Raw genomic sequence first — 144,179 nt, forward strand, 5'->3', positions numbered from 1 at the left:
TTGATTAAATTCAGAAATCAAAGAAACCAAGAGAGTAAAAGATGCCATTTACTATCTCACACACAACAGAGACTATTCACCACCTCTTAAGATAACCATTTTAAGAAACTATATTTTACTTAATACTATTGGTTGAACTCTTTAACACACAATTATTCTTAGGCAATTAAAATTAACCGAAAGTGATCCCTGTTAAATATAAGAGTAGGAATAAGAGAAGGAGGAGATGTACAGTTTGGCAAATGCTCACTCGGACTTACCCCTAATGGTAGAGCTAGAAACATGCAAGGGGATTCCAATTCAATCCCATCAAGGTGGCATGTACCAATGCCATCTCACTAGTCAAGGTGATCAGTTTCAGTTCATTACTGATCAAAAAGATAGGATGAAATGTCAAAGGGATTACATAAATAAGACCAATGTTTGCAAATAATAATTAAGAGAATTAAAGAGGAGAGAATGATCCTACATGGGAAGCAGGATACACAGCAGACTCAGAATGGCAGATGTCCTAAACAGCACTCTGGCCTCTGAATCAGCCCTTAAGACATTCAAATCTGGCTAAAAAGCCCATGAGAGTTTCACAGGCATGGAAAGCCAAGACACTGTGGCAAAAAAAAAATAAATAAAATAAATAAATCCTGAATGAAAGATCTGTGTGAATGAGATCCCAGCAGAAAGAACAGGCTATCTTTCACTGCTTTCACAGTCCATAAACAGAGAGCTGGATCAGAAGGGGAGCAGCCAGCATTCAAAACAGTGTCCATACAGTATGCTGGCACTGCAGGCAGAGGCTTAGCCTACTATGGTACTGCGCCATCCTATGAAAACAGAATTCTAATTCAGTGGGTTTTGTTTTATTTTCAACCATTTAAATATTAATTTGTTTGAAAGAGTAACAGAGGGTGATATAGTGAGTTTTTCTATCCAGTGATTCATTCCCCAAATATTGGCTATAGATAGAGCTGGTACATGTCAAAGCCCGAGAACCAGGAATACCTCTGGGTCTCCCACATGAGTGGCCAGGACACAAATACTTGGGTCATCATTCACAGGTGCATTAGCAGGGAGCTGGCTCCAAAGCAGAGCAGTCAGGATTTCAGCCAGCACTAGGACATCAGAAGCAGATTTCACAAGCTACAGCTTAAGCTACTGTGCCCCACAATTCACACTCATTTAAATATCTAACTTTATTTTCTTCTTGATTCTTGGTGTCTGAGGAAAGCACACATTAACTTTTAGCACTGTTCCTCTAAAGCCAACAGCATGCTCCTCCCTACTTTCAAGCATCCTCCTTTAATTTTGGCTTTCTACAGTCAGCATATGAAATGCCTAGTTATAGTTGGTTACAATGAAATGTATAAATTTATTTTTGTTTGTTTTGTATAAGAGAGAGAGAGAGAGAGAGAGAGAGAGAGAATTTATACTGTTTTGTGTGCCCTGGGCTTCCTGGATTAATAGTTTGTTGTTTTAAAATTATATTAAACATTTCTGTCATTGCTCTTCAAAATACTTCTGCTCTGTTCTCTCTTGGTTATTCTGATAATCTAGCATAGCATGTATGTGTGCTATTTGAAATTGTCCCACAACTCTTGGATATTCTGTTCTGCTTGCCTTAATGTTTCTTTTTACATTCTAGTTTGAGGACTGCTCATTGACTTATCTTCAAGTTCACTGACTATTTCCTCCTCACAACTCAACAGATAAACATCAAAGATAATGTTCACTGCAACTAACTTTTGTTTTATATAATCTAGTATTTTTGTTCTTTTTCTTAGAGTTCTCCTTTCCAGTTTTGCATTAGCCATGTGTTTTTCATGTTGTCTATTTTCTGAATGAGTATTTAATGTATTAATTATAATTATTTTATCTTAATTAATTAGAGAGGCCAAGAGATGAGAGAATGAGAGAGAGAGAGAGAAATGAATCACTATCAACTTCATCACCCAAATACCTGCAATGGATGGGACTAGTGTGGTTTAAAGCTTAGATCAAATCTAAGATTCAAACTTAGACTCAAATTCTTCCACATGGTTGACAGAAAGCCAAATTCATGAGCCATAGCTGCTTCCTCCCAGGGTCTGCGTCTATCAGAAGTTCATATGGAAAGAGGAGGTAACATTTGAATCTAGATGCTGTGATATGGGAATGGGCAACCCAAGTTCTGTACCAAATCTCTGCTCTAGGTTCTAACAAATTTTTGTGGGTTACTGAGATTTGTGTTGATATACAACCATATCCTCTGCAAACAAAGGGATCTGTGAGACATCAGACATGTCAAAGCACGAATTAAGGAACCCATAACAAATAAAACCCACTTAGCACCTATCCTTTTCAATTCATGAAATCAAAGGTGATGTTTAACGTATTACTTTGAGTCCACCTTAAGTGCCCTTTCCCATTCAAAAGTTGTTCACATCATCTTCTAAAAAAGAAAAAGTATCTACCTTAATTAAATGACCCAGGTACTAATTTTTGTTGTCCTAAATTAGAGGCACTTGCTGGGTTTTTTTTTTTTGAACATTAATATGTTATTTATAAATTTATTGATTTTTGGCAATTTTAGTGATGGTTTTACATGGCTTGCAGTGGGATTCTATACATATCAGTCTTGACTCTAAAGATAACTAGGGATAAACATTTAACTACCATGCAACTAATTGCAAGTATACAGAAATTTGAACCTTGAAAAACATATTTGCAGTTCTAATTGTCACAGAGCAAATATTCCCTTAATGTGCTCTATTTTGTGTATATTCATTTATATACATATATATATGTATATATATATATACATATATATATATATATTTGACAGGCAGAGTGGACAGTGAGAGAGAGAGAGAGAGAGAGAGAAAGGTCTTCCTTTGCCATTGGTTCACCCTCCAATAGTCTCCGTGCCCAGCACGCTGTGGCTGGCGCACCATGTTGATCTGAAGCCAGGAGCAAGGTGCTTCTCCTGGTCTCCCATGGGGTGCAGAGCCCAAGTACTTGGGCCATCCTCCACTGCACTCCCGGGCCATAGAAGAGAGCTGTCCTGGAAGAGGGGCAACCGGGACAGAATCGGGTGCCCTGACCGGGAATAGAACCTGGTGTGCCGGCACTGCAGGCTAGGACTAGCCTTTTGAGCCACGGCGCCGGCCGTATATTCACGTTTTTAACAATAAAAATTGTGTGCACATTTTTCACATGCAATATTCAATTGTCACAGAGCAATTATCCCCTTAATGTGCCTTATTTGCATATCTTCATGTTATTTACAATCATACTTGTGTGTGCATTTCTTCTCATGATATATTCTACATGAAAATTAAGGCATGTTCTTCCTCTTAAAAAGTGGAAATTGCAAGTGACAATAATTTTTTTTTATTTGACAGGTAGAGTTATAGACAGTGAGAGAGATACAGAGAGAAAGGTCTTCCTTCTGTTGGTTCACTGCCCTGATCGCCGCTATGGCCGGTGCTGCGCCGATCCGAAGCCAGGAGCCAGGTGCTTCCTCCTGGTCTCCCATGTGGGTGCATGCAGGTCTGGACTCCCATGCAGGTCTCCCATGCGGCATCCTCCGCTGCCCTCCTGGGCCAGAGAGCTGGTCTGGAAGAGGAGCAACCGGGACTAGAACCCATATGGGATGCCGGCGCTGCAGGCGGAGGATAAGCCAAGTGAGCCACAGAGCTGACCCCAGCATTTAAAAATTTTAAAATCCAGGCCGGTGCCGTGGCTTAACAGGCTAATCCTCCGCCTTGTGGCGCCGGCACACAGGGTTCTAGTCCAGGTCGAGGCACTGATCCTGTCCCGGTTGCCCCTCTTCCAGGCCAGCTCTCTGGTGTGGCCCGGCAGTGCAGTGGAGGATGGCCCGAGTTCTTGGGCCCTGCACCCCATGGGAGACCAGGAGAAGCACCTGGCTCCTGCCATCGGATCAGCGCGGTGCGCCGGCCACAGCGTGCCTACCGCGGCGGCCATCGGAGGGTGAACCAACGGCAAAAAGGAAGACCTTTCTCTCTGTCTCCCTTTATTGTCCACTCTGCCTGTCAAAAAAAAAAAAAAAATTTAAATCCCTCTACGTTTACATTTTCTTTCTTTCTTTCTTTCTTTTTTTTTTTTTTTTTGACAAGGCAGAGTGGACAGTGAGAGAGAGACAGAGAGAAAGGTCTTCCTTTTAGCCGTTGGTTCACCCTCCGATGGCTGCCGCGGTAGGCGCGCTGCGGCCGGCGCACCGCGCTGATCCGATGGCAGGAGCCAGGTGCTTCTCCTGGTCTCCCATGGGGTGCAGGGCCCAAGCACTTGGGCCATCCTCCACTGCACTCCCTGGCCACAACAGAGAGCTGGCCTGGAAGAGGGGCAACCGGGACAGAATCCGGCGCCCCGATCGGGACTAGAACCCGGTGTACCGGCGCCCCAAGGCGGAGGATTAGCCTAGAGAGCCACGGCGCCGGCTGTACATTTTCTGCAGGTAATTTTTATTCTGTTTTGTTTTTGCTGAGTTCCAAAAGCATCTTTATAAATTTAACTTGTTGAGAGGTTTAAATTTATTTTGTTGTATATTCTTTCATTTATTATGAACATTAAGTGAAGAAATTTCAATTCTGTTAAACAAAAAAGAAAAAAAATATCCACATGATGGGCTGGCTCTGTGGCGTAGTGGGTAAAGCCGCTGCCTGTAGTGTGGGCATCCATATGGGCACCAGTTCAAGTCCCAGCTGCTCCAGTTCCAATCCAGCTATCTGCTATGGCCTGGGAAAGCAGTAGAAGATGGCCCAAGTCCTTAGGCCCCTGCATCCATGTGTGAGACGGAATAAGCTCCTGGCTCCTGGCTGTGGATCTGCGCAGCTCTGGCCGTTGCAACCATCTGGAGAGTGAACCAGCAGATGGAAGACCTCTCTGCCTCTTCTTCTCTCTCTGTAACTCTGAATTTCAAATAAATAAATAAATCTTTAAAAAATATCCACACTGAGTAAGCTGTTATGATAATGTTTGGTACAGTTTCTACTCTACTTTAAGCCTAAGGAAAAGGAACTCAACAACTTTGTGTGATAATGAAAATTAACTCATGCACTCCCTTGTATATAACACATGATAAAGTAAGAAACAAAGAAGATGTAGCTATAAGAGGTACTCAGTCACATTGTCTTGTTTTGGTATTTTACTTGATCATGCAAGGATTGTTCTATAGCCATTTCAGTAACCATTTATTTGGGAAAAAATGGAATGATTTGTTGACATCCATTTATTTTACTTCTTTTTATGACCTTATTATAGCTAACATGCTAAATACATCCAATGCATAATTAACCATATATATTCAGGTTTCTGGTGGACATTATATATGAAAAAGTGGTCAACATTTTTTTATTTAAGCAGGGGAAAAGGTTTTTGATAGCAAAACCTACTGAATATTTACACTGGATATGGAAATTATAATCAACATGTCCTTTCTAATCTGTAGTATTTATTTTTAAATTTTTATTTATTTGTGAGACAGAAAGGCAGAAAGAAAGAGAGGGAGACAGAAAGAGAGAGAGAGAGAGAGAGAGAGAGAGAGAGAGAGAGAGAGAGAGAGAGAGAGAGAATCAATTCCATCTATAAGTTTACTGATGATGAGATTAACCCAGGAACCTCAATGCACAAAATGGGTTTATTTATCCAGATTCTTCATCCCTGGGTTAAATCCTAGTCCTTTCCAGTATCTTTATTTCTCTGGAGAGTAAGATTCATGTCTCCTTGATAGCATACAATATAAGAGAATTTTGTGAATTGAATGAAATTCTTCCCAGTGTCTAAATAATGTCCTTTCAAACCTATTAGAATACTCACGAAGAAGCATGTTATAGTGCTTTATGTGTCTTCAAGTAGGATCCCAAAGGAAACATACATCATTATATTTTACTCTACTTTAGTATTTTTAATTTATAAACATGTGTCAAGTCTGTCATAAAATGTGTGATCAGGCCCTCATATCTTTTATAACACTTTAAACAGATTAATTCTCTAAGTCTAATTAACAAAATGCTACAAATCATATAAAATGTACACTGTTCTTAGTTTATGACACAAAGGGCTCATGTTCTCAGAGGGATTTCCTATAAATACTGCCTCTCCTCACTCTTGATTTCAAGTAGGAAAAGAAACAGACTGAGACAAAATCAATATGATGGTCTTAGCTTTAGCCTTGGTTATTTCTTTTCCTCACTGTTATCTTGACAAGTTCCTCAAACATTTTCTATCTTAATTTTCTAGTATGTAAGAGGACACACTTGAATTTTATTTTTCCACCAAAAATACACTTCCAAAATTGTATCACAGATGCATTATTTTCATAACATCTCACATTACATTTTTTGCTCTTCCTATATTTTTCTAAGTATGATAATTATTTAGTTTTTGCCAAATAATATTTTTTCAGATTTGGTATCATCAACAGAGTCTGCATATGTAACAAAAATGTGCATGGAACACAATAAACATATTGCTCAACCATAGGTTTCCTTATCATTTCTCCTAAGTTCTTTTTCTTTCTCTTAGAAAAAAAATTTCATTTTTTTTGATTGAAAGCATAGCTCTAATTTCAAGAAAGGATGGTATTGTATCCTAACCACCCAAAGATTTTATAATTTCTTCACCTGCTAATGTAATCAGTATATGTTTATTTCCACTTCTCAATCAGTTGATTAAAATATTGAACCATACTTGACCTGTACTAGGTAGCACTGCATTCGTTTGGTGACTTCTAATGTGATTTTCAATCATTATTTTGTTCAGTAATTCATTGTTCTTTTTTATAGTTCTTACTTTGATCTAAATTTGCAACATCTTTTTAAGTGAAATTAAAAACGGCCATTTAATAATTTTACACTGATTTGAAAATCCATGTTCTTTAACAAAAAAAAATATTGCTGGTTGATATCTGAAGTGCTATAATCACACAAAATTATATTACTTAAAAGAATCAAATTCTAAAATATTCAATAATAATTTTAGTAATAAATGAACCATATTGCATTTTAAATATATAGCAGAGTTATAGCAAATGTCAGCAGAAGTATTATGAAACTTTTAGTTCCCAACATGGACAAGATTTAAATCATTTTCTTTTTTCATTATTTATGAATAGAGGATCATATAATTATACCACCTAAAGGCCCCATATAAATGCCTGAAGGCAGGGTGGAAGAAAAAAAATGTACAGCTCAGATATGTCTAGTCAGGTAGTTGAATGAACTCCTAGGAAAGCATTGGGCTGAGGGTCTGTTGCAGGGAGCGGTATAGTGAGAGTTCTATGGGAGCCAAGAGTATAATTCTGGGAAGAGGTTTATCTGAACATATGTGAGAAACAGGAGCTTCCCTTGTTAATCTGCCAAACCCATACTTGACCCTTTAGGGGCTTAAAATTTATTTGCTTCATTTTCACAGTCAGAGGGCTTGTAGAGCATATCCTTAGAATTTTCTCATCCTCAATTTTTGCTCTTCACATGATGTATTAACCACCTGTGTGTTCACTGTACCACTCTGAATACAGTGCTTCAAGTTTTATTCAGAAAGTTACAGATGAAAGGGCTTGGAAGCAGATTGTAACTTTTCTTAGATGGCTGTCCATAAAGATATGGCAGATTTTCAGAGCCTAGCCACCTGTCACTGCTGAAGTGTTCTGAACTTGCTAACTAGGTTCTTTGATAGATGAGATATTGGATTAACTGACACTGTAAGAACTTGACATATTTTCTTACCCAATATAATATTTTGGTATTTTTCTAGCAAAGTATCTCAACTAGTAGAGTTGATTATTATTCATAAATATTTCATAGGTAGTGCTAGCAAGCACAGTTAATATTCTTTCATTTTTATTTTTTATTTTTACTATTTTACCACAAATATCAGATTTCAAATCATTGCATCCAGAAATATTTCAGCATGTATATCTAAAGTGCAAGGACAATACCATCAGAATACATAAGACATTCATTGCAATCTCCTATTATAATTTTTTAATAATAGACACCATTTGTGATAATAAGTGAATAAGGAATTTTTCTGTTTAGTTCTGACACACATAAAAAAAAGTGTCATCAAAGTATTATGTGCCTCTTCTTGAGAAATAGATCGATATTCTTCTTTTTCTTTTATTGACTCCACCACTGAATTTAACAATCCTTTGGCAGAAGTGTTCAGGCTGTGTAAAGGTAGAATTTTGCTTATGATGCGAGAAAATTGTCTTGTTTTACAATTTAAAATAAAATAAACATTATTTAAGGAGCAGAAAATAATGCCTTGAGAAGAAGAAATATACTGGGACTTGAAGAAAAGTATTTTTTGCCTTCTTTTATAAATCAATCACTCAGGTTTTTTGTTTGTTTGTTTGTTTGTTTTTAATTCTCAATTCTTAGAGAGTTTTGGACACAGAACACTCTAGGTACTCTGAAGTGAGAAATAAAAATAAATTGCAACCAAAAACATGGTAGATTTCCATGGTGGTGTTTTCTAGAATATACTTTTATTTGTGATTTGTCTCACGATTATCCATATCATTCCCACAAACATAAGTATTCTTCTGGACTCCTCAGCAATTCAGTGGGCGTTCTGGTGACTGAGTGAAGAGGGCTTGATACCAAAGTCAGTTGAGGTTCAGTCTCTTCTGCAGATCCTAGACCCACAGTAGGTCTACCAAATGAAAGGCAGCTACATGATTCTTCAATCAGATTACCAGATGAAACATGCTAGACACTGAACGAACGTTTGAATGAGGTGAAGTTGTGAATGCAAAATTCCCAGAAGTGTTGCCATAGGGGTGGGAAAGTGAAAACTTATGCAGCTACCACTGCCACTTAGAACTGAATGGGTACTTGATTCTATGAATTGCAGACTTTTCTGATAGAAAGATGTAAGTGAGCAGAGAAAGTCTTAAAATTTTTAATACAAATTTTCCATCGTCTAGGGTTTATTTATATACCACAACTGGGATCTGTATCTGTGGTATCTACTTAACAGTTATCCTTCAAACTTGGTCAAGTTGAGTGTCTGTCCTTTGTAAATAAATTAGTGTTGACAGTGAAGATGAATCCATTGCTGAAAAATTGTCCAAAACCCTGAGATTTTTCAGTGGTATATTTTAAGATTATTTTTTTTCTTCCCAAAGGCCTTACCCACACCATACTTATTACTCATAACTTGACATTCAACACTCTTAAGTCTTCTCCTATATTCTTTATTTGAGGGATTTGATAGAGAGTCAAGATGCAATAAAAACTAGGAAAAGTAAGTTCCAGAGTTCATAAACCACTATCAAGAAAAATATAGTATCTCTAAGAAATGCAATAAACCTAGAAGAAAATAAAATTTAAGTGCATCTACAACTCTACTTAATGTGTAAATTATAAACTATCTGAAAAATTTTAAGCTAATTTCATTAATTCAACATTATTTTTTAAAGATTTATTTGAAAGGTAGAGTTACAGAGAGAGAGATGATTGAGAGAGAGAGAAATAGAAATAGAGAGAGAGAAAGAGAAATAGAAATAGAAAGAGAAAGGAAGAGAGTAAGAGAAAGAGAAAGAGAAGGATAGGGAGAGGGAGAGAAAGAAAGAGATATCTTCAATCTGCTAGTTCTCTCCCAAATGGCTGCAGTGGCCAAGGCTAGGACAGACGGAAGCCAGAAGCCCAGATCTTCTTACACTTATCCCAGGAGGGTGGCAGATCCCAGGTCCTTTGGTCGTTGTCTGCAGATTTTCCCGGGACATTAACAGAGCGCTGGAACAGATGTGAAGCAGCCAATACATGAACCAGCATGCACATGGGATACTGGTGTCACAGGCAGTGGCTTAACAGCTATGCCACAATGCAAGTCCCTATTCAGCATTAATCTTTTTAAAAATAACTTATTTTTATTTTATTTGAAAGGCAGAGTCTGGGAGAGAGGTACAAACAGGGAGAGAGAGAGAGAGAGAGAGAGAGAGAGAGAGAGAGAGAGAAAGGGTTCCAAGGACTTGGGCCATCCTCTGCTGCTTCTCAGGCACATTAGCAGAAAGCTGAATCAGAAGTGGAGCAGCCAGGGCTTGAACCAGCACCCATAATGGATGATGGTGCTGTCGGCCAGGGCTTTATCCTCTGTGCCACAGCTCTGGCCCCTATTCAACATTAATTTGCAAATATTTATTAAGCATCTATTATTTGCCAATTACTCTCCTATGTGCTCTAGGTTGAGAAGTGAATAAAATATATGTTTTTATATCATGCTGTTTTGAGCTTAAATTTTAGCATGCTCCAAGAGTAAATGAACTTGAAACCTCTTTTATTATATTTAATTACTGCAAAGAAAATACAAAAAGAAAACTACAGACATATATCATTGATGAACATAGATGCAAGAAACTTCAATAAAATACTAGGAGACAAATCCAATACCACTTCAAAAAGACCATATATCACAAATAAGTGGGATTTCTTCGAGAGATATAAGGGTGTCCAATATTCTCAAACCAATAAACATTGTAAATCACATTAAGAGAATCAAGAACAAAAACTATATTGTCATATAAATAGATGCAGAAAGAGCAAATGATAAAATCCAGCATCCCTACCTGATAAAAACCCTCAACATGCCTGCGCCGCAGCTCAATAGGCTAATCCTCCGCCTTGTGGCACCGGCACACAGGGTTCTAGTCCCGGTCGGGGCACCGGATTCTGTTCCGGTTGCCCCTCTTCCAGGCCAGCTCTCTGCTGTGGCCCGGGAGTGCAGTGGAGGATGGCCCAAGTCCTTGGGCCCTGCACCCCATGGGAGACCAGGAGAAGCACCTGGCTCCTGGCTTCGGATCAGCGCGGTGTGCCGGCCGCAGCCCGCCGGCTGCTGCAGCCATTGGAGGATGAACCAACAGCAAAAGGAAGACCATTCTCTCTGTTTCTCTCTCTCTCTCTCACTGTCCATTCTGCCTGTCAAAAAAAAAAAAAAAAAAAAAAAAAAAAAAAAAAAAAAAAAACCTCAACAAATTAGAGAACACACTTACCTCAAAATTGTAAAGGCTATATATGCAAAAAAAAAAAAAAAAAGCCAACATCATACAGAATGGGGAAAACTGAAAACATTTCTCCTTAGATTTGTAAAAAAGATAGGATGGCCACTCCCCCTGCTTTTATTCAAAATGTTGCTAGAAATACTAACAAGAACAATTAGAAAACAGAAAGAGATTAAGTGCATCAAAATTTGAAAGGTGAAAATCAATATATCTATATTTTCATGTGATATGATGTTGTATGTGAAAAAAACAACCTAAAAATTCTAGCAAAAGCTGTTCAAACTGATAAACCAATTCAATAAAGTTGCAGTTTACTAAACAAAAATACAAAAAGACAATAATTTTTGTATACACTAAGGATGAAGTAGCTTAAAGACAGCAAAATCAAAATCACATTCATAATAACCATAAAATCGAATATTTAGAAATGAATTTAACCAAAGAAATTATTTATCTCTACAGTAAAGTTTGTAAAACGTTGATGAAAGAAATTATTGAGGCACAAACAAAATGGAAAAGTATTCCTCGTTCATGAATTGGAAGAAATACTATAATTTAAATGGCTTTACTCTATATCAATTCATTGAAATTTCTATCAAAATAACAATGGCATTCTTCATATAATTGCAAAAAATTTCCAAATTTATATGCTATTACAAAAAAAAAACTAAATAATGATGACAAAAAAATCAAGTTGAGGATATCACAATACCTGACTACCAATCATATTACAAAGCTATAGTAATTGCAGAAGCATAGATGGACATGGAAACTTACACATAGATGAATGGAACAGAATAGACATCCCCAAAATTAATTCACATATATATTGCCAACTGCTTTTTGATAGAAGTTCCCAAACCATACATTAAAAAAGGGTAATCTCTTTAATAGATTACACTGACAACCTGGATACATACATGTAGAATAATTAGATTCCTTCTTCTCACCAAACAAAAATCAACTCAATATGGATCAGATGCCTATCTTGAAAACCTGGGACTATTTAATTCCTGGAGTAAAATGTCAGGGAAATACTTGAACGTATTGGTCTAAGTGATGGCTTCTAAGCACAGTTACCAAAAACAAAACCAGACAAATAGGGCTTTATCAAACTCAGAAGCTTCTGCACAACAAAGGAATCAATCAATGGACTGAAGAGATAGTGACAGAATGGGAAAAATATTTGCAAGTTCTTTATCTGACAAGTGATGAATATCCCAAATATATAAGCAATTCAAAGAAGTCAACAACAAAAACAAATCCTGTATAAAATGGGTAAAGGGCCTCAATAGATAGTTGTAAAGCAGAAATGCAAATATACGAAAGAATGTTCAAATCACTAGCCATCAGAGAAGTGAAAATCAATACCACATTGAGATATCAACTTACCAACATAAGAATGGCTACTATCCAGAGAGGAAGTAACAAATGCTAGTGAGGATGTGGAGAAAGGAGAATTCTAATACACTGTTGATGGGAATGCAAATAAGTGCATTGATTTGGTGGAGCAGTAAGCCTTTGACTATTATGTAAATTAAATATTGGCCAGCGCCATGGCTCAACGGGCTAATCCTCTGCCTTGCAGCACCTGCACACCAGGTTCTAGTCCTGGTCGGGGCACCAGATTCTGTCCCAGTTGCCCCTCTTCCAGGCCAGCTCTCTGCTATGGCCCGCGAAGGCAGTGGAGGATGGCCCAAGTGCTTGGGCCCTGCACTGCATGGGAGACCAGGAGAAGCACCTGGCTCCTGCCATCGGATCAGCGTGGTGCGCTGGCCGCAGGGCACCAGCCGCAGTGGCCATTGGAGGGTGAACCAATGGCAAAGGAAGACCTTTCTCTCTGTCTCTCTCTCTCTCTCACTGTCCACTCTGCCTGTCAAAAAAAAAAAAAAAGAATTAAATATGTTATCTCAGCATCAAAAAAAAAGAAAAAGAAAGAAAGAAAGAAGAAAGGGGAATGGAGGGAGGAAGGGAAGTGTCATTATATTCTGAGAATTATAGGTGGCCAGCGTGGTTTCAAAGGGGGTAAAGCTGCCACTTGCAACGCCAGCATCCCAGATGATTCCCAGTTTTAGAACTGGATGCTCCACTTCCACTCTAGCTCTCTGTTAATATGCCTGGGAAAGCAGTCAAAGATGGCCCAAGTATTTGACCCCTGTACCCACCTGGGAGACCGGGAAGGAGCTCTGAGCTCCTGGTTTTAGCCTGGCCTCCGCTGGTTATTGTGAACCAGCAGATAGAAGATCTCAATGTGTCTCCCCACCTCTTTCTGTAACTCTGCCTTTCAATCAAGTGAAATGAATGAATCTTTAAAATAATTAAATAAATACAGAATTTCATATGTTTTATATATGTATATGAATTACATTAAATCTGTTCTATTTGTATTAATATTACGTCAAAAAAATAATGGGAAAACAGGTTCATTGTAAACACAAACCAAAATAATTCTGTGGTGGCTATAATAATATTCCATACATCAAGTTTCAAAATGAAGATATTATCAGAGACCAAGAATGTCATTTCATAATGCATTCATCTAGACAACATAATTCTAGACTTTAAAGCACATGACAGAAGACAGAGGTCCAAATAATTAAAGCCAAAAAACATGGGACTACAAGCAGAAATCCATCACTTTGGGACCAGCATTGTGGCACCACAAGTTAAGCTGCAGTCTACAGTGCAGGCATCAACATATGGGCTGAGGTTCAAGTCCTAGCTGCTCCTCCTCCAATCCAGCTCCCTGCTAATGCACCTGGGAAAGTAGCAGGGGATGGCCCACGTGTTTGGGCCCCTGCACCCATGTGGGAGAACCAGATAAAGCTTCTGGCTCCTGGCTTCAGCCTGGCCCAGCTCCAACAGTTGTGGCCATTTCGGGAATGAAACAGCAGATGGAAGACTCTCTCTCTCTCTGTAATTCTGAATTATAAATAAATAAAACAAATCTTAAACAAAGAAAACTAGAATTTTAGGTGGAGATTTAATCACCCTACTCTCAATATTTGATAGAACAATCATTGATAGAAATCAGTAAACATATAATTATACGTGAACAATACTTCAACAACTTGATTTGTTTACACTGTCAGAACTCTTATCCAGCAATGCAATAACGTATATAATTTTTAAGTATGCACTGAATGTTTATGAGGAATGGAATTCCACTGTTAGAAAGGTGATATTATGAAAAAAGATAAATGAAAGACTGAGAGAAAATATTTTAATATATCTGATGAAACGTGTCTGAAGAAATGAAGACCATTGCAAAATCAATAATTAGAAACCACAGAGGATGAACAGAGCTATCTGCCTAAGATATTGCAAATTTTATTCTGAATTACATGCACCATTTTGCATTTATTCTGGTATTCTTTGAAAGTTTGAGTTTCTCCACATCTTCTCTAATATTTGATATGGTCTATCCTTTTGAGTAGCCTTTCTACTGACTGTGAAGTGGAATTTTATTGTGGTTTGACTTTATGTTTTCCTAAGTATTATGTCTTGAGAATCTTTTTAATTTGTGTAGATGTCATTTCTATATCTTTAATGAAATAATTATTGAAATATTTTCTTCTTTTTATTTTTTTTACATTATTGAGTTGTAAGGATCCCTTATGTATTTTAGGTATGCATAATTTATGATATGATTTGTCAATATTTACTTTCATTCTCTGGCTTGTTTTTCATTTTCTTACTGATACTCTTTGAAGTGCAAACGTTTTTAATATTATAAAGTCAAACCTGTCAACTTTTCCTTTTATAAATCATACTTTTCACTTTGAAACTAGGAGATATTTCCAGGATTTGTGTCGCAAAGATTTTTCCCCATTTATTTCTGTGAAGTTTCATAGTTTTATTCTTACTTATAGATAAAATCAATTGACCATGAATGTGAAGATTTATATCAGGAATTTACATTCTAGTTCATTGATTCATGTCTACCTTTATATGTGTATCAAGCATTTTTTATTACTGTAGACATAGTAAATTTTGAAATCGAATGTACAATTCATTCAAGTTTTTCTTAATTTTTCAAGATTGTTTTGTCTGTTCTATATCATTCGCACTTGCTAAAGTTGGTGAAATTAGGTACAGATTGCACTGAATCGGTAGAAAAAATCAGGAAAAAATTATCATTTTGCAAATCAAAAAATAATTGCACTTATTCAAATGTGTTTCCTGGTAAATGGCTAAGACTTGAATTTATGTGTTTGGTGTGTGTGTGTGTGTATGTGTATATGTGTGTGTAATCATGAATATGAGCAAAAGGTTCATTCCAGAAACTGAGCACCAATAATAGTTGGATTATTCTTAGAAGCAAACATATTTCCTCCTGTCTTTCAGAATGTCCAAATTTCCTGTGATTTTATTTGTTATTTTCCAGGAGACAGCTTAGCCTCCTCTATATATACAGAAACGAGCTGCATGATATTTGATACTACTCATGTTTTCTAACTCTAACATTATATTTTGACTTTTAATTTTTATTTAAAATATTGGGGTTGACATATATACTATCAGTTAAGATGCATACATACATCATTGAGTACCTGGCTTCAGTTTCTGGCTTCTGATCCTGACTCCAGCTTCCTGCTAATGCAGACCATGGGAGGTAGCAGTGATGTCTCAAGTAATTTGGTTCATGCCATCAACCAGGGATACCTAGATTCCATTCAAAGCCTCTGATCCTTGGCCCAGCCTCAGCCTCAGAAGTTAAGGAGACTTAAGGAATGAATCAGAAGTTGGTAGCTCTTTTTGTCCCTCTGTTTCTGTGCCTATCAGAAAAATAAATATAATTTTGAACAATAAAGATTACCTGGATATTGAAGAAAATCTTATTTCACTTTTCCATTCTTTGTTTCTATTAAGACTCATATAATTAAAAAAAAAAACTTTTTTTTTACAAAGACTGTGCTTCTTTAGTTTGTAGGACCACTTATTCCTTAGTAATGACTATTTCTTATTTAAAAAAATCATCTGTTTACACAGCAGTAAAAGCTCTCCTGCCTAGAATAAAATTTCTCCTGCATGTTGGATTTTCAATATGGAAAAGAATTAATAACACAAATCATTTAAACTAAGCTTACAGATTCAAAGATCAAGATGCAAATAAATAGATTATTTATTTATCTTCCCATTTAAAGACTAACACATTGTACACATGTAAGGAATCCATTCATTTTAACAGGCCTCCAGAAGGAAAATTTTATTATCTTGTTAAAAGAAGAAAAACATATTTTTCTTGAAAGACAGTGTCTTTTAAAATTTTATACCTACTGAAAAAATATTCTCGAATTTTATTTAATATTTGACATATGGGTCAGCATCAATATTTTCTACCACTCTCACTCATTTCCCCAAAAATAACAGCATCCAAAAAATATTAATCTGTGCAAGGATCAAAAAGGCTATTACTGAACAGTCAGAGCAGCTATGTTCTCCAACAATTACATTTTTGCCAACCATGTGGATGAAATAATAAAGGAGATGCTATTTCAATTTTTCCAACTCTTTTGGAAGATGTTCTTGAGTAGGAAAAAATGAAGAGTACAGATATTCACTGGCTATTGAATTACTTTTCTGAGGAATATCAGACATTCCTCTCTGTCTCCCTGGTGATTTCACGTAAGTTCAACTGGAGAGTTAATCAAGAAACAAAATACAACGTTGGATTAGCCAGGTTCTTCGAAAATTCTGCACTCAAGTACTACTTGAGATATAGCTTAAGGAACTTCATTCCATTATACAAAAAATTTAATGTTGTGTCCAAATATCCATGATTTTTGGCTAAATATTTGTTTACAAGATGAAAGTTTTTCCTAAGATAATGATATATAAAAAGTAGCAGTAATAATAGGTGATCATTTTAGTGTATTACGAGAATTGTGCTTTATCGTCAGGCAAATGGACAAACAATATTTGGCTCATCTGCTGGAGTATTATTTTTCCTATGGTCGGTGGTCCATTCCTCTGGCTTCAGCACATTGTGATACATCATTTCAAATGGCCACATCTGCTGCAGAACTCTAATAGGAGATTCAAGGGTTACCAAAGTTCTTCATTGTATGCATCCTATTTTCCACTAAAAAGCAGCTTTCTGATACATTCAACTATGAGTGACCCCTATAAGGCATATTCCAGGAAGGAATACCTCACAGAAAATGTTTATATGATTTACAGTAATGTTTCTAATAAAAAACCCCCGTGGATGATGATAGAATCATTCTTTTGTGAATTAATCAGTCTTCTCTTCTGTACTTTGTTCAAAAGAAGCCTGACTACTCTATGTGTGCAAACTGTATCCTCCTTTCTCTTCTATCAGTTTCAGCCTTCTTTTCACAGTGGACAAACAACTGTTAACTATAAAACAAGGTTTTGTTTCCTTGGAAGAATAAACCATTGACAAAAATGAATAGGTAAGATTATAAATGTCTCTAATTTAAAACATTTAATACTTATGTGATAGTATGGAAATGCTTCTTAATCTAAAATAAACAAAAGAGTAAAAAATTGAAATAGCCATGAAGATATGTTTCAAAATCTTCTCTGTTTCATCATGAGTAATATTGACTCTTTTATTGTTTAAAAACTTATGCCAAATTAAGAGGAAATTTTAAAATATGTTGTTTGGGGAGTGGCACTGTGGCTTAGTGGGCAAAGCTACCACTTACATGTTGTATCCTATGTGAGAGTGGATTCGAGTCCAGGCTGCTTAACTTCAGGTCCAGCTTTTCTGCTAATGAGCCTGTGAAAGCAGTGAAGGATGGCTCAAGTGTTTGCGCTTCCATATTAAAATTTTCACAGACTTTGGAAAATTTAAAATATCTAAACAAGGCTTTGTATACTGAGTCAACATTTCAAACAAATCAAAATTTTATTTAGCTTAATGTCTCTGAGGTACTGTTAAAATATTTACAATATACCCCAAATATGAATGTTTATACTGTAAAGGCAATTCAAAGGACTCCATGAATTCTAGTGGATGCTTAGTATTTTGGATTGACACTTAACGATTTAATGACTTATTTTTCTGTTGTCTCTAACAACATAATTATTTTACTAGTGTTTTAGTATACATATCTTCACAATAGTACGCCCATAAAATTACTACAGGTAATTCTGACTTTACCCACTTTCTGTCCTTACCATACTTTCCTCCCAGCAATTGATTTAAATGTTCTATTTAATTGTAGTATACTGCTTTTTCCTTGGTAAACTTCTACTACTTATTCTTATGTACAGTATGCATCCTTGGAAACTATTCAATGGTTTTTAGGTCTTGTTTTAATAGCACTCTATGTTTCTCATTATTGTATTTTTCTGATTATATTACTCAAGGCTTCAAACTGGATTAATTCTTCATTTTCAGAGGCTAGTTTAATTTTTTTTAACTTTTATTTAATGAATATAAATTTCCAAAGTACAGCTCATGGGTTACAATGGCTTCGCCCTCCCAAAACTTCCCTCCCACCCACAACCCTCCCCTTTCCTACAAAAATCTAAGTTTGAGAGCAAAGGGAGGCTTTAATCCAAAATTATTTGCTGAAATGACAAAGAGGAAATTATCCCTTTATGTATCTTATAGTATGTATATGAATTGACTTACACTAGTACAATACCAATAAATTATGATTAGTGTCAAATGTAAAGAAACTTAGAAACAAAACAGATTTATTAACTTGTTTCATAAATTATAAAGAAATTATGTTTTGTAAATAAGTAATTATCTTTGTTATAATTCTTATCTGAAAGACAGAGTGAGACAGAGTGACAGAAATAAAATAGGAAATCTACTGGTTCACCACTCAATTGCCTGCAGGCCCTGCCAATACTTGGAAGTAGGATCTCCACCTGGAGATCATTTTGGTGGCAGGGCCCTAAGTATTGGATCATCACCTGCTGCCTCCAAGGTATGCATTATCAGGAAGCTGGAAATGGAAGTTTGAAGACAGAATTTGAATCAGGCCCTCCAGCATGGGATGAGGGCAGCTCAAGCAGCATCTTAACAACTTTGTTAAAATAGTTTTTATCTTTTAAATTTTGAAATAAAATATTTTTAAAATTTATTTGAGACACACATACACATCTGCTGGTTCACTTTGCAGATGTCTCCAACAGTAAGGACTGGGCTGGGTGCAGGGAACTCAATACAGGTCTCTCACATCACTTGCCTCCCAAAAGCAAGTAAAAGATTATTCAAAAACAATATTAGTTAATAAGAAGATCAATTAGAAATATTGAATTTCTTTTCTAACAATCCTAAATTAGCACGTATATTTTTTCTTTTCTTTTATTTTTTTATTTTATTTTATTTATTTATTTATTTATTTATTTTTTGACAGGCAGAGTGGACAGTGAGAGAGAGACAGAGAGAAAGGTCTTCCTTTTGCCATTGGTTCACCCTCCAATGGCCGCCGCGGCTGGCGCGCTGCAGCCGGCCCACCACGCTGATCCGATGGCAGGAGCCAGGTGCTTCTCCTGGTCTCCCATGCAGTGCAGGGCCCAAGCACTTGGGCCATCCTCCACTGCACTCCCTGGCCACAGCAGAGAGCTGGCCTGGAAGAGGGGCAATCGGGACAGAACTGGCGCCCCGACCAGGACTAGAACCCGGTGTGCCAGCGCCGCAAGGCGGAGGATTAGCCTAGTGAGCCGCGGCGCCGGCCTATTCTTTTCAATTAGAAATATTTTTGAATATGGTTTAACATGATCTGATTTGTAAGGTAAAAATAAAGTATCCCTGATCAATATAAGTTTTGTTCATAAGGAAATATTTGGAAATGGCATAAATAAAAGGCAATAAAAAAAGATAAGCAGAATGTAGTTCATCAGGACCAATATTTCATAACACATTATTTTATAAAAGTATTAGTTTTAATATTAGATTCATCAATAATGCTATGGATCTGAGGTATCTACACTAAGGAATTGAGGAATTTCAAATAAAATTTAAAATTAAATGAAGAAATGGTCTGTGCAACTTTTTGGAAATAATCTAATTTTTGTTAGTGGGTAGTTTTTTTTTTTATTTCTTTTCCCTTGTATTCTTCTCTCAAAGTGACACATTTTGAAGTCTACTGAAATAGGACCTAAAAGCGCAAAGCACAACCATGTTTCACATATTATATCAAATTCAAATTCATGTTGCACCTTCTCACAAGTAGAAATAGGTTGTGTTAGGTAGTAAATATCTCATCTCTAATTTTCAAGGCTTCCTACCATATTTGGTAGTTGGCAGTTCTGACTTTTGACAGCAAAGATCATCAGTATATATGAAATAGGTAAGCTAAATGTCAAACTGACACTAAACATTTACCAAATATTCACTGCTTATTCCCCAAAGCTGGAAGACATCATCCATCCCTCCTCCTAACTCTTTATCCTGATCTATTCAGTCAGCATTTGTCCTGACATAATTTGTTTTTTTTTTCCTTTAGACATAAAAAATATTATACATTCTTAATTAAATTGAATTAAGACATTACCTGTACTTTTTTTTTTTTTTAAATTTTTGACAGGCAGAGTGGACAGTGAGAGAGAGACAGAGAGAAAGGTCTTCCTTTTGCCGTTGGTTCACCCTCCAATGGCCGCCGCGGTAGCGTGCTGCGGCCGGCGCACTGCGCTGTTCTGATGGCAGGAGCCAGGTGCTTCTCCTGGTCTCCCATGGGGTGCAGGGCCCAAGCACTTGGGCCATCCTCCACTGCACTCCCTGGCCACAGCAGAGAGCTGGCCTGGAAGAGGGGCAACCGGGACAGGATCGGTGCCCCGACCGGGACTAGAACCCGGTGTGCCGGCGCCGCAAGGCGGAGGATTAGCCTGTTGAGCCACGGCGCCGGCCCATTACCTGTACTTTTTGAAATAACATTTTAAAATTACATTACAGTAAAAAAGATTAATACTTCACAAAAAAAAGAAATTTAATGAGCAAAAAGTGAAAACACCCCAGTTTAATGAGAATACAGATGATGGCTATAAAAAATAATTGAATTGAAAAATGACCATTTCACATATACACAGAAAATTTTAAAATAATTAAAAATAGAGTAGTGTAACTTTCTTAAACAATGGCTTGACAAAGGTATAAAACAAAGGATCTGTCCTTAATGTGTTGTCTAATGTGCAGTGATGCTATAACTAGTACTGAAACAGTATTTTTACACTTTGTGTTTCTGCGTGGGTACAAACTGATGAAATCTTTACTAATTATATACTGATTCGATCTTCTGTATATAAAGATAATTGGAAATGAAAAAAAAAACCTGGTGTTAAACTGGAAATGGCATAGAAAATTAATTTAAAAAAATATTATGTAGGATCTCTGTCTTTAATGTGCTGTACACTGTTATTTAATGCTATAACTAGTACTACAACAGTATTTTTTTCACTTTGTGTTGCTATATGGGGGCAAACTGTTGAAATCTTTACCTAATATATACTAAACTGATCTTCTGTATATAAAGAGAATTGAAAATGAATCTTGATGTGAATGGAAGGGGAGAGGGAGCGGGAAAGGGGAGGGTTGCGGGTGGGAGGGAAGTTATGGGAGAGGGGAAGCCATTGTAACCCATAAGCTGTACTTTGGAAATTTATATTCATAAATAACAGTTTAATAATAAAAAAAACCAAAGTTTTACAAAATTATATTAGCAGCAATATTGATTACACAGATATTTCTTTCTGTTCTCTCTCTTTTTTTGTTTGCTTTTAAAATAAACATTGATGCCACATGTAAGGGAGAACATGTGGTATTTGTCTTTCTGGGTTGGGCTTATTTCACACAACATGATGTCCTCCAGTGGCGTTCATTTTCCTGCAAATGGTAGAATTTCATTCTTTTTTTTTTCCTAAATAATAGTTCACTGTGCATACCTACCACATTATTTTTATCCTTTCATACTATGATGCACACCTTGCTTGGTTACAAATTTTGGCTATTGTGAAGAGTGTTACTATAAACACGATGGTTCAAGGACCTCTGATACATTATGTTAAAAAAATTTGGGTATGTACCCAATAATGGGATTGCTGGATCATATGGCAAGTCTATTTCACGCTTTCTAAGAAATTGCCACACTGTATTCCACAGTGGCTGCAATAATAGTTTCATAGTTTCAGTTCTTAAATTTGGGTCTTTGATCCTTCTTGACTTGATTTTTGTATATGCTGAGAAGTATGCATCTAAATTATTTCTTGTACTTATATTCATCCAGTTTGCCAACACCATTTGTTGAAGAGATTATCCTTATTCCATTGTATGGTCTGAACACTTTTGTGAAAAATCAGTTTGTTGTATGTACATACATTAATTTCTGAGCTCTCTTTTATATTCCATTGATCTATATAACCATTTTTTTTGGCAGTACCAAGCAATTTAAACTACTATGGCTTTGTAGTATGCATTGAAATCAAATGTTTTATTGTTTCCAGCTTGATTTTCCTTGCTCAGGATCTCTTTGACTATTCAGGGTTTTTGTGATTCCACAGAATTTTAAGATTGTTTTTTCCAACTCTGTAAAGAATTCCATTGGTGTTTAGATAGAGATTGCATTGAATCTGCAAATTGCTTTAGGTAATATAGACATTTAATAATATTGATTCTTTTTTGTTGACTTTAGATCTTTATTTATTTTAATTAATTAACTAATTAAATTTTACTCAGAAATATTTTATTTATGGTATACAATATTCATGCATTTCATATGTACAACTTCAGGAATATAGTGATTCTTCCTACCCTATGTACCATCCCACCCACATTCCCAATCTTTGTCCTCCTTCCCTTCCTATTCTCACTCTTATTTTTCACTAAGATCTGTTACAATTAATATTATACACATAGGATTAACCATACACTGAATAAAGAGGTTTTTTTTTTTGTTTTTTTTGTTTTTGGTTTTGGTTTTTTTTGACAGGCAGAGTTAGACAGTGAGAGAGAGAGACAGAGAGAAAGGGCTTCCTTCCATTGGTTCACGCCCCAAATGGCCGGTGCGGTGGCTCACTTGGCTGGTCCTCTGCCTACTGGTACTCCAGGTTCTAGTCCCGGTTGGAGCGCTGGATTCTGTCCTGGTTGCTCCTTTTATAGTCCAGCTCTCTGCTGTGGCCCGGGAAGGCAGTGGAGGATGGTCCAGCTTCTTGGGCCCCACATTTGCATGGGAGTCCAGGAAGAAGCACCTGGCTCCTGGCTTCGGATCGGCGCAGTGTGCCGGCCTTAGCGGTTATTTGGGAGGTGAACCAACAGAAAAGGAAAACCTTTCACTCTGTCTCTCTCTCTCTCTCTGTCTAACTCTGCCTGTCAAAAAAAAAAAAAAAGAGTTCTACAAATAGTATGAAAAAAATTTTCCTCAAAAGTCAAGATAAGGGCTGTTCAAATTCATTGCATCCCAAAGTGTCAATTTCACTTCCATAGGTTACCTTTTAAGTACTCTATTAGTTATAACAGATCGTGCAAACTTATGACATTTTTGGGGGGGACTGGTTTATTACACTAATATAATGGTTTCCAGTAGCATCTGTTTTGTTGCAAAAGATGAGATTTCATTTTTTACTGTTGTATAGTATTCCATGGTGTATATATATATATATATATATATATATATATATCTTATAATGTATTTATCCATTCTTCAGTTGATGGAATTTGTGTTGATTCCATATGTTAGTTAATGTGAAAAGAGCTTCAATAAACCTGGAAGTCAAGATAACACTATCTTATCCTGATTTAATTTCCCTTGAGTAAATTCCCAGGAGTGGAATTGCTGGATCATATCATTGGTATATATTCAGATTTCTGAGTTATCTACATACTGTCTTCCACAGTGGCTGTACCAGTTTACATTCCTACCAACAGTGGATTGGGGTATCTTTTTACCCAAATTCTCACTAGCAATTGTAGTTTGTTGATTTCTGTATGAAAGCAATTCTAACTAGGGTGAGGTGAAACCTCATTGTGGTTTTAATTTTCATTTCCTTGATAGTTAATGATCCTTAGAATTTTTTCATGTGTCTGTTAGCCATCTGGATATCCTCTTTTGAAAAATGCCTGTTTAAGTCCTTCGCCCATTTCTTAACTAGGTTGATTGTTTTGCTGAATGATCTTTCTGTTGTGCTATTGAATTCAATTGGCTATAATTTTGTTGAGGATTTTTGCATCTATGTTCATTGGGGAGTTGGTCTGTAGTTCTTTTTCTTTGTTGTTTCTTTTTCAAGTTTTAGAATTAAGGTGATGCTGGCTTCGCAAAAACAGTTTTGGAGGATTTCCTCCCATTCAATTGTTTTGAATAGCTTGAGAAGAATTGGAGTTATTTCTTCTTTAAATATCTGGTAGAATTCGGCAGTGAAGCCATCTAATCCTGGGCTTTTCATTATTGACAGGGTCTTTATTACTGATTCAATTTCTCTTTGATATTGTCTGTTTAGGTTTTCTATGTCTTATGATTCAATTTATGTAGATTGTGTGTATCCAGGAATCTGTCCATTTTATCTTGGTTTCTCAATTTGATAGCATATAGCTCTTTTTAGTAATTTTTGATGCTTATTTTTATTTTTGTATTAGCTGTTGTTATATTTCCCTTTTCATCTCTAATTTTTTATTGATTTGGGTCTTCTCCCTCTTTTTTTTTTTGATAAGTTGGTCCAATGGTGTGTCAATTCTGTTTATTTTTTTCAAATAAGCTACTCTACATTTTGCTGACTTTTTTGTTTCAATTTTCTTATTTCTTCTTTAATTTTAATTATTTATTATCTACTACTAATTTTTGTCTTGATTTTCTATTGTTTTTTTAGATCTTTAGATGCACTGATAGCTCATTTATTTGATGCCTTTCCAATTTCTTTGATCCTTTCAATTTCAGTGGGCATGTATCTTTGTTGGTGAGATTGTTTCTTGTGAGCAGAAAATAGGTAGGTCTTATTTTTGAAAACAAAATATTTATTTATTTGAAAGGCAGAGTTACAGAGATCGTAGGCAGGAAGAGAAAGAGAGAGAGAGAGAGAGAGAGAGAGAGAGATCTTCCATCTTCTGGATCACTCCCCAATTGGCCACACCAGCTGTAGCTGGGCCAAGCTAAAGCCAGGAACCAAGAGTTTCTTCTGAGTCTCCCACATGGGTATAGGGCTCATGGACTTTGGCCATCTTCCACTGCTCTCTCAGGCCACAGCAGAGAGCTGGATTGGAAGTAGAGCAGCCAGGACTTGAACCGGTGCCCATATGGGATGCCAGCACTGAAAGTGGGGGCTTTTACTGGCTACATCACAACACCAGCCACAAAGGGTCTTGTTCATTAATCCATTCTGCCAGTCTGCATATTTTAATTGAAGAGTTGAGGTCATTTATATACAAAATGACTATTGATAAGTAATGACTTGTCTTGCCATTTTACCATAAATGTTCCTATTTGTTTAATTTGGATTTCCATTGTACTTTTACTGGAAGATTTTATGTCTTCACTTTCCTTCATAGTAATGAACATGTTTCTGTGTTTCTTTGTGCAGAACATCCTTTGTGTAGAACACTACTGGATTTCTTCCAATTTCTATTTGTTATGGCAGGTCTTTACTTAACCTTCATCCATGAATGAGAACTTCATAGTGTACAGTATTCTGGGTTAACAGTTTTTTCCTCTTGAAACTTGGAATGTACCTTTTCATTTTCTCCTAGCTTGTGTGGTTTCTGATAATAAGTCAGCTGTGAGTCTAATTGGAAATGCTCTGGAAGTAATATTGCATTTTTCCCATGCACATTTTAGAATCATTTCTTTATGTTTTACTCTGGAGAGTTTCACTACAATGTGTTGTGGTAAAGATCTTTACTTTTCATGAAAAGTATACTAGGAGATTTATGTGCTTGCTGTACTTGGACATCCGTTTCTTTCTCCAGAGTGAAGAAGTTTTCTGTAATTATTTCACTGAAAAAGGCCTTCTAATCCTTTTTATGTTCCCATACCTTCAGGAAGTCCTAAGCACCATATGTTGGGTCATTTGATAGTATCCTATAAATCTCCAACGCTGTTTTCACGTTTTCTAATTTCTTCTTCTTTTCTTCCTTTTTTTTTTGTATGACTATAAAATTTACAGATATTTGTCTTCTAACTCAGATGTTTTATTCAGCCTCACCAATTCTGTTGTTAAGGCTTTCCATTGCATTTTTTATTTCATCAATTGCATTCTTTATTTCCAATATTTCAATTTATTTTTTCTTTAAAATCTCAATATAATTTTTCATTCATTGTCATGTATTTCTACAATTAATTTTTTGATTTCTATTCTGATGTTTTCTGAATCTCTTCATCTTTACATCCTAGTATTGAAGTGTTGCTGTGTTCCTTTGGGGGTACCTGGGCATGTCATGCTGTCTTCCTGATTCTTGTTTCTTCAATTTCTGCATTTATTTTTAGGTATTTGTGGAGATAATTGTTGGTTTTTCTCTTTTTATTTTTTTTTCTTTTGTGATGGCTTTTATCTTCAGAGTATGCCTTTGTGGCTTAGTGGAGTATCTGTTCTTTCAGTGAATACCCAGAGATGTATGCTGAATGTGGCCAGGGAGCTCTGTTTAGTGCTACAGGATGAGGGGAGTGTCGAAGGTGACACCAATATTGGGTGTGGTTAATTTTTAATTATTTTTTTTATCAGAGGGAGGGTTTGATCAGCTCTGTTGGCATATACTCATGCTCATCTGCTCTCCTCCAAGGAGACCAATGCCTGGGTGCTAGCCCCAGTGGTTCAATATTCATCTATGCTGCCTTAAGAACTACACAAAAGATCCATAGAGTCCTCTGTATGAACCTGGATCCCACAATTTCACCAGCAAATCAGGGAGCCCTGAGCATGTGGAACTGACAACAGTGACTGCCCAGTGATGAAGCCATACCCTGCACACTCTCACACAGCAACAGTGCTTTCACAGTCCCAGCAAACAAGGCCCCCACAGTCATAAGCACCCAACCCATTGTCAATTCACCCAGCCAGATCCAGGAATCTTCTCTCAGTTAATTGCTGGGCACACTACATAAGCTGGCATAGCTGTTATGTATGTCCAAAATGGCACCTGCCCTCTCTCAGCCAGTTGCAGGACACAGGTGCTGGGTGGTTGGGGAGAAAAAAAATGTGCCCCCCCCCCTTTATTCCCTCTAAGTTGGCAGATACAGTGTCCACCACAGGGCTCCAAGATGGACTCATATGCCAGGCTCTGCAGCTGTTGTATTGCCATTGTATGGGCTGCTGCATTCTGATCTCACCTCACTCTCCAAAGTTGATCTGAGGGTCTCAGCTGCTGAGATCCTGAGTTGTGCACATCCACACACTCCCTCCAATTTGGGTTTAGTTTCCTCTGTAGTTCTCTCCCTAATTCTTTCCTGAGACTATACTCCCTCCACTTTTTTTCTCTCTTCCCCTAGACTAGAGCAACAAGCTCGCTCCCTTTCCACCATCTTGGAATCTCTCAAGACTGTTTCTTCTGATCCATGAGAAAGAAATATATTTCCTATTTTGTGTGTCCTTGATGAACTTTTTACCAATGTTTGATAATTTTCATTGTAGAAATCTTTCACTTCTTTGTTAAATTGATTCCTATATATGTAATTTTTTGGATGGCTATTGTGAATAGGCTTTCTAATTTGATTTCTCATTCTGTGAGTTCATCATTATCATACCAAAAAAGCTATTGGTTTATATATATTTATTCTGTAGCCTGAAACGTCACTGAATTGATTTATCAATTCTAAAAACTTTTTGGTGGAGTGTTTGTTTTTCCATGTATAACATCATGTCAGCTGCAAACATCGATAATTTGTCTTTCTCTTCTTCAATTTTGATTCCCTTTATTTCTTTTTCCTCTCTAATTGCTCTTGCTGAAACATCTCATACTAAATCATATAAGAGTGGTGAAAGTGAACATCCTTATCTTGTTACAGGTCTGAGGGGAAATGCTTTCAGTTTTTCCCCATTCAGTATGATACTGTCTGTTGGTTTGTGACATATCCTTTATACATTTGTATGATGTTTCCTCTAAACCTAATTTGTGGAGGTTTTTTATCTTGAAGGGGTATTGAATCTATTGAGATGATCATGTGGTTTCCTTTTTCACTCTATTGATGTGGTTGCTGACATTTATTGATTCGTAAATGTTAAACTATCCTTGCATTTCTGGGGAAAATCTCATTTGATTTTGATATATGGATTTTAACAGTGTTTTGGATTTGTTTGGCTAGTATTTTGTTACGAATCTGCACCTATGTTCATTAAACCTATAGCATCTGTCTTTTCTTTTCATGTTGTGTCTTTGATTGTGGTATCTTAAATGCTGGCTTCATAAAAAAATTTTTGGCAGAATTCTATTCTCTTCAAATATTTTGGAATAGTTAGAAGAATATTGGAATTACTTTCTTTTTGAGTGTTTGTTAGAATTTGATAATAAAGTTAACAGGTTCCAGACATTTCCTTGATGGAAGACTTTGATTACTGCTTCATTCTCATTGCTTGTTTTGGGTATGTATAGATTCTCTATATTTTCTTGATTTAATGTTAGAAGTTTATATGAATCTAAAAATTAAACCATTTCTTTGAGATTTTCCAGTTTATTAGCTCATTGCTCTTCATAGTAATTCCTTATGTCCCTTTGTATTTCAGTGGAGTCACTTGTAATGGCTCCTTGTTCATCTCAAATTTTATTTATTTGAGTTTTTCTCATTTTTTCTTTGTAAGTATGGCTATAGGTTTATCTATTTGGTTTATCTTCTTTTTGTTTATTTGAAGAACTAAATCTATTTTTAATAAAGAAAGGGAAGAGTGCAGAATATGTATATGATGTCCTAGAATTATTTTTCAAAATTACAACAAGTCTTGTCATGCAGATCTTGTTTGGCTTTATTATCAATTCAAGCTTTGTGTGGTAGTCTGGAACAAAAATCGGCCAAAATTCCCATATCCCACTCAGGTATCATCTATAGCTAGAGGAAAAAATAAAAACAGCATAATTATCCAGGAAGTAGAAATGAAATACAGGGTTAGCTCAGTTGGTCAAAGTTGGCATTTTAGAGAATTGAACTTGGTTTGGGGAGCTAGCTGACTGCCTGAGGGTGACTGAAATTTGGCTTCTCTGATTGGCTAAGATTCAACTGTTTATTACAAGACAAGGCTATAATCTGTTTACACATCAAGTTAGATTACATTTCACTATGTATGGAGAAACCTTTAGGCGAAACTTAAAATAAAATATGCACAGAGGCAGCTGTAGGCCACTCAATTTAATTTAGCAGAATTAGACATTTGAAGCTACTACATTTGGCTGATTGCTTCCATTCTTTATCTATTACAAAAGCTAAGGACAATTGATTATTTAGTAACAGTATATAAATCCATACTCATGTTGTAATGTGTCACCCCAGTACTTCTTCCTGAACTTTTAGTAGTTTGATTTTTGTCACTGGGCTCATTTTATGAATGAAAGGAAGACTTGGATGAATGTAAAGTATCTGTCTCTGTACTCAGGGTTGTGCCAGAACATGGTTCCATGTTAAGTAGGTAATTGCAAATTCTGTCAACTCATTATTTGAGAGTTAAAAAAAATCTATCAAATTAAATGCGTTCTTACTTATGACAAATTTTGTATGTTATATGTTATATCTCAATGGCACATTTTGAAGATTAATCAGATCATGAGTATGCCAATAACTCGGTGTATCAATTATCAGTGTTCCTATTCTCTTTTATGAAAATAAAAATGTCCATGTGGAGCAAAAAGCTCAACTGATTTTCACTGTTTAGGCTGTTCCAATGTTTAGACAAAGCAGGAAATATTATCTCTAAAACTAGCTTTGTACATGTGAATTCATGAGTACTAAGATTATTACCGTCACTCCAAAGATTTTAAGAAATTTCTATGAATGTAGCAAAGACATGATGATGATGGGGACTCATAGTAGATTGAAAGCCCCATGAATCAAAATAATCGCCTTAAGTTTAACATAATAAAAATGAACTTTTGCATCCAATAGAAAAACCTTACCACGGCCAGTGGTGTGGCATAGTAGGTTAAGCCTCCATCTGTGGCACCAGCATCCCAAGTGGGTTCCAAGCCATTTCATGGCTGCTTTGCTTATACTCCAGCTCTTTGCTAATGGACTGGGAAAGCAGTGGAGGATGGCCCAGTGCTTCTGATGCTGCACCCACATGGGAGACCCCTCAAAGAGCTCCTGGCTTCATATTAGCCCAGCTCTGGCTTTGCGGCCATTTGAGGAATGAATATTAGTATGGAAGACCTCTCTCTTTGTCTCTCCCTATGTCTGTAACTCTGACTCTGAAATAAATAAATAAATCTTTAAAAAAAAAAAACTTACCTGCAGAACAAAGGAAGAATATACTTATATGCCTTGAGAATCTTGAGAATTCAGCTTAAATTCCTATAGGAACAGCATTTGTGGATTTTGCATATTAACACTCGAGAAATTAAAAATTGATATACATGAAATAATGACATGCTAGTGTGTAATAGATATTCTTATGGAAAGCTCTGGGATTTGAAAAAGGAAACAGAGCTGGAAAGAGGAATAAGAGAAGATTTTCAATTAATTGGAAAGAAAAATCATCGTGATGGTTATGAAATCATTCCCATTCTTCAAAGTCTTTGGTAACCACAAAGATTATTTTTCATTTTCTGTCATATTAGGAAGAATAAAAGCTTAAAGTGTCTGTGTAATCATAGAGATGAATGTTATGTTCAACAAAAAATCTACTCACTCATACTTCTTTGCTTTCTTTTGTAGCTAAAGTGAAAAAAATCATTTTCATGAGTAGTTTCTATGCATGATTATTAATATTTTACTGAAGATCTTAAGTGACAATTATAGGAGGTGCGAATACCTATATTCACCAGTATACTTTTCTCATTCAATATGCATTTGTCATGATATAACAAGTACTTATACAATATTAAGAAATACTAAGCTGTGCTTGGTTATGTTACAAATGTATCTTTTTAAAAACATGAATCTCCTCAAGTTTGCATAATTTTATTTCAGAGTAGCATTTATATATCTGTTTATATCACAACATTATTGATAGATATCCATTTATTTCATGAGGAAATAAAAACTGTTCTTATACAATTGAAATAAATTTCAGCCCTTTGACATAAATATAAGAGGAAAATATGAAGAATGGAAAAAAAAATCCCAAAACTAAGCACTGTCCTTCAAAAGAGTTCGATGATCCGTCATATAGTCTGTAGGTGGAGTGCAGAAAAATACGTGATTCAAATGTACAAACAGAAGCAGTCTTTTTTTTTTTTTTTTTTTACAGGCAAAGTGGACAGTGAGAGAGAGAGAGACAAAGAGAAAGGTCTTCCTTTTGCTGTTGGTTCACCCTCCAATGGCCGTCATGGCCAGCGAACTGCGGCCAGCGCACCGCCCTGGTCCGAAGGCAGGAGCCAGGTGCTTCTCCTCTTCTCCCATGGGGTGCAGGGCCCAAGCACTTGGGCCATCCTCCACTGCCTTCCCAGGCCACAGCAGAGAGCTGGCCTGGAAGAGGGGCAACCAGGACAGAATCCGGTGCCCCGACCAGGACTAGAACCCGGTGTGCCGGCGCCGCAAGGCCGAGGATTAGCCTATTGAGCCGTGGCGGTGTGTTTTTTTTTTTTTTTTTCCCCAGAAGCAGTCTTGAACAATTTCAGCCTTGCCTAAACCACTATAAGAATTCCACCATCAATTATTAATCTAGGATTTTCCCCTGAAGTTTTGGCTACAGAAAAAAAATCGTAAATATGGAGAAATTTTAAAATTTTCAGGGTGCTATATTCGCACTCACTGATGTTTCTAATTACTGGGGGGGGAGGATTGATAAAAAAAGAAAACCAAGCAAACCAAATCAAACACAAATCAAAATTACACAAAGTCACAGATAAACAGATATAGCAGAAATCAAAGCCAAATAAAAGTCCTCACCACATTTAAAAGATTCCACTTGTTCTCTTGAATTCATAACCTTGTTCTTGAAAGAAAAACAAATTTGATCCTTCCATAAGCATCTGACAGTGAGTTTTCTGAAAAAATTCAAATTTTAGTTAAAAAGAGGGAATGCAATCGCCAGGAAATTATTGTAGTTCAAACACATGCTTAACACATTGAATAATATTCAGTGGGATTCTATTTTCAGATTTTCTATTTTCTAATTTTCTGAACTCTCTGTGATGTTATACTGAGATCTTAAAACAACATAACTATTTACCACAGGATGTATTGCTTCTGACAGAGATCCATTGCCAAGAACTGACTTTTATTTTCTTTTTGCCATGGTTACTTCTCACTGTCTCCCTCTGCTCAGAATGAAGGTGCGTAACTTTGAGTATTGACTTCCAAATGTAGTTGGAGCTTCAGCTGCAACCAGAGTAGGTCTGAACAAGCCTTTTTAGGACTGTGTGTTGAATTATGTTCAGCCAAGTTTTGGACAGTTGAAAATATATATCCTGCCACATCTCACTGCTCAGCTAATTTCTCTTCTCTACTTCCACTGACGATAGCTTTCCATGCCAACAAATCCCAGAACTGCTCAGTCTCTGTGGATGAGAAAAGCACCAAGAGTGCATGATAATGGATTAAGTGCTTTATTTCTAATTTTGAATTTAACCACCAGTGTCAGTTGAGGAAAATGTAGTCAGCCCCACTAAACACAAGATATCAAACATCAGTCCAGAGTTTACACAGCTAGGAGGTGATTGAACTTGAATTTGAAGTTGAATTGGTCTGCCATGAAAGCCTGAGATGCAATCACTTTACAAGCTACCTCTTCACAGGTGCTATTGTTACCCTTCTCTGTAATGACCATCGGATCAGGGGTCAGCAAAGTATTTCTGTCAAAATGTTGTTAGTGAATATTTTAAATTTTGTAAATGACCTATGAGTTTGTTACATATTCTTTTTTGTTTTATAGAAGCTTTTAAAAGTTCAAATGCCATTCTTAGTTTGGGGTCCATTCATGAAAGGCTGTAGACAAAATCTGGCAAAAAAGCTATGGTTTGCCAGCTCTAATCTACAGGAAGTACACGCAGTGTGGCTTCCCAGGATCTGGGCTCCTGCCCAGTTGCATGCTTAAGAAATGTGCATGAAAATAGAATAATGATTCCAAAACACTGCTTCTCACTCTTCAGATTAAGGTGAGACTTTAAAGAATAGAAAGCATTGTTTCTATAATGTACACGTATAGAAAATCTTCTTTTAATATATAAAATTCCTTTTCCTTTTCTCTTCCATGTGAATTTGTGATCTTTACCAAAAAAAAAAAAAATCTTTGCGATATGGTTGGGAAATGGAAACTACTTGTTTGATTATATATGTATATATATATTATATATATATATATATATATCCTGAAATATTGGTGTGGATTTATTTCTTTGGACATTGGCATCTATACACACACACATAAACACAAGTCTCAACATAATAAGACCTTAACAAATATGTTTCTTTTATTTTTCTGAATTTGCATTTTGGTCTTGAATCTATGTACATATTTAGATGTTTTACCACAATCTGAAGAGAACAGCATATTTTATCCTATAAATGTCTGATGTCCTTTCTTTTCTTTCTGTTTTTTAAGCTTTATTTATTTATTTGAAAGTCAAAGTTACACGGAGAGAGAAAGAGAGGCGGAGAGAGAGAGAGGTCTTCCATCGGCTGGTTCACTCCCCAACTGGATGTAAGGGCCGGAACTGGGCCAATATAAAGCCAGCAGCCAGGAGCTTCCTCTGGGTCTTGTCATAAGGGTGCAGGAGCCCAAGGACTTGGGCCATCTTCTTGTGCTTTCCCCGGCCACAGCAGAGAGCTGGATTGGAAGTGGAGCAGTCGGTCTCCAACGAGAGCCCATATGGGATGCCGGCAATGCAGGCGGTGGCTTTACCGCTACACCACAGTGCTGGCCCTGATATGTCCTTTCTAATCAGTGTAGTTCTTACTACACTGTCAAATTTTACATGTGTTTATATTATTTAGATACCACATTTAAAAAATTGATTTTTTAACTTTTATTTAACAAATATAAATTTCCAAAGTACAGCTTATGGATTGCAGTGGCTTTTTACCCCCATAACTTCACTCCCAACCGCAACCCTCCCATCTCCCACTCCCTCTCCCATTCCATTCACATCAAGATCCATTTTCAATTCTCTTTATATACAGGAGATCAATTTAGTATATAGTAAGTAAAGATTTCAACAGTTTGCACCCACACAGAAACACAAAGTGTAAAGTACTGTTTGAGTACTAGTTATAGCATTAAATCACAATGTACAGCACATTAAGGACAGAGATCCCACATGAGGAGTAAGTGCACAGTGACTCCTGTTGTTGACTTAACAAATTGACACTCTTGTTTAGGCATCATTAATCACCCTAGGCTCTTATCATGAGTTGTCAAGGCTATGGAGGCCTTTTGTGTTCGCCGACTCTGATCATATTTAGACAAGGTCATAGTCAAGATGGAAGTTTTCTCCTCCCTTCAGAGATAGGTACCTCCTTCTTTGATGGCCCATTCTTTCCACTGGGATCTCACTCCCAGAGATCTTTCATTTAGTGTTGTTGTTTTTTGTTTTTTGTTTTTGTTTTTTTTTTTTTTTTTTTTTTTTTTTTTGCCACAGCGTCTTGACTTTCCATGCCTGAAATACGCTCATGGGCTTTTTAGTCAGATCCGAATGCCTTAAGGGCTGATTCTGAGGCCAGAGTGCTGTTTAGGACATCTGCGATTTTATGAGTCTGCTGTGTATCCTGTTTCCCATGTTGGATGGTTCTCTCCCTTTTTAATTCTATCAGTTAGTATTAGCAGACACTAGTCTTGTTTATGTGATCCCTTTGACTCTTAGACATATCATTATGATCCCAATTCAATCCCATCAAGGTGGCATGTACCAATGACATCTCACTAGTCCAAGTGATCAATTTCAGTTCACAATTGATCATATGAGAGTATTATAGACATGGGAAGCCAAGATACTCTGGCTCATGACAAGAGCCTAGGGAGATTACTGACACCATAAACAAGAGTGTCAATTTGTTAAGTCAACAACAGGAGTCACTGTGCACTTACTCCTCAAGTAGGATCTCTGTCCTTAATGTGTTGTTCAATGTGAATTAATGCTCTAACTAGTACTCCAATAGTATTTTACACTTTATGTTTCTGTGTGGGTGCAAACTGTTGAAATCTTTACTTACTATATACTAAATTGATCTCCTGTATATAAAGAGAATTGAAAATGGATCTTGATGTGAATGGAATGGGAGAGGGAGCTGGAGATGAGAGTGTTGTGGGTGGGAGTGAAGTTATGGGGGGGGGGAGCCATTGTAATCCATAAACTGCACTTTCGAAATTTATATTTATTAAATAAAAAGTGAAAAAATTATTTGAAAGACAGGGTTACAGAGAGAGGTAGAGACAGAGAGAGGGAGTTCTTCCATCTGCTGGTTCATTCCCCAAATGTCCACAAAGGCCAGAGCTGAACCAATTGAAGTCAGGAGCTAGGAGCTTCTTCCAGGTCTCCATGTGTGTGCAGGGGCCCAAGGACTTGGGGCATTCACCACTGCTTTCCCAGGTACATTAGCAGGCAGCTGGATTGGAAGTGGAACAGCTGGGACTTGAACTGGTGCTCATAGGAAATGCTAGCGCTGCAGACTGGGGCTTTAACAAGCTGTGCCACAGTGCGGGCCCCATGATTTTTTATCTTGGATTGAAGTTTCAAAAAGTCAGTTGCTTGATGAAAAAAATAGAGTTTTCGCTTGATATAATGATAAAACTGACTTCAAAAATTGGGACATTATATATTTCATAGTGAAAAAGGCATTGTCTTTCCTCCAGAAAGATGGAGCAGAAGGAAAATTTTGTTCTATATATCATCAAGAATCAGAATGCCACTTTTTCCATTTCTACCACGCATTTTCAAATATTTTAAGGATAATTATTTATTTGGAAGGCATAATTACAGAGAGAGAGAAATCTTCTATCAGTTGGTTTGCTCTCCAAATGACCCCATTGGCTTGTGCTAGACCAGGCTGACAGCAGGAGCCAAGAGCTTCATCTGGTTCTCCTGTATTGTTATGAGTACTTGGTCCAAGTATTTGGGCCATTTTCCACTGCTTTCCCTGATGCATTAGCAGGGAGTTGGATTGGAAGTGGAGCAGCTGAGCCTCAAACCAGCAATGCAAGCAGGCTTAGCCTGCTAAATCATTATGCCAGCCCTTCAAGTCTTTATAAAGTAATTCAAGTATGAGTTAAATTATTTTTTCTGTGGAATCTCATATGGTTGCATGATTGGCTGATGGAATGGGGTATATATATTCAACCTAGACTCTTAATAGATTCATGTTAGCTATCACAGATTGATTTAGATATTGCTGTAACTACAATGTTCTTTACATATTCTTTATTTTTTACTCTTTTTATATACAAACTTTAAAAAACATAATTTTCGTTCTCAGATGCAAGTATTTTTATATTTCTGTCATTTATTCATTATTTCTCAAGCTATAATTTTCTTCACTTGTTTACTTATATTGAAAGACAGAGAGACACAAAGAAAAGACACAGAGATCTCCCATCTGCCGGTACATTAACCAAATGCCCACTGGACTGAAGCCAAGAGCAGGGAACTCAACCTGAATCTCCCAGTCACTTGAGTCAGCATCTGCTGCATCCCAGGGTGTGCATCAGCTAGCAAGTGTAATCAGGAATGGAGCCCCCTATTGAACCTTAGCAATCTGATATGAGTGTAGGAATCCCAACTGTCATCTTAAGTGCTACACCAGATGTCCACACCTGATTGTCCACATTTCTGGACTCTGAGATCTTTCGAAAAGTTCACACAAGTTTGTAAGTACTTATTTCCTTCCTGAAACAAAAGACAGTTCAATTTAAAAACAAACAAACAAACACTGATGAGGATAAAGAGTCAAGGGAGTCCTAATGCACTAATGGAGGGAATACAAATTAGCACAACTATTATGAGAAACAATATGGAAATTCCTTAAAAAATTAAAAATATATCTACCACATGACCCAACTATCCTACTAGTAGGAAAATACTCCAAGGATATAGTGTCAGTATATGAAAGAGAGACATGCACTCCCATGTTTACTGTAGCCCAACCCACAATAGCAAAGAAATTGAATCAACCTAGGTGTTCATCAACTGGTGATTGGATAGGAAAGTGTAGTATTAAAAAAAAGAGATAATGATATTTTGACATTTAAAACAAAATGAATGGAACTGTATATCTTAATACTAAATGAAATAAACCAGACACAAAAGACAAAGTTTACATATTTCCTTTCATATGTGGCAGTTGATATATAAAGATGTGTTGATGTTGTTTTATTTGATATATAGACATTTATGAATTTTGTATTAACTGAATTATATTCTCTATATCGCATATGCTCTTCTCTCCTTACTTAAAGATTCTTGTCATGAATCCCATGTTATCTGATATTTATTTCTCTGCTCTCAAGAAGAATAGTAAGCTTGCAAATATGTCATATATTTATATATGAAGTAAATATGGTACAGTGTTAAAGATTTTAGAATATAAAATATTGACTACAATAACTCTTCATAAATATAGAATACAAAATAAAGCAAAAATGGATACATAAATTACAGTTTCGAGTTGTCAGTAGTGGTGAACTGCAATGCAAAACTAGAAGAATTCATAAGCTGATGTAATGTACTAGGTAACTGATTACCAAAAAGAAAATTTTAATTGTTTTGGCAATGTGGTTGGATAACTGATGACCTTCTGGAAAGGACAACATAATAAATCTCTTAGACTCTGAGGATTTTATAAAGTTTTGTACACAGAGTCTCTGTGGCAGCTTTTGTGTCAGGTACTACTGTAGTACAACAAATTTTTCATAAAATGGGGGGTTTTGAACAGCTATGTTATTATGCTTATAGATTCTGTGATCTGAAATTCAGTGAGGTCACATTAGGGATAGCTTTTATTTTTTATTTTTTTCTCACAATATCAGAGAAGATTGAGGAACTAGAGTAATATAATAACTGAATAATTTTCTTTTTCTGCTTTATTTTTTTTCCATATCATAAAAGGTTTCTATAAGTGTTCTGAGAATCTGAAAATTCTATCCTGGGAGCCAGTGCTGTGGCATAGTGGATAGGGCCACCACCTGCAGTGCTGGCATCCCATATGGTGCCGGTTTGAATCCCGATTGTCCATCTCCAATCCAGCTCTTTGCTATGGCCTGGGAAAACAGTGGAAGATGGCCCAAGTCCCTGGGGGCCCCGCATCCATGTTGGAGATCTGGAAGAAGCTCCTGGCTCCTGGCTTTGATCCGTGAGGCTCTGACCATTGTGGCCATCTGGGAAATGAACCAGAGGATAGAAGACCTCTCTCTCTCTCACTCTTGCTTGCTCTCTGCCTTTCAAATAAATAAATAAATCTTTAAAAAATTCTATCCTTTATTATATATCTTCCCTAATCAATTTCTTGATTTGACGTTCATTTGCTGACTAAAGGGACTGGGAATTTATATTTCCATTAAAGTTTGTTTAAAAGTGGTACAGTTATTTTTTAACTTGTGTCATACTAGCTGTATCTTATCATATGAAGTTAAAAGATCCAGTTGTCACATTCAACATTTTGTCTAGAAATCTCCTTAGCCAAATCCATGTGTTTTTATTATATTTTCTATTTTTTGCATTAATGCAGGCAACAGATTTGCTAAACCGACTGCTATGACATAATGAGAGTCTCCTTTCCACCCACTTTTAATAACATGCTCCTCACTTGAAGCCCTCATTAACAGTTTCTCCCAGACTTTAACTATCAATCAATTTCTGTCCTTCCAGTGTTCCAATTATATTTTTAAATATAATGTATTTTATTTAATGAATTCTATTCTAGCAATTACTCCTTAATAATGAATCATATTAAAATGTAGTTGCATAAAACATCTGTTTTATTGTGATAGTTTATGGATTCTCTGGACCAGGTATCAGAGAGAGTTAGAAAATCATGTGGGTGCTACAATTGTCTAAAGCCTTGTCTGAATGTAATTTAAAGACTGGGGCTCTAATGATTGGGAGCATCTATAACAAATGTCTAATTTCCGTGTTGGACTCCAAATTTGCATAACTGGATAAAATGACTTTAATTAGTCTTTTTTTTTAAAAAAAGATTTATTTATTTTTTTATTTGAGAGGCAGAGGCAGAGGCAGAGGCAGAGGCAGAGGCAGAGGGAGAGGTCTTCCATGCACGGGTTCACTCCCCGGATGACTAAAATGCAGCTGAGCCCATCCAAAGCCAAGAGCCAGGAGCCTCCTCCTGGTCTCCCACATGAATGCAGGGGCCCAAGGACCTGGGCCATCTTCTACTGCTTTTCAGCCACTGCAGAGATCCAGATTGGAAGTGGAACAGTTGGGACTCAAACTGGTGCCCACATGGGATACCAGCACCGCAGGCAGCGGCCTTACCTGCTACACCATAGTGCCGCTCCTTTTAATTGATCTTATACATAGTCACCCCATGTGACCTGGACTTCATACACCATGGTGTTCTGACTTCTTAAGTAATGATTTAAGTCTTCTAAAATGCGTGTCCTAGTAAATATGACAGTAGTCCCATAGCATAATTTCTACCAATTCTATTGGACAGGAAACCACAGAGCACATAGATTCAAGAACATAGGATGGTCAACATTTTTCATAATGATTTGTCAAATTATGATTGTCAAATTTGAAACCCAAATGCCACACAAGGAGATATCCGTTTCCTTTATGATGAGAAACAAAGAATTTCAGAAACAAAAATCTCTCAAATGTAAGATGTGCTTTAGTGGTTAAATTTTCAATTTAGACAAATGAATCTCAAGTCAACATTCAGAATGGAAAAGAACAGAAGGTAAAATGTTGAAAGAGGGACCAGAATAAGGGTTTGGTTCAATGAAATTCTTAAATCCTACAAATCTGCTGAAATCTCTGGACCTACAGTAGTGGCACACCTCACCCTGTTAGCAAATAGTTCTCATTGCTTACATCTATAAGATAAAATATGCTGCCCAGCTCCCAGGATCTGCCCTCATGGTCACCAAGACAGTAGCTAGGGTTAAGTCAAACATGACATAGCCAGAGAAATGTTGATATTTTTAGGAAGGGAAACCACTATATACAGAAGGGACTAAGGAGATAGACAATGTACTAGCAGGATTTAGAAAAGCATTTGAGACCACATGTGGAGAGTATTCAATCAAAGGATGCAGAATCTTTAAGGGTTCTTCAGAAAGGTTATAAAAAGTGAAATTAAAATATCAATTTTTGATGCTTGAAAGGCATGCATTTTTCCAATATGCATTTTTATGATCTCTGATGATTTCTCATAAAGAAGAATTTAAATATTGGAAGAGTAAGTAGGATGTAATATGTAATAACCTAATAAGGATATTAGGAAACAAAGCAAATATGCTTCTATGAGAGCTCTTATAAAGTTAAAGAAAGGTAGAGTGAGTTATTGGTGAGCTCAGACCTGTTAGAATTGTTGTGACAGTGAGTAAAAGAAAAAAAAAAAAAAAACAAAACAGACCAGGAAAGTGTTCATGATCAGTGTGGAGATTCCTCAGAAATCTGAAATAGCTCTACCATGTGTCCTATCCAGCCCACTCCTGGGAATTTACCCAAATCAAATGAAATCAGCACATGAAATAGTTATCATGTTTATAGCAGTTCAATTCACAATAGCTAAGATATGGAATCAACCCAGATGTCCATCAAGTGATGACTGGATAAATAAAATGTGGTATACATATACTATAGCATACTACTCAACCATGAAGATCATGAAAATCATGTATTTCACACCAAAATGGGTCCAATAGGAAGCCATTATGCTTAGTGAAATAAGGTAATCCCTAAAACACAAATCATATATTTTCCCTGATCTTTGGTAACTAATAGTGTGAAAAATGTGATGTAAAATAGAGTAAAAAATGTAAAACAGAGTAATAAATGAATGAAACACATTTTGAGCCCTTGTCTCTACTGTTTAGGAACATTTTTTTTCCTTACTACTTGCTGAATTCTTTATGTAGCACAGGGTTAGGCTTATGACTATAAAATAAACTAAAATCATGTCATTGTAAAAATTAAAGCAGATAATAAAACAATGGAAGGAGGAGGATGGATAGGAGCATGCGTGGAAGGAAGGGTAAGGTGGGAAATATCACTATACTCCTAAATCTGTATATATAAAATTTGTTCATCCTAAATAGATTAAAAAAATTGTTAAGAAAAGACTGTGGTCATGTTTGATTTGATATATATATATATATATATATATCATTATATATATATATATATATATATATATATATATATATATATAATGAAAGTCCAGAAAGCCTGGCAGATGACTATCTTCAATGTGGAGCCTTAGAAGATATACTACATATAAAAGTAATAAGGAATTCACTGATGAGAAGGATATCAGCATGACGAAGAAGTTCAACATTGCTTTCCTTCCATGAGTAGGACTAACAGAGTGATTACAAAAAGGGACTCTTTGGTAACAGTACAAAATTATTGGGTCCTAAAATAAGTTAGTGTAAGGGAGTTTTACTTTATAATTTAAATCAGACAGTACACAAGAACTATGCTAAGTCAAAATTAAGAGTGACAGCTAATGAGACCTGATATTCCAAAAGGCTCCGAGATAGTCAATGGAATATGGCATCCCAGAGGTCAATAGATTGACAACCAAGAACGGAATTTTTTAACCTATGTAACAATAATGAAAACAAGGATGAAAGATCAGAGGTTAAAAACATCAATTCCAATCAAATGCATGATCTATTTCTCAATTTCTTTACCTATGCCAGCTTTTGTTCCAGAGGTCATTGCTAAAGTTATGATTATGAATTCAGTATCAAGCTTTTGTGGCATTATGAAAATCATATAAAATGATAATTCTCCATTTCTTCCCCAAAGAGATCATGACAATTTACTTGTATAGTTAATTGTTATAGACAATGTAACACACATATATTTCCGGAATTTTTGGCTATAGGATCTGAATTGATCTTGAAACCCAAAGACATACACATCAATAAGCCTCTAATTTAAAGTGGGGAACATGTGAGCTAGCTATCTAGTGGGCTGCTGTATAGGATATCGATAGCATCCCATTGTGTACAGAGCCTACCATGTTATGTCTAGGAAAGTGTGAATAAAATGAGGGTATTTGATACATGGGACTAGACTTTCATTTATTTTTCTGACCTGTAGTATAAAAAAATACTATCTGATTCCCACATCCAGCCAAAATCAAAAGCTATTATTTACATAATATCCCAGAGATATTTTAGGTTTTTTTTTTCTCCTTACAGATCAAAGGAGTGGAAAAGTAGTGATATTCATTAATTTTCTACTTCATTAATAGTTTTTCCTACACATAATATGGAAGCAATCTGAAGGGAAAAGTAACTATGGCACACTAAGCTACATTATTGAAGCTATTTGCAAGATCTGGTGCTGTTGCTAGTGAAGATGAATACATTCTTAGGTATATGGTGCACATTCATTAATATGATGGGCAAATTTTTATCTACACCAAGCAAAATGGATAACCAGAAGAGGTTTGCATTAACTGGAGTAGTCCAAAGTCTACATTTGCAGTCTTGCTACTGAGCTATAACTTTACCTTCTTGTCATTAAGCTATGAATAAACATGGAGCAACTGTCCTTTCAGAGTATACACTGAGACTACTTTATTAGAAAACTCATGCCACTAGAAATAGTTGAAATAAAGTTGTGGGAAGTATGTCCTTGACTCCCTCGGTAAGTCATATATACCTCAGAAAGTAGGAGTTAAACACCATGAACTGTCAATACTTTCCCTGGTATTTTTTATGTGTCCATTGGTCTGGATCACGCTTAACCACCATCCCAAATGATATTTGACACATCCCACCATGAAAAAGAAAGTGTGATCACTTTTAGACCTCTTTGATTCTCAGAAACATATTTCACACTTAGGCATTGTTCTAGTTTGATGTTATGTGTCATAAACGGCTGTCAGATATGTTTGACTTGATCCAAGTGCAGGAAGCTATTCTGCAGTAGATCCAACATAGGTCCAGGATGCAGTGTCCTGATTTGATAACATATGAAACTTCAGCATATTAATGCTATCTGTGCTAGATTTTATGTAAGTTTCAATAGAGGAATCATGATTTGAACACCTAGTACTCTGGATACAGACCATGCTAAATAAAGGATATTTCACTTTAATTAAATCACACATATTCTAGGCTTGTTTATATTTTTGTTGTGTTCTGGGCTTTAGACAGCATCAGTACCCAAGTTTTCAAATGTGTTTGATTCATTAACATGGGGTCACATATGAAACCATTCCAAAGATGCCAGAATAGGTAAGCCACTCAGCATTTGACCAGGGGGTACATTAGTTCTATCAGATATCACTCTATTAGAATCCACCAGTTTAAAAGAGGAATATAACTTATGGTTGAAAGAAATTATACTCCCTGAAGATGGGACATCATCTTTTTAACCACAGCATACTCTTGGAATTTAAAAAAAAATGCAAAACACTATATTATGCTATGTAGAATTTTTGAGTTCAGAAGCAAGTACAGTATCTTGCATTTAATGTCACCCTCAATGTCCAATTATGGAATTGTACTTACCTTTAGTCTCGAATCTGAAGTTTTATAGTCTAGCACTGAAGGGCTAATACTTTAGCCAGGGAATGAAGGGACAGACAACTTGGGACTTCAATGATATGTGCATTGCAGTATCTTTCTTCAGGTAGATTTTCACAGTCTTGAGTACAGGATGAGCAGGTTCTGATCCCCAAAAGCATTAAGATGAATGAACATTAATTTTAAATTGGCAAGGATATAAATTTAGAGTATTATACAAGGGGCATGTTATCTTTCCCACTCTTTGTGTTTTTGTTTGTTTGTTTTAAAAAATGATTTATTTACTTGAAAATCAGAGTTACCCAGAGAGAGAAGATGGAGAGAGAGAGAGAAAGAGAGAAGTCTTCCATTTGATGGTTCACTCTCCAGCTGGCCTCAACAGCTGGAATTGCACTGATCCAAAGCCAGGAGCCAGGAGATTCTTCCGAATCTCCCACATAGGTGCAGGGGCTCAAGGACTTGGGCCATCTTCCACTGCTTTCCCTGGGTCATAGCAGAGAGCTGGATGGGAAGTGGAGCAGCTGGGACTCGAACCAGCTCCCATTTGGGATGCCGGCACTGCAAGCGGCGGCTTTACCTGCTATGCCACAGCGCCAGCCTCCGACTCTTTGTTACAATGTGGTCAGTGTATGGAGGCCTATGTGAAGAATGACCAGTCTCACTAGGTTATTTCAGAGATACAGTGATTATTCTTAAAATTAAGAGAAAATTAAAAGTTATCCTACCTTTCCTAATCAAATATGATTGCAATAAAGCCAAATATTTGATAAAGCATTTGATTTATGTTTTAAACATTTATTTATTTGAAAGGCAGAATGATGGGGGGAGGGTTGAGATCTTAGAGCCAGCTTCACCCAAATGGATGAAACATTCAGAACTAGACCAGGCTGAATCCAGGAGCATCAGCAGGGCTTGATTCCAGGCTGAATCAAAAGAGACTCCCATGGGGGTGGCAGAACTCAAGCACTCGATCCATCATTAGCTTCTTCCCAAGTGTATTCATGTGGAACTGGATAGGAAGATCAGAAGTAGAGTAGCCAGGTTCTGAATCAGCATTCCAAAAAGGGAAGCAGGAGCCCCAAGTGGTGGCTTAACATGTGCCACAATTTTCATCCTTATCTTATCTGAAATAAAAGAATTCTCACTAACAAAAAATATAGCTTATTAGAATTGTAAATATACATCTTGGAAATATATAAAACAACAAAAAGTGAAATAAGGGAAACACAAAAAAATAGAGAAAAATCATTAACTCATGCAAAAATGAATGCATATAATGTAAATGGGGAGATTTATACTGATATTATCTGGTTAACTATTTTTAGATCATTAGAAGCAGCACATTTAGGTTTTACTATACAGCAGAATATGATCTCATTGAGTGCTAGCAGAACCTATGATATACTATTATATTCAAAAGTTCACAGAAAATAGAAGTAAATAATTATGCATTAGAACAAAACATCTTTCAAATATATTCATAGTTTTTGACAAAATATGCATTTTCTTTTTTTTCTTTTTTTCTTTTTTTTAAACTTTTATTTAATGAATATAAATTTCCAAAGTACAGCTTATGGATTACAATGGCTTCACCCCCCCCATAACTTCCCTCCCATCCACAACCCTCCCCTTTCCCGCTCCCTCTCCCCTTCCATTCACATCAAGATTCATTTTCAATTCTCTTTATATATAGTTTTCTTGTACTTCTTATATTTTTTTTCCAAAATGACAAATTAATCCTGAACCAAATCAAGTGTCTAATTTATAGGAAACATGGAGTTAGGGGTTTAAGTGAACATGTCATGCCAATGCACCCAGCCACATCTGGAATTTTGGACATCCTACAATTTGTGTGGTATAGTTTCTCAATTAATTGAGCCTGCACACATAAGATAATGGGCACACATACACACAATCACAAACACACAAACTCCCTGCTATAGAACACAAAAAAGACTTTGTTACGATAACCAAATACAGTGTCACAGGGTGTAGAATTTTGATAATTTGCAGGATATGAACAAAGAGACCATAATAAACAGTCTTCTTTGAGACTATTGAAGAATTTTTAATATTAACTGATTGTTAGATAGTATCAATGATTTATTATCTATTATGGTATGGTAATAGCGACTTTTGCTGAAATTAAAGTAATTATCACAGGAAATAAACATGAAGACAATTTGATGATATGACAAGACTTGTTTTAACATGCTCCAAAGAAAACCTGTATAGCTGACAAATATAAAGAAATTTGTAGAGTACAGAGTTGTTGACATTGTGAAAATGGCATATGGGTCTTCCGTGTATTTTTTTTTTTCTATTCATGTATATGTTGAACCATTTCTCAAGTAAAACATAAATTCAAAAAAAATTGTCTATTCGCTAGACTAACACTTACAGAGAAAAGTTAATTTGTTAACAAAATTTTAAAAGTAAATATGGGTTGGGTGCTGTTAATCCACCATTTGGAATGCCCATATCTCATATACTATTCTTGCATTGACGTTCTGGTGCACTCTCTGTTCAGGCTTCCTGCTACTACACACATTGGGCTACAGCAGTAAACGATTCACACAGTTGGACCCTTGCCTTCTATGTTGAGTGACCCAGATTGAGTTCCTGGCTCCTAGCTTAGGACTGGCCCAGCTGCAGCTATTGTGAGAATATATAAGTGCACCTGTGATAAATCTCCCTGTCACTGTCATCCTCTCTACCTTTCAATTAAATTAAATGGATTTTAAAAAGCAATTTAGAAACACATTAAAAATATAAAAACAGGCCGGCACTGCGGCTCAATAGGCTAATCCTCCGCCTTGCGGCGCCGGCACACCAGGTTCTAGTCCCGGTTGGGGCACCGGATTCTGTCCTGGTTGCCCCTCTTCCAGGCCAGCTCTCTGCTGTGGCCAGGGAGTGCAGTGGAGGATGGCCCAAGTGCTTGGGCCCTGCACCCCATGGGAGACCAGGAGAAGCACCTGGCTCCTGCCATCGGATCAGCGCGGTGCGCCGGCCGCAGCGCGCCAGCCGCAGCGGCCATTGGAGGGTGAACCAACGGCAAAGGAAGACCTTTCTCTCTGTCTCTCTCTCTCACTATCCACTCTGCCTATCAAAAAAGAAAAAGAAAAAAAATATAAAAACAAACTAAATAGTCTCTAACATTTACAATAGATTGAAAATGTACTGTTTATTAATAATAAGAAGAAATCATATGAATTTCAACATCATAAGAGTATAGAATTCACATATATATATATATATATATATTATATACTTTAAAAATGTTAGCACATTTTTTGTATGGAAAGTATTTTATGAGTGTCACTACAAGATAACATGGAAAATTCTCTTCAGTGTACCAAGAGAGTCATCTGTCTTGAAATTGCAGGAGCCCCTATGTCTCCTACCTTAAACTTTCCTCAGTCCAATCTTTCATTTAACTTTACAGTTTGGAGTTTTGCTGAAATTCGGCGGATAGCATATCTGCCTTATTATCCACTCCTCTTGCTGCCGCCCATGGGTTTTCACATCCTCTTGTCTCCTTATCTACCATCAGCAAAGCCTATAAATAAGTGTCAGCAGAAACTGCAGGAGTGATTTCTCAACATCCCTGCTGATTAGGCAGAAATCAGACTGATTCTTAAATTGTTCTTATCAAAATGAGAAAGGTCATGCAAATCATACTCTGTTAAAAAGTCTTGCATCAGAAACAGGAAATATGGGCCACACGCTCAGAAATGTGTAAAATAGTTTTCAAATAGCTCTGTAGATTTAAATTGCACTGACTCTAATTCAGACAAACTATTTAATGGTATTTTCAAGAATGTTGTTCATCTTTTGAATGGCCCTAGTCATAGGGATTCTGAGGACTTTAAGGTTAACAGCCTGTGTTCCCATCAGAGTGTCCTTGGCAGCTGTTAATTAGCACACGTAGCAGACAAACTATGCAAGTTTCTTCCCTTTGTTTCTGCACAGCCAATAAATTTCAGGACATTTGAACTAAAGATGCCTTCCACTGTACAATGCCTGTCAGTCCTTTGCTTACTCCAAGAGCATTCACCAGGAAACTGAATCATAATATGCAGACTATAGTGCTGATTGTTCCTATGACCTGCTGACCTGCTTTGTTGCCATTTAGAGGTTGTTATTATGGCTGTACCCCTCATACCCATAGAAAACTGCACAGATGATCCCAACCCTTAGATAGAACAGTGCTGGCCATGACTATTGAGGGTGTGTGGTTATTTTTTTTCTTTTTTTTTAAGATTTATTTTACTTATTTGAGAGACACAGTTATAGAGAGGTAGAGACACAGAGAGAAAGAAATCTTCCATCCAATGGTTCACTCCCCAGATGGCCGCAATGGCAGGAATTGTGCCAATCCAAAGCCAGGAGGCAGGAGCTTCTTTCGGGTCTCCCACATAGGTGCAGGGGCCCAAGGACTTGGTTCATCTTCTGCTTCGCCAGGCCATAGCAGAGAGCTGGATTGGAAGTGGAGCAACCAGGACTGGAGCCTGTGCCCCTGCAGGATGCCAATGCTGTAAACTGAGTCTTCAACCTGCTGCGCCCCGGTATGTAGTTACTTTAATATATGACTTTTTTTGGTTTTCTTTAGAGTAGCATAACTGTGTTAAATTCTGCTATTATGTATGGCTTATTGAATTGGACATTTTTGCTTGGCTGTAGAAAGCTTATCCAAAAGCAAAATGTGTGTAGGGGATTTTGTTCATGAAAAGAAATCTACAAAATCTTTATAGCAAGTGAATTTGTGAGGAACACCAGCTCTTTATCCTATTCTAATACTTCACTTTCAATAAATTAGAAGATGACAACAGTGAGAAGGAGCATAACCATATTACCAGAAAGGTAAAACATATTTTAGGCCTTTCTGACTACAAGTCTATATCTCTCATGTGTTCAAGTATTACTATTCCTCTTTGTACTACCAGACTTTCTCTTTAAGCAAATCTCAACTTGGAACAATATAACTGAAACAGAGAGAACAACTGTCAATTAACAGCAAATCACATGTGATAACACAGACAGCAAAGTGCTTACATTGGATTTATAATTATTCAAAACTCCTATGGGTTAAGTAGTAAATGGGCAGTCATGGGTGGAGTATGGGATTATATAAATGTGGATATAATTGTGGTGTTACTGGAACAATAACCAGAGTGAAGAGTAGAGAAGAAAGAAGTGCTAAAATATGACAGTAATTTATTAGCATACGAGAGAGAATTTGTCTGAGCTATTAATGCCAATAGCAGTAAATTCCAAGGACAGTGAATCTTCAATTAATTTTCCTCATAAAGCCTTTGAAGGGCCTCCAGGCTTATTCAAATCATTAGAATTGCTTTACAGGACCTGAACAAGAAGCCCCATTTGCTGTTAATCTCAGAGAAAGTTTGTAGCTGGAAGCCTGTAATGAACACATTCCTAGGAAGATTCAGATAATGGATTTTTTCATCCAATTAGTAAATTTCTCAAAATCCTAACCATCAAAGGAAATGCTTTCCCTGATATAGATATTTTTGATTATTTGTCTACAAGCAAATCAACAACATCTGACTACTTAATTTAAACATTCTTTGCTTTTTCTTTCTGTTTGTTTTCATCAGGAGGATAATCTAGAGAAATTCATAAATGATTGCAGCAGATATATCATTTTTAAATATATGTGTATGCATTTTTCTAAAAGTTGGACTTAAAATTTTTTAAAGCATTTATTGGATAGAGTTCTCATATCATTTCTCTTCTCCACAGTGACTCCATATCTGACCTTTTTCTTTCTTTTCTATTTCTGTCTTTGAAGTGAAGCTCCTTTGCAAAATTTCAGTATCTCTTCTGAACTTTTAAACTCCTTTATTTAAAGAGAATATATTTATTTATTTGAAAGGCAGCATTAGACATAGAGAGTGAGTCAGAGAGAGAAAGAGAAATCTTAAATCCACTAATACATTCCCCAAATGGCCACAACAGCCAGAACTGGGCCGATCTGCAGCCAGGAACCAGAAGCTTCCTCTGGTCTCCCACATGGGTGCAGGGGCCCAAGCTCTTGGACCATCCTCCACTGCTTTCCCAGGTGCATTATCAGGGAGTTGGATCAGAAGTGGGGTAGCCAGGACAGGTCCCCGTATGAGATGCAGGTGTCACAGGCAGAGGTTTTACCTGCTATGCCATAGTGTTGGCCCCTAAATATTATTTTAAAAAATTATTTGAGAAGCAGATAGGTAAGAGATATATAGATATATCCATACATATAGATGATACATACATACATACATAGATAATTGATCCATAGTTAGATCCCTTCTCTCACCTACTAACACTATGTAAATACCTATGACAGCCAACACTGTGCTAGTTCTGAAACCAGGACCCAGGAATTCCACATCATCCACATGGATGGCAGAAATCTAATTACTTGAGGCAAGACTGCTGCCACCCAGGTTCTGCATTAGCAAGAAGCTGGAGTTAGGAGCCAGAGCAAGGAAATGCACCCAGACATTCCACTGTGGACATGTGTGTCTTAACCACTATGCTAAATGATCATTCCAAACATTCTTGGGATGCCTCACTCTCATCCTTTGAGACATTTATCAATTTTTTCTTTGCTCAGAAACATTTTTCCATACTGAATATCTCCATTCTTTCTAAAGATATGGTTAGGTTTTACTTCAAAAACCATCCTTCCTCTCCTTTTCAAGGACCTTGATCTATGTATCCTGTGCCCGTTGTTCCTTTGTCCAGGTCACTGCCTAAGAGACAGTACTCATCTTGTCTCTTCTAATTCGGCACTTCACTTGTATTCAAAACCTTGGAATTTGGTTTAATTCTCCTTCAAATAATCTCCCAGTATGCTTATCCTAATGAGTATCTCTACCATTTCTCTTGGGATTATGTCAAGCCATGGATGAAATAAAAATGGCAAACAGCCTAGAAACATTAATTTTATGTGATGGTTTTCAGAAGGGAAATTATTTTCATTGGGTAGATGCAGTGTGTTGAAAAGTATCCTTCAAAATTAACGTCCAGCCATGTTACAATTTTATTCTTATGCTTTCTTGCTAATTCTGTTTTGAGATTTCTCTCTTGCAAAAGTGGACAGATATCAAAATGGTCACCCTCCAGGAAAACCTGTTAGAAAACATCACATGCTGATAAAGAAATCAATTATCTTAGAAGACTTAACAATCCTAAACATGTCTGTACTTAAGAACAGATCATCAAAATACATGAAGCAAAACTGAGATTAATCTCCCATGTAGAAGAATTGAGTTAATTTATGTAGATACCCTGCCTCAATAGAGTCTTTCCACAACTTAACTGTAGCTGCTAATAGAGATTTCCTTCCAAAACAACAGTTTGGAAAGAAGAAAGAACATAATATAAGAAGGTTTTACATCCTAGAAAATGAAAAACACAACTATGGTAGCCTGATTGAGCCTCTTTTTTTTTTTTTTTTTTTTTTTTTTTTTTTTTTTTATGGTGGAAAACATATATTTAGAATTAGCCAGCTGGACTCAGTTCAGATGATCCCAATTTTGTTGGCAACGTCCAGAGCATCATAGTCAGGAGCCAGCCGCACATAGGCCTTCTTCTCTCCCTCAGGTCTGATCAGGGTGTTGACTTTGGCCACATCAATGTCATAGAGTTTCTTCACAGCTTGTTTGATCTGGTGCTTGTTGGCCTTGACATCCACAATGAACACCAGGGTGTTGTTGTCTTCTATCTTCTTTATGGCCGACTCCGTGGTCAGGGGGAACTTGATGATGGCATAGTGGTCAAGCTTGTTTCTCCTGGGGGCGCTCTTCCGAGGGTATTTGGGCTGCCGTCGGAGGCATAGTGTCTTGGGCCACCGGAAGGTGGGGGATGTGCGGATCTTCTTCTTGTGGCTGTGGACGCCTTTCAGCACTGCCTTCTTGGCCTTTAAGGCCTTTGCTTTGGCTTCAACTTTAAGAGGGGCAGGAGCTTCCTTCTTCGCCTTCGGCGCCATCTTAGTGAAAAGGGCCTGATTGAGCCTTAATAATCATATGTTGAGGCTGGCGCTGCAGCTCAATAGACTAATCCTCCGCCTGTGCCGCTGGCACACCAGGTTCTAGTCCCGGTCGTGGCACCGGTTCTGTCCCGGTTGCCCCTCTTCCAGGCCAGCTCTCTGTTATGGCCCGGGAGTGCAGTGGAGGATGGCCCAAGTGCTTGGGCCCTGCACCCACGTGGGAGACAGGGAGGAAGCACCTGGCTCCTGGCTTTGGATCAGCGTGGTGCGCTGGCCGCAGCGCGCCGGCCGCAGCGGCCATTGGAGGGTGAACCAAAGGAAAAAGGAAGACCTTTCTCTCTTTCTCTCTCTCTCACTGTCCACTCTGCCTGTCAAAATAAATAAATAAATAAATAAAACTTAAAAAAATCATATGTTGATAGTGCTTATTATCATGACATTAGGATCATGTGATTGGATGGCTTTTTACTTCTTTTGCCTTCCTTACAACACATAACCCAAGTCTAATCATGATCAAAATAACAGACAAGCCCCAGTTGAAGCAAAGTGTATAAAATATTTGAGAAAGATTCCTCAAAACCAGTAAAGTCATCAAAAAGAAGAAAAGTTTGAGAAATTGACACAGTCAAGAGGAGATTGAGAAGAAATGGCAAGTAAGTGTATAATAGTATTCCCCATGAGATCTAGTACAAAAAATGACAAAACTAAGGAATTTAGAATAAAATATGTGCTTTATTTATAACATTTATATTATGTAATTGTTTTTAGCAATTATTAAACACTTAGATGATATCTCAGTAACAGGGGCTTCTGTGTAGGAAGTGTATTGGAATAGCAGAAGATGGACCAAGTCCTTGGGACCTTACACCCACATGGGAGACCCAGAAGAAGCTCCTGACTCCCACCTTTGGTCTGGCACAGCCCTGGTCATTGCTACCGTTTGGGGAGTGAACCAGAGGATGGAAGCTCTCTCTTTATCTCCATCTCTCCCTGTCTTTCTGTAACTCTGCCTTTCAAACAAATAAAAAATGTTTTTAGATAATTGTTTCTGCATACAACATGGAGTCTGTTTTCTGTATTAATATCACGTTAATTTTATAATTAGTGTGAAAAAAATATTTTTAAAAAATAGTTAAAAAATGATTCTGATGGAACAGAGACATTAGCCTTAGCAATTCTAGCTCTTTTCCCAAAAATAGATAAAATTGGAATTTACCCATTACTCCTGCATCCTTTAAATCCAGAATTTACTCCTTATCCCTGCATCCTTTCAAGAGTTCAATTCAGTCTCACACCCTGTGTTGTTCCCAACCCCACCCACTTCATTCTTTTTCAGGTTTGAAAGCCAGCACCAAACATGAAACATTTGAATGGAAAAACACCTCAGTCTATCCCCCCTACCTCCCCTCATACCCCTAGCACACCCTAAGATAGAAAAATACATAGTCCACTGAGGACTGGGCCTTCTGCCATGTTTTTGATCTGTGTGCATGCTGGCAGTTGGCCACCTCTGTGAACAAATTCATTTTCGCTATGAGTTTGTATCCTGTCTCCTCTCTGTTCGGAGCCCCTTTTCCTTATATTCGGTGTGCCCTGTGAGGAGGGGTGCAAGGAATTTGCCTCTTGCTCAAACCAGGCACTCACGTATCCTGTAGGTAACAGCCGTGACACCTTGTTCCTCCAAACTTTCTTCTTTCTGCGGCAAACCTCCTTGGTCACTCATCTCACCCCCGCTTGCACTTTTTTGTTTCCCAACAAATCCACAGCCAGAGCCCTTAGCTAGATCTTATCCCTACACATCAGACCTCATTCTCAGCCCATCCCATTGGTAAGAGTTCAGCTCTTGTTTCCCAAAGGCACATTAGGGCATACTGGCCATTGTCCTTTACCTTCGGGAGGTCTAGGGTAGACTTTGGTCCACCCCCTTCTCTTTTGCTGTATCTTTTATCTTATAGAGACACCTTAATTAATTTTATTTATTTATTTATTTATTTATTTTGACAGGCAGAGTGGATAGTGAGAGAGAGAGAGAGAGAAAGATCTTCCTTTGCCGTTGGTTCACCCTCTAATGGCCGCTGCGGCCGCCGCGCTGCGGCCAGCACACCGTGCTGATCCACAGGCAGGAGCCAGGTGCTTCTCCTGGTCTCCCATGGGGTGCAGGGCCCAAGCACTTGGGCCATCCTCCACTGCACTCCCTGGCCACAGCAGAGAGCTGGCCTGGAAGAGGGGCAACCGGGACAGAATCCGGCACCCTGACTGGGACTAGAACCCAGTGTGCTGGCACCGCAAGACGGAAGATTAGTCTATTGAGCCGCGGCGCTGGCCTAAGGTACTTTTAAGTAGTGCTAAATTTTAAGTTATGATACACTAAAATACTACTGATATGGATACTCAAAAGTATAAAAGTCTTATGATCTTGTTATGATGTTAACAGTCATTATGGTTATCTCAATGAAGAAGGCCCAGAGGTCTAAAAGGAATTAATGTTTTGTGAAATCTTACAAGGGCTTTCTAAATACTATGTGGAATAAGTAAGTGCCTCTTGTTGGTTAATGAGTTTTATAATTTTCATGTCTATTTGAAATATTTTGTCATCCCCAGTTTTGTATTATCCAAACACTTCAAATCAGATTTACTATTCATGGAAATTAACACATTGCTGGTTCTGTGTTAAATGTGCCCTCCTCTAGGTTTCAAAGACTTTTTACAGTGACTTGTATTGTATTCAATATTTTGGGACAGCTCTGTAAACAGATACAGCCAAAGTTTAGCAATGGACTACAGGCTCCAATTAGAAAAAGTATGGTTAATTCAGGTTACAAATAGCAGGAAGTGATTCTAATTGGTTGCTGGTAGTTTTTAAAAAGCAATTAGGTTTCTTTTTTCCTTTTTTTTTTTTTTTTTTTGACAGGCAGAGTGGACAGTGAGAGAGAGAGAGACAGAGAGAAAGGTCTTCCTTTTTGCCGTTGGTTCACCCTCCAATGGCCGCCTCGGCTGGCGCGCTGCGGCCTGCGCACCATGCTGATCCGAAGCCAGGAGCCAGGTGCTTCTGGTCTCCCATGGGGTGCAGGGCCCAAGCACTTGGGCCATCCTCCACTGCACTCCCTGGCCACAGCAGGGAGCTGGCCTGGAAGAGGGGCAACCGGGACAGAATCCGGTGCCCCGATCGGGACTAGAACCTGGTGTGCTGGCGCCGCAAGGCGGAGGATTAGCCTAGTGAGCCGCGGCGCCGGCCCGCAATTAGGTTTCAAAATGCTATTACTGAAGCTGTTTTGCTGCTCTGTTCTGTAATATATGTTATTTGTTGTACATGTGTACATATTGTATGTCTACATAGGAAATTTATTAAGAGCTGTGTTTTAATTGGATTATAGATAAAAAAGCACTGATATAAATTAAAACTATTAAATTAACCCAAATTATCTTTTTGGTTCACATGACCTAAATTAATCTCTGATAGATTATTTTAAATTTGTTGATATAAAGTACCAAAAATGTTTTTAGTTATTGAAACGTTTGTGCTTATATTTGCTGATAAAAAAGTTACACTTGTGTAAGATATTCAAGAAATGTTTCCAAGTACACGGACTCATGTCTTGAAATTTATAGAAGACATTGGACCTTTCGGTAAGTGCTTTTGTAAGTTGTTATTTTACAGTTAAAATTGCTTGCTAAATTTTCACTTGATATTAAGTTATTAATGTGAAGTATTGAGAGTAAGAATATGGAGTGTTGACAGTAAGAAATCTGAGAAGCCTGACTTGTTTCCTCATTGTTCCTCTAATCTCTGAAAGGTAGGAAACTGATTCTATTCTGAAGGACTCTCCATCAGGATGTGCAGTTTGATTTCAGACCTTATAAAATGGCTGGCTGGCATGGTTCTGTATTAGCCTGGCCAAATATAGAAGACCAAATAGCATAGCCTAAATAAGAGCTTGTGTGATGATATGATATTACAGCTAAATTTATTTTGCCATGGGCACAGTAAACAAGCAAAACATCCATTTTCAAACCAAACTAAGGGAGACATAAAATGTTTTACTAATGACATCAAAATGTATAGACAGGTTGGATAAGGTGGTTATCATATTTGATCTTAAAGTGAGCACATAACTTTCCTCGTGGACATTGCCTACCTTAAGGGAACACCCTATCAGAACATGCCTGTGACTATACATTTCTAGCTCAGGGCACCAACATTTAGAAATGGGAATGAGCAACCCTGTGGCTAACGTCCTGAAGGCTGCCTCTGTGGCTACATTAACAGAGACCAAGAGGAATAGGAGTGAGCTAGGCAACAGGTGCAATATAAGGCTAGGTGGCAGACCAATTAATAACAGCTTTAACCAGTGATCCACAATTAAAGAGACCCAACAAAGCCGGTGCACCCCAAACAGTATTGCTTTTCCATGTGGAAAGCCAGGGCTTTGGACAGACAATAGACATGACAGAAGTCAGCTTCTGAAGAGTGCTGTCAGCTCTGCCAAGAGCTGGGCCACTGGGAACAGAATTACCCTGGGATTGAAGGATTCTCATGTTAGTGCTGCAGACCCTATTGGCCCTCTGTAAGCTGAAAAGCCCTTCACACTGCCCAGGTTCTAAAGTACGCACCTCCATCAGGGGGAGAGCCTAGGGTCAATAACATTGCAGGAACTATTGTGAATTTCCTCTTAGAGATGCCACTAATTCAGGCAAGCCTTCCTCCCAGGCCAGCTAGGTAATGGAAGTCAATAGGGTGTCTTCCCTAAGGAGATTCACATCAGTCTTATGATTTTCCTTCCAGTAACCCATTTGAAGAGATAGACAGGTCTAGATGTCATATATACCTGTCCACGACTTAATGCCCAGTGATTTTTATCAAGCCTCTTCAGTCAGTTTCTATTTGCCTCTCAGTGGGAAAACTCCTTTCTTGTAAGGATAGCACCATTTCTGGTTACTCTAATAATGCTCTGTCCTTTATTTTGGACCCTGTGTACTTAATTTGCTTGTTAGATCTATTTTCTCCAGACTCAGATAAGTGAAATCCTAGATGACCATGCACAAGAAACCATGAATGGAGACAGTTTCTGTGAGCTTGCAGTGCAGCACCCTCAAAAAGCCACCTTCTGCTGGAACCTCGTCTGGACCATAGGGTCTCTACTTTACCCCTACTTAGCTTGAAGAAGTCAGAGCATCCCTTTCTTTTTTTTTTTTTTTTTTAAACAGGCAGAGTGGACAGTGAGAGAGAGAGAGACAGAGAGAAAGGTCTTCCTTTGCCGTTAGTTCACCCTCCAATGGCCGCTGCGGTTGGCGCGCTGCGGCCGGCGCACCGCGCTGATCCGAAGGCAGGAGCCAGGTGCTTCTCCTGGTCTCCCACGGGGTGCAGGGCCCAAGCACTTGGGCCATCCTCCACTGCACTCCCTGGCCACAGCAGAGAGCTGGCCTGGAAGAGGGGCAACCGGGACAGAATCCGGCACCCCGACCGGGACTAGAACCCGGTGTGCCGGCGCCGCAAGGCAGAGGATTAGCCTGTTGAGCCACGGCGCCCGCCCAGAGCATCCCTTTCCCTACCCTCTGACAGCAACCAGGGTTTCCAAAAGCAGAGGGAAGAATTTAGAGAGTCCAGGACTAGCAGCAGGCCTGACAAACTCCATCCCACAGCTCCTTGCCAGTGCTTGTTCAGCAAACAAAGCAGGATGTTGTTTCTCTGCGACAATCAGCCATACACCTGTCTTCCCACTAACTGGACAGGACTCTTGTTTCCTATTTCCCTTTTTGTCTTCCTCATTTTAGCCATCGTTTCCATTATGGACAATATCTCTAACACGTCCCTTTATCCTTGTAATCATAGCACTCCTATCATGTATAATTAACACATTTCAAAAGTTCTTACAGGAATGAATGATTGCTATACCTCAAGCCATCAAGCAGGAACACAAGCATGCTCTCCTCTTTTAATCAATCTGATCTTGGGCATAGATTCCCCTGCCCCTTGTATGTCTTGCATTAGCAGGAAGTATCCAGAAAGAAACCAGTGCCCTATCTCTTTATCTATACTCAGAGTCAGGATTGATGGAACAAGGACATAAGTCTCAGCTATGCTAGCCCCTTGCCCCAAAATAGTTAAAATTGGAATTTACCACTCACACCTGCATTCTTTGAATTCTGGAATTTATTCCTTATCACACCTGCTGCCTTACAAGAGACTAATTCAGTCTCACACACTGTGTTGTTCCCCACCCCACCCTCTTCATTCTTTTTCAGGTTTGAAAGCCAGTGCCAAAGTGAAAAAACTGTATGGAGAAACTCATCTCCATCTATCACCTCATACCTCCCCTGCTCACCGCTAGCCAACTACAAAAAGGCCCAGTTTGCTGAGGACTGGGCCCCCTGCCATGTGTGCATTCTGTGTGTACATTGGTAGTTCAACATCTCTATGGATAAATTCTTCGTGAGTCATATCCCATCTCTTCTCTGTTCTGCACCCCGTTTCATTATAGATCCTACATGAAATAGGATCAAGCCTTGAACTATAGGTTGAATAATGAAATGGATTTTGACTCCCTTGTTTTAATGTCATTGCCTACATATTCTTTTTTTAAGTTTTTATTTAATGAATGCATTTTTCATAGATGCAACTTTAGGAATACAGTGGATCTTTCCCCCATACCCACTACCCTCCCCAACTCCCATCCCACATCCCTCTCCCTCTCCCATCTCTTTTTTTTTTTTCATTATGGTTCAATTTTAGTTTGACTTTATATACAGAGTACCAATTCCATGCTAAGCATAGACTTCAACATTTTGCATACACACACACACACAACATATAGAGCACAGTTTTGGAACAAAATCATTAGGGACGGAGGTCCTATATGGGGAGTAAGTGCACAGTGACTTCTGTTGTTCCTTTAACAATTAATCTTATTTATAATGTCCGTGATCACCTGAGGGTCTTGCCATGGGCTGCCAAGGCTATGGAAGCCTTCTGTGACCATAGACTCCATCAGTATTTGGACATCGCCATTAGCAAAGTGGGTATTCTCTCCTACCTTCAGAGAAGAGCACAACCTTCTTCGATGGCCCTTTCTTACCGTGAAGTCTCAAAGAGATCCTCCATGTAGGACAGTTTTTGTCACAGAGTCCTGTATTCTCTTTTAGCCAGATAAGGAAGCCTCAAGGGCTGACTCTAAAGTCAGAGTGTTATTCAGAGTGAATGTCTTTCTAGGAGTCTGCTGTGTGGACTGCTTCCTATATTGGACTTTCCTTCCTTTTTAATTCTATTAGTATTACCAGGCACTGGATGTTATTTATATGATGAATTTTACACTTAAACCCATCTATATGTTGACTTTGACATGCAATATAATCATTTTAACAGTTGAGATGGGCCGGCGCCGTGGCTCAACAAGCTAATCCTCCGCCTAGCGGCGCCGGCACACCAGGTTCTAGTCCCGGTCGGGGCACCGGATTCTGTCCCGGTTGCCCCTCTTCCAGGCCAGCTCTCTGCTATTGCACGGGAGTGCAGTGGAGGATGGCCCAAGTGCTTGGGCCCTGCACCCTATGGGAGACCAGGAGAAGCTCCTGCCTTTGGATCAGCTCGGTGTGCCGGCAGCAGTGCGCCGGCCGCAGCGGCCATTGGAGGGTGAACCAACGGCAAAAGGAAGAACTTTCTCTCTGTTTCTCTCTCTCACTGTCCACTCTGCCTGTCAAAAATAATAAATAAATAAATAAATAAAAACAGCTAAGATGGTATTTATACCACCGATTTTTATGGGTTTGGACTTCTGTGACATGTTTTTAGGCTGTATCCTTAGAAGTAAGTCTGTAAGACTGCATGCAGAACTGTACTGCTTTACAGTTATAGACTACCTCCTCCATCTCTTATTCCCCCTCTTATTTTTAACTGGGATATTTTTACAATTGACTTAAAATACATATGGTTAACTCTAAGTTACATGAAGAGTTCAGCATATAGTATTAAGAAGAGAAAAGAAAAGAAAATGAAAGAAAGAAGACAGAAAAAAATAAAACAAAAAAGATATACAAAATAAAAAGTAACAATGATAAACAGTCCTTGACAGGTCAAGGACTATCCAAGTCATGGATTCTAAAAGTGTCGATTTCACTTCTATAGCTTTCATTTTAGCAGTATTATTAATTCTCCCAAATCAGGGAGAACATATGGTATTGTCTCTTTGGGACTCGGTTATTTCACTTATACAACAAAAACAAAGCCGGAGGCATCACAATACCAGACTTCAAGACATACTACAGGGCAGTTATAATCAAAACAACCTGGTACCAGTACAAAAACAGATGGCTAGACCAATGGAACAGAATAGAAACCCCGGAAATCAATCCAAACATCTACAACCAACTTATATTCGACAAAGGAGCTAAAACCAACCCCTGGAATAGGGACAGTCTCTTCATCAAATGGTGCTGGGAAAACTGGATGCCCATATGTAGAAGTATGAAGCAAGACCTTACACCTTACACAAAAATCCAGTCAACATGGATTAAGAATCTAAATCTATGCCACGACACCATCAAATTAATCGAGAACATTGGGGAATCCTTTCAAAACTTTGGCATAGGTAAAGAATTCCTGAAAAAGACCCCAGGCGCATAGGTAGTCAAATCCAAAATAAACAAATGGGATTACTTCAAATTGAGAAGCTTCTGTACAGCAAAAGAAACAGTCAGGAAAGTAAAGAGGCAACTGACAGACCGGGAGAAATTATTTGCAAACTACACAACTGAAAAAGGATTGTTAACCAGAATCTACAAAGAGATCAAGAAACTCCACAGTAACAAAACAAACAACCCAGTTAAGAGATGGGCCAAGAACTTTAGCAGGCATTTTTCAAAAGAGGAAATCCAAATGGCCAACAGACACATGAAAAAATGTTCAGAATCTCTAGCTGTCAGGGAAATGCAAATCAAAATCACAATGAGGCTCCACTGCACCCCAGTTAGAGTGGCCCTGATACAAAAACCAACAAACAAGAAATGCTGGAGAGTATGTGGGGAAAAGGGCACGCTAACCCACTGTTGGTGGGAATGTAAAATGGTAAAGCCACTATGGAAAACAGTATGGAGATACCTCAAAAATCTGAATATAGACCTACCATATCACCCAGCCATCCCACTCCTGGGAATTTACCCAAGGGAAATTAAATCAGTAAGCAAAAGAGCTATCTGGACCTCCGTGTATATTGCAGTTCAATTCACAATAGCCAGGACATGGAAGCAACCTAAATGGCCATCAACTGAAGACTAGATAAAGATTGTGGGATATGTACACTATGGAATACTAAACGGCAGTAAAAAAGAATGAAATATTGCCTATATATATATATATATATATATATATATTTAAATTTGGTTTTATTCACATTTGAACTCCACTGGAATAAGAGATGAAGGGTCGTCTTCTATTCCAAGAACGAAGTCTTCAGGTAATGTTTCGGGTGCTATCTGGGCTAACTGATCATCGTTAAGAACGTAGGGTCCATAATTTCTCTAATTCGTAGGTTTCTCTGGCATCAAGTGAATCACCATGCTGCCAAAATCCGCACAGAGCCAGTCGTCCGTGTCCTTCCCTTCAATCTTAACATGAGGCTCACTCCGGCATTTCAGATACTTGTACATCCTCACAAGGTAGCAGGCCATGGCATGTAAGTGTCGCGTGGACGTTCCACTAGCAATCACAAAGCAGTCTGTGTACTTCATGTCCGGAGGGACCTGGATCACACAAATGTCTCTTGCATTTTCTTATCTCAGAAGGGAAACCAGCATATCCACGTCAGACTTGGGACCAGTATGATCTGCCCAGCTGTCCCTCATCGGCGGCACCTGCCTCCGTCCCCTTTTCCAGCCTGGGGCCCACGCTCAGGCCGCGCACAGGGCTCGCGGCCAGGCAGGCCGGGCTGGGCCCCGGGGCCGAGGGAAGGCGCTCCACTGCCAGCAGCCGACGCCGGGATCCGGCCCCTAGCACGGGCCCAGCTCCCGTGCACAGCAGCCGCTGCTGGGGCGCCCAACAGCCTCAGTGCTCAGCCGCCTATATATTCTTAAAAAGATAACCTGGAATGAAACACAAAAAGGAGGGACACACAAAAAAGTCTACTTTTTAAAATTTATATTAACTAATTAATTAATTAATCAATTCAATATTTCGCTTACTCCCACTTCACTAAATATGTTTACTATCATAGCACTTATAAATGTAAACAAATTACAGAGTTTAATAGTTGTTTCTTTTTTTAAAGATTTATTTATTTACTTGAAAGTCAGAGTTACACAGAGAGAGGAGAGGCAGAGAGACGGGGTCTTCCAATCTCCAATTGGCCGCAACGGTTGGAGCTGTGCTGATCCAAAGCCAATTATGATCGGGAGGTACAATTACAACTCCTTGACAAATTTTTCAGTTCAAAAAAATGTTAAATACTCTGTTCATATAGATTTTAGATAATGCATAAGAAAAGTAGGAAATAATTTGGAAAACAGTTATTAGAACATGTCATTTAGAGAAAAAAATTTAGTCAATGAACATTTATAAGGACAATAATTGCTTTTGAAAACCAAAAGAAAATCACTTCAATATTTTCTGTATTTGTGAAACGTGAAAAAGAGGATGATGTTGAAAGATTTTTAACATGTTTAAATCAACAAGATTTTGTATTTAATTAAAAATTGGGTTGAAGATATGGATCAATTCAAGGATGACACCAAACTTTAGAGCTGGGGAACTAGGTTAATGCTGGTGTTTTCATCTGAGATGAGAAAGTGAAAGAGGAATAAGTTATGGGAGGAGTATTTTATTACAAGGCTGGTCCTGAATGTGCTCAGTGTGCAGTGTATGTGCAATGATTACATGGAGTTGTCAAGGAGATACTTTATTGATTACGGAATGATACAGGGAGGTCCAGAGATCTGGTAAAGCAGGAAGAGAAGGCTCCAGAGTGAAGCTTTTTGATTTCTTAGGGAAGCAAAAACAGAACCACTTTTTGAGAATTCTTACAGAGTGAAGGAGAGTGGGATGCTGGAAGGAACTTAGGAGACTTTGAAGCTCATATTCTTCATAAAGTGAAAAAGTTAGTTGTTCAAGGAACAAAAAGAATGACAGAAAGGTTATTTGAAGTAGGTGAGGTTTGTGATCATGAATTTTACAATGAACCAGAAGTACTCTTCTGAAAAATTCTCTCCATCCATGCTTGGCATTCATAGGCAAGGACATAGGAATCAGAGAGTGGGTTTTTGTCAATAAGTGTAGAAAGAAATAAGAAATTGAATATTAAAAAGAATATGATTGATATCATGCACAATGCATTTTCAGCTGGATGAAGAGGGGGTGAATCTGCAAGGTAGAAGTCTAAAAAGGCAGTGTAGGGGTGGGGGTGGGGGTGTCATGGGAGAGGATGCCTTTTTTAAAAGCCAAGGATGATTGTGGCACAGTGGTTGGGTTGAACTAGGGAAGTGGAAAATGAGGACATTGTGGCAAGATATTTGGATGTTTGAATTGCTAATTTCAGAAATGAATACAAAGGAAACAGGCACATCTCCAGGGGACCACAGACCTGTTAAGGAATCTAATGTGCTGATTTCACCAAAAAAGATTAAAAGTAAAAATTTTTAAAAATGGGGCTTTTAGAACGGTGGGAGTTGAGGTACTATGAGATGAATCAACAGAGTGTGTTTATGATGCAAGGGGTAGGTCATTTACAATACTGCTTTTAGTTTCTAAAAAATATATATATATGGCTCAAACTCATTTTGAAATAGAGACTTGTACTAACACAATGGTAAAAATCTAACAGCAATAAAATGTACTTTGCTACTCACAAATATGGGAATGCATGTAATAATTCAAAATAAATGACAACTAGTATAAAGAAGAAAAACAAGAAAGAAAATATTAAAATAACTTCTCAAACATATTTATGTGAAACAAGAATAAGATTATCAATGTTAAAATTGTCAGATTGTTAAAAGAGCAATTTGAATAAAAGCAGTGTTGCAGGGCCAGTGTTGTGGCTTAGTGTGTAAAGCCACCGCCTGCAGTGTGGACATCCCATATGGGCACCAGTTTGAGTCCTGGCTGTTCAACTTCCTATCCAGCTCTCTGCTATGGCCTGGGAAAGCAGTAAAAGATAGCTCAAGTCCTCGGGCCCCTGTACCCACATGGGAGACCCAGAAAAAGCTCCTGGCTCCTGGCTTCCGACCCGCACAACTCCAACTGTTGCGGCCGATTGGGAGTGAACCATAGGATGGAAGACCTCTCTCTCTCTGCCTCTCTCCTCTCTCTGTGTAACTCTGACTTTCAACTAAATAAATAACTCTTAAAAAAAAAAAGAAAGAAAGAAACAGATTTGCTAACTTTTATATCAATAATATAATTCACTAGTAGATTAATTGTGTGACATTTTAACAGTTTTTCTGGCCTTACAAGATTACTTCTCAAATCTGTATCAGAAGTTGACAACCATACAAGAAAAAAAAAATTATACTCAGATACATAGTAGATTTTGGCTAACGGATAACAGGATTATAGCAATTTTGCATTCATAAATATGAGTCTAAAAATTAAAAAAATATAATGCAAAGAAAATGAAACTAAATAATTCGGATAAAGAATGTCATGAATTATAAATGAGATTTGCTTTGAGATGCTGACTCACACAGAACGCTTTCCATAAATCTTTGAATAAAATACATCATATTTTCTTTCTAATGCTATTCATATAATTATGAAAAGGGCATAATAATTTCTGTATCCTATTTTGAATTCTAAGACTTTAATACTAAAGCAAAAATTTGCTTTTGGAAACAAATCATATGTTTTATCACCCCACCCCCCACCCCCTTTTAATGAAGGTAAAGGCAACAGCTCAAGGAGAAAATCAGATAGAAAAGAAAAAGAACTGCTTATTTAAAAGAACTGCTTATTTAAAATATCTCACACTGATCATGAGTAAAGCTCTCATTTTCACTGACTACAGATATGTCATTCCGGGTAGTTCTATTCTTCATTCTAGAAAAGAACAGATGAATCAACATTAATAGATTCCCCAACCACCAAAAAGAAACCCTCATCATAGAAGTGTTGACATTCTTCTTTTCACGTTAGCTCAGTTCAGTCCCTCCAATCCTGCGAGGCCTGTGTGGATGCAGATAAATGCTCTTGCCCAGAAGCATGAGCGAGTATCAGAGAAAGGAACAAGGTAAACTAAATAGACTCCCGACTTTCTGAACATGACATAAAACAGGGCTTAAATGCTGACCTTGCTAGAGATGGCATGCTTTCATCAATCAATACCCTGGTTAACGGATTTGCTTCCTTTTAAATATTAATTTAAGTGGATAAAGTACACAATCTCATTCAAAACCACTTACCTACTCCCTGTATAGAAAAAAAAAAAAAAAAAAAAAAGCTTTTTCTAGTGACACAACTATTTTACCCTTGGCTTATACCTGTCTATGTACATGTGCCAAAGATTTGTGTGTAATTTAGGGGTGAGTTTTGGTTAACAAATATTTCTTATACAGCACTTAAAACATGATAGAATAAATAATGAACTGATACATTGTAATTAACAAAATATTTAAGAACTTTTGTACTTCTAAATATATTGTTAAAGGCCATGGGTTTGGGCTGGAGGGGAACCACCACATGCTAAACTACAATATTGCCAGTTACTTGCAAGTTTCTTATAAAGGACTTATTTCAAGATTATGTAAAGAATACTCAAAACTCAGAAGTAAATAAGTCAATTCAAGATATTGCGCTAGCACTGGAACGCTTAATCAATCACAATAGTAATAATAATAATAACCAAATCTGTAGTTCTATCATAGATTTATTAGAATTTTCTTTTTTTTCAAGATTTTACTTATATAAGTAGGACAAATTTCATGTATTTTATATATACAGATTTAGGAGCATACATATGCTTCCCATCTTAACCTCCAGCCTGCCCACCTTGCCACCTCCTTCCTTTCTTATTCTTTTAGTTTTTTACAATGACATACTTTTAGTTTATCTTATAACGATAAGCTTAATATTCCGCTAAGTAAAAAATTCAACAAATTATAAGAACAAAAGCACTTTTCCTCAACAGTAGAGACAAGGGTTATAAACAATAATCAAATCTCAAAATGTGAATTTTGCTCATATACATTACATTATTGTACTATATTAGTCACCAGAGATCAGGGAAAATATACAATATTTGTTTTTGGAACTGGTTTATTTCACTAGTTATAGCATTTTTAGTTTCATCTATTCTGTTGAGAAAGACAGAATTTCGTTTTTTATAACTGAGTAGTGTTCCACATTTTTTCTATCTAGTCATTGGTCTATGGACATTTTGGTTGATTTCATATTTTAGCTATTATTAATTGAGATTAGTAGACATGTGGTACAGATAACTATTTCATATGCTGATTTCATTTGGGTAAGTAAGTTAAAGTTTCTCTCACCATGACACTCATTTAAAAAATATAAATAAATTATCCTTAGTATTTTCTTAAACAAGGATGTCATGGTGAGAGAAACTTTAACTTATTTTCAAACTTTTGGACTTTAGTTCTCAGTTGCCATATTACAGTGGCTAATGTGTTCACTAAAAATTTTAATGGAAGGGGTAAGTTCCTAGTTCCTTGCTTCATTCATAATTTTGGATGGAAGAATTTGTTTCTTTGACCTGTGTATTTTCTGATACTTCTTCTATGTTTATTAATTAGCATTCTATAGTAAAAGAGGATATGTTAAAATTTATATTAACATGCACATATCTAAGTGATGAAAACTGTGAACTAAGTACTTGAAGTTAAAATCACCAATATTATAATACACAGGCATTATGTTCCTCCTGGTCAGATGCAGTAAGATATGACATCACTCAAGCCATATCCATGCAACATATGAACAACTACATGTAAATGTGCGGAAACAACAGAAAAAATGAGCATGAGGGAAATTTTACAGAATAACATAACCACGCAATATTGAGATCAAGAAATACAGAGAAAATATGACCAACAATTGGTAAGCCATGGAAAGAGAATATATTTTTTGAATCTTAAAGTTAAAAAGATTGCTATAAAAATAAAATTCAGAACAAAAGGACAATTTGAAAAAGTAAATAGATTTCCATTAGTTAGGGAAAGAATTGTATTTAAAACACCATGAGTAGGGTGGGGGAGAGATGCAAATGCCATCAAAGTCTGATATGGCCAACCCATATATAGATATATACTCATATATATGTATATGTATTTATATACATATTTATATATGTATATGTATAAATATATATGAGTATATATATATAAATACACTCATATATAGGTATATAATACTTCAGATTAAATACCTATATTCATAGAGATTATATATTAAAATATATCTTTTGACTGCTATAAGCCCTCATGAAATATAATATTGTTTGTTAAACATTATTTTTGCTATATTCTTAGAAACTGAAACTATTTCATAAATTTTAAACATTCTTATATTTGAGATTATCTTAAAGTTTTTACTTACCATACCAAAATTGACCCATGAAAATTATCAAATATTTGTTTAAATGGAGAGTAAATATAAGATATTATGTTATGAACTATTACCACTCACTCTGAAACTTGTTGAACAAGAAGGTATTAGGCACACATTTTATCTTTTAATAACCTTGGCTAGCAAAGTAGACCAATATCACAATTTGTTTCAGAAAAATTTATGTTATTGCAGATTTTTCAGCTAAAGAAAACAAAAAGCAAAAAAAAAAAAAACCTTCATTTTTTCCAGGTTTCATGTAAAAATTTGTAAGTGAACATTACTTTTAATCATAATTTTGACTTTTATATTCATTTATGACTATAGGGAATAACTAGCTATTTGCAAGCTCTTATTATTATTACTATTTGACAGGTAGAGTTATAGTTAGTAAGAGAGAGACAAAAGTCTTCCTTCCATGGGTTCACTCCCCAAATGGCTGCTACTGCCAGTACTGCGCCGATCAGAAGCCAGGAGCCAGGTGCTTCTTCTTGGTCTCCCATGCAGATGCAGGGGCCCAAGCACCTGGGCCATCCTCCACTGCCCTCCAGGGCCACAGCAGAGAGCTGAACTGGATGAGGAACAACTGGGAGTAGAACCTGGAGCCCATATGAGATACTGGTGCCACAGGCAGAGGATTAACCAAGGGAGCCATGGCACCGGCCCCTGCAACCTGTTTAAAACTAAATTAGCACTAGTTGATTGGTAACATTTTAAATTCAAAACAGTTGAACTTTTCCAAAAGAATACTAGAAAACAGAAATCGGTTAGCAAGGTAAGTCAAATGTGAAAAGAATGAAAAGCACCTTTTTACATTTATGGATGAAAATTTCTACATGCTATTATTCAAAAATTATGATAAAGGTGAGAAAGTTTTGTTTTTTACTAGTCAAGAGTTATATGAATTATACCAAAAACAGCTAATTGCTGAAAATGAAACTGAATTATAATCTAGTCTCATTTACTCAATTATTTGTAGTTATGCTCATACTACTTTATGTTACATGAATAGTATGAAAATTTTCAAGATCTAAATTGTGAGGAGCACTAGAAGTCTACTAACATAGTAATTTTTATTTACTTACAAATATTTTTCCCATCATACTTAATGACTATTTTTGTGACATATTTGGGACAGTGTGTCACTATTAGTAATATGCATTTATCATGCTGTTATACCACATAAAATCCTTGAGTCCCAAATGTTATTTTCAGTCAGACTTCCTATCTTTAACTATTTTCAGCATATATTGGTTTGTTTAGTGTTGATGCTTCTTTAACTTAAAATTTAATAAAATGAGTACTGAATTAAGGAGAGAAAATGTCACTTGCACTTTCTTTGAAAGCAGAAAATAATGTATTCCATTGAACAGCTGGGTAACTTTCATGCTTCATGCAAATTAGTTCAAAAGTACAAAAGTAGGGAAATTGTGAGTGAAAATGAGTATTTCGAAGTGCAAATGAATGCAGATTGTCTACACATTAAAATATGTGCATATATTTATTTTTAAATATTCATTGCACAATCTTTAAAAGAAAACAGGGCATTATGTTTTTGTTATATAAATATAGGAGTTCTTATTATGATATAAATTATATTTACCTGGAAGTAATATAAAATGTGCCATAGATAATCTTAAATGTATACTATAAAGAATAGTATTTGACTATAGAAAAAAATCATATTCACAGTTTTTGCATAATGCTATAATGAAGAAATCAGAAAAATATTTTATTTCCCATCTTAGTATCTGATCTTTCAGGAAAAAGCATTTCCCTTCCCAAAAGGAAGCAACCATTATAATACTTAATTCCTGTAACCTTTGTAGAGAAAAGAGAGGTCTTCTTTGACACTTAGTTCTTAGGTAGGATCTTTGGCTGGGACAAGGAATGAAATGAATACAACACCGATTAACAAAAGAAAAATATGTACATTTCCTTATTTTACTTGTTCATTGAGATCTTCACAATATCATGATGTCAGAAAAAATTACCAAAGCATGTTAATTTTATATGCCTTTTAGAAAAAGAATCATAAAGCTGTGAAGAATAACAGGACAAACAGATCTGTGGCTTAGGGCAATAAATTCTAGGGGTGTGAGCAAGCCAGTGAAAGATGAGGGTTCCTTCTGAGAGTTTGTTTATTCACATTCATTCCAGCTTTGATTACCAGGGTCAGGGGATTAGCCTGCTTTCCAGCCTTGGTATGCTGAAGGACATCCCTCCCAAATTATCTTTATGGCTTGCTGCAAGAGGAAAAGATGAGCCAAATTGTCCCTTCTGAAGCTATAGTTCCTCAAGTGATTTTAGTTTGAAATTATCAACTTGGCATATTTTCCCTAGCTGTTTTACCTTCCTAATGTCTTAAGCATCTTTTTTCTCTCTTATTTTGTAAATATAAAGCAATGCAGCAATGAAGCATTTCAAATGGCTTTAACTTGGGAATTCAAATTGACTCACCTACACAGCATTAATATTCTAGACTATCTGAATTCTTTACTTATGTGATAAATACATGTCACGACTAGGCAACTTGCAAACAATAATCTATAGTATTTCCATTGTTACATTCATTTTTATTGATGTAAAAATCAAGTCTATTATATTAATTTTTGTGGAGCCATGTTTATAAAATGCTGGTATATTTCCTTAAAAACAGCAAAATTCTATTTTTTTTATATATAGCAGCTCCAGTAGCATACATTGAAATTCATGGTAAATGTTAACATTAAAATCTTACCAGATAAGCTGAGCATAGAAAAGACAAATACATTCTAAACATAATTTTATGCTCCAACAATAGACATTGCCATCTTATAGATACATTAGTAATTTTAAAGTTTCAGATAATTTGAAATAACCATTGCATTTCTGAAAGAAACACTGGTTTAGGAAACAGTTTTGTTTCCTTTGTATGTTTATTTCTTATGCAAAAATTTTAAGAGTCATTTTAGGTTATGAAATATACAGTCCTTGAGTATAGTAGTTAAATATTCATTGAATAACTATTTCAAATATGCTTTAAAAGATAAGAAACAGAATATCATTTCAAGCTAATAATGAAATAGAAATGTTTGAGTGACACACCAAAACATCAAATCATGTCACTCATGCAGTATCTATATTTTCATGTACCTGATCCATGGTGATTTGATACAAAATTTCTCTTTTTTTTCACAGTAGCTCACCAAATAAATATACTTGACCTTGATTAAATATTATTTTTCCCTTGATGCTTTCTACATGATGAGTTTTCCCATTCATCCTTTTCTCATAAATACTTGAATATTGCTGCTTTCTGTTATAATTAGTCTGTTTAAAGATCTGTGTCTCTGCATAGTGAGTTCTTCCAGCACAAAGGTCATAGAAAAGACACCAGAGACCAGGGATCATGTTTAATTTGCTTTAATTATTTAAAAGTCCCTGCAAAAATGTCTTTCTGAAGCATAACTCTAATATTTTTTCCTTCTGATTTAAATCAATTTAGTGGTTTCCCACCATTCTGCAGAATTTTGCAAATATATATATATATATATATACACACACACACACGTACATAGATGCTCACACATACATATACATATATTTCTTCAATGTCTAGTTTTATGCTCATTCATACACCTTTACATACAATAATTAACTTGAACTGTATGGAAGTAGAATTAGCACATTGAATTTTGTTGTTTCACACATTCGCACACTGTGCATGAGATATTATCTTCAAAAGATGCTCCAACTCCATCTAATACAAGGAACTCTTCACTGTACAAGGCTCAGTCATTGTGGTGGGAACACTAGAATCCCTTTCTGCAGCTACACTTTGATCTTTCTCCTACACTCAAGGGTCAGTGTTGTCTGAGTCTCTTATCATTTCATGTACTTTTATAATATTTTTAACAACAACATGTTTAAAATTATGGGAAGCAGTTATGTACTCTGCTTATGAGAACTCCTTATAGCAAAAATAGCAAATATTGTCTGTGAATTCATTTTTGGGTTTCATTTATCTTTAATGTGTATTTACAGTATGAAACTTTTCTTTAAGTGAAGTATATTGTTTTCTTTTATTGCTTCCAAGAACTAGGTACAAATTTAGATAGACTGTAGTTACCAACATTGCCTTTCTTTTTTTTTTTAATTTTATTTTTTTATTTAGTGAATATAAATTTCCAAAGTACAGCTCATGGATTACAAAGGCTTCCCCCCCCACAACTTCCCCCCCACCCACAACCCTCCCCCCTCCCACTCGCTCTCCCCTTCCATTCCCATGAAGATTCATTTTCAATTCTCTTTATATATAGAAAATCAGTTTAGTATATATATATATATATATATATATATATATATATATATATATATATATAGGTTTCAACAGTTTGTCCTCCCATAGCAACACAAAGTGAAAAAATACTGTTGGAGTACTAGTTATAGCATTAAATAACAGTGTACATCACATTAATGACCGAGATTCTGCAAGATATTTTTTTAAAAAAAATTGATTATTTTTCTATGTAATTTCCAATTTAACACCAAGGGTTTTTTTTTTTTTCATTTTCAATTATCTTTATATACAGAAGATCACTTCAGTATATACTAAGCAAAGCTTTCATCAGTTTGCACCCACACATAACCACAAAGTGTAAAAATACTGTTTCAGTACTAGCTATATCATTACTTCACCTTTGACAATCTATTAAGGACAGATCCCACATGGGACATAAGTACACAGTGACTCCTGATGTTGATTTAGCAATTTAACATTCTTGTTTATGGCATCAGTAATCTCCCTAGCCTCTAGTTATGAGTTGCCAAGGCTATGGAAGCCTTGTCCTATTCCGACAAGGCCATAGTCAAAGTGGAAGTTCTCTCCTCCCTTCAGAGAAAGTTACCTCCTACTTTGATGGCCCCGTTCTTTCCACTGGGATCACACTCGCTGAGATCCTTCATTTAGGTCTTCTTCATCTCTCTTTTTTTTTTTTTTCCCCCAGCGTGTCTTGGCTTTCCATGCCTAAAATACTCTCATAGGCTCTTGAGCCAGATCCGAATGTCTTAAGGGCTGATTCTGAGGCCAGAGTGCTATTTAGGACATCTGTCATTCTATGAGCCTGCTGTGTATCCTGCTTCCCATGTTGGATCCTTCTCCCCCCCCCCTTTTTTTTATCAGTTAGTATTAGCAGACATTAATCTTGTTTGTGTGATTCCTTTGACTCTTAGGCCTATCAGTGTGATCAGTTGTGAACTGAAATTGATCACCTGGGCTGGTGAGATGGCATTGGTACATACCACCTTGATGGGATTGTATTGGAATCCCCTGGAACTTTTCTAACTTCATCATTTGGGGCAAATCCAATTGAGCATGTCCCCTATTATACATCTCCTCCCTCTCCTTTTCTCATTCTTATATTTAACCGGGATCACTTTTCAGTTAAGATTTAGACACCTCAGAATAATTGTGTGTTAATTACAAAGTTTACAAAAAATACTAAAATAGATAAAGTGTTACATTGTACATCAACAGTCAGCACCATAGCTGATCAAGTCACTATTTCTCATAGTGTCCATTACACTTCCATAGGTTACCCTTTGGTGCTCAGTTAGTTGTCGCCGATCAGGGAAAACAAATGATATTTGTTTCTTTGGGACTGGCTTAATTCACTTAGCATGATGATTTCCAGATTGCTCCATTTTGTTGCAAATGACTGGGTTTCATTGTTTTTGACTGCTGTATAGTATTCCATAGAGTACATGTCCCATAATTTCTTTATCCAGTCTACTGTTAATGGGCATTTGGGTTGGTTCCAGGTCTTATCTAGTGTGAATTGAGCTGCAATAAACATTAATGTGCAGATGGCTTTTTTATTTGCTAAATTAATTCCCTTTGGGTAAATTCCAAGGAGTGAGATGGCTGGGTTGAATGGTAGGGTTATATTCAGGTTTCTGAGGAATCTCCAGACTGACTTCCATAGTGGCTTAACCAGTTTGCAGTCCCACCAACAGTGGGTTAGTGTCCCTTTTTCCCCACATCCTCTCCAGCATCTATTGTTGGTTGATTTCTGAATGTGGGCCATTCTAACCAGGCTGAGGTGAAACCTCATTGTGGTTTTGATTTGCAATTCCCTGATGGCTAGTGATCCTGAACATTTTTTCATGTGTCTGTTGGCCATTTGAATTTCCTCTTTTGAAAAATGTCTGTTGAGGTCTTTGGCCCATCTCTTAAGTGCGTTGTTTGTTTTGATGTTGTGGAGTTTCTTGATTTCTTTGTAGATTCTGGTTATCAATTCTTTATCTGTAGTATAGTTTGCAAATATTTTTTCCCATTCTGTCGGTTTCCTATTCACTTTCCTGACTATTTCTTTTGCAGTACAGAAACTTCTCAGTTTGATGCAATCCCAATAGTTAATTTTGGCTTTGACTGCCTATGCTCCTGGGGTATTTTCCAAGAAGTCTTTACCTGTGCCTATATCTTGCAGGGTTTCTCCAATGCTCTCTAATAATTTGATGGTGTCTGGTCGTAGATTTAAGTTTTTGATCCAAGTTGAGTGAATTTTTGTGTAAGGTGAAAGGTAGGGATCTTGCTTCATGATTCTGCATGTGGAAATCCAATTTTCCCAGCACCATTTATTGAATAGACTGTTCTTACTCCAGGGATTGGTTTTGGATACTTGATCAAATATGAGTTGGCTGTAGATGTCTGAGTTCACTTCTGGTATTTCTATTCTGTTCCATTGGTCTATCCATCTGTTTCTGTACGAGTACCATGCTGTTTTGATTACAACTGCCCTGTAGTATGTCCTGAAATCTGGTATTGTGATGCCTCCGGCTTTGTTTTTGTTGTATAGGATTGCTTTGGCTATTCGAGGTCTCCTGTGTCTCCATATGAATTTCAGCATCATTTTTTCAAGATCTGAGAAGAATGTCTATGGTATCTTGATTGGTATTGCATCGAATGTATAAATTGCTTTTGGGAAAATGGACATTTTGATGATGTTGATTCTTCCAATCCATGAGCATGGAAGATTTCTCCATTTTCTGGTATCCTCTTCTATTTCTTTCTGTAAGGTTTTGTAATTTTCATCGTAGAGATCTTTAATGTCCTTGGTTAAGTTTATTCCAAGGTATTTGATTGGTTTTTTTTAGCTATTGAGAATGGGATTGAATTTAGAAGTTCTTTCTCAGCCATGGCATTGTCTGTGTATACAAAGGCTGTTGATTTTTGTGCATTGATTTTATATCCTGCTACTTTGCCAAACTCTTCGATGAGTTCCAATAGTCTCTTAGTAGAGTTCTTTATGTCCCCTAAATAAAGAATCATATCGTCTGCAAAGAGGGATAGTTTGAGTTCTTCCTTCCCAATTTGTATCCCTTTAATTTCTTTTTATTGCCTAATAGCTCTGGCTAAGACTTCTGGAACTATATTGAAGAGCAGTGGTGAGAGTGGGCATCCCTGTCTGGTACCCGATCTCAGTGGAAATGCTTCCAACTTTTCCCCATTCAATAGGATACTGGCCGAAGGTTTTTCATAAATTGCTTTGATTGTATTGAGGAATGTTCCTTTTATACCCAGTTTGCTTAGGGTTTTCATCATGAAAGGGTGTTGTATTTTATCAAATGCTTTCTCTGCGTCTATTGAGAGAATCATATGGTTTTTCTTCTGCAGTCTGTTAATGTGGTGTATTACATTGATTGTTTTGCCAACATTGAACCATCCCTGCATACCAGGGATAAATACCACTTGTTCTTGGTGGATGATCTTTCTAATGTGATGTTGCATTCTATTGGCCAGAATTTTATTGAGGATTTTTGCATCTATGTTCATCAGGGATATTGGTCTGTAATTCTCTTTCAATGCTGCATCTTTCTCTGGCTTAGGAATTAAGGTGATGCTGGCTTCATAGAAAGAGTTTGGGAGGATTCCTTCTTTTTCGATTGCCCTGAATAGTTTGAGGAGAATTGGGGTTAGTTCTTCTTTAAATGTCTGGTAGAATTCAGCCGTGAATCCATCTGGTCCTGGGCTTTTCTTTTTTGGGAGAGCCTTTATTACTGTTTCAATTTCTGTCTCAGTTATGGGTCTGTTTAGGTTTTCTGTGTCTTTCTGGCTCAATTTAGGTAGGTTGTATGTGTCCAGGAATCTATCCATTTCTGATAGATTTCCCTGTTTGCTGGCATACAAGTCCTTGTAGTAATTTCTGATGATTCTTTTTATTTCTGCGGCGTCTGTTGTTATGTTTCCTTTTTCATCTCTAATTGTATTGATTTGGGTCTTTTCTCTTCTTTTTTTAGTTAGTTGGGGCAGTGGGGTGTCAATTTTGTTTATTTTTTCAAAAAACCAGCTCCTCATTTGGCTGATTTTTTGTAATGTTTTTTTGGATTCAATCCTGTTGATTTTTTCTCTGATTTTAATTATTTCTCTTCTCCTACTAGCTTTGGGTCTAGTTTGCTGCTGATTTTCTAGATCCTTGAGATGACTTGAAAGCTCATCTATTTGGTGCCTTTCCAATTTCTTGATGTAGGCACCTATTGATATAAATTTTCCTCTTAACTCTGCTTTTGCTGTATCCCATAGGTTTTGGTATGATGTGCTGTTATCCTCATTTACTTCCAGAAAATTTTTGATTTCTCTTTTAATTTCTTCTATGACCCATTTTTCATTCAGGAGCATATTGTTCAGTATTCATGTGTTTGTACGTGCTCTGGGGATTCCCGAGTTGCTAATTTCCAATTTCATTCCTTTATGGTCTGAGAAGCTGCATGGTATGATTCTAATTCTTTTGAATTTGCTGAGACTTGCTTTATGGCCTAGTATGTGGTCAATCCTAGAGAAGGTTCCATGTACTGCTGAGAAGAATGTAAAGTCTTTCTGTGTAGGATAAAAAGTTCTGTAGATATCTGTTAGGTCCATTTGAGCTATAGTGTCATTTAAATCTACTGTCTCCTTGTTGGTCTTCTGTCCTGTTGATCTATCTCTGAGAGTGGAGTATTGAAGTCCCCCAGTACTATTGTATTGGGGTCTAAATCTCCCTTTAAGTCACTTAACAAGTCTTTTAAATAAACCGGTGCCCTGTAATTAGGTGCATATACATTGATAATCATTATATCTTCCTGTTGAATGGATCCCTTAATCATTATATAGTGCCCCTCTTTGTCTCTACTAATAGTTTTTGTGGTAAAATTTATGTTGTCCGATATTAAGATGGCTACGCCCGCTCTTTTTTCATTTCTGTTGGCGTGGTATATATTTTTCCAGCCTTTCACTTTCAGTCTGTGTGCATCTTTGTTAGAAAGATGTGTTTCTTGTAGGCAGCAGATAGATGGGTTTTGTTCTTTAACCCAATCAGCCAATCGGTGTCTTTTAACTGGGTTGTTCAGTCCTTTAACGTTTAATATGACTATAGATAAGTAGTAACTTTGCCCTATCATTTTTGGGTTTCCTGTGATCTTTTGCTGTGATGTTTCCTTCCTTTACCTTCTTTCATATTGGTGACCATGTTTCTGTGTTTCTGCGTGTATCACATCTTTAAGCATCTTTTGCAGGGCTGGACAAGTGGTGACGAATTCTTTCAGTTTCTGTTTGCTGTGAAAGGTCTTTCTTTCACCTTCATTCACAAATGAGAGCGTTGCAGGATATAATATTCTGGGCTGGCAGTTTTTCTCTCTTAGTACCTGGGCTATATCTCGCCATTCCCTCCTCGCTTGTAAGGTTTCTGATGAGAAGTCAGCTGTGAGTCTAATTGGGGATCCTCTGAGAGTGGTCTGATGTTTCTCTTTTGCACATTTTAAGATCTTTTCTTTATGTTTCACTGTGGTGAGTTTAATTACAATGTGTCGTGGTGAGGATCTCTTTTGGTCACGTTTATTAGGGGTTCTATAAGCTTCCTGTACTAAGATGCCTCTGTCCTTCTCCAAACCTGGGAAATTTTCTGCTAGTATCTCACTAAAAAGGCCTTCTAATCCTTTCTCCCTCTCCATGCCTTCAGGAACTCCTAGGACCTGAATGTTCGGTTTTTTAATAGTATCCTGTAGATTCCCGACAATATTTTTTAGATTTCTAATTTCCTCTTCTTTTCTTTGGTTTGCCTGTTTCCTTTCCTGTTCTCTGTCTTCTAATTCCGATATTCTCTCTTCTGCTTCCCCCATTCTGTTTTTAAGGCTCTCTAATGTGTTTGTTATTTGATCTATTGAATTCTTCATTTCATTATGGTTTCTCGTCACTATCACAGTTTCTTGTTCTACTAGTTGTTTCATTTCATTTTGATTCCTCCTTAATATTTCATTTTCGCGAGAGAGGTTTTCTATCTTGTCCATTAAGGATTTCTGTAGTTCAAGAATTTGTTTTTGAGAGCTTCTTAATGATCTTACCAATTTTTTGAGATCAGCTTCTTGAATTTCTTCTATCTCATCATCTTCATAATCTTGAATTGGGGTGTCTTTTTCATTTGGGGGCATTATAGTGTCTTCCTTGCTCTTGTTGCCTTGGTTTCTACTTTTGTTTGGCATCTTGGAGGTGTTGCCAAAGAGCTCTGATTCTTCAGTGTTGCCTAGGCTAAGGAGTTTGTTTTGCTTATGTAAAATAAGTGGTCCCTGCTCTTTGTCTTTCTGGGGTTTGTAAGGAGAGTGCAGAGAGAGGCTAGTGTCCCAGCTGGTTCCCCCCCTTTTTTTTTTTTTCCTTCCAGTCAGCCTGGTGTAGCTCCCCTTCCCCTCCGTGTGAGCTCCGACCAGGGTCTAACCTTCACGGCCAATGTCTCCTGGTTACCTTTGCTTCCAGCGCTGGGGCTCAAATTCTGTGGGTGGGCCGTGTCCATAGCGCGCCTCCGTGTGGGTCGGGTCGGTGCGGCATGGCGCGGCGCGGCTGGGCGCTGCTAGGTGCGGCAGTGGGCCACCTTACTCTCCCAGTAGGTCCTCCGTGTCCCATCCACTAGATCCGGAAGAGTTTCCTCTGCAGTTTTTTCCTCTAAGACTCTTCAGGGTACAGTAACTCCACCCTTGTTTAAATTTCTTTTCCCAAACTGTTGTGTGCACCCTCACTCTTCCGCCATCTTGGCTCTGCCCCCTCACATTGTCTTTCAATGGTTTTCTATATTACTATATTCACAATTTTTTACATTTATAATTTTCATATCTTGTAGTTTTATTTTGATGTGGAATTAATTTCAAAGTTCTAATTCCTTCCAAAGAATTTCGGAGTAATTTATATTTCCTTGCACAGGCTTGAAGCAGAAAGCTTTAATTAATTATATTCTTTCAAAACATTAATTGTTTGCTGCACATACACACTCTCACTAATTTATGGTAATGTTAAAATATGGCTTCTCTCTGTTAAATATGTCTTTCTTCAGTAGTTTTTCATTTTTGTTTTTTGGGGGTTTTTTTTTGTTTCTTCTTTTTTTTTTTTTTTTTTTGACAGGCAGAGTTATATAGAGAGAGCGAGAGAGACAGAGAGAAAGGTCTTCCTTTTCCGTTGGTTCACTCCCCAATGGCCGCTGTGGTCAGCGCACTATGCTGATCCGAAGCCAAGAACCAGGTGCTTCTCCTGGTCTCCCACACGGGTGCAGGGCCCAAGGACCTGGGCCATCCTCCACTGCCTTCCTGGGCCACAGCAGAGAGCTGGACTGGAAGAGGAGCAACCCGGACAATATCCCGCGCCCTGACCGGGACTAGAGCCTGGTATGCTGGTGCCGCAGGCGGAGGATTAGTCTAGTGAGCCGCAGCACCAGCCAGTTTTTCATTTTTAAGTCTTTCTTGGCTACTAATGGCTGGCCTCTACTCCAGAACTGAAATTTTTAGTATATATTTATTTATTTAATTATTGACTTACTTGAAAGGCAGAGTGACATGGACACAGAGAAGGAGACATAGGGACAGTTGTTCATCTGCTTGTTCACTCCCCAAATAGCCTCAAGAGCCAAGGCTGGGTCATTCTGAGCCATGCAGCAACTCTTTGGTTTTGTTCATTTGTTTAGTTTTGTTTTGTTTTTATTTCATTTTTTGAGATGTAGGGCTACAGACACAGAGTGGGGGAGCCAGAGAGAAAGTTCTTCCATCTCTGGTTCACTCCCTCCCAATGGCCATATGGCAGGAGCTGAGCTGATACAAAGCCAGGAGCCAGGAGCTTCCTTTGGGTCTCCACCATGGGTGCAGAGGCCCAAGGACTTGGGCTATCTTCTACTGCTTTCCCAGGTCATAGCAGAGAGCTGGATCAGAAAAGGAACAGCCCATATGGGATTCCAGCATGGCAGGCAGTAGTTTTACCTGTTAAGTCACTGCACCGGCCCCTTAACTTTTTTTTCTTTATTTGGGAGGTAGAATCACAGACAAAGAGAGGGAAAGACAGAGAGAAAGGTCTGCCATACTCTGGTTCACTCCCAAAATGGCTGCAATAGTTGGAGCTGAGCCAATCTAAAGTCAAGAGCCAGGAGAGTCATCTAAGTCTCTCACATGGATGCAGGGGCCCAAGTGCTTGGGCCATCTTCTACTGCTCTTCCAGGCCATAGCAGAGAGCTGAATTGGAAGAGGAGCTGCCAGCACATTAACTGGCATCCATATGGATGCCAGGGCTGCAGGTGGAGGCTCAGCCTACCATGACACAGTGCCAGCCCCACCCCATAGAAATTCTATTCAGATCTCTCCATGGGTGGCAGGAACTGAAGTACTTGAGTTTTCATTCACTGCTTCTCATGAGCATCAGCAGGGAGTTGAATCAGAAACCAAGCAGCAGGGAGCAGAACCTGGCTCTTTGATATTTGATGTGGGCAATCCAAATGGTGGACTAGCTTATCAACTGCCACAATTTTAGAGTCAGTTTGTCGTGTTTTATTAAAATAAGTAGTCTGTGATTTGAAGATTGCAATTAATTCATAACTTGTCTTGGTGACAGTAGTTTTTAGAATATTAAGTATCCCTTCAAGAACTATGATTTAAGTGCTTCTTGAGTTCAGTTTTCTTAAACAAGAAAAAGGGCAAACTAGAAATGAAAAAATTGGTACATTTTATGATATTAATGAAAATAATAAATAATGCAGAGTTGAGACCTATCTACCCTCTTTTTAGGTATATTATTTTAATATATGTTTAATTGGATAAATATGTAATTATATTTTTATTTTAACGACTTATTTTATTTCAAAGGCAGAGTTACAGAGAGGCAGAAGCAAAGAAAGAGTCAGAGAGAAGTCTTCCATCCACTGGTTCATTCTCCAAGTGGTCGCAATGGCCAAAGCTGAGCTGATCCAAAGTAAGGATCCAGAAGCTTCTTCTAGGTCTCCAATATGGGTGCAGGGAACCAAGCACTTAGACCATCTTCCACTGCTTTCCCAGGCCATAGCAGAGAGCTGGATCAGAAGAGGAATGCCTGGGACATGCACCAGAGCCCATATAGGATACTGGCACAGCAGGCAATGGCCTCACCAGTAAGTCAGAGTGCTGGATCCAAATATAGAATTTTATGTATAAACATATCTATTTAAAAATTTAAGTGTGTCTGTCTATCTATCTATCTATCTATCAATCATCTATTTATCCACACATACATATATATAGTTTTTATCAGGAAGAGAGTGATTCCCCATAAAATCACAAGAAATATTTTTTAAAGATTTATTTATTTGAAAGGGAAAACTACAGAGAGGCAGAAGGAGAGAGAGAGAGAGAGAGAGAGAGGTCTTTCATCTGCTCTTTCATCTGCTGGAGAGAGAGAGAGAGAGAGAGAGAGAGAGAGAGAGAGAGAGAGAGAGATCTTTCATCTGCTCTTTCATCTGCTGGAGAGAGAGAGAGAGAGAGAGAGAGATCTTTCATCTGCTCTTTCATCCGCTGGTTCACTCCCCAAAAAGTATGGACAGCTAGAGCTGAGCCAATCTAAAGTCAGGAGCCAAGAGCTTCTTCCGGATCTCCCGTGTGCATATAGAGGCCAATGGCGTTGGGCAGTATTCCGCTGCTTTCCCAAGCCACGGCAGAGAGCTGGATTAGAAGTGGAGCAGCAGGGTCTGGAACTGGTGCCTTGCAGGTGGCGGCTTTACCTACTACACCACAGCACTTGTCCCCCAGAAATATTTTTAATACAAGATTTACACAAGCTTATAAAGTCTTTTTTTTTTTTAATTTGAAAAGAATTATTTCAAAAACAAACTAGGCCTGGCATCTTTTTTATCTCAAAGTTGGTAATGACTGCTTCAATTTCTTAAGTGACTATACAACTACTTAGGATTTCCAATTCTTCTTGAATCAAATTCAATTTTTTTTATTCATTTAGGAATTGTCTTTCGTTTCTAAGTATTTGACCTTTCTCCATGAAACTTTTTATTTATAATTATGAGTAGATATTTCAAAATTTCATTCATGATATCATTTCATTCTTTCTACCATTCATGATACACTTCTTCATTTCTCCTGATTTGTTTTTTAATCCATTTTGCATAGTTTGGCTATTTTCTAAGTCATCTTGAGTTCTTGAGTTTTTTTATACTTTTATATAAACAATCTCCTATTCACTCTGTCCTCTGAAAGTTAAGTTCTGTTCTATTTAACATCTAAATAGAGTTTAAAATACTAAATGACAATCATAAGTTATGTTGAGTTTAAGCTGTCCTCAATTCCTGGAATATATTCGACTTGATGCTGAAACTGTTATTTTAACATACTGATTTATTTCATTATTTAAGATTTTAATTCTGAATTTTACATTTATTTATAAAGAAATGGTCCTATTATTTCCTTATTTCTTCCTTGCTCCCTCCCCTCCTGCCTGTCTTCCTCTCCTCCTCCTTTTTTCCTTCTCCCCTCCTCCCTCCCTCCCTTCTTTCCCCCTTTTCTCCTTTCCCTCCCCCCCCCCCACTCTGCCTTTCCTCTTTCCTTGTTGGCTAATCCTCTCATCTCCAAAAGTTTTTTGGAGAAGTCCTAATGACAGTGCCTCAGATTTTATCAGTATTTGAAAATGGGACCTGGCCGGCGCCATGGCTCAACAGGCTAATCCTCTGCCTTGCGGCACCGGCACACCGGGTTCTAGTCTGGTTGGGGTGCCGGATTCTGTCCCAGTTGCCCCTCTTCCAGGCCAGCTCTCTGCTATGGCCTGAAAAGGCAGTGGAGGATGGTCCAAGTGCTTGGGCCCTTCACCCCATGGGAGAACAGGAGAAGCACCTGGCTTCGGATCAGCGCGATGCATTGGCAGCAGCGACCATTGGAGGGTGAACCAAAGGCAAAAAGGAAGACCATTCTCTCTGTCTCTCTCTCTCTCTCACTATCCACTCTGCCTGTCAAAAAAAAAAAAAAAGAAAGAAAATGGGACCTTAAATGAGGTGATAAGTAAAAAATATATCTTTGAGGTGAGTCTTAATCTGTTTTGACCAGTCTGCTTATATGAGAATGCTGGGGACGGCACAGGGGCACACTAGGTTAATCCTCTGCCAGCGGCACGATGCTGGCATCCCATATAGGCACCGGTTCTAGTCCTGACTGCTCCTCTTCCAGTCCAGCTCTCTGCTATAGCCTGGGAAAGCACTAGAAGGTAGCCCAAATCCTTGGGCTCCTGCACTTGCATGAGAAGCCAGGAGGAAGCTCCCGGCTCTTGGCTTCGGATCAGCGCAGCTCCGGCAGTTGTGGCCCTTTGGGGAGTGAACCCACGTAAGGAAGACCTTTCTCTCTCTCTCACTGTCTGTAACTCTGTCAAATAAATAAATAAAAATCTTAAAAAAAGAGAGAGAGAAGGCTAGGCATCACGGAAAGACCCCAGAGGCAGATGTGCAGACAGCTAAATTTGTAATGAGGCAGCAAGAAAGTCGCCATCTGTAAGCCACAGAGCAAGGCCTCAGAAGAACCCAATCCTGCTATTACCATGATCTTAGACTTCCATTCTCTAACATTGTGAATAAATAAATGTCACTTAAGTCACCCCATCTGTGATATTTTGTTATTACACCTTCATGTATCTAATGGTGTCCCTCCATCTCTCTCTTTAGCTCTCCCTCTAGATAGATAAATTGATAATAGATAGATATGTAGATGACATACATTATTTTTTTCTTTAGTTTCTTCACTATCAATACTGAATTTGGATATGGGTTTCAGAGTTATGCTTCCTTAAATCAATTTGAATGTGAACTCTTCCTAGTTAAAAAATAGTTAAAAATTATAGGTTTGGCCATTAATGTCTACTTTACTGACCTTAATAGGGATAACTTTGAAATAATTTTTAAGATTTTTACCTATTTATTATTTATTATTTTACTTGAAAGGCAGAGACCCAGAGAGTGTGTGAGACAGAGAGTGGGAGCGAGACAGCTCATCTAGTAGTACACTCACCTTTCCTGCAGCAGCGTAACGGCCAGGACTGAGCTGGGCCAAAACTAGGAGCTGGGATCTCAGTCTGAATTTCCCATGTGTGAGGGAGTGATTCAAGTAGTTGAGACAATGTCTGCACCCTGCCAGGGTGTGCATTATCAGAAAGTTGGATAGCAAGCAGAGCAGCCAGGACTCAAACAAGGCATCCCATTACGGAATGTGGGTGTCCAAATAGCAATTTGACCACTGTATCATATATCTGCCCCTTTATATGATCTATATTTTTCTGTAATTATCATTGCTTAATCTGTATATGTAAGTTAACATCTCTTATATATTCTTAGTCATTTATTATAAGTAAATTAAAATACATATATATCCATTATGAGTTGATTATATCCACATACACTTTCTAATTTTAGCATAAAGTTCTATAATTACTTTTCTAAGATAATGTAGTTTTGTATATCTGTAGTAATAGCTACTTAATTTCATATTATTTTCTTCCATAAATTCATATTTATTGTCTATTGCTTTTAATACATGCTTTAATCTGCCCTGCGAATATCTCACATGATGTACCTCTGAAATAAATAAGAATTTTTTCAAAAAAGAAATGAAATAAATGCTAACTTTGATGCAAAAATATTGAAATCCATGAATAATGTTTTAAATTCCTATTTTTTATTTATTTGAAGGACAGAGAAGAAAAATGACAGAAAAAGAGAAGGAAAGACAATGAAATGGAGAGATCTTCTCTACTGGTTCACTAGCCAAATAGTCATCATGGCCATGGTTGTGCCAAGCCAAAGTCAGTGGTCTGGAGCTTCTTCTGGGCCTTGTATGTGGGAGAAGGAACCAAAGCACTTGGACCATCCTCCACTGCTTTCCCAGGCACATTGGTAGGATGCTGTATTGGAAGTGGAGCAGCTGGGTCTTGAACTGTTGATTATAAGGGATGGCAGGGCCACAGACACTGGTTTTAGCCACTATGACACAATGCCTACCACAATTCTCAATTTAATATTATGCATTTTCCATTAACTTTTTAAAAAAGATATTTATTTATTTGAAAGGCAGAGTCATAGATGGAGATGGAGAGGCACACACACACACACACACAGAGAGAGAGAGAGAGAGAGAGAGAACTTCCATCTGTGGTTCATCCTTCAAATGGTTACAATGGCCAGGGCTGGCCTTATCCAAAACCAGGACCCAGAAGCTTCTTTCAGTTCTCCCACTTGTGTGCAGTGGCCTGAGTACATGTACCATCCTCCGCTGCCCTCCGAGGGATATTAGCTGTAAGCTGGATCAGAAGTGGAGCAGCCAGGACTCAAAATGCACCCACATGGGATGCTGGCATCAGAGATGGCAGCTTAAGACACTATGACACAATGCCAGTCCCAACTTTTTTTTTAATAGGCACAGAGAGAGAGAGAGAGATAGCATGCTCCTATCTAATGATTCATTGCCTAAATGCTTTCATCAGCCAAGGATGTGCCAGGTCAAAATCAGGAGCCAGTAACTCAGTGAGGAATCCTGTGTGGTTGGCAGGGCCCTAACTGTGAGTGTCATCATGTACTGCTTCTCTAGGTCTACATTAGCAGGAGTTTGGAATCAGTGGCGGAGCAGGGACTCAAGCCCAGGCATCCTGAATGGCATGTGGACACCACAAGTAGCATGATATCCATCAGGCCAAATGACAACCCCCTTTAATTTCATTTTCCGTGAACAGCTTGATGTCTCCTCCTTTATATATGCATTTGTGTGCGTGTGTGTGTGTGTGTCCAGAAAAAGGATTTTTATTTGGAAAAAAATGGATAGCACTGCAACCAGGGTGCACGCACACACACACACACACAAATCACTTATGCACAGGTAGCCTCTGTTATACCTAAGGAACAAGGAAAAGGTTAGATTTTATTTGGGAAAGAGAAAAGTTGCACTAGATGTTTTGAAAGGAAACTTGTCAATACTTGTAGTACTACGTGACTCCTGGTGAACTCTGACTCGCAAGTGACTGAAGTTACAAAGTAAAATGTTCTTGAAGATGTAGTAGGCTATTTTGTCTGATTGGGTTGCCAGGCTGTGGGATACATGTGCATTCTTGTAGAAGATATTGGTTGCATGCCTGCTGAAAACTGTCCTTGTGATGGTTCTGGTCATGCATGGCAATGTCTTCCGCAGTCTTCTCTGGCTCAGTTTGACATGGATAATTGTATTTTGTATTAATCTCCTTGTTTTTCAAGATTTATTTATTTGTTTGGGAGGCAGAGTTACAGAAGAGAGAGAGAGAGAGAGAGAGAGAGAGAGAGAGAGAGAGAAAGGAGAAACAGAGATCTTCCATCCAGGAGCTTATCCCCCAAATGGCCACAAAGACTGGGCTGGGCCAAGCCAAAGTCAGGAGCCAGGAGCTTCATCTGAGTCTCTCACGTGGGTGCAAGGGCCCAAGGATTTGAGCCATCCTCTGCTGTTTTCCAGGTGCTTTAGCAGGGAGCTGTATCAGGAGTGGAGCAGCTGAGACTCCAATTCATACCCACATAGGATGCTGGTGCTGCATGCCATGACTTTAAACTGCTGGGTCATAGCACCCACCCTGATGATTGCATTTTAAATCTGACAATGTTGACATATCCATAACCTTATATCATAAATACAGTATTAAAGTCCCTCTATTCTTTATTATTTCAAAATTAATCTATTCATAACTGAGAGAGCTGTGTAATACACAGAAACATTGCATATCTAAAATCTGATAAAATAATTTTGCTCCTTGCACTTTAAAGTTTTTGTTGTTGTTGGATGGTTAAAATGTATATCATTAGCATATTAAATCTTTTATCACTTTATAAAGTTCATATTTACTTTGGAGTTCTTTGTGTTTCATTTTGTTTTTATTTTTTTGAAATGTTACAATTATTTTCTTTATCTTAAATATTCTGAAATTTTATTACAGTATTTTTGATAGACAAAATCTTTAGCACTTCATAAGCCTTTGTTATGTGAAAAAAGCATATTTATATACACTTTCACCACAGTTTCTTCCAAAGTTTTTCCCTTTCATCTCATTTATTTATATGCTGTTTTTCCAAGAATTGCTGTCTCCTGGATATTAAAACTTCTATCTGCTTCCAAAATTGTTTCTCATACTATTTAGATTTTATTCCCATACTTTAGGAAAATAAACTTTCAATAAAATCAAGTGCTGCATTTAGCTATTTTATTGAGGTTTTGATGAGACGATGAATATTTGGCTATTCTTAAAATTCTATTATATGAGGAGTTTCATGCTCATATGATTCAAACCTTGCAATTTAAGAAAGAGTCAAGCATGAAAACACGCCTAGATCTAATACTCATAACATGCAGTTTCCTGACTTGGAGGCAAAAAAAAAAAAAAATTGAGAGCACCCTACAACCACAGTCTATAGAAAAGCACATATTTTATCTAAGGTGATCTAAAAATTTCTTGTATCGACATATTACTATAATATGTAAATCATTACTGTCCTTAGTTTTGATGAATTTTTGGAATATTTTCAATCTTTTCAAATAGAAACTCATTTTGTAGTACATACAAAAATCAAACTTGCTCATATTTAACAATAGGAGCAAAGATATTACCATTTGAGAAGTGCAATTGCTATGTAAAAGGTTATGTTCATTTAAGTATGCAAAGTATTAGAAATTCTAGCTAAGAAATTTTAGGTACTTTAATTTCCTTGGAATGAGATCACATCATTGAGATGTAAAAAAAGAATCTTAAAGCAACACTAAATCTGGTGCAGTGTAAACCAGGCAAGGGCATGAGCCTCATTATTTTTGATATTTATCATTGAAAACTAGCCAAGTATTTGGACACTAAGATCTTAAGCAATATTTCTGGATGACTGAATTCCTGGGAAAATATACATTTGCTGTTTTTGCCACTTTTTACTCATTTTTTTTTCCCTTTTCATCATTAGTTACCAGTAGCATCCTGATTTTGCATGCATAAATCATATATTCTTTTATCTCAGTCAATGCGTTTTAAGGTTGCCTCCAAAACAAGTAGCAAGCATGATGCATGTGGATAAAATATTACTTGTCCTAACACAGGCCTCCAAAATTGATTCAATGATAGATACCTGATTCAGTCATATCCTGTGAGAAATCATGAGACTATTTCTTGGACTGCCTGGAGGGTAAGAAATACTCTTGAAATAATAGGATTTAAACATGGGAAGATGCAAGGCTAAGTTGCTAAGCTCACTTTGGCACTCCAAGGAAAGAGCCATTCTGAGAATGAAATATATAGAAAGAGAGGTGATGGCTGAGAGAATGAGAAACAGCAGCACTCCAAACATTGATCCCATGAGCCCAACATGCTGGAAATCAGCTCAGTCCTAGAATTTATTTATTATGTGTGCCCAGGAATATTTTCTTTACTCCAGTTTGAGTTGAAATTCCTGTAATTTCCAATCAAAACCTTTTTAATTGATTCCTTTATTTTTAATCTAATAAATATGTCTGATCTTGGCTACTCTTCCTATATATCTCTAATTCATTTTCTTTTACCTTACATCTTTTGGTTCTTGATTAATAATGTGAGATTTATCTTTCTATATGCTTCCCTTAGAATAATTTAATTAAGAACTATCTGTTCCTTGATATGAATATTTAGTTTATTTACTTCTTTCTTTTTGAATAGCAGAAACTAAATTGAACTTTAAATGCTGTCCTGAGAAAAACTTTCAAATTGATCCCAAATTCAAAATTATGCCATGGCCTTTCTTTACTAAATAATCCTTCTGATTTCTTTGGTGGGCCAATAAGAAGTATTCAGGACAATCATCATCATAAAATATTATTTACATACATTTTATTTTACAGAGGTCAGTATAACTAGCAGGTATATATTTTATGCTAGTGATATATTAAGTTTTCTTTGTATCATTTCAGGTGATAGTATTTGCTGTTGTTTCATGACCATTTAAAAAGTATAATTTATGTCATAACATTTATATGTGCCTTCTTCAAATTGATTATAATTTTCGTAAAGTATATTTCTTCCTGTGTTATGATTATGATAATACTTTCCGTGTCAGGGCCAGCATTTGTGGTATATGGGTTTAAGCTACTGCCTGTGATGCCAGCATGTCATATGGGTGCCGACTCACTTCCCGAGTGCTCCATTTCTGATCCAGCATCCTGCAATGCATGTGGGAAAGCAGTAGAATGGCCCAAGTCCTTGGCACCTGCCCCCTACATGGGAGACCAGGAAGAAGTTGCTGGTTCCAGGCATCAGTATGGCCCAGGCCCAGCCATTCTGGCCATTTGGGGAGTGAACCAATGGATAGAAGATCTCTTTATCTTTCTCTACGTTTCTGTACTCTGGCTTTCAAATAAATAAACAAATATTTTGTAAAAAGTACTTTATGTGTCCCCCAAAGGCCTACGTATTTGGGCCTTGGTTTCCAAAGTCTAAGATCAATGGTAAATGGATTAATGTCAGTGGTTAACAGTAAAGGTAGCCCCAGTGGGATGTCTTTAGGTCACTGGGAGCTTGCCCTGGAAAGTATTTCTCATGAAATATTCGTTATGCACTTGGCATAGCTTCCCCCTCTGCTTCTTGCCTTACCATGTAATTATGCTCTTGCCATCTTTCAGCCACAGGGATGCCTGAACTGATGGGGCAGCCCAATATTGGGCCTTCTTTCATCCTAAATATCTCTTCTCAGGTATTTTAAGAGAAATAATGAAAAGTTGACTAGTAAATACTTGCAAAACAAATTACCCTCCAGAATATTAAGAGCATCTCCCTTCATTGAAAATTGCTGTTTGAGAAGACAACAGTCTCTTCCTAAACAACATCATGATAACAGGTTTGGTAATGCAAACTCAAGAACCTATTTTCTCAGAATAATTTGACAAAGAGACGTGTACTAAGAAATGGGCCCAGGACATGAGCAAGCAGTAATCAAAGGATAAAACACAGTTAATATACATGAGAAAAAGTGCTCAGGATCACCAGACATCGGGGAAATGCAAATCAAAACCACAATGAGATTTCATCTCACTCTAGTTAAAATGGTTATCATCAAAAATCAAATCAAATAAATAAATAAATAAATAAATGTGTGTGAGGATGTGGGGGAAATGTAACTCAATACACTGTTGGTGGGAATATAAATTAGCACAACCATTACAGGAGACAGTAGGGAGACTTTTAAGAAATCTGAAAATAGACCTACCATGTGATCCAGCCATTGCAATTTTGGGAAATTACCCAAATCACTGAAATAAAATAAACATATGAAAGAGTTATCTGTACCTCCATGTTTGTTGCAGCCCTTGTCTATAGAGGACAAAAACCCTTGTCTATACGGGACACTGTTGAGGAACAATGGTCTTTTCTTATTACTATTTGTTGAATTCTTTACTTAGTGGAAGATTAAACTTATGATCATAAAATAAACTGAAAATATCATTGTAAAATTTAAAAGAAAATTAAGAAAGGAAGGAAAAGGGGTGGTGAGGGAATGGATGGGAGGGAGAGTAGAAAGGGAAGAATCACTGTGTTCTGAATTCTGTATATATGAAATTTGTGAAATTTGTTTACCATAAAAACAAAAAAACTAACAAAATAAGCGTAGGTTCAATAAATAAATATTTATTACTGTGAAAAATGACTATTTCAAGTAGTCTTTCAATATCAAGTGGAGGAGAAGATAGAATACAATAAAACAAATAAAATAACAACACTTACACAAATACAATGATTTTTCTATAAGCCAACTCTTCCTTTGAAGTTGTAGCACATCTTTGTATTTTGTAAATCAATATCTGTATTAAAAATAGAATTCTGTAATAAAATATGTCAACAACATAAGTTAAAAGCAATGTTACTTGAAATTAATTAGGAAAAAGAGGATAATGTATTATGTCTCAAAAAGGAATCAGCAGATGGCAAAGAAAAAACAAATATCTTATAAACATATATCTTATAATTATGTCTGGAAGTGTCTATATAATGATTATAATAATACTAATTATACTAATAAAAAAGGAGAACTGTTATTTGAACACTTCTATGTCAGCATTGTGATAAGTGGTTTATGTACACTCTGTTATTTAATGTGTGGAGCAATTGTACCTCAGTTAGAGAACCACAAGATACAGGTGAACCTCTTAGTGGAATTCTTTTGGATAGTGGGGTGACATGTATACTCTATTGAGTTTGGAAAGCAGAACATGAAGCCACCTAGGATTATTTGTGCGTCTTAAGACAAAGAACTTTCTCCAGTATAGACTACAGGCCAGACCATAAAACAAGTTTCAGCAAATTAAAAAAAAATCAAAATCATATCATGCATCTTCTCTGATCACAAAGAAATGAAGCTGGAAATAAACAACTAAAATACCTCTAGAGCATATGCAAATACATGGATACTAAACAAAATACTCCTGAATGAACAATGGGTCACAGAAAAATCAAAAGAGAAATCAAACAACTGTTGAGGAACAGATTTTTTTTCGCACTATTTGTTAAACTCTTAGTATTGAGTTAATCTTCTGTGTATAAAGTTAATTGAAAGTAGATTTTAGTTAACAATAATAATGGGAATAGGAGAGGGAGGAGGAAAAAGGGTGGGAAAGGGGGTGGGGTCAGGTATGGTGGGAAGAATCACTATGTGCCTAAAGTTATATTCATGAAATGTGTGAAGTTTGTAAACCTTAAATAAAAGGTTTCTGGGGAAAAAATAAAGCACACACTCAAATGTAAATAAAAAAATTATTACAGAACATTGGGGAGACTCTGCAAGACACTGGCACAGATGGAGATTGCTTGAAAAAAAACCCAGAGGCACAGGCAATCAAAGGCAAAATTGACAAATGGGATCACATCAAGCTAAGAAGTTTCTGAACTGCAAAAGAAACACTTAGGAAAGTGAAGAGACAACTGACATAATGGAAGAAAATATTTGCAAACTATGCAACTGATAAATGGTTAATATCAAAAAACTATAAAGAACTCAGGAAATTCATCAACAACAAAACAAACAATCCATTTAAGAACTAGGCAAAGGACTTGAACAGTTGTTTCTCAAGAGAAATTCAAATGACAAGGACATTTGAAAAAATGTTCAGGATCACTAGCCATCAGGGAAATGCAAATCTAAAACATAAATTTTGGGTTTCAGGGAACAGTATGCTATGGGTTAAATGTGTATTCACCAAATTCATATGTTTAAATCCAAGCCCCTATGACAATAATTTTGAAATGGAATTGAGAGAGAATTGGGCTATCTAGATGGAGCTGTAATGAGTGGAATTATTGCCTTTAAAAGAGAGCCCAGCCAGCTCCCTTGCCCTTTCTGCTATATGAGTTCATAGAGATATAGCCATCCTTGAAATAGAAGTTTAATTCTCTAATCTCTAATCTCCTGTGACAATTTTATACTGTGGAAACCTCCCAGTTTGTTATATTTTGTCATTGCAAATCAAAAGGACATAGAAAACATCCTATGGTTATTTTACATCTGTTTTCAATTTCATGGATTCAACAATTAACTAAGGCACTTATAAGTCTGTCAGTTAGAAAGGGAGCCCAAGGAATCTGATTCAGAAACCAAGCTGAGACAATGCATTAACTTAAAGAGCTATGAAAATAGCATTCTAAAGGGAGGACTTAAAAGAGGTAACTGTACAGATGTGAGTAGTGCTAAAATAACACCTAACTGAAACTGATCACTTTGACTAGTGAGATGGCATTGGTACATGCCACCTTGATGGGATTGAATTGGAATCCCCAGGCATGTTTCTAACTCTACCATTCATTTCATAATTGATAATAATTATAGGATTAAGAATCAAAGGGATCACATAAACAAGACTAGTGTCTGCTAATAGTAACTGATAGAATTAAAAAGGAGAGAACGATCCAACATGGCAAGCGGGATACATAGCAGACTCATAGAATAGCAGATCTCCTAAACAGCATTCTGGCCTCAGAATCAGCCCTTAAGGCATTAAGATCTAGCTAAAGAGCTTATGAGAGTATTTCAGGCATGGAAAGCCAAGACACTGTGGCAAAAAAACAAACAAACAAACAAAAAAAACAAACAAAAAAAAAAAACAAACACCTAAATGAAAGATCTCTGTGAGAGAGATCCAAGCAGAAAGAATGGGCCATCAAAGGAGATACCTTTCTCTGAAGGGAGGAGAGAACTTCGACTTTGACTATGACCTTGTGTAAATAAGATCGGAGTCGGCAAACTCAAAAGGCTTCCATAGCCTTGACAACACATGACAAGAGCCTCGGGTGATTACTAACACTATAAACAAGAGTGTCAATTGTTAAATAAACAACAGGAGTCACTGTGCACTTACTCCCCATGTAGGATCTCTGTCCTTAATGTGTTGTACTATGTAAATCAATGGTATAACCAGTAATCAAACGGTACTTTACACTTTGTGTTTCTGTGTGGGTGCAAACTGTTGAAATCTCTACTTAATATATACCAAATTGATCTTCTGTATATAGAGATAATTGAAAATGTATCTTAATGTGAATGGGATGGGAGATGAGTGGGAGGGTTGCAGGTGGGAGGGAGGTTATGGGGGGGGGGAACTGCTGTAATCCAAAAGCTGTACTTTGGAAATTTATATTTATTATATAAAAGTTAAAAAAAAAAACACCTAACCACAAAAACAAAAAGGGTGCTAAAACACACAGAAAAATAATGGCTTAACATGCACATCACTAGAAAAAGGGAATTCACAGTAATTTAATTCAAACTATGAAGGTGCAAAACATACTATCTCCTAACACCATTTTCCTTAGAAAAGAACTGTAACTTTACTTATATTAAGGTTTGCTTTTAACAGTTAAAAGTGGAAAGTTTAAATCTTATTTTCCTTACAAGTGGATGGCTTAAGAGTTCCTACAGCAACCCATTATTTGGCAAAATTGGATAGGCAATTCCTTTTCCTCATATAAAGGCATGTAGAATGATGAATTCACTTCATCCACTGGGTGTGTTTACATCTGTGTGAATCCTTGGAACTGTACAATCCATCCTGTGACAGTGAACCAAAAGTTAAAAATAAGCCCAAGGAAGAGAAGGAGAGAACCTGAATCAGTCGTGATATTAGTGAACTTCATAGTTAACCATGCCAGAGGCAGTCTAACTCTAAACTTCTGGTTAAATACCATACATCCTCATTGATAAACAGATGGAGTTCTTGTATTTTTCTAAAATTGTGAGTAAATTAGCCTAGCACAAAAACATATTGAAAAGTCCCTGTAGGATGAAAATATAGAAGTTAGTTTTTATGTCATAGAATTATAATGACTAATTTAAATATTTTCACATTGTGTTTATAATTACTCCTCCATATTTTTATTGTAATAAATATATTGTTATAAAAATATTTAATGATTAAATATGTTTTACTCAAAATTTTCCCCTGAGTGTTTTCTCAGCCAACACTTCACTACAACAAATGCTCTGCAAGTAGTTGTTTTTCCCAAAATATATATCAGTAATTTATAAATAAGTACAAATAATAAAATTTCATCAAGTGATGATTGTCAGCAAATATATATTATATTCAATTACTCAGAATTTAATATGTAAGCTTAAATTTTCTAAGAATGGCTTTATAAAAATTTTTAAGTTATTATACATAATTTTTCTTTAACTACTGTCAAGAGGTTAAAATTTACAAACATGCACTTTAATAAGATTAGATTATTTCCAGAAACTTTTATTCATTGGTGAATTTACTTATAAAATTATTACATATACAGAAATTTCTATTGTCATATGTGGTGATTACACAACTGCTCCAAGACCATAATTCTGAAGACTATCTCATGCCATGTGTCTTGCAGAGACTTGTCGGCCTATTAGTACCGTAACTTACTGAGAGACCAACAATGATAAAGGAAAAGAGAATGAGGCAAATACAATGACTTGAATGACTGCACAATGATAGTGTTGATAAAGGAAAATGAGATTTTTCCAACAATTGCAGTAGACAACATTACAGCCATAATTGAATGAACAGCTCACAGTAAATGAAAAGCAACTATGGACTGTTTCAGTTTTGAGTCTAAGAATGAATAATAACTTTCCAGGAGTTAATGGGGCATTCATTGACTCAGGAAAGTTTAGCAAGTAGAAATGAAGTCCTCATTTAGCATCCAAGCCATTCTGGAGTGGTACTTGTGGATAAATAGAACTATCCATCCATGTGGCTCAAATAAGATTTAATATTGACCTTAGTATACAATATCAAAAATCACCCAGGTGAATCATGGCCTTTTATTTCTCCTAGGAAGAAAAACTTGAAAAATCTTAACAGAAGCAGTAGGCAAAGCAAACAACTGAATTATATTTTACACACTTGAAGATTTTAAAATACATAAGAATATAAAAAATGTTTTAAAATCATAACCATGTACTGGTACTACTTGCTTGGAGAGAAGAGCTTATTGAGACCCAGCCCACCTTCTACTGATCCAAGATAGATATGCATATAAAGTATTTTTAGCTTTCTTTTTCAACATAACACTTTTAAAAACTATAACATTGGAGTCAGCACTGTGCCGTAGCAGGTAAAGCAGCCGCTTGTGGTGCCAGCATCTTATGGTTCAAGTCCCAGCTGTTCTGCTTCCGATCCAGCTCTCTGCCATGGCCTGGGAAAGGAGGAGAAGAGGGCTCAGGTCCTTGGGCCTCTGTACCTGTGTGGGAGACCCAGAAGAGGCTCCTGGATCCTGGCTTCAGATCAGCTCATCTCCAGCCATTGCAGCCACTGGGAGTGAATCAGCAGATGGGAAACCACTCTCTCTCTGCCTCTGCCTCTGCCTATCTGTAACTCTACCTTTCAAATAAATAAATCTTTTTAAAAAAGCCAAAAAACTATGACCTTTATATGATTTTATGTTGTATCTTATGTATGGTATTAAACTAACCTATAAGAAAGAGAAAATCAGATATTTTTAAAGTAATTGAAATTTAATCTCTAGATAAATGTCACAAATTTTTGTTTATTTTTTTGATGCTACACATTTTTAAAAGATCATACTCCTTGCATTTATTTTAAGTCATGAAAAACCTGCTACAAAAACATTTTTCACATACTTTTTTTGTGATTTATCACCACATCTTGAAATTTGGCAATATTCAGATAAAAGTACCTTTTCCATGTAGTGACAAAGATCTACATCTGATGTGGCTAACAACTATGCAAGTTGAGCCTCAGTTACTAAATTAAATTTCATAAGTCTTCACACAGATCACTTATCAAGTATTTTAGCTTTAAATATACAAATTATCCAGAAGATATTTTATGTTGCAATAAACCAACAAAGCAACGGATTTTTATCTTGCCTTTGCTGTGTGCATGGATGCATGTGTGTGTATGCATGTGTTTGTGTATGTCTATAAAGCTCAGCAGAGAATTATGTTAATCACTATTTTCTCATCAAGCAAAATGGTCACAGTCTTAAATCAATATCTCCCAGCAGCTGAGTTGGTATGGCTTATTTTGAAAGAGGCCCATTCACTCTTCGTGTACCACTTTCTGGTTCAATGCACAATTTCTGGCCTCCATTTGCATTAAAATGCCACCTTGGCTGCTGGCCTGACATATCAGTGATATAAAGCACTGACATTGCCTATTGTCCCTACTCTAACTGTAATCATGTGTTGGAATAACTCCGTCTTCTCCTGGAGACTGACTCTTTACAACACACACACACACACACACATATGGGCACTTTAAAAAGTTCATGGAAAATGGGCCTAAAAGATAAGCTTATTTGGGGACAAATGTTTTTGAAATATATGGTTATTGTCTATGGCCATACCACCCTGAACACATCTGATCTCGTCTGAAGTATATGGATAGCTTTTTTATAATATGCATTTTCAAGAACTTTTTCAATAACTCTTCTATACTACTTAGCTAGCCTGTAACAGACTTTATATGTCTTTGCAGAACTACACTGAAATTTACAAATCCCAAGATTCTATTTGTCACAATGCTATATCTTGGCTTGGACTCTGCATCTATTTCCTCCCTTGGTTCACTATAGTGCAGTTTTTGCTCTCATTGTAAACTCAAACTCTTTTACATTCTTTTTTTTTTAATTTCATAGTATCCAACAATTCTGTTTCTAAAATGACATTTATCTAATCCATTACTTTCTTCTTCACTTCTTTAAGTGAGCAAAAAGGAAGTAATAATGAACATTATCATGCACAGTTCTCATGTATATAGAGTAGTGAAATTATATGAAACTCTCCATGCAATAAATTTTATTTCACATGCAACTCTAGTGTCATAGAAAACCATGATTTGTCCTCTTACCCTCTTCTGGTGTTATGCAGACTATCTGACATGGAATCTTGATAGTGAGAGGGTAGGAGAAGAGACACTTTTACTTTTAATTTGACAATGTATTTAGAGAAACAAAATTAAATGTGGGCAGCACAGGGTTATATCATGTAGTATGTGGCTGCTATCACATCTACTGCAGAGGTTGTGCAGATAAATATGGGCTGGAGGAGTCAGAAAAACCATTAAAATTTTAGAGAATTTTTCTGAACTATGAAAGGTGAGTGAAGTCAGACTATAAAAATAGGAAGGCAATATCAACAGGGATACCTAGACATGAACATACGTATATATACGCATACATAGAAAAATCAAACACTTATGTGCTTGACAATGTAGAAACCATACCAAATGGAGAGGATAATCTATTAGGAACTTAAAAACTGCAGTGGGAAATCCTTGCAAGTTAGAGGGATGCGGTGGATCTACGGGGAAGGTGTAGATGTACAGCACGAGCATGGATACATCACACGGCCCCAGCTGTGGAGAGCCTCAGAGCCAGTTTGTACAGGGAGGTGAGATCAGCCTGCAGCAGTCCAAGCCACTGGCAATAAAGCTGCAGGGATAACCTGGTGCGAGTCCAGCTTAGAGCCCTGTGGGGGACAGTGTAGCTGTCAACATGAAGGAAAAAAAGGGGGCATGTTCTTCTCCTGGACCACCTGACAACAGCATCCTGTAACTGGCTGAGAGAGGGTGGACAATATTTTGTACATATGTAACAGCTGCACAGGCTTGTGTCCGTGCACTCAGCAACCAGTCAAGAGGAGACATCTGAGTCTGGTTGTGAGAACTGACAGTGGGCTGGGTACCCACAAAGGACTGTGAGGTGACCCCAGTTTCCCAGCACATTACAGGGTCAAGGGCTTAGGCTGACTGGGTGAAGCACCCACAGGTGTCTAGCTCTGGTAGCAGCTCCTTCTTTGTATGAATGGGAAAGACAGGAAGGTCAGAGAGGATCCTCAGTGCCCCATAACTGTAGGAAACCACGTATGCTGGGACTGTGAAAAATGTGGCTTCATGAAAGGGTACAGGATGTGGCTGGATCTATGGGAAGTCACTGTGGGCTGTTCCACAAGCTCAGGACCCCATATAGACTGGGAGTGTCATTACTGTGGGATCTGTGCCCACAGTGAGGACTACACAGAAAATTTGTGTGTTTCTTGTGGTGGTACAGAAGAATATTGGATCCATGGGGGCTAGTGTCCAGGCATTGGTGGTCTTGGAGGAGAGGAGGTAAGTGTGAGACTATGCCCACAGAGTTTATCAAACCCTCACCTCTGAATAAAAAAAAGATAAGATTCCTCATGTCCAAGATGGGTGTTGCCTTGGACACTCCTCTCACCCTGGAACACTGAACAGAACTCCCTGGCCAAACCCAGCACATACCTCTGGGTATTCACTGAAAGAACAGAGATTCCACTAAGCTGCAAAATTGTAGTCCAAAGGGGAAAAAATAAAGCCATCAGGGAGAAAAAGAAAACAACAACCACAACAACAATAAGAACAAAAACAAATATCTACACAAATGTCTAAAAATAAATGCAGAAATTCAAGAAACAAGAATAAGGAAGACACCATAATACCCAAAAGAGAAACAACAACACGTGTATGCTAGAATGTGAAGATGAAGTGATTGATGAAATGCTGGAAATAGAATTCACAAAATTAATCGAAGGATTACTCAGAAGTAATCAGAAGTAAATCCATGAATGAAAAAAATCCATACATGACAAGAATGAAAATCTCCCATGAAATTGAGATTTTTAAAGATATATCAAAATGAAATATTAGAAATGAAGAATTCAGACGATCATATAAAAATGTAGAGAAAAGCCTTAACAACAGACTCAGTGAGGCAGAAAAAAAGAATATCCAAAGAATATCCAAGATAAAAGGCAAATCTCTGGAAATGTTACAGTCAGATCAAAAAAAAAAAAAAAAGAAGAAGAAATAAATTAGGAAAACTAAAACAGTGTTGGAGATTCATGGAATATTAACAAATGATACTACATACAGGTCTTTGGAGTTCCTGAAGGAGTGGAAAGAGAGAAGATTAGAAAGACTTTTTAGTGAAAAAATTAGAGAAAACCTCCCTGATTTGGAGGAAGAAGGGAACGTCCAAGCACAGGAAGCACAAAAAAAAATCCCAATAGACATGAACAGAAAAGATCTTCACCACGACACACTATAGTCAATCTCTCCACTATAAAACATAAACAAAATTTTTTAAAATGTGCAATAGTGAAATGCCAGATTACATTCAGAAGATCTTCAATTAGACACACAGCTGACTTCTCCTCAGAAACCCTACAAGCTAGGAGAAAATAGTGAGACATATTTCAAATCTTAAGAGAAAATATTTTCAACCCAGAATACTGTACCTTGCAAAGCTCTCATTTATGAATGAAGGTGAAATAAAGACCTTGCATAACAGGTACTGAAAAATTTTCACCACTTGTCTAGGATTGCAAAAGATGCTTAAGGATGTGCTACACACGGAAACACAGAAACACTCTCATCAGTATGAAAGAAGGTGGAAGCAGAAAAATCTCTCAGTAAATGTACAAAGAAAATTCACAGTAAACAATAGGAATATTTATGCAAAAATGGCAGGGTCAAGTCATTAATTGTCAATAGTAACCTTGAAAATAAATGGCCTAACTCTCCAGTTAAATATGCACTGGATGAATGGATTAAAAAGAAGAATCATCTATTTGCTACCTACAAGAAATGCATCTAACCAATAAAGATACATCAAACAAAAGTGAGAGGATGGACAAAGATATTCCATGCTAACAGAAACAAAAAACGAGTTCATGTAGCCATTCTAATATCCGACAAAATAGACTTTAACACAAAAAACTCTTAAAAGAGACAAGTGCACGATAAAATGATTAAGGGATTAATCCAACAGGAAGATGTGACTGTAATAAACGTATATGAACCCAATTACAGGGCTCATGGCTATTTAAAAGAAATGTCAGTGGAGCTGAAAGGAGACATAGATCTCATACAATGGTAATGATTGACTTAAATACCCCACTTTCAACAATGGACAGATCAACCAGACAGAAAATCAGCAAGGGAACAACAGTTAACCAACACTAAAGGCCAAATGGACCTACCAGATATCCACAGAACCGTTCTTCTTGTAGGATACACAGTTTTCTTCCTCTGGGATAGACCAAAGGCTACACCATTAAGAAAGTCTCAGGAATTTTTTTAAAAAATGAAATCATTCCATGCATCTTCTCTGACCATCATAGAATAAACTTGAAAAACAACTCAAGAATCTCTAGAACATATTCAAACACATGGTGCCTGAACAACATGCTCCTGAATGAACATTGGATCATAGAGGAAATCTAAAGAGAAATTTAAAAATTTCTGGAAACAAAAGTTGACAATAAAACTTATGAAAACGTATGGGATATAGCAAAATCAGTGTTAAGAGGAAGGTTTATAGCAATTGGTGCCCCACATCAAGAAATTAGAAAGACATCAAATAAATGAGCTATCAATGCATCTCAAGGACTTAAGATACAATACCATACCAAAAAACAAAGTTAGTAGAGAAGAAATAGTTATAATTAGAGAAGAAATAAATAAAATTGAAATAAAAAACAAATCAAAAGAACAATGAAACACAGAGATGGTTTTCTGAAAAATAAACAAAATGATACACCATTGGCCCAACTAACAAAAAAAAAAAGAAGGAGAAGACCCAAATCAATTAAATTAGAGTTCAAAAAGGATGTATAAACACAGATGCCATAGAAATAGTAAGATCATCAGAGTTACTACAAAGAGTTGTATGCCAACAAATTGGGAAACCTAGAAGAAATGGATAGAAATGGATAGATTCTTGGATACATACAGCATCCCAAAATTGAGTCATAAAAACATAGAAACAGACCAATAACCATGATCAAATTAAATCAGTAATAAAGACACTCCCATCAAAGAAAAGCCCTGGGACAGATGGTTTTATTGATGAATTCTACCACACAGTAAATAACTAATTCCAATTGTTTTGAAGCTATTCAACACAATTGAAATGGAGGGAATTCTCCAAACTGTTTCTACAAAGCCAGTATTACATTAATTCCTAAACCTCCTCAACAAAATACTTGCTAATTAAATCCAAGAAGACATCAGAGAGATTATTTATTTGGAGCAAGTGGGATTTATCCCTGGTGTTCAGGGATGGTTCAGCACTCACAAATCAATTAGTGTGATACAATACATTAACAAACTGAAGAACAAAAAACATATGATTATCTCAGTAGATGCTTATAAAACATTTGATAAAATACAACATCCTTTCATAATGAATATCTTAAGAAAATGGGTATAGAAACAACATTCCTCAACATAAAAAAATGCAATTTATGACAAACCCATGGCCAGTATCTTACTGATGTGGAAAAGTTGGAAGCATTCAACACTAAAATCTGGTACCAGACAAGGGGACAAGGGTGCCACTCTCATCAGTGTTGGAAATTTTAGCCAGAGCCATTAAGAAAGAAAGAGAAATAAAAGCTCTACAAATTGGGATGGAGAAGTCAAACTATCCCTACTTCAAGGATGACATTGTTCTCTAGATAGGGGATCAAAAACACTCCACTAAGAGACTATTGGAACTCATGAGTTTGGTAAAATGGTGTGATGTAAAATCAACAAACAAAAATCAATAGCCTTTATATACACAGAAAATGCCTGGGCTGAGAAAGAACTTTTAAGATCAATTCCATTCACAATAGCTACAGAAAAATTAAATACCATGGAATAAATTTTACCAATAATGCCAAAGATATCTATGATAAAAATTATAATACATTAAAGAAAGAAATAGAAGACACAAAAATGGAAAATCTTCCATGTTCATGGATTGGAAGAATCAATCCCATCAAAATGTCTATAATAACATACTACTGAAAGCATCGATCAAAATTCCAGACATTCTTAGATAGAGAAAAAATAGTGCTGAAATTTATATGGAAACACAGGTGACCCTGAATAGCTAAAGCAATCTTATACAACATAATATCATAATATCAGATTTAAAGATATACCATAGGGCATTTACTATAAAAATAGCCTGATACTGACACACAAAAAAGATGGGTAGACTGATGAAACAGAATAGAAACTCTAGAAATCATTTCTTGCCCCAACAACCAACTTATCTTTTACAAAAAGCTAAAATCAATACCTGGAGAAAGGACAGTCTCTTCAAAAAGTGGTTCTGGGAAAACTGGATCTCTGCATGCAGAAATATGAAGCAAGACTCCTACCTTACACCTTACACAAAAATCCATTCAAAATATATCAAAGACCTAAATCTAAGACTATCAAATTATTAGAGAATATTGAGGAAATTCTTCATGACATTGACATAGGCAAGGACTTCTTGGAAAAGACCCCAGAAATATAGGCAATAAAACCAAAACTGACAAAGGGGATCACATCAAGCTAAGAAGCTTCTGCGCTGCAAAGGAAACACTTAGCAAAATAATGTGTTAACCAACAGATTGGGGGAAAATATTTACAAACTATGCAACTGATAAAGAGTTAATTTCGAGAAACTTTAAAGAGCTTATGGAACTCAACACCACAAAAGGAACAATTCAGTTAAGAAATGGACAAAGGATTTAAACAGACATTTCTCAAAAGAGGAAATCCAAATGTGCAACAGAAACATGAAAAAAGCTCAAGATCCCTAGCCACAGGGAAATGCAAATCCAAACCACCATTAGGTCTCACTTCACTTCAGTTAGAATGTCTTTCAGGGGCCGTTGTCATGGCTCACTTGGTTAATCCTCTGCCTGCAGTGCTGGCATCACATGTGGGCACCGGGTTCTAGTCCTGGCTGCACCTCTTCCAGTCCAGGGAAGTGGAGGATGGCCCAAGTGCTTGGGCCCCTGCACCCACATAGAAGACCAAGAAGAAGCACCTGGCTCCTGGCTTTGGATTGGAGCAGTACTGACCATAGTGGCCATTTGGGGAGTGAACCAATGGAAGGAAGACCTTTATCTCCATCTCTCTCTCTTACTGTCTATAACTCTACCTGTCAAATGAAATTATACATTGTAGAGGATCACTAAATAGTTGATGAATAAAATTATAATAGAAAATGTTTTTCATACAGAAATCAACAAATAACAAATGCTGGTGAGGATGAAGTTGTGGGTGGGAGGGAAGGTACCATAATCCACTTTTGATAGGAATGCAAACTGCCAGCCACTGTAGAAGACAGTATGAACATGTCTCAGAAATCTGAATATAGAACTGACATATAACCAGCCATCAGACTCCTGGGAATTTATCCAAAGGGAATGAAATGAGCATATGAAAGAATTATCTGTGCCCCGAAATTTATTGCAGCTCAATGCACAATAGCTAAGATATCCAATCAACCCAGATGTCTGACACCCTAAGAAAACGTATGTTCCTCCCATTAGTGGTAAATAATAGAGTATCTAAAAGGCAATCTATAGAATTGAAATTCACACTTTAAGATGCCATGACTTGGAACAGCCTTGTCTTGAACATTGAGGAATAGTTTTTTTTTTTTTTCATACTATTTGTCGAACTCTTTACTTCATTCAGTATTAATCGTATGTGTATAATGTTAATTGAAATAGATCTTAGTGAAAAATAGAATAGGGATATGAGAGGAAGGAGGATGAAGGCTATAAGTGTGTGTTGGAGGGAGAGTAGTGTGGGAAGAATCCGTATGTTCCTATATTTGCATTTATAAAATGCATGAAGTTTGTATACATTAAATAAAAGGTTTCTATTTGCTTGAATAAATTTTCTAATCTTAATCAACAAATGGGATAAAAACTACAAACCTATTTAACACTAATAAGTAGAAAGTAGAATTCACATTAGTGAGTGAAGCAGAGACCTTTATCTAGTGTTTGTTTTGGATCCATTTGATAAAACAGTAATCAAAGTAAACTCAAATTATCGTAAGACAATAGTGGGTGCTAAACTTTACTGAGTGCTTATGATGTGACAAACACGTAAGGCAGGCCTATTACATTCAGTTGACCACACCAACACAGTGAATTAGGACTTATTTATTGCAAGGCAATAAATTTTTAAAAAATGTATTATAAGGAAAATAAGAAGTTGAAAATTTTACATGGTTATAGAATTTGGAGGAAGCAGAGTTGAAATTTAATCTAAATCAAGTGTCCAAGTGTCGGAAATCTACGGGTTCCCGACAAGACCGAGATCCGTATAGTAAGCAGAATCCACCACATTTCATGCGCTTTTCAGCTTTTCTTTATTGCTTCTCTCCTTCCTCTCCCGTTCTCTCCAGGCGTCCCTCTTATATAGTCCACAGCCCGATTACTAAAAATGGGCATGAAAAACAGGATGTGGTTCCTCAAACTATTGTTTCAGTTTGAGTCCTGCATGAAAAACAGGATGTACTTCAGTCCATTGTTTCGGTTTAAGTGAGCCAGGCTACGTGACATCCAGCCGCAGGGAATGGTTGTCACGAGCGGCCGGCCTGTGGGTCCACACAGCTCCCCCTTTTTAGTTTTCTAGCAAGCGAGCGTGCCTGTCTTAGGTCCCCAGCAATGCACCATGGGTTTACCCGTCATGGAAACATGGAGCGGCTCGTCTCCCTGTTCTGTCTTAGGTTGCTCCATGTGCTTGCCAGTGGTTACCAGTCACTGATTACTGCTCCAACATGCTGAGCCAAATCACTTCATCATAGGGGTTGTCCCGCTGGATGGCCAACATAGCCTGCCAGATCACCAAGTTGGTGCGCTGTTGCCTTTCCAGCAATAATAACAGACAAGTAAGCTGAGGTATTGGACAGAGGCGTAGGCTAGGTAAGTGCCCTAAGCAATCTCCAAGACACACCTTCTTTCTCATTGCAGGCAACACCTGCCACCATCAGCATTAAGGCAAATATCTTATACCTGTGAAGCATTTTGAACTCTGACAAATACATCTAAAGCACAATCAATAATAATTCCCCAAACTGCAGCAAGGCAGATTAACAGCAAGGCTTTTGCACACAACAGTCTTTTCATTCGTCCGTCTCTGCAGCCGGTTCGGCGGACAGTTCCGAGGGTTGCTCCTCTGGGTCTTTCTCGAGCAGCCAAATCCTTCTCTCTGGTGCCCAAACCGGTTGTGAGGCTCCCTGTGGAGAAAAAAAACCGCACCTTGTACCTTGTACCCTTCTTAGCAAAGGGAACGGGCCCTTCCATTGGTTATCTTGGGGGTCCCTCCATAGGATCATTTGTTTTGTGTCGACTGAAATGTTATCATTCTCAGCCGAGTGTGCAGAGGACCGTTTGTCGACTGTCTGTGAGGGATGATCAAAACTGTCATAACGGAACATGTGACGTTCTGCTGGGGTCTTGCCGTTTGATGTTTTGTTTAAAAAAATCAATGGTAAATATGGCATAATTAAGTAAATCCTTAGGGGAAAGGGTGAGTGTCCCTACTCCCCCATTTTGTTTTAATATGACAGTTTTAAGATATAAATTTGCTCGCTGCACAACGGCTTGTCCTTGTGGATTATAGGGAATGCCAGTAATGTGGGTAATACCAAATTGTTGAACAAAGCGCTTCATTTCTTGAGAAGTGTATGCTGGCCCATTATCAGTTTTTATGACTTTAGGAATGCCCCAAGTGGCAAAACATTGCAACAAGTGTTGTTTAACATGTGTCACTGTTTCCTTGGCCATGGCTGATGCCATGAGTACGCCAGAAAAGGTATCCACTGTGACATGAATGCATGCCAATTTACCAAACTCGGAGTGATGGGTAACATCCATTTGCTATATGTGGCAAGGAAATAGGCCACGGGGATTAGTCCCAGTGGGTGTTTTAACAGGTTGGAAAGGGACAATTGCATACAATTTCTTTTGCAATGCAAATAGGGATTTTAAATTTTAAAGGTAAAGTTTTACTATTAACATGCCATAGGTTATGAAAACTCTTGGTCTGATCCACTATGGTGCCGATTACGAAAAAACGAGATTGTGAATCTGCTGTTGCATTTCCATTGGATAAGGGTCCGGGCAAGCCTGTATGAGCCCTGATAAAGCCAGTAAATATGGGCTCGATACTGTGAAATAGGGCTTGTTGTACTAGCTCAAAATAGGCATGGACTGTAGAATGTTTGGAAATCAAGGATGGTGAACCTAACTTTGTTACTGCATTAACTACATAGGTACTGTCTGAAAAAAAATATTTAATGGTCCTGAAACACAACTAATAATTTTTGATACAGCTGCTAGCTCAGCATGCTGTGGAGATGGAGAGGCAGTAAGTACTCAAAAGATTTTATCCCCTAGGAGGGCTACTCCAGTTTCTCCTTTAGCCCCATCTGTGAATGCCATGGGTGCTTCTTCCTGAAGTGTTTTGATGACTACATTTGGGTCATCAAATCCCCCATCACTGGGCCGGACACTTCTTGTCAGGATCACAGCATCTGCATCATCACCTACCTCTGGATCTCTGTCCGTTTCTGGAAGAGGAAAGACAAGGGGATCTCCCTTGGGGACAAACTGCTTCCTGGGTGGGTTGTTACTTGCATCAGGCATAGGCCTGATATTTTTGGCCAGTATTCAAATTGGAGTCAACTCCCCTATGGGGAACACACAGCCAAATCCTCTTCCCAACACAATCAGTGGGTCAGGCCCTCTCCAGAGTCGGGTGAGAGGGTCTGTCCATCTAACAAGCATCTGAGGTTTAGGGGTTAAATGTCCCCAATGTTTTTGGAACCTTGATTCCCTTGACCCTTTTGAAAAATTTCCTGTGGGTTGTGAGGAATTTTAGTAGAGTGTTGAATCATTTCACATCTTGGCAGCACATTTTTTTGAATGTTTTATAAAATATTGTTTAATTGAAATATGCATATGGAAATTTGCACAAATTAAATGTGTAGAGCTAAATAAATTCACACAAAATAAGCACATTGATGTAACAGCTATACAGAACAATCAATAGGATGTAATGAAGAACCTAGAGCTCTTCTTTATCATTCTTCTCTCTCTTTTTTTTAATTAAACTTTTATTTAATGAATATAAATTTCCAAAGTACAGCTTATGGGTTACAATGGCTTCCCCCTCCCAAAACTTCCCTCCCACCCACAACCCTCCCCTTTCCTGCTCCCTCTCCCCTTCCAATCACATCAAGATTCACTTTCAATTCTCTTTATATACAGAAGATCAGTTTAGTATATATTAGGTAACGATTTCAACAGTTTGCCCCCATATAGCAACACAAAGTGAAAAAAAATACTTTTGGAGTACTAGTTATAGCATTAAATAAGAGTGTACAGCACATTAAAGACAGAGATCCTACATAATATGTTTTTTTTTAAAAAATTAATTAATTTTCTATGCCATTTCCAATTTAACACCAGGTTTTTTTTTTTTCATTTCCAATTATCTATATATACAGATGATTGATTCAGTATATAATTAGTAAAGATCTCATCAGTTTGTACCCACGCAGAAACACAAAGTGTAAAAATACTGTTTCAGTACTAGTTATAGCATCACTGCACATTAGAAAACACATTAAGGACAGATCCCACATGGGATGTAAGTACACAGTGACTTCTGTTGCTGACTTAACAATTTGACACTCCTGTTCATGGCGTCAGTAATCTCCCTAGGCTCTAGTCATGAGTTGCCAGGGCTATGGAAGCCTTTAGAGTTCGCTGACTTTGATCTTATTCTGATAGCATCATAGTCAAAGTGGAAGTTCTCTCCTCCCTTCAGAGAAAGGTACCTCCTTCTTTGATGGCCCCATTCTTTCCACTGGGATCTCACTCACAGAGATCTTTCATTTAGGTCTTCTTCTTCTTCTTCTTTTTTTTTTTTTTCTTTTCCATGGTATCTTGGCTTTCCATGCCTACAATACTCTCATGGGCTCTTCAGCCAGATCCGAATGCCTTAAGGGCTGATTCTGAGGCCAGAGTATTGTTTAGGACGTCTGCCATTCTATGAGTCTGCTGTGTATCCCACTTCCCATGTTGGATATTTCTCTCCCTTTTTGATTCTATCAGTTAGTATTTGCAGACACTTGTCTTGTTTGTGTGATCCCTTTGATTCTTAGACCTATCAGAGCCATCAATTGTGAACTGAAATTGATCACTTGGACTAGTGAGATGGCATTGGTACATAACACCTTGATGGGATTGTATTGGAATCCCCTGGCACATTTCTAACTCCATCATTTGGGGCAAGTCAGATTGTGCATGTCCCAAATTGTACATCTCCTCCCTCTCCTTTTCCACTCTTAAATTTACCAGGGATCACTTTTCAGTTAAAATTTAAACACCTAAGAATATTTGTGTGTTAATTACAGAGTTCAACCACTAGTACTAGAACAACAACAACAACAACAAATACTAAAAAGGATAAAGTATTACATTGTACATCTAGAGTCAGGAAAAGAGCTGATCAGTTCATTGTTTCTTATAGTGTCCATTTCACTTCAACAGGTTTCCCCTTTGGTGTTCAGTTGTCGCCGATCAGGAAAAACAAATAATATTTGTCTCTTTGGGACTGGCTTAATTCACTCAGCATGATGTTTTCCAGATTCCTCCATCTTGTTGCAAATGACTGGGTTTCATTGTTCCTTACTGCTGTATAGTATTCTATGGAGTACATGTCCCATAATTTCTTTATCCAGTCTAGTGTTGATGGGCATTTGGGTTGGTTCCAGGTCTTAGCTATTGTGAATTGAGCTGCAATAAACATTAATGTGCAGATGGCTTTTTTATTTGCCAAATTAATTTCCTTTGGGTAAATTCCAAGGAGTGGGATGGCTGGGTTGTATGGTAGGGTTATATTCAGGTTTCTGAGGAATCTCCAGACTGACTTCCATAGTGGCTTAACCAGTTTGCATTCCCACCAACAGTGGGTTAGTGTCCCTTTTTCCCCACATCCTCTCCAGCATCTGTTGTTGGTAGATTTCTGAATGTGAGCCATTCTCACCGGGGTGAGGTGAAACCTCATTGTGGTTTTGATTTGCATTTCTCTGATTGCTAGTGATCCTGAACATTTTTTCATGTGTCTGTTGGCCATTTGGATTTCTTCTTTCGAAAAATGTCTATTGAGGTCCTTGGCCCATCTCTTAAGTGGGTTGTTTGTTCTGTTGTTGTGGATTTTCTTGATTTCTTTGTAGATTCTGGTTATCAATCCTTTATCTGTAGCATAGTTTGCAAATATTTTTTCCCATTCTGTCGGTTTGGCAGCACTTTTAAACATCCCAATTGGTTATTATCTCTGTAAGTTGAGAGATATATCTTTTGGCATCTCCAGGGGCCCTTTTGGAGATACCAAAAGTTTAAAGAATTTAGAACTTTGATTTTTAGAAACTTTGTTAAAGGTGCCAAGAGAACTTAGAGTATCTGGTTAGAATAGAATTTTTTAACATCCTGAAATGATAGCCCTTCATTAGACAGGGTGATCCTAACACTTTTAGACCAGGTCTAATCATAATGATATTTAACAATGCTTTCATCAATCTGAACTTAACAGAGACAGTAGAGTACACACTAGATTACCTTAGAAACCAGAAATAAAAACCTTGAACATAAGAGTGAGCACACAAAATCCTCACATAACTCAGAACTATTTAACAGAGCTAAAAAGAGAACTTTAGAAACAGCAGAGTAACCAATTTAGACACTGTTAAAAAGAGACACTATAGTTTTTGCAAAAACAGATCTGTGAAAGAAACAAGTTTAAAGCACATTCAGGACATGTAAAGACTTGTAAGACCACTTTAGCTGGAAAGCAAAAACATGAATACAACATAGGTCTGACATTATTTACAACATTTTGATACACTTTGTATAATTTGAATTGACTCAAACAGTTGTTACTTTAACAAATTTAGAGTCTCATTCTTTGAGAGTTCCAGGGATCCTACTGGAAGTCCCAAAGTTGTTAGACTCCACTTGAGAATTTAAACTGTTAGAGAGTCAAACCGCTCAGCCAAAAACTAGTAACCAAGGCTGTGGGCTAGATCTGATTAGAGTTAGGTAGTCACTCAAACATTAAAGACAGACAAATCCAATAAAACACAAAACCTCCAAGACACGTGCAAACTCTCAGATAAGTTAACCACAGCAGCACAGAAAAGAGCTGGTCATCAGCATAGGAGCCCATTGCTTAGGACAGGGAAACACATCTGAAACAAAGCGGCAGAGAATGAGAGTGGCCAGTTTGCAGCTACACAGGGGAACTCCTTTACTTTACTGCAGCCTGATGTCTGGCCAGTTCCCTATAAGCTGCTGACCAGAGGAGGAAATCTCCCCCTCCCGGAACGGCATTCGCAAGTCTCCTGCATGCTTAAATTGGCAAACTTACAGGAACAGGCAGAGACCCCTGGGCCAGGCGGGATCTCTGGATATAAGGAAGGAACCGGGGGAGCCGTGGGTGGGGGTCTCTCCTCGTCTCCATCCTCGGACACCCTTTCATCTCCATTCTCTGAGGCCCTCTCATCCTCATGCTGACTTCCTGCTTGTGAGGCTTGCTGGACCTCTTCTAATATTTCCACCCCTCATCAAGTAGGTGCGTTGTTGGCTCTGAATCATCCCGTAAGGCCTGCTCAATGACTTGCCACAATCTGAGACTCTCCTGTGGTTTCCCCGCAGCTCTTAACTGTCTGCCTACCCTTCACCATTGGCTTTCTTCTAGGTCGCCATTCTCTAGAAACCAAGGCGAAACTTCTGCCACAGATCTCGTAAATGCGCAGATCGCAGCCGCTTTCACGGGGCGTCCCCATGGATTTCAGCAGGCGGTTTATTAGCACCCTCATTTTTACCACCGATGGTGTGTTTCCCATTTTGAGTTTCCGCGGATATCTCCTAGGTTTACCCCTAGACTCCCGTCTATAGATGTTTCAAATTTGAATTTTCTTACCTTCTCCCATCGGTGATTCGCATCCGAGTCATGGCACCAGATGTCGGAAATCTACGGGTCCTGACAAGACCAAGATCTGTATAGTAAGCAGAATCCACCACATTTCATGCGCTTTTCAGCTTTTCTTTATTGCTTCTCTCCTTCCTCTCCCGTTCTCTCCAGGCGTCCCTCTTATATAGTCCACAGCCCGATTACTAAAAATGGGCATGAAAAACAGGATGTGGTTCCTCAAACTATTGTTTCAGTTTGAGTCCTGCATGAAAAACAGGATGTACTTCAGTCCGTTGTTTCGGTTTAAGTGAGCCAGGCTACGTGACATCCAGCCGCAGGGAGTGGTTGTCACGAGCGGCTGGCCTGTGGTTCCCCACATCCAAGTTTGTGTAATTGTATTACATATACTGCCTCTCAGTCTCCAGCATAAGGAACAATCTATACATTTTACATACAAAGTATCCCATTAATGCGGACTGGGTTGGTCAGATTTTTACTTATTGGAAAAAAGCTTTTGTCATTTTTGAATTAAGATGGATTTGAAAAGTCTTCAACTGCATTAAATGCTCTTATTTTCTGTTTTAAATTGAATTGCTCTGAAATTTCAAGATGATCTTCCTAAAATAATTGAACCTGAGACATTTGATAATGTTACTCTTACTGGATTCAGAATATACAATGACTTATAAAGCATTCCTATACTACATAAAATTTCATTAATTTTCTTGAAAAAAAAATTGATTTTATCAAAATATGACTAGTCATTCTTCTATAATGAAATGCAAAATTTGTTTCCCTTTTTTACAGAAATAGATTTACATGTGAGGATATTAAAACTTTGATAAAACACACTGCAAAAGTGGAATGTATAAATGAAAATAACACAGGGGCTAGAAAACCTTTTGCAATTATATCATAAATTCATTTAGACTACAGGAAAGATTAGTAACAGTTTTGCTGAATGTTTTTAGTTAGCAAAGCAGTGGGGTGGGGGAGGGGAGAGAGGGAGAGATTTTCTAAGCTTAAGACATCAAGATTTTTCTTTATGGATTTAATTTAAAATGTTTTCTTCTTTCTGTCTCTCTTCCTCTGACATAATTCAATTAATATACATCATAATTTACATCATTGCAATCTTTTCTTTTTTCTTGCTTTTTAGAAAAAGTTTTGTTTAATAAATGTAAATTTCATAGGTACAGCATTTGGAATATAGTTGTTCTTCCCCCCATACCCACCCTCCAACCCCCACTCCTGTCCCACTTCCTACCCCCTCTCCCATCCCATTCTTCATTAAGATTCATTTTTAATTATCTTTATATACAGAAGACCAACTCTACACTAAGCAAAGATTTCAACAGTTTGCACCCACACAGAAACACAAAGTATAAAGTATTGTTTGAAGACAATATTTACTTTTAACTCTCATAGTACTACTCATTAAGGACAGAGGTCCTATCTGGGGAGCAAGTGCACAGTGAATCCTGTTGTTGATTTAACAACTGACATTCTTCTTTATGATGTCAGTGATTACCTGAGGCTCTTGTCATGATCTACCAAGGTTATGGAAACCTTTTGAGTCTCCAAACTCCATCAGTATTGAGACAGGGCCATAAGCAACGTTGAGGTTCTCTCCTTCCTTTAGAAAAAGGTACCTCCTTCTTTGATGGCCCCTTCTTTCCACTGGGACCTCACTCACAGAAATCTTTCATGTAGGCCATTTTTTACCACAGTGTCTTGGCTTCCCATGCCTGAAATGCTCTCCTGGGCTTTTTAGCCAGATCTGAAAGCCTTAAGGGCTGATTTTGAGGCCAGAGTGCTGATAAGGGCATTTATCATTCAGTGAGTCTTCTGTGTAGCATGCTTTCCATGTTGGATCATTCTCTTCTTTTTGATTCTATCTATTGTTATTACTAGACACTTGGTCTTATTTATGTGAGCTCTTTGACACTTATTCCTATCTTTATGATCAGTTATTCTCTTTAAATGATCACCTTAACTAGTAATATGGAATTGGTACCTGCCAACTTAATGGGATTTGGAGTCCCATGGCAAGTTTTTAGCTTTACCCTTAGGGGTGAGTCCAAGGGAGTGTGTGCTGTACTATACATCTCCCTCTCTTATTCCTACTATTTTTTTACAGGGATTAATTTTCTTTTTTAGAATTCTTTATTTATTTATTTATTTATTTATTTTTATTTGACAGAGTTATAGACAGTGAGAGAGAGAGACAGAGAGAGAGAGAGAGAGACAAAGAGAAAGGTCTTTCTTCTGTTGGTTCACTCTCCAAATGGCCCCTACAGCTGGCGCTGGGCCATCCAAAGCCAGGAGCCAGGTGCTTCCTCCTGGTCTCCCATGCGGGTGCAGGGCCCAAGCACTTGGGCCATCCTCCACTGCCCTCCTCGGCCACAGCAGAGGACTGGAAGAGGAGCAACTGGGACTAGAACTCGGTGCCCATAAGAGATTGCCAGCACCACAGGTGGAGGATTAACCAGTGAGCCATGGCACCAGCCCCAGGGATCCATTTTCAATTGGATTGAAACACCTAAGAATAATTCTGTGATAAGTAGAGAGTTTAACCAATGGTATTAAGTAGAAAAAGAAAATATTAAAAAGAATAAAATAATAAACTTTTCCTGACAGTCAGGAAAAAGGCTGATCAAGTCATTGCTTCTCATAGTGTCAATTTCATTTCTACAGGTTTCTTTTTAGGTGCTTAGCTCATTGTCACATGTCAGGGTGAAATTATTATTTTTTTTAATTTATTTATTTTTTGACAGGCCGAGTGGACAGTGAGAGAGAGACAGAGAGAAAGGTCTTCTTTTTCGCCATTGGTTCACCCTCCAATGGCCGCCTCGGCTGGCGCGCTGCTGCCGGCGCACCGCGCTGATGCGATGGCAGGAGCCAGGTGCTTCTCTTGGTCTCCCATGGGGTGCAGGGCCGAGGACTTGGGCCATCCTCCACTGAACTCCCTGGCCACAGCAGAGAGCTGGCCTGGAAGAGGGGCAACTGGGACAGGATCGGTGCCCCAACCGGGACTAGAACCTGGTGTGCCGGCACCGCAAGGCGGAGGATTGGCCTAGTGAGCCGTGGTGCCGGCAAGGGTGAACTTGTCCCTTTGTGACTGGTTTATTTCACTAAGTATGTTTTCCAGATTCATCCATTTTCTTGCAAATGACCATATTTCATTTTTTAACCACTGTGTAGTATTCCATAGAGTATATAACCCATAATTTCTTTATGTAGGAGTCCACTGACAGGCATTAAGGTTGATTCTGTATCTTAGCTATTGTGAATTGGGCTACAATAAACATGGAGGTGCAGATAGCCTGTTTGTTTGCCAATTTCATTTCCTTTGAGTAAATTCTGAGGAGTGAGATGGCTGGGTCACATGGTAGGAATATGTTCAGATTTCTGAGGTATTTCCAACTTCTCTTTCATAGTAGCTTTACCAGTTTGCATTCTCGCCAATAGTGGAGTAGGGTACCTTTTTCCCCACATCCATGTCAGCATTTGTTGTTTTTTGGTTTCTGTATGAAAGCCAATCTAACTGTGGTGAGGTGAAACTTCATTGTGGTTTTGATTTGCATTTCCCTGATGGCTAGTGATCCTGAATATTTTTCCATGTGTTTGTTGGCCATTTGGATTCCCTCTTTTGAAAAATGCCTGTGAAAGATCTTGACCCATCTCTTAACTTGGGTTTTTGTTTTACTGTGGAGTTTGTTGATCTTTTGTAGATTCTAGTTATTAATCTTTTATCAGTTGCATACTTTGCAAATAATTTCTCTCATTCTGTCAGTTGCCTCTTCACTTTCCTGGCTGTTTCTTTCACCATAAAGAAAGTTCTCAATTTGAAGCAATCTCATTTGTTAATTTTGGGTTTGAATGCCTGTGCCTCTGGGGTCTTTTCCAAGAACTCTTTGTGCCAATATCTTAAAGGGTTCTTCCGATGTTCTCTAATAATTTGATCGTGCTGGGTCATAGATTTAGATGTCTAATCCATGTTGAGTGGATTTTTTGTGTAAGGTGTAAGTTAAGGGTTTTGCTTTGTACTTCTGCATTTGGAAATCTAGTTTTCCCAGCTCCACTTGTTGGACAGACCGTTCTTGCTCCAGGAAATGGTTTTACCTCCTTGATAAAATATCAGTTGGTTATAGATTTTTGATTTATTTCTAGTGTTTCTATTCTGTTCCACTGGTTTATCCATCTGTTTTTGTAGCAGTACCATGCTGTTTTGATTATAACTTCCCTATAGTATTTTTTGAAATCTGGTATTCTGATGCCTCTGGCTTTGTTTTTGTTCAATAAGATTTCTTTAGCTATTCGAGGTCTCTGGTTCCTCCATATGAATTTCAGCATCATTTTTCTATACTGAGAAGAAAGTCTTTGGTATTTTGATTGATATCACATTGAATCTGTACATTGCTTTTGGAAGAATGGACATTTTGAGGATATTGATTCTTCGAATCCGTGAACATGGCGGATTTTTCCATTTTTTTTACACCTTCTATTTCTTTTTTTAATGTTTTGTAATTCTCATCGTAGTGATCTTTGAAATCCTTGGTCAAGTTCTTTTCAAGATACTTGATGTTTTGTAGCTACTGTGAATGGGATGAATCTTAGCTGTTCTTTTTCAGCTATGGAATTGTCTGCATATACAAAGGCTATTGGTATTTTGTGTTGATTTTGTATCCTGATATTTTACCAAACTCTTCTATGAGTTCCAATATTCTCAGTGGAGCTCTTTGGGTCCCCTATATAAAGAATCATGTCATCTGCAAGTAGGGTAGTGTGTCTTCCCCCTTCTCAATTTGTAACCCTTTGATTTCTTTTTCTTGCCTAATGGCTCTGGCTAAAACTTCTAGGACTATATTGAATAACAATGGTGAGAGTGGGAATCCTGTTTGGTACCTCTTCTCAGTGGGAATGCTTCCAACTTTTCTCCATTCATTATGATGATCACCATGGATTTGTCATAAATTGCCTTGGTTGTGTTGAGGAGTGTTCCTTATATACTGAATTTACTTAGAGTTTTCATCATGAAAAGGTGTAATATTTTATGAAATGATTTCTCTGCATCTATTGAGATAATAATAAAAACACTGTTAGGAATCTGCAGGATACTAGGAAAAAATAAACATGGATTCTAGGAGTTCCTGAACTCATGGAGGGAGAGAAAGGATTAGAAAGCTTTTTTAGTGAAATGATAGCAGAAAACTTCCTTGGTTTGGAGAAAGAAAGGGACATCCAAGTACAGAAAGCACTCAGAATCCCAATAGAAATGACCAGGAAATATCCACACCACAACATATTATAAGCAAATGCCAGATTAATTTCAGAGAATCTCCAATTAGACTCATAGTGGACTTCTCATCAGAAACCCTATAGGCTAGGAGAGAATGCAGAGATACAGTCTGAATCTTAAGAGAAAAAAAAAAAAAAAAAACTGTCATCCCAGAACATTATATGCTGCAAAGTTCTCATCTGTGAATGAAGGTGATATAAAGACCTTTCATAACAAACAAAACAGAAATTGAAAGAATTTGTCACCACCCATCGAATCCTACAAAAGATGCTTTAGCATGTGTGGCACACAGAAATGCAGAAACATGGTCACCACTATGGAAGAAGGGAAAAGAAGAAAATCTCCTAACAAAAGAACAAAGGGAGTTCAAAGTATAAATTAGGGATATTTTTGGAAAAATGGAAGGGCAAAGTCATTACTTATCAAGTCACCCTGTCAACAAAGGAAAGTCCAGGACTGGATGGATTCACTGCTGAATTCTACCAGACATTTAAAGAAGAAATAACTCCAACTCTTCTCATGTTATTCAAAACAATTGAAACAGAGGGAATCCTCCCAAATTCTTTCTACAAAGCCAGCATCACCTTAATTCCAAAATCTGAAAAAGATGCAACAGAGAAAAAAAAATACAGACCAATTTCCTTGATAAACATAGATGCAAAAATCCTCAATAAAAGTCTAGCCAGTTGAATCCAGCATCACATCAGGAAGATCATCCACCCAGACCAAGTGAGATGGTATGCAAGGATGGTTCACCATGCGTAAATCAATCAATGTGATACATTGCATTAACAAGCTGCTGAGCAATCTTTTCATCATTATCTCCTTTATTTTTATTTTATTCATCAAAATAGGAATATATTGTCTTTCAAATATGCATCATTTTCTTTTAAGTCTTTATTTATGATATTCAGGAACATTTTTTCCTAAATCTCAAAGCTAAGTATTGTCCATCTTTAAACTCATCAGATCCAGTATCTATTCTATAAATTTATTAAAAAATTATTTTTGAAAATTATTTTGAAAAAGAAGGAGGGTGGGGAAACAGAAAAAGAGCTTCTGTTTGCTGGCTCACTCCTCAAGTGTCTATAATGCCCAAGAGTGAATGGGAGTGAAAGCTGAGAGCCAGGACCTCAACCCAGGTCTTAAATAGAAGTGGCAGGAATCTACCAGTTGAGCGATAAATACTGCCACTCTGAGTGTGCATTAAAGAGAAGCTGTAAGCGGGAGCCAGAATCAGGAGTTGAACTCATGTGCCCCATATGAAATGAGGGGTCCTAACAAGCAACATAAATGCTAGGCCAATTACCTGTCCCAAAATGCAGTATTTATTATACAGTCTCCAAAACAATTTTCATTGCTTTGACTTTCCAAACTGACAACAATTACTTCCCTCTCACACATTTTCATTTACTCTTTTCTAACACTGAACATATTATCTTTCCATTACTGCTTTTATTAATATCTATTATTGCCACAGAAATTTAAAATTAACAGAATTATTTAAAACAAAAAAAATGAATTATTATCCCTAATTTGCAGCAGGCATTCAGGAACTAGTTAGCTGATTTTCTCTGACTCAGAATTTCACAGGAGTTTCTAATCAGGATGCTATCTACATCTGTCATCATTTGAAGACCTGACTGGGACTGGAATATCCACTGCCAAGATGACTCACGTGTATGCCTGTTGACAGAAATCCTCTATTCTTTGCCACCAGAAAGTCTAATCAGGGGTACTTGAGTGTCCTGATACATGATATGTCTTATGATAGATCTAATCAGAGAAAGAGAGCTGAGGGAGAGATACTCCAGGGTCTTTTTCATCCCAGTCTCAGGGTCGTACACAACCACTCTATTCCCAAGCTAGAAATGACTCAACAAGTTAAGCCTATACTAATGGGAAGAAGAATTAGTTCCTATTTGTTGATGGAAATTCCAAAGAATTTATGGACACTAGTATTTTCTATGTACATTAGTCTATTGACTTCCAAACATGAATTCTGCTTGCTTTCTTTGTATGATGCAGGATAGCTTATTGGGATATATGAACATTATATCTATTGACATTGATTTATATATATATAAATGTTTTTGTATTGAACATGTTAGGAGCCAGCATTGTGGCATCCAATAGAGTTCTGCTTAGGGTTTCTGCTTGCAATACAGATTCCTGTTAATGCACCAGGGAAGACAGTAGATGATGACAAGAATCTCTACTACCTATGTGGGAGACACAGATACAGTGCCTAATTCCTAGCTTTGGTTATGCCCGGCCCTGCCAATTGTGGCCAGTTGGGGAATTAACCAGAAGGTGGACTTCTCTCTCTATCTCTATCTCTCTCTCACTGTGGCTTTCAGATAAACAATTCTTTAAGAAAATAATTCATAAAAAATAAGAGAGTTGGAGTGTGGGAGAGAGGGAGAGTAGGATAGGAAGTGCCACTATGTTCCTAAATCTGTATATATGAAATACATGAAACTTGTATAACTTAAATAAAATTTTTAAAAGTTAAATTTTTAGCATAATGAAGTATTAAAGTGTGTTTATTAACCTGGATTTTGCTTGGAATATTCAATGTTTTAGTGCAAATAACCAATGTACAAAATCTCTCTGACTGACAATTCTTATCTAATAGAGTGACAGCTTTTTAGCTGGACACAAAATGCATATTAGATCATTTCTATTTATAGGCTAAGGAGAGTGAATGCATGGAAAAATTGTCAGTGAAGATGTTTGAGGACTGCACTGTTCACTTTCATTTTCTTTTTTTTTTTTTAAATTTATTTTATCTATTTGAAAGACAGAGTTACAGAGAGAGGTAGAGACAGAGAGAGAGGTCTTCCATCCGTTGGTTCACTCCCCAGATGGTTGTAACAGCCCAAGCTGCATCAATCCGATCTGAAGCCAGGAGCCAGGAGCTTCTTCCTGGTCTCCCACTTGGATGTGGGGATCAAGGACTTGGGCCATCTTTTGCTGCTATCCCAGGCCATAGTAGAGAGCTGGATCAGAAGAGGAGTAGCCGGGACTAGAACCGGAGCTCATATGGGATGCCAGCGCTTCAGGCCAGAGCCTTAACCTGCTGGGTCACAGTGCTGGCCCCTCACTTTCATTTTCAATATATTATCTTAGTTATTACTGGTGGTACTTTTTCTTTTTAAAATAATTTTAAATATTCATTTTTTACTTGAAAGGCAGAGTTACAGAGAGTGAAAGAGGGACAGACACAGAGAGAGGAATCTTCCACTGGTTCACTCCCCTAGCAGCTGCTAAGGCCGGAGCTAAACTGATCCGAAGCCAGAAGCCAGGAGCTTCATCCAGGTCTCCCATGTGTACACAGAGGCCCAAGTACTTGGGCCATCTTTCACTGATTTCCCAGGTGCGTTAGCAGGGAGCTGGATCAAACAGAAATGGAGCAGCTGGTCCCTGGGAGTTATTTATCTGATCATGTTTTATAAAATAGTATTTTTGTTAGATATCTTTTTAACATGTTTCATTTTAAAGGAAAACCTCATGCAGTTCAAGAGAATTAAAATCATGATTCTGCCAACAGTCTTGAATATTTTTAATTGACAAATCATTGAAATGAAAATCATATGCTTCTAAGACTATTCTTTTACTTCTAAAAGAATTAATTTTGATGTCATTATAAATATGATGTCAACATATAAGAAAAATATGAGTAAATAGTGATTTCTATTTTCAACATTATTTGAATGTAGACATATTTTTCTTTTACATGTACTCATTTTGAAAATCATCTCTAAATCCCTGAGATGAAAGGACCTAATCTTCTTAAAACATGGCTAAAAACCCCTTTTATATTCCAGATAATTATGACTCTTCCAACTATAGAGACCAAGTAAAATAAAACTCTATTTACCAAAATAATTTTTTTTCTCTTTTCAATATTAAGTTTGAGGCCACATGATATTGTATAATCTCTAAACTTCAATTTAGACATTGCCAAAAAATAAGGTTAGAAATTCATACACTCACAAATGGGTTTTCCCAACACCATATGTGATGAACAAAGTTTCTCATACTCTGTCAGCTAAATAGTTATCGAAAATGACAGATCACCAACGCAAACAGAGTAGTATGATTATCTGCAGAGTTAAATTGAGTATCTTTATAAAATAAAAAGTCATCCTTCAGTTTGTTATCTGACACAGAGCAAAATCCATGTGAAATCAGCCCCCTTCTGAGTTGACAATTCTTCCATGCCTGAGGATAGTGCAGGGGAAAGAGATCAAATAAAACTAGAGTAATCATGGGAGCAAACAAAGTCTACAAGAATAATTCCATCACCTTTACCGTGCTTCTCCAGCAGAAGAATAAACCTACAGCTTAGAAGATGTGGTTGTCACTTGAGAAATAAACTTGGGATGCTGGATCTGCCTGTGAAAACCCATACTCACAAAAGGCACATAAAAGTAGGATAAACCGAAAGGACCAGGATTTTATTAATTCAAAATTTGGCCTGGCTGATTATGATCGTGAAAGGTAAATTCAACAGTGATTTGTCACTTCCATTTTTTCTTGGTTTTTGTTTTTCACTTTCTTAATAATTTTAATCAAAATATGAAGTCTAATCCAAGTTGGCAATATTAATTGCTGATAGAATTGGACCATAATGGTTTTTCCTACATTTTCCTTCAAATGTGACAATGATAAGAAGTTCATTTTGTACCCAGAATGAAAACTGCAAGTGATAATTATTTCTAAAACAGTAAAATAGTAGAAATGTCATGTTGTGTCATTTATTTATATACTTACTTTAGAAATTGTATCTTTTTTCTTTTGAATATTTTATGAGAATTTATTCATATATTACTAGAAACACTTAATAGAGTTGTGCTTCGGGTGATGCCTTATTAAAATGGCCAGTTTCAAACCTTTGTTTTACCTTAATTTAAATAAAAATATGCCTCCCTAGAGTAAAAGAACAATCGTCTTTGGATACCAAAAAATATATATTAAATGATGGTTGGATCTCCCAAGCTGAATTCTGAGACAGCAAGAAGAGAAAAATTGATTCAGCCTATAGTGACTAAACCATGCTTCCAAACGTAGGTGGAAAAGATGATCTACAGCAGGCCCAAAATGTTGAACTTTGCAATGCATCAGAAGAGAGTCCTCTGGCTCTTCACATCCTCTCCCATCTCCAAGTCCATTGACATTCACCAGGAGCTTGTGAAAGAGTCGGGAAAATGCAACAGGATCCCTATTCTAAACCTCCATGTGGGCTCTATTGCAGAACTTGTGTGCAAAGGGAGAAGGCCTTCAGTGATCTCACTCTTCCTATAGACAGCTCTTCACTCAGAACCCCGTCAGTGTACAGTAAAGTGATGTTACTATTGGCATGTTCTTATTCTACTTCTGAAATCTTCAGAAATATAAATATTACCTTTCTAAAATGAACCTTTATTAACAAATCTATTTGATTAAAATCCATTTCATTAAACATATTGCATACAAACACTTAACCAACAATTAAATAGTTTTTTTTTTTTCCTTATGGATTAACAAATCAGTATCCCTATCTGCTTGTGTTGGGCAAGTCTACATTTTGAAAATGGAGTCATTTCTATAGCAAGTAACAACGTTATAACATTAGGAAGGGAATGGAAGAACAGACAATAGAAGTGATTAACTAAATACACTATTTTTATTTAAAATCTAAGTAATAATTACGATAAAGCCATCCAAGAAAATACAGAAGTGACTAAAGTAAATACAAGATGATGACATATAAAGAAAATATTTTACAATAAATTTTCTATTTACTACATTTCTAACAGTTTATTTACATGATAATAAAGTGGATAAATATTTTCTTAAAAAGGAATACTTTTCTAGTTGTTTCCTCTCTTTTTTTGTCCTTTTGATTGCCAGTGTGCCTTTAAATTTCAAGGCTATGTAAGATTCACTTTCTCTCAAATATACAAATATCAAACACTGGCACTTTATAACTTTGAAATAACAAGTTCATAGCCAATAAAAATAAAAACAGCAACTCATACAAAATAGAAGCATGAGAAGAGAAGGGATTCTGAGAAAAGCAATCTGAGAAATCATAACCCTTGCTAGAATAGTGCTTTGAACACTCACACACATCAAATGGCTGCAGTATCTATTACAAGTGAAGAACTTATAGTCAAAATAAATGAACTGATCATTGACACTGTTCAGTGAAGTACAAACATTTTGTCAAACTAATTGCTCTTTTTTTGGCATATCTTAGTGTTTGAGTTCATTTTAAATTGCTAATTTTTACCTTTTATTGTGAATTTTGTTTCAAGGTTTTTGTTCAGTCCAACCAAAGCAGAACTATCCTGCAAAGAATATCATTCTTCTAGTGCCTGCCTCTTATTTTTCCTGTTTCATTGGAATTTAACATACTTAACCCAAATGCTACAGATATCATTTTCAATTTCTTCTATTTATTTCTTTGCTATGTTTCAAGATTTTTATAATAACAAATATAAGGTTCAATTAACCTCTACTGTATAAACAATGAAGTTATGAAACAACAGATTGGAAAGGATCTTAAAACTCAAGCAGAAAGACTCCCATATGATTACTCTTTACTAATACACTTTTATTTGAAGGCAGTTAATTCCATCATCAAGTTTTTCATTATATTGGTTTGAAAGCTGATGTTTTATAATTTCAGCTCTTTTAAAATAACTATTACTGCTTTCCTGGCCTCTTTCCTTAATCTTTTCAAATAACCCCCCTCTGGTAATTTGTGTCTTTCCTCAGTACATAAACATCCTTGATTTCTTCCTTCTCAAAAACAAAACAAAACAAAACAAACAAAACCTCTCCTTAACTTGGAGTCTTTTCTCTTCACAAGCAAATTGCTTATAGGCCCAGTCATCTCCATTTCACCTTTCTTAACCCTTCCTGTTCTGTCAGGCTCCTGAATATTGCACGGTTGTGCTGTTCAGAGGCCCAGTTCAACCCAAGACACTGCCCTTTTACCTTTCATGACTTTTTCTCTAATTATGCAGCCATTAATACTTTTTCTCAAGATTCTGGCTATTAACAACCTATTTTTCCATAGTGTTCCTGAGTCAAGAGTCTATTTTTTCAAATCCTCTTTTGTAAAACTATAAATCACATGTTTAGAAGATTTAAAATGGCAATGTGATGTCCAGAATCCACATTATTAAAAGGATTTGTAAGCTCAAGATTTTCCTACTAAGGTATCCAGTGAAAGCATTTCATCTAGATGTTTATCCTGAGGAGTTTTTAAAGATATAAAACATATGGAAATATTTAAACTGCTTGTCAAATACAAGTCAACTTGTCTGTGTACCGACATTTTAAAAATATAGTATAGCTTCAATAAGAAAAGAAGAGAAAAGAGAAGAGAAGAGAGGAGAGGAGAAGAGAGGAGAGAAGAGGAGAGAGGAGGGGAGGGGGTGGAGGGGAGGGGAGAAAAGAAAGAAAAGAAAAGCCATAAATTTGGTGTTCTCTCTCTCTCTGTCTCTCTATCTCTCCTTCCAACTCCCCTGTCATTCTCATTCTCCCTCTTTCTCTCTTTGGTCTCTTCTTTTTTTCTCATCTAGTTTTAGTCTACTTCTTTTATTCATTTATTATGTATTGGTATTATGTATTTTATCATTGATTATGCATTTGGAAACTTGTTAATCATCTTTAAAGCAACTATTTTTGCCCCTCATCCTTACTTTTCTTTATGCCATTTAGCTATGACATTGTACACATTATTACTGAAGCTCGCTAGTGGGAAGGAATGGAATCAGAGAATGCTAAAGAGAAATCAGTAATTGCTGCTGTAGTTTGGACATAGCTTGTCCCTGAAGGGCTCATGTGCTGGAAGCTGAGTTCCCAGGGTAGCAGTGTTCAGGTGGTGGAAGCTCTAAGAGAAGGAGTCCAGTGGCTAGCAATGAGTTCACAGGGACTCCATCCTTATAAATAGGTTAATGTTGTCTCCTGGGAGTGAGTTGAGTCTACTGCGACTTGATTAGTTCCTGGGACTTCATTAGCTGGATGTTACAAGATAATGAGCCTGAACCCTCCTCTGTCTGCTGCTTCCTTTCTGCTCATGTGAGCTTGATGGTCTTTGCCATGGGATACTATCTGCTACTGTCTCACCAGAACCTGGTGCCAGCACAGCACTGTGGGGTCTGCAGAACTATGAGATAAGTAAGCCTCTTTTCCTCATGAAGAGTTCAGCCTCAAGTATTTTGTTATAGCAACACAAAATGGTCTAATACACCTACCAACCCACTAGGTACGTTAGGTTTATAAGACAGTTTTAATCATAAACTTAGGTTATTATTATTACCTATATTCTGCATTGAATAATCAACTTTTTGTTAAGAAAATATCAGGAAACTAAAATAATATAATATTAAATTCAATTGTATCCCTTGTAAAATTCTGTAACACCCAGAAATAACTATTTATTTATTTATTTATTTTGGATTATCCAACATAGGATGCTATCAAGATATATAACAAGTGATTTAATTGGAAACGTGTGTTAGAGATATTTGCAATCCTCAATTTCTTTCATAAAACAGAAAACCAAAGATAAACCTTTTTTAACCACATATTTTATAATGGCTCAAATTATGTGAAAAAGATAGCAAATATTTTCACACACTTTGTACAGGCAATATACTATGAATATTTTCCTTACTTATCATAAATATAATATGAATGTTATTATTATATATGATCATTTGATTAGGACTTTTCTGGCTTCTATGAACACTGTGAAGACAGTATTTAGTTTCTGAGATACACAGAGGTTTGACTCTTGAAACAATTTTAGGTTTTATCTTGGGAAAACAGTCAGACTTTCTAAATTCTCTGTTTCTCCTCTGTTAACCTCTTCCAATAATCAGCAAGCATATAGAAAACCTTCAATAATTTTATGTAGCCTTTCATCTTGTGCTCTCTAATTGTTAGCTTTCAGTTGTTTTAATCAATATTGAAATTTCTTTGAAATGCTACCATCCTGTGCTGTTACTGAGAGAATTCATCAGAGACCGTCCACTAGAATTCCTGTTCTAAAGAGTTGCAAAGACTTGGAGGAATGAGAACAGTCATGGAAGGAGATGAAGTTTATTAAAATTAAATGTCATTAGGGGGAAGGATAAGCATGAAGTAAAAATGAAGATGGAGTTATCTGGTTTATGCAATCATAATATTTTCTCTTGAATATTAAACATCATATGATGGGTTTTATACCAAGGTTACCACAAAGGAAATTAAATGTTATGTTTCAAGAACATTTTCATATTTATAATAATGGCACAAAATGCTATATCCTAATTGAACTAAAACAGTAACATGTGCTTTTGATTAGCATTTGATTTTGTTCTTCATCTCATTAAGGGATTTCCACAGCTTGTCACCTTTTTCTTCAAAGAGGACATTTTCCATTATCACTACAATACCATAGTAAAGAGAAGATTATGTCAAGAAATCTAAACTCTGAAAGATGTAAGAGGATAGCACAACAATTTCATAGACCAAGGAAATCACACTTCTAGCAATAATGATTAATGAGATAACTGAGACCAACATTCCCAGTGAGGACATCCATAAAATCAGTCAAAATATTAAAAGTAAAATCTCAACATGAGCCCTTGGCACAGAGTTAAAGGCTGCTGAGGATGCCTGTATCCTATATAGGAGTGCTTGGTTTCAGGTCTTGGCTCGGCTTCCTTCTAATGCACACCCTAGGAGGCAGCAGATTATGGTTCATATCCTTGGCTCTCTGCCAAATACATGGGACACCTGGATTGAGTTCTGGGGTCCTGGCTTTTACCTGGCCCACACCTGGGTATTTCGGCATTTGGGAGAGGAAAAATTTGTCTTTCTTGGTGCCTCTGTCTTTCAAGATAAATAAATAAGCAAATAAATAAATAGATAAAAATTAAAAATGGAATTTGTACAAAGGTATAAAAGAGACATTAAGATAGTTAAATTGTGATTAATTAAGAGGCACTTGTTTGTCCTAAGATGTCCTAATAATAACGAAAAAAAATCAGAATGAGTCTGTAAAAATATGTCCAACACACACACACATACATACACACATATGTACTAAAATAATTTTATTTGGAATACATATAGAATTTATACAAAGCAATTAGAAGATGGCAATAAAATTTAAAAATAAAAAAATTAAACATGGCCATAGTATTTGAACAGAAATTACAGAAATTTCAACAATTTTTTCAGTCCTCTCAGTTTCAGTTCCTTAGACAGATACCACTACAGACTACAGCAATGTTTTTCAACCAAGAGTCTGCTAATAGCAGGGTAAGTGAGCATGTAGGGCACCTGGGTCTTCTGGGGTCCGTTAGAGTATATGAACTGTTAGTGCAGCTTTGAAAAGCTGCCTGCTGTCTACCATGAAACTTGCATGGAATATTTAAAATCTGGTAATTTAATCTAGCATCTATCTGAATAGATATATAAACCTATAAATGTAGATATATGTGTATGTACATTAATATCTATAGCACAAATGTATGCATTTGTGCACTGAGAAATATGCACACTAATATATTTTATTTTTTTAAAGATTTATTTATTTTACTTGAAAGAGTTACAGAGAGAGGAGAGGCAGAGAGAGAGAGAGAGAGAGAGAGAGAGAGAAGTCTTCCATCAGATGGTTCACTCCCCAATTGTCCACAATGGCCGGAGCTGTGCCGATCTGAAGCCAGGAGCCAGGAGCTTCCTCCAGGTCTTCCCATGCAGGTGCAGGGGCCCAAGGACTTGGGCCATCTCTTACTGCTTTCCCAGGCCACAGCAGAGAGCTGGACAGGAAGTGGAGTAGCCGGGTTTCGAACCCATATGGGATGCTGGCACTTCAAGCCAGGGTGTTAACCTGCTGTGCCACAGCACCGGCCCCCCATTAATATATTTTAAATGTATATATATATATATATATATATATATATATATATATATATACACACACGCACACACACACACATATGAAAAAAGCTTAATTTATACCAATAGTGGAATACTTGGGAATGAGTTGCTAAAGAAATTTTAATGTATTTAAAACAGAGAACACTACAAAAATTCAAATGATATACTGCTATTTACAATAAGATATATGACTCTAAAAACAATGCTTAGTGAAACACTCTACATAGGAAAGGACACATGTTGTACAATGACAATTACAAAATATTAAATTCTACTAACATTAGTTTTGTAGATATTTAACTATTGTATAATGAAGGTTTTTTTTTGCTAATTTTGAATACTTTTTAAAATTCTGCTATGATAAAGTGACTGAACATAGTATTATATTAAAACATCTGCTATTTCAAGTGGATTTATGAGGCTAAAATAATTTATAAATTTTGACAAATAAATCATATTGAAATATCTGATTTCTAGAGAAAGCATTTTAGAGGTCCTAAGCCTTATTGGACTAATATCAGGATTGACTAAGTTTATTAACATTTTCTACTTCAGAATGTAAAAATCAAATAAACGGAGGCTGTGATTTGCCTTTTTGACAACTAACTGAATAAGTTTTACCACATTGGAAAGAAAAATATTCATATTAAATAGTAATTAAAAGTCAAAATAAGTTACTCTTCCTTCCACGCTAAAACCTTCAAAACCCATGGCCAGTTGAATGATGACGAAGTCAGTGGTATATCAATTTCTGTATAATTTATCTATATAAGCTTGTTTTTTAAAATTATGTAATTTTTTTATTCCTTCCAAGGAAATTTCTCTGTTTAGAGACTCTTCTTTTGGATAATTGCTTTAAGTAATTTACATTTTCCAAGGAAATTCATGTTTTAGAAGTCATTGGCATGAAGTTGAACAAATTTATTCTCTTGAAGTTAATTTGATATCATACAGCTTTGTTTTTTCCTCACTTTAATTAATACTTTTTGGGCAGTGTTATGCTTTTTCTCTTTTTCTTTGATAGTGAAATGTATTTAGCAAATTATTGCTTCATTTTTATTTTTTGAAGAATCAAGTTAAATTGTAATTTTTCCTTAATACAGCTTGCTTTAAATCTATTTTTGTTTATTTTAATAATTTTAACTATCTTTGTTATTGATTTATTATTCATTTTCTCAGAAATTTAAAAAAATATGTTGTTAAAATATTTTTTGCTATTTTGTTGCATTATCTCTAGGGTTGCCAGTATTTTGAATGATCAAGAGGACTTTGCTTGATAACTCAACTGGGAAAGAGATACTTACAAAAATGAATAACTAATTTGCCATCTATGCTAGATGTTCTGTAGTGTTGATTCCACATGAGACTCAGGGATGCAAATGATTTTATGAATGAGTAGCAATGATTAATCCAAAGTGAGACAATTTGCAAAATCACTCATTTCCTGCAATAAAGATTTCTTGTGTGGTTGTTTTTTTTTGTTTCTGTATTTGAAGAAAAGACTTTTAGGATCTAATACAGTAGAGGTCACTTTAGAAAACTTTCTCACTAAAGTATAACTTGTTAGTAACTACTAATTGAAAAATACATCTAACATAATTTTAAAATGTTTAAATATGACTCCAACTATCAGAAAGAGATAAAGGCTCTCAGATAACTTCCAATGTTAACTTAAAATATACATATTTCAATTTCTATGTTAATATTCCAGAAAAGGAAACAAAGTTTAGAAAAAAGAGAAATATAAAATGATAGTTATGATTTTCATATGCTGAATTACTGTTTTTATTTACCCTGGAATCACCTCAAATTTCCAGTATAAATTTTTTTTTGGGATTTTCATGATTCCGCTAATACACTTTAAAATTAATGTCTGAATCATTAACTTTTATTGTTTTCATATGTTTAATATACAAATAAATGTATTATAGTTATTTTTTTCTTTTTTAAGATTTATTTATTCATTTGAGATGCAGAGTTACAGACAGACAGAGGTAGAGATAGAGAGATCTTCCATCTGCTGGTTTACTCTCCAAATGGCCAAAGTGGCTGGAGCTCGGCCAATCTGAAGCCAAGAGCCAGGAACTTCCTCCAGCTCTCCCATGTGGGTGCAAAGGCCCAAGCACTTGGGCCACCTTATACTGATTTCCCAGGCCATAGCAGAAAGCTGGATTGGAAGAGGAGCACCAAGGACACAAACCAGCAGCCATATTGGATGCTGGCACCCCAGACAAAGGCTTAATCAAATGCACCATGGCTCTGCCTCCCTAGAGCTATTTTTTCATCAGCCAAATTTCAAAAGGGGTCTTTCTTTTCTTTTCTTTTCTTTTCTTTTCTTTTCTTTTCTTTTCTTTTCTCTTTTCTCTTCTTTTCTATTCTTTTCTTTCATGCTGTCTTTCATTCTCACTTTCTTTTCTTTCTTTCCTTTTCTCTTTCCTTCATTCCATTCTCTCTCTCTCTTCCCTTCACTACTTCTTACCTTCCTTCTAACCTTTCAACCTTCCTCCCTTCCTTCCTTCCGTCATTCTCAAGGCAGGAAGACAGACAGACACACACACATACACACACACAGAGAGAGAGAGAGCAAGCAAGAGCTCAGAGCTGGTCTTGACCAATTATGGGAGTTGGAAGCCCAACCTAGGTCTCCCAGACAGTTGGCAGAAACTCAATCACTAGATCAAATCAAAAGCCAAAGCTGGATACCAGCTTTGTGGGCATATTAATTGCCATGTTAATGTGTGCCCCCAAGTATGGCAATTTTTATTTTAAATTATTGGCCTAGGAGAAAAATTGGAATATTTAGCTGTGTATAAACTTTCCTGATATGAAGAATTTAGTCCATATTTGCCTTGAATCCAGCCCTATTTTCTAAGTGAGTTGACTTTTATAAAATATGAATTTGGATCTATACCATAAACATCAGGGTCATTTGTATTAAATATTTGGACTTCATAATCTTTAACAGAATTCCATTTTTCAAAGATGAGAAAGTGTTTTTGGCAGCACAAACAAGGTCTGGAAATGAATTATTTGGAAGAGATGCCAAGCACTTCATAGGTTAGAGCTGTATCCAAATAGGGCAGTCAAAAGACCTAGGGCTTTCTATTCATTCATCTGTTTGTTTAGAAAAGGATAAAGATTTAGTTCACTTTCACTTATTGTCTTCATTATCAAGGGAATTCAATACTAATAATGATGATAAATATTTTCGTTCAGGAAATTAAGTATTGCATTGATGGGAAATTGAAAAATTCTGTTTACAATTGAAATTTTGATTTGGCAAGGCTACACAATCCAGGAGCTAAATGTTAATCATTTGCTTTGAAGTGGAACTGAAATGTATACATTTAATAATAAAATTATTAGTAAGATACAACTATGATTTATTTTTTAAAAGATTTTATTTATTTATTTGAGAGGCAGAGTTATAGACAGTGAGAGGAAGAGAAAGAGAGAAAGGTCTTCCATCCACCGGTTCACTCCCCAAATGGCCGCAATGGCAGGAGCTGAGCCAATCAAAAGCCAGAAGCCAGGAGCCAAGTGGTTGGGCCATCTTCTACTGCTTTCCCAGGCCATAGTAGAGAGGTGAATCAGAAGAGGAGCAGCTGGGAATGGAACCGCAGTCCTTATGGGATGTTGGTGCTGCAGACAGAGGATTAACTTACTGCGTCACAGAGTTGGCCCCACATCTATGGTTTATAAATCAGGAAATGTTGACATTATTTGAAGAACTTGATTTGGTTTCTGAGTAGGTTTCTACATTTATCTCTTTTTATATATTAAACTTATTTGTACTATTTGAAAGACAGGAGGAGTATGACAGAGAAACCAACGGGGTGGAGGGGAGGAGATCTCGTATCGCCTGGTTCACTTCTCAAATATCCACAACAACCAGCATTGTACCATGCTGAAACTAGGAACCCAGAATTCAGTCTCAGTCTCAGAGATAGATGGCAGAGGGAAAAGCACATGGGCCATCACTGTTGTCACCAAGGGAGCACATTAGCAGGAAGGTGAAATGAATAGCAGAGCTGGTACTTGAACCCAGACATTCTCATATGGGACATAATCATCCCAACCAATGGCTTAATTGCTATGTCAGGCTTTAAACTTTAATGTTTTATTGTAATATACAGCTAGATAACCTCATATGTTCTTTCATTTTTACAAAGGTTGTGTTAGAAAAGACAGTGCAGTCTGTCTGATTCAAAGAGTTTAAACAAATTTTTTTTGGAAATGATACAACGTGAAATACTGCTAGAATTATAGAATAGCAATCAGCTACAAATCAGCTATATATTATTTATCAGCTTTTAAATTACATTTGAATATTACTGATCATAAAATTTAAGCATGTTTATTTATTTTGAAAGGCAGAGAGGAATATAGAGAGATGGAGAAAGATCTACCACTTTCAGGGTTGGAGCCAGGACTTGAAGCTAGGTACTCCAAAGGGCATCTTTGGATCACCTTAACCACCCAACCAAACACCTTCCCCTGATTATGAATACTTATTTCCTATTGATCAGATTTGTTAACACCAATGTAAAATATGTTGAAAGTAGGAAAAAGTCATTGTCTTCTATGTATTTACAAATTTAGAATTGCATTGGATTACAAAGATAAGCAAGCACAAAACACCTTGCTAATATTTGATAGTGGCAAATCCATGAATACATGGAAATACCAGTATTAAGTGTTGCAGACACAAAAATAACAGACATCATTATGGGCATTAGAAAGCAAAATGGAAACATTTGTTGACTGCATACTCTTCTGGGGTAATTATTTCCAACTGGAGATGAGGTCATTTTTAAAGATTTATTTATTTATTTATTTATTTGAAACTCAGAGTAACAAAAAGAGTGGAGGGGGAATCTTCCATTCACTGGTACACTCCCCAGATGACCACAATGGTCAGGGCTGGGCCAAGGAAAAGCTTCTTCCAGATCTCCCACAAGGGTAGCAGGGGCCTAAACGCTTGGTCCGTCTTCTGCCTTTCTCAGGCACATTAGCAGGAAGCTCGATGGGAAGTAGAGCAGCCAGGACATGAACTGGAGCCCATATGGGATGCCAGCATTGCAGGCAGCATCTTTGTCTGCTTTGCCACAATGCAAGCCCCAGATGAAGTAAATTTTTTAGCAATAAGTGAAATAATAAAATATTTTCTAAAGTCTCCATGGGAAAATTGGTATTTGAGCAGGATCTTGAAATTTACACTTAATTTTTTCTGCTATTAGGTTACTTGGTTTTAGTACTTAGTGCTGTCACTTAGATCCATTACTATCCTCTACAAAAACAATATTTAAGAGCTACTATTTAGGAGTCAAAAGGCTTCCATCGCCGTGGCAGCTCATTTCAAGAGCCCGGGTGATCACTGACATGATACTTAACAGTGTCAATTGTTAAACGAACAACAGCAGTCTCGGTGCACTTAGTTCCCATGCAGGACTCCTGTGCTCAATGAGTTGTACTATGAGAATTAACTGTAAAACTTATTCTTAGTTTTTAAGTTTTTTCTGTATGTGTGCAACTTCTTGAAATCTTTACTTAGTATAGAGCTTTTCTTCTGTATATGAAGTTAATTGAAAACAAATGTTAATGGAGAATGGGACTGGGAATGGGAGACAGAGGAGGCAGCAGGGTGGGAATGGTTGTGGGAGGTGGGTATAGTGAGAGGAATCTCTATATTCATAAAGTTGTACTTATGAAATTTATACTCAATAAATAAAGGTTTCCTAAAAAAAGAGAGCTACTATTTAGTGAAAACTTACTACATACCACGAACAATTCAAAGCCTATTTCATACACTAATTTAATTATTTCTTATAAATCCTTATTAAATGAATGTAATTGTTGTCCAGCATATTACAGCTAAGAAACTGGGTTGAATTAAAGCACCTCAATCAGTGCTATTAAACAAATGTATATTTTTATAAAGTTTTCTTTTTTCTTAGATGTCAAATGCATTTATTAATAATGAGGCTCTCTGATGAATATGAGTATTCACTTAAATATGACTTTTAATGGTCATTTAAAAATGTTAATGCTGATATTGAATTATTATGAGGAGACACTTGCCAAAAGCACTTTGGGAAGTTGTACTATTCATGCTATGAAAGGGGATGTGGATGGTATCATTAAAAAATATAAAAAAATAAAAAATAAAAAATAAAAAAAATTCACTGAATAATGTTTTTAAAACATACAATTGAAGCTTGAGTAGACTCACATATCTGTGGTTTACTAAATGAAAGGAAGAGAAAGAAATAATTCAAAACAGTAAGAGGTATTTATTGCCTTTTTATAGAAATTGTAATTATAAACTATCATAAAGCAAACAGAGAAAATTAAGTTGTTAAATATTGGTGCCCCTGGCATGAAGGAAGAGAAGATGTTGGATAGAAAGCAAGAAAGGAGGTATCTTTTTGACCCAAATCATCACACACACAGACACACACACAAACACTTACAGAAATAGCATTAGAGCATTCAAATCAAGTTAAGGAAAGGTACTGTATTTTGAATGGAGAGTACATTAAAGTTTTGTTATTAAAGTTCAATTTTAAATGGCCGGGTATCATTTGCCAGATTTATGATATACAATCTGAGTAAAGGATGAATAGAGAACAATTATAACAGGGAATAATAAATAATATTGTGTGAAGAGGGCTACCATTTATAGTGGCTGTAAGGTGTAAATGACATACTTCTAAATTTAAAAATAAATATAATTATTGTGTGCCTACTATATGTGAAGCACTAATCAAACAATTTTGCATGAATTATGCTGTTGAATTCTCATGATCCTATAAGCAAGAATTATTTCATTCCTATTTTATTTTTGAAAAATAACATAGGCACAAAGTTTTTTATATATTTTATTTTATTTATTTATTTTTTAACTTTTATTTAGTAAATATAAATTTGCAAAGTACAGTTTATGGATTACAATGGCTTCCCCGCAAAATTTCCCTCCCATTCTCACACCTCCCATCTCCCGCTCCCTCTCCCATTTCATTCACATCAAGATTCATTTTCAATTATCTTTATATACAGAAGATTGATTTAGTATATACTAAGTAAAGATTTCATCAGTTTGCACCCACACAGAAACACAAAGTGTAAAATACTGTTTCAGTACTAGTTATAGCATTAATTCACATTGGACAACACATTAAGTACAGATCATACATGAGGAGTAAGTGCACAGTGACTCCTGTTGTTTATTTAACAATTGACACTCTTATTTATGGCGTCAGTAATCTCCCTAGGCTCCAGTCATGAGTTGCCAAGGCTATGGAAGCCTTTAGGGTTCGCTGACTTCGATCTTATTCTGACAGGGTCTTAGTCAAAGTGGAAGTTCTCTCCTCCCTTCAGAGAAAGGTACCTCCTTCTTTGATGGCCCCATTCTTTCCACTGGGATCTCACTCGCAGAGATGTTTCATTTTGGTCTTTTTTTTTTTTTTTTTTCCCCAGAGTGTCTTGGCTTTCCATGCCTAAAATACTCTCATGGGCTCTTCAGCCAGATCTGAATGCCTTAAAGGCTGATTCTGAGGCCAGAGTGCTGTTTAGGAAATCTGCCATTCTATGAGTCTGCTGTGTATCCCGCTTCCCATGTTGGATCATTCTCTCCCTTTTTGAGTCTATCAGTTAGTATTAGCAGACACTAGTCTTGTTTGTGTGATTCCTTTGACTCTTAGACCTATCAGTGTGATCAATTGTGAATGGAAATTGATCACTTGGACTAGTGAGATGGCATTGGTACATGCCACCTTCATGGGATTGTATTGGAATCCCCTGGCATGTTTCTAACTCCACCATTTAGGGCACGTTCGATTGAGCATGTCCCAACTTGTGCATCTCCTCCCTCTCTTATTCCCATTCTTATATTTAACAGGGATCACTTTTCAGTTAAATTTAAACACCTAAGAATAATTGTGTGTTAATTACAGAGTTCAACCAATAGTACTAGAACAAAAAAAATAATAAAAGGGGTAAAGTATTAAATTGTACATCAACATTCGGGACAAGGGCTGATCAAGTCACTGTTTCTCATAGTGTCCATTACATTTCACGAGGTTTCCTTTTTGGTGCTCGGTTAGTTGTTGCCAATCAGGGAAAACAAATGATATTTGTCACTTTCAGACTGGCTTAATTCACTCAGCATGATGTTTTCCAGATTCCTCCATTTTGTTGCAAGTGACCGGATTTGATTGTTTTTTCCTGCTGTATAGTATTCTATAGAGTACATGTGTCTTAATTTATTTATCCAGTCTACTGTTGATGGGCATTTGGGTTGGTTCCAGGTCTTATCTAGTGTGAATTGAGCTGCAATAAACATTAAGGTGCAGACCCCTTTTTTCTTTGCCAATTTAATTTCCTTAGGGTAAATTCCAAGGAGTGGGATGGCTGGGTTGTATGGTAGGGTTATATTCAGGTTTCTGAGGAATCTCCAAACTGACTTCCATAGTGGCTTTACTAGTTTGCATTCCTACCAACAGTGGGTTAGAGTCCCTTTTTCCCCACATCCTCTCCAGCATCTATTGTTGGTAGATTTCTGAATGTGAGCCATTCTAACCGGGGGAGGTGAAACCTCATTGTGGTTTTGATTTGCATTTCTCTGATGGCTAGTGATCTTGAACATTTTTTCATGTGCCTGTTAGCCATTTGGATTTCCTCTTTTGAAAAATGTCTTTTGAGATCCTTGGCCCATCTCTTAAGTGGGTTGTTTGTTTTGATGTTGTGGAGTTTCTTGATTTCTTTGTAGATTCTGGTTATCAACCCTTTATCTGTTGCGTAGTTTGCAAATATTTTTTCCCATTCTGTCGGTTTCCTATTCACTTTCCTGAGTCTTTCTTTTGAAGTACAGAAACTTCTCAATTTGATGCAATCCCAAATGTTAATTTTGGCTTTGACTGCCTGTGCAGAAGACAGTGGAGGATGTCCCAAGTGCTTGGGCCACTACACCCAAATAGGAGACCTGGAGGAAGCTCCTGGATCATGGCTTCCAATTCACCCAGCTCTGGCCATTGGGGTCATTTGGGGAGTGAATCAGTGGATTGAAGATTCTATAGCTCTTCTATCTCTGTCTCCCTCTGTAACTGTCTCTTAAATAAATTAATAAATCTTTAATTATTTAAAGCTATATATGGCCATAATGAATGAATATTTGTGAAACCTCAGTAGAGAAATGGAAAAAAAAAATGGAAACAAACAGCATAGAAAATCTACAATTTAAATCTACAATAGTTAAGACAAAATATTCACTGGACATCTCTAGGATATTTTTATCTTGATATTGATTATTTGGATCTTGTCTTTTTAATAAAAGATTTATTTATTTATTTGAAAGGCAGAGTTACAGAGAGGCAGACATGGAGTGGGGGGAGGGTGTCTTCCATCACTCCCCAGATGACTACAACAGCTAGAGCTGCACCTATCTGAAGCCGGAGCCAGGAGCCTCCTCCTGGTCTACCACACAGATGCAGGGCCCCAAGGACTTGCACCATTTTCTACTGCTTTCCTATGCCACAGCAGAGAGCTAGATTGGAAGTGGAGCAGCCAGGACTTGAACCGGCACCCACATGGGAATCCGAAACTGCAGGCAGCGCCTTTTTGTCCACGATGCCACAGCACCAGTCCCGGATCTTGTATTTTATAAGACAGATTTATTAACCTTCTTGACCTACAATAAACAAAATTTTATTTTATCGATTTTATTCATTATTTGCCCAGATTTTATTTTATTGATTCACATTCTGATATTCATGATTGCCACACCTCTCCTTCATCGTTTGCTATTTATGATTTTTTAAAGTAGAATGTTGAAGTCATTGATTTAAGACTATTTCTGTTCCACTATAGAATTAAACACTGTAAATTCCCCCATAAAAACTATTAAATTGCATTCCATAAATGTTGCTATGTTGTGTTCGTTTTTGCTTACTTTTCACTTACAATATTTTCTTTGACATATGGGTAATTTAGAAATTCATAATTTAGTTTGCACAACTTGATAAATATTGCATACATATTTATTTTATTTATTTGTAGTATTATTATATAATGCCCAGAAAATGTAGTATCTCAAACATATTGAGCCTCATCTCAAACTTATTGAGACTCAGATATAGCTTATTTTGGTTCACACAACATATGAACTTGAAAACGATGTACATTTTCTTGTTGTTTGTGTAATATTTTACAATATTAATTAGATTGACTTATTTGACAGTGTTGTTCAATACTTTTACTCATGGTCTGGATTGATTAATATCAGGTGGGTGACTGGAGAGGTGGCATGAGTTATCTCAAACTACAGTTAGTTTATAAAACAGCAAGAAAAATTGACAAAAACTGAACAGAGCTTGGTGGGAAAAGGATTAAGTGATAGCAAATACTAGACCACATATTCAAAGAAAGCCCTGCAGATAAAAAAGGAATGCAATGTAAAATAAAATTTATTTGAATAGTCAGTGGCTGAAAATCCCCAGCTTGGTGAAAACACTTATTTACAGATCTGAAATGACCCCTGAAAAGAAAAGATTCTCAATAAAGAAGCTACCTTGGAAGAAATTGGAACAAATTTTGACAAATTTTATGGTTCAGGGTATGGCCCCTTTTGTCTCTATCTACGTGAGCTTGAGTGTGTATACAAAATGTCTAAAGTCTTCATAAGTTTATTTCCTAATATATTTTGTCTACTTGGTCTACAGTTTACCAAAGATTGTCAAAAGTCTCAGCTTTGTATGTAGTTTTGTCTTTCTGCTTAAGCCTGGAAGTTTTACTACATATATTTTGACATTCTGTCATTAAGTATCTTTCTGTGAAATTTACCATTTTCTTATTATAAAATATTCCTGTTTCACTGTGGTAATACTCTTAAAGACTATTTGGTCAGAAAAGTATATAATTATTATATAATATCCTTTTCCTGTTCTCAAGATTTTCATGCCATGTCTTTTTCTTTTTGCTTTCAATGTCTTTATGTTTAATCTTTAAAGTATATTTCTTGTAGGCAGTATCCTGTCTTTTTTTTTTTTTCAAGATTTATTTATGGGGCCGGCACTGTGGTGCAGTAGGTTAATCCTCTGCCTGCAGTGCTGGCATCCCATATGGGTGCCGGATATAGTACCAGCTGCTCCTCTTCTGTTATAATTCAGTGACAAACATAGAAAAAGAGAAAGATATATATACTTCATAAAAGAAAATCTAGGGCCTGGCATTGTGGTCAGTGGGGAAAGCCACCGCCTACAACATTAGCATCCCATATGGGCACAGATTCTATGAGTGGCTGCTCTACTTCTGACCCAGTTCCCTGCTAATGGCCTGGGAAATCAATGGATGACCCAAGTCCTTGAGCCCTTGCACTCATGTGGGGAACCTGGGAGAAATTCTTGGCTCCCTACTTTGGCCTGACATTGCCCCAGCCATTGAGGTCATTTGGGGAGTGAACCAGTGGATGAAAGATATCACTCTGTCTCTCTGTGTGTGTCTCTCTCTCTGTAAGGCTGCCTTTCAAATAAATAAATAAATCTTTTAAGAAAAGAAAATATTTTAAAGAAACAAAATCTATGAATAATAATTATATATATACATGGGGCTTCACTGACATAACTAATTGAGAATACAATTAATACTATAATTAAATATAACAAATATATTAGAGTGAGAAATATACTAACACCAAATGCTGGCAATGATATGAAGCAAATCGAATTATCATAAATTCCTGATGAGTCTGTAAAAGTGTATATCCAGTTTATAAATATTAGGTATTTTTTTAAAGGTAAACAGCCGCCTAATCCATCACTGAGTAATTCCAATATTATAATTTAATCAACAGAAGTGAAATTCATATCTGAGAAAGACAGTTGTCCAACATAATAAAACAGAATTAATATTCCTTAACAGAAGAGTAAATACACTAAATACTGGTTATTTCTACAGTACACTATTATTTAGAAACATATGGGAGTAAAATATGATACATGCTACACCATGGATAGAAATTTAAAAGAAAATTAGGGCTGGTATGATGGCTCAGTAAGTCAAACTGCCGCCTATAATGTCAACATCCCATACTGGAATGCAGATTTGAGTCCTAGCCACTCCACTTCCAATCCACCTTCCTGCTATTGCACATGGGAAGACAGCAGAGGATGGCTCAAGAAGTTCGTTCCCTGTTACCCATATGGGAAATCAGTATGGGGTCCCAGGCTCCTGGTTTAAGCCTAGCCCAACTCCAGCTTTTTCAGTCATCTGGGCAATGAACCAGTAAATGGAAGATTATCTCTCCATCTCTCTGTCACCATACCTTCAAATAGATACAATTAACCCTTTAAAAAATCTGAAAGAAAAATTATGTTGAGTGGCAGATATTAAAACCACAAGTGTAACACAAGACATTATTCTATTTTATAAGCTATATAGTTAATTCATCATGAAAGCAGTCAGATTTAATTGTTGCCAACACTATGTCTGCAGTAATGTAAAAGAGAGAGATAAGTAAGTTTCTGATGGGGTAGACATGTTCTATAACCTGACTGGGTTGTGGATTATATAAGATTATATGAGTATCAACTTTAATTGAATTTTGCACTTAAGCTGTGAATTTCTCTGTGAAATCCTTATAAAAAATAGAAGAAAGAGAATTTCTAATATAGTGGTAGCAAACACTATACATACAAAATTTAGTGTCCTATACATACAAAAATTTAATAGTCATAGGACTAAAATAGATTGCCATTTTATTTTCTACCAATATTTTAACACACATGTATACACACAAACATATTCTGAGTAATATTTGTTCTTTCTAGAAAAGTAACTATTTGTTTTAACCCTACATTGTCCATAAATGATAGATTTTAAAATAATACATGCTATCACTAATAATTTGATAAAAGTAAAACTTGATTCTATAAGAAAAAAAAATTCTTCTTTAGTCTTGATTTTTCTGAGGAGAATATCTCAAAAATTAGAAAAAAAAAATAAAGCTGTGACTATACAGAAAACTGAGGTGACTCCTAGACATTACATCCTGATATTTCTCCCTTATCAGCAAGGTAAAGGTTGTTTCTCTTGGCTTAGTTGTCTTTTGAAAACCTACTGGGATGCTAATAATGTCTGCTGTCAAGGTCTCACTAAAATCATTACCAATTGTAAGAGAGAAACTAATCACAGTTAATTTGGGTGCTATGCTTCCATTTCCCAAGCGTTCATCCCAATGCTTGTAGTCTGCATGCCATATCTTACAAATTCAGACACATAAGGGCTCAATGGTGTTAGCTGGCAACAAGTCAATGACATCTTTGTTGAAGCTGATGTACTGATGTACGCCATGATGTACCTGGGTTTGGACAGTGACACCAGGCACACAAGCCATTTCTATGACTTCTGACCCATGATACCACTGGGGCCACTTTTGGTCCAGTTGTTCCACTTCCTGTCACATACTTATTTTATCCTTGGCATTCCTCCTCCCACCACAGCTATACAAAATAGCTCATGATAGTCCAAGGCATTAAAAATATCACTTTTTGTTAGCATTCTTTGACTCCATTTTTAGATCTTTGAAACAGAAAAGTCAAAAATTTCACTTTTGTAAATCTAAGATTTGTTTGTCACCTTCTGTGAAGTAGTGAGCATCAAATATCCTCTCTCTCTTATATAAGTAAAGAACCATGAGTACAATAAATTGATTGTGAAAATAGCATCATAAACAAAGCACTAAAACTCAATTAATATGATGAAATGCTGTAAAAATTAAGAGTGGGAAATGGAAAGGGAAGAGAAAGAAGGGTTGGAGTGTGATTTGGAGGTAGGGGATTTTCACTATGTTCCTGAAGCTGTATTTATGAAATACATGGAATTCTATAACAATGAGGTCTCACCTCACCCCAGTTAGAATGGCTGTCATAAAGAAATCAACAAATAAATGCTGGCGAGGATGTAGGGAAAAGGGACCCTAATATGCTTTTGGTGGGAGTGTCGGGCTCAGCCACTGTGGAAGGCCAAATAGGCATACATCAGAAATCTGAATATAGACCTACCATATGACCCAGCCATCCTACGCTTGGGAATTTACCCCTCCCAAAATGAAGTCATCATATGAAAGAGTCATCTGTACCCCATGTTCAGTGTGGCTCATTTCACAATAGCTAACATATGGAATCAACTCAGATGTCCATAAACTGAAGATTGTAAAAAGAAATTATGGGATATATATATATATATATATATATACACTATGGAGTATTTCTCATCCGTGAAAAAAATGAAATCCTATCTTATGCAACAAAAATGGATGCAACTTGAAACCATTATGCTTAGTGAAATAAGCCAGTCTCAAAAAAAAAAAAAAAACAGATATCATATGTTTTCCAAGATTAAGGGTAACTAATACAGTACCTAAAATGTAATGTAGGAAGTGAAAAGGACATTGTGAGAATTGATAATTGTTTGCAACCCTTGTCTCTTCTGTTGAGGAACAGTGTTTTCCTTTTTTCCCTTCATACGATTTGTTGAACTCTTGTACTTAGATTACTGTTAACTGCATGATAATTAAGTAAAATGAAAGTAGATCTCTGTGAAATTTAAGAGTGGGAATAAGAGAGGGAGGAGGAAGAAGGGTAGGAGTGTGGGTGGGAGGGAGAGAAATATCACTATGTTCCTAAAGCTGTATATAAGAAATACATGAAATTTGTATAATTTAAGTAAACTAAAAAAATAAATGCTATCATATCACTGCTATTATGATATATAATATGATATATATGTATAATATGATATATAATATGATATATATATAATATGATATATCATATATATGATATTTAATATCATATTATGATATATAATACTTCAAACAGTTCACGTAATAAACATAGAAGAAAGGCATTAATGATAATGTGCATTTTTCTACAAACTGCTTGTTTGAAGCACCATTGCATTCTTCAAATCAAGTCTGAATTCCTAATCGGAGCAGAAGAACACCTGCATGGAGGAACTTCAATGTACTCCACCAACTGCATTTGTACCTGAAATATTCAGTTCCAGCCTTACTGATCTTTTTCATTTTGAAAATACTCCAGGGGTTGCTCTGCTTTGAACCTTGACACATTCATTCTGCTGCCAGGGATGCTTTCTACTTCTCAACCATCCTCTCAACATATTACATTCCTCCGTGATATTGACAGGAAAAAAGAACATTTTTTTAATCTCATTAATTTATTCTTTCTTTATTTAAAATGCACAGAAAGAAACAGACAGGTATCTTATACCCAGTGGTTCACATCCAAAATACCTATCAAAGGGCAGGCCCAAGCTGACCCTGGGATCTAGGAACTCATTCTGGTCTCCCACATAGGTTGCAGGGACTTGAGTCATCAACTCCTGCCTCCCAGGATGTGAATTAGCAGGAAGCTGGAAAATTAAAAAACATGCTCTTTTATGGGATTGGGTATTTAAGACACCTCAAGTGGTCCAAAATCTGCCACGGGAAGATAATTTTACTGAAGTAATCCACATTACTTTTCACTGTTATGATTTTCTTCAACCATGCAGGCAGCTCTAATGAAATTTAATTGATAGAAAAAGTAACTATAAGATGATATGTCAAAAAGGTTGTGTCAAAAAACATTTATTTTGTGTAAAAAAAAATCTTGAAATCCAAGTAAAATGAAGTCTTCAATAAGTTCATTAAAATGCATATGATGAAAGCACTCTGCATATATTTCAAAATATTTGTACCAAAATGAATTTATTTTTAGCACTGTGTTTACATGAGGCTTTGGAAGTACCTCATATTGGTCCATTTCCATTACTATAATGAAATACTTGAGGCTGGTTTACTTCATCAGGACAAGAAATTGATATAACTCATTGTACTGGAGGTTCAAGGACCTAAATCTAGTGAGGGTCTTTTGGCGCACAAAGTCCTGAGGCCACACAGGGCATGCAATAGCAAGAGGCAGGTAGTGCACACACACATGTGTAGCTCTCTTCCTAAGATTTTGCCAGTGTCCAATCATGGAGGCTCCACTGTGATGACTTTATTTAATCCTAATCTACTCCCCAAGGCCCCATCTCTGAATGCAATAGATAAAATCCCTACCTCACAATGGAGTTTAAATTTCAACACTCTAATAACTTCAAAAAATAATTTCTACAGCAACATTTCAGTTAATTTGATGTCAGTCTGGAGACATTTGAGGTCATGGTAGGATTTTCTTTTTGGTCCAGGAGGGATTGGCTTTTAAACTTAAAAATTACTTTGACTGCCTATATATTTTAGATTGTTGGGTACTTAGGGACTTTCTGAAGCAACTTAGAGAAAAAAAAAAAACTTTCCTCTTAACTACACACATACACACACACACACATAACCCACTGATATTTTCCTCAGAGAAATAAATACATGATACGGGCATATACATCTTTTCTTGGCAGTTGGGGTCTCCCACGGCTTGGCATTGCCTATGGATCTCTGCTCTGGCTTCTTGTCAAGACCAGTGCCCACCTCTTGGTAAAGGAGAAACCATAACCCAAGTTATAAACTGAGATTTTGTCTCTTAGGAACAGGGCTAAATCTCTTAAGTCATTGCTAAAATCCTGGACATATAACTTTTTGTTCCCTGGAAATTTATTCAGGTAATCTTTTTTCTTGGAAAAAAAATGAACTTGGGTTCACAATATTAAAATATTTGGTATGATTTAGAGCCATCACTTGATTTTAGGGGAAATTATATATTCATAGTATTGTATCTGAGAGCTTTGCTGCCGGGTCAATTTTTCAAAATAAATGTAGAAGGTAGTATATATTTGTAATGTAGAAACCATGGGTGCAACTAATTACCCATACTAAACTATATGTATTAAAATTCACACCCACACCCACACACACGCACACACACTTCACTTGAGTGAGTCCTCTGCTGAGATTTTCACATTTTCAGTTAAGAACATATAATATGTTTCAGATCTTTTATAGGATCAGGAGTTTCATAATCTCTGGAGGTAAATGCTGAGGACCAATTTTTGATTTAAAAAGAAATTAGTAGAGCTGTAACAGATATTCTTTTTAGGTTTGGAAATTCTCCACTGCGTGACATAGCTACATAAAGACAGAGTGTCATAA

General features: G+C 36.9%; 1 pseudogene; it reads right to left on the reverse strand.

Annotated features, from left to right (window-relative positions):
- Nucleotides 1–61,070: 61,070 nt before the first annotated feature.
- Nucleotides 61,071–105,620, reverse strand: LOC133756679 (mitochondrial assembly of ribosomal large subunit protein 1-like; annotated as a pseudogene).
- Nucleotides 105,621–144,179: the final 38,559 nt, after the last annotated feature.

This window comes from Lepus europaeus, chromosome 3 (assembly GCF_033115175.1).
Source record: "Lepus europaeus isolate LE1 chromosome 3, mLepTim1.pri, whole genome shotgun sequence".
Classification (NCBI taxonomy): domain Eukaryota; kingdom Metazoa; phylum Chordata; class Mammalia; order Lagomorpha; family Leporidae; genus Lepus; species Lepus europaeus.